Source organism: Carassius gibelio, chromosome B8, assembly GCF_023724105.1.
Source record: "Carassius gibelio isolate Cgi1373 ecotype wild population from Czech Republic chromosome B8, carGib1.2-hapl.c, whole genome shotgun sequence".
Classification (NCBI taxonomy): domain Eukaryota; kingdom Metazoa; phylum Chordata; class Actinopteri; order Cypriniformes; family Cyprinidae; genus Carassius; species Carassius gibelio.
This window is the reverse complement of record NC_068403.1, coordinates 16133538-16256932: the sequence shown is the minus strand read 5'-3', so window position 1 is coordinate 16256932 and position 123395 is coordinate 16133538. Positions and strand designations below refer to the sequence as shown.

Sequence of the window (123395 nt, the reverse complement as noted above, 5' to 3'; positions counted from 1 at the left end):
TTTTGATATATTAGGGTAAATATTTACCCATGGGGGAATAAGGCAGATCCTCTGTTTGATTGCCAGAGTTCAGTCATTTGATCCATTGTTTAGAGAATTGAGAGCTTGATAAACAATCAATCCTCTTACATCTGCCTGCTGTTTATGTGTGTAGGGACTCGAAGCCCTTGAATCTAGACCACACAAGCAAAGCTTATTGAGACTGAGAGCAGTCAGATGCGGAGCGATGACAAAGCTGTCCTCTCACTTTCATGTTCTCATTGCTGATGTAAACATGAAGCATTGTGCTCGTTTATTTCAGCAGAAAATTTCCAACATGAAAACAAATTGTTGGCACATGACTACATGCAGCTGTTAAACGTTTAACAAAATTGTCAAAACCCAAAACATGAGGTATTTTACTCATCTATTTTCTAAACTGTCCAAAAGGTACCAGATTCATGTTTGTTGTGAGCAGTGGTTTATGCTTGTTTTAAATGGAATCTTCACAGACAAGACAATCTAATGCTAATGATAAACAAATGCTTTGACCAAACTTCAAAAGTGATCTATAAAGCTCTATAAAAGTGTGTGTAATTGTATTGAATGTGCACTTGTAGCATACTTAAAATCTTAAAGGGGTCATATGTTGCGATTTCAATATTTCCTTTCTTGTTTGGAGTGTTACGAGCTCTTGGTGCATGAAGAAGATCTGTAATGTTGCAAAGACTAAAGTCTCAAATACTAAGAGATATTCTTTATCAAAGTTAAGATTCTGCACTCCCCCCCACCCAAAACGACTCGTTCAAACACACCCTCACATGTGTATGTCACTATGTGGAATACTTGCGTAATACTGCCCAAACGTTCACGCAAAGAAAGAAGGCCAGTAACCGCAGTTAGTGCTGAAGCAGGGAGATGCTGTGTATCTAGGAAAAAGCAAAAGCACTTTAAGGCCTTCTGAAAGTAGATTAATTTAGGAATCTCTAAGATTACTTACAACAGAACAGCAACGCATTTTATGGATGACAATTTCGTGAACCCAGGAGAGGAGGGAATTCTGACTTTGCTACGACAATCTGGTGCTTCTGATTCAACTACTGTCAATATGTTTTGTTATTAGTTTTATTTAAGTATTTACTATTGACTGTTCAATGCAGAGTTTTGCATGTTGTGTGTGTGTGTGCGCATGGGTGGGTGTGTGTGTGTGTGTGTGTGTGTGTGTGTGTGTGAGAGAGAGAGAGAGAGAGAGAGAGAGAGTCACACACAGTGGAGTCAGCTGTCTTAACATCCATAGCTTGTGCTCCTCAAACACATAATAGCTTCATCACTGTGTCTGTCACGCAATGCTGTTCTCCTTTGGGGCTTGAACCATTGGTAAAACTAAGGACATTATTAAGTGTCTTTAAATTTATTATGAAAGAAGCTTGCGATTATGGAAAGGGGCATTATATTTCCTACGAGTGCTTGCAATGTTCGGCCAATCACAATGCACTGGGTCAGTTGGCCAATCAGAGCAGACTGTGCTTTTTGGAAGGAGGGACTTTGTAGAAAACGATTCGTTTGAGAGAGGTGGGGCACAATAATGTAAAGTATTTGAAAAATACTGAATACACAAAATAATGATCTTTAAAAACGCATCATATGACCACTTTAAAAGTTATTCTTTTAAAAAGTTTTTTTTTCAGATTTTTCCTCAAATAAAAGCCCATTTAAAGTAAGTACACTTTCACGACTGTTTCTTAAAACACTTCGATCACCTAGTTTACCCAAAAATGAAAATTCTGTCATCAATTACTCACTCTCATGTCGTTCCAAACCTGTAATTCATCAACAAATTAAGATATTTTATGATGAAATCTGAGAGCTTTCTGACCCTCCATAGACAGCAGCGCAACTGAAACTTTCAAGGCCCAGAAAGATAGTAAGGACATCGTTGGTTCAACCATAATGTTACGAAGCTATGAGAATAAATTTTGTGAGCAAAGAAAACAAAAATAACGAAAAGTATTCTTTGTGCACAAAAAGTATTCTCGTAGCTTCATAAAATTAAGGTTGAAGCAGTGATGTCAAATGGATTATTTAACAGTATCCTTGCTACCTTTCTGGGCCTTGAACATGGTAGTTGCATTGTGGTATATGAGAGGGTCAGAAAGCTCTCGGGTATCATAAAAAATAACTTTTTATGGGTTTGAAAAGACATGAGGCTGAGTAATTAATGACAGAATTTCCTTTTTGGGTGAACAATCCCCACTTTTAAAACTATATAACTATTAAATAAAGTTTTACATTATTCAGTATTACATTTCAAATATATAATGTACTAAAATGACCTTATAATTATAAGTGTTTTAAATAGAAATTAGAGCAATAAAATATATTTTAGGTTACTATTAATGCTTGTCAGTTCATTCAGTACTTTTGGAGAATTATGAAATGATGTATTAAGAAGTACTACTTGAGAGCACTCAAATTAGCTAATTCTATTTATTATAAATGTAAACTATAATACAGATCAATTTAATTGTAAATAACAATGTTGAATGAACAACACCAGCTTTGACAGATTAATTACCATCATGATGGTTAAATGGCTGATTTGTGATGGTGTGTTTCTGTCATCACAGTTGCTTAAGCAATCAAAACCAACAAAAGAGCAATAATATGCAAGTGTTTTGTATATGCAAGCTGTAAAAATTATATTATCACACAATATTATTAAACACATTGTATCATTTTATTCATTCAATCAAAAATGTATACATTAGATTAGTTAGCTGTATAGCAATCTTTTTAATTTAGTGAAACAGAAACAAAACAGTCATCTAGCAAAACTTTGGGACAGGTAAAGTTTGACTTTTCGAGATACAGGGTATAAAAGTAGTTTGTAGAATGTTTTAAACCATAGGAAATTGTATTGAGGTAATTGGTGGTTTCCTGCAGATTGATTAGATGATCTGAAATCTTGATTTATCCATCACTTGTTTTTAAAAACATTCGATTTTCAGACATCACTGCTGCAATCAGAGAAAGCATAGCTTACCAAGTTAGTGAGGAAAATAAAGTGTGATTATTTTAATTATTTCCTCACTTTTATTCCACATAAATGTCTTTTCTATTACAAGAAGTAGCATTATAAATTATCAGTGGAAATTCCCTGTAGTAAAAACAGAAAGCCCTTTAATACAAGTGAAAACTGATAGTTATCCTGTCAACTGTATTTCAATCAGGACAGCTTGCTCGAGGGAGAACAGCTTTATTAACAACTACATCTGCGGTGGAAATCCCCATCAGACTGCACTGCTTTGTATCCTTTACCTGCTCAGCATCTTCAAGACATTTGAAACTCGACTCGAGAGAGATTCAATCACTACAGCTGATGTGCTTCAGGTTCTGTAATGCTGCGGAGTCACAAATCTGCCCTCTGCTGGCTGGACCTCAGAAACGAAAACTAGCAGTTATTTTTTATTGATTTTTCAAAGGTAAATGAGATATACCTGAATTACAGTAGTGAATCTAGTGTTACTTTTTTTTTTTTAATTGTAAGATGTTTTCATATGAATTTTAATATAAATAATGTGTGAACATTCTTGTAGTGCTGTCCAAATAAGGGTTTTCATAAAGTATTTTTTGCTGTTATTAGACACATAAACGTCGATATAAGTGGATAATGACATTATATATAAAAAAAAAAAAAAATGACAAGCTTTAAAGACCATCACCTTAGAGTGCATTTACCACTATGTGGCGCCAAATATCTGTGTTTTGTGGATATTAATGTTATTTATAAAATGCACTAAGACCAAACATTTTCTAATCTCAAAAATATAGAGAACAATAACAAGGCCACATCTCTTGCTCTGTCATTTGGCCTTTCTGAGATCGACCTTCTGTTAATGTTATCAAGGTTAGTACAGCTCAACTATCTCCTGTCTACTGATATGATTATGATTAATAATGATAATATGTTCTATTATCAACAGATATAGTGTATTTTGAAGGACCGTGGGTAAACAAAGACATGTCAGTTTTTCTTCCTCTCCATTTCTTTCCCAGTCTTATATTTTTAACAAAGTATTGTCATAATTAGTGTAAACAAACCCAACCGTTTTGTTGTCTTATGTATGAAATGTTTAATACTGTACATATACTTAAAGAATGACAGCTCTCAGCTTCCGACCCTCTCCTTTACATATTCCCTAAAATGATGCTGAAATGCTTCGCTCTGCAGGACCCAGGTGGGAATGGACTGCACAATCCCGCCCTGTAGATCAATTACAGGTTGGTGAATCACAATACATGCACATGCCTAATGCTATTACATATTTATTAGTAAAGCAAGTCATTTGTATCATAATTACCAGTATAGTGTGAGTGACACTGCCATATGTTTGTTCACCAGACTTCAGATACTTCAGTGAGCTCCTCACAAACTCTTCAGGTGTGAATGTGACCATATCTGGCTTCTGGTGTCCTGTCATTTGTGTGGAAACCCCAAATGGAGCCACAACCTGAGAACAAAATCACCATTTGTCAATGAGGACAGGAATATCTTATTCCTGGTAAGCATTTAATACACATACAAAACATTATTTGCTTGATGTGTGGCTAGGTTCTGGATGGCAAAGAGAGTGAATTTGCAGGCATTTTTTACTCGACCTGTATAATAATTCCCTTTGATTTATATTCTGCTTGAAGACCCAGTGAAAATCTCTCAACAAAAACCTGTGGATGAGAAGATGTTTTTTTTTTATTTGATATGTTGACATTGCCAGTACAGTGCAGAACAGTATTTAGAATTGCAGAAAAATGTCTTCATCAAGTACTTGTAATTAGATTACATTAGATTTTAAAATACTCATACAGTTACTTAATATTGATTATAAGATGACATATTATTCACACAATAGCAATAAGTATTTAATAATTTCCAGATTTTCCCTTGTTCCACATTTTTTGTCTTTCCAACACATTAAAATGCACAATTTCATGTTATTTCCTATTTACATGTAAAGCAGGGATTCCCAACCTATTTTGTCCTCCGAACCACTTTCCCCAATATACAGTGGGTACGGAAAGTATTCAGACCCCCTGAAATTTTTCCCTCTTTGTTATATTGCAGCCATTTGCTAAAATCATTTAAGTTATTTTTTTCCTCATTAATGTACACACAGCACCCCATATTGACAGAAAAACACAGAATAGTTGCCATTTTTGCAGATTTATTAAAAAAGAAAAACTGAAATATCACTTGGTCCTAAGTATTCAGACCATTTGCTGTGACACTTATATATTTAACTCAGATGCTGTCCATTTCTTCTGATCATCCTTGAGATGGTTCCACACCTTCATTTGAGTCCAGCTGTGTTTGATTCTACTGATTGGACTTATTTAGGAAAGCCACACACCTGACTAAATAAGACCTTACAGCTCACAGTGCATGTCAGAGCAAATGAGAATCATGAGGTCAAAGGAACTGCCTGAAGAGGGGTCTGAATACTTAGGACCATGTGATATTTCAGTTTTTCTTTCCGTACCCACTGTATATTTACTAGAAGTATGATTATTATTTAATTAATTATTACGTTTTCATTTAACTCACAAACACCCTGCAGTTCCTTTATGAGCCCCAGTTTGGGAAACCTTGATATAATGTAACGTTTAATGCACTTCATTTTGTTAATTAAAATGAATGGAATAATTTTCTTACTCTTTGTATTTTTACAACAATATGGTTCAGTATTATCCTGTTTAAATCAATGTGATAAATGAGTTAGTTCAATAGTAATTTAAAAGTAGTCTGATTATATTACCTAAAATATAATCATGTGATGGATCATGTTACTAACTATAATTTCTGTCATGTAATTTGGAATCAGTGACGTACTACAATTGATGTCTTAAGTTTACCTTGGATGCTGCATAAAGGGTGTAAATGGGGCAGGGTATTTTGGCTATGCCTGAGGACACATTCAGAATGACTCCTCTTCCTCTAAGGAAATACATATGGTCAGTGTGCTGGAGATTTGTAACACTGTTTGAAAAATCCCGGGAAAAACTATTGAACAGAGATGGCCAAACCTTTGCTGCATTCCTGGTAGCACAATTCTGCACATCTGAATATGGAAAACAATGGGAGTACACTATTAAATCTTATTAGAAGAACCAGATGGTCACAACCGTTTTTTTTTTTAGGATTTCATGATTGACTGAAACAAAAAATCACCTAAAATGAAACATTTCAAAAAATATATATATAATTTTTAAACATTAAAATATAGTAATATCACAATGAAATATAGGCCTAACAAACATGCAAAATTATAAACATGACAGTAAGATAATTGACATTGATAACAAAAGACTGACAAGTTTTCTCCCCAACTTTTAAAGTTTATCTACCAGTTTATTTTTTTGCTAATCATCATACATGATTATGTTATCAGTTGCAGTTTATTATTTGCGTTTAGAATAATTATTCCCATGCTTTCTGCAACCGTCGGAACACAGCTTAATTTGGGCGTGACTTCTGCAACCCAACCCAGCTTCTACTCACCTTAACCATCGCTTTCACATTGCAGTTGATAACATCATGTATTCTCTAGGAGAGGCCACAACGACATGAAACATACTATATAAATGACAATATCTGATAAACAACTGTTCACTTCTAAAAAAAAATGAAGGTTCTTTATTGGCATCTATGTTTCCATGAAGAATCTTTAACATCTATGGCTTCTCTTCAATGCACAAACATTTCTACAGATTATTACAATGTTCACTAAGAAAGAAATTGTTCTTTTAAAAACTTCTTCATCATTGCATCACTACAAATGAAGTTATTATGGGCAATTTTCAATTACTACACTATATCTCAAATGATTTTGTAAGAGTACTACTTCATTAATGGCAGTAGCATATTCTGTATAGGATTGATAATGTGAAAATAATAATGAAGAACCATTGGTGACCTCACTTCTTCCAGGTCAGGTGTTTCAAGTAGCTTGCAGGGTATTTGGCTGGGCAGAATCCCGACATTGTTCACTGTGTTTAAAGAAAAGTAACATTGATCAGCACTGTTGAACATGTTAGAACGTGGAATAAATACAATGAAGCAATAAGATATCTGATACCTACTGACCTAAAATACCAATTTCCAGACCCTCAATGTTTTCTCGAATGTACCCATATCTATCATCTTTGGTGAAGTCAGCAGTTATTACTTTGACTTCCCGTCCTGTAGTGAGCTCTGTCAGAACAAGAAAAGAATGCTGGTGAAACTGAGCTCTCAGAATACAGACCAGAAGCTGATTTCCCAGCTGAAGTAAACGCTTTACCGATCTTCCTTGCTGCTCTGTCAAGCTTCTCTTGGTTTCTGCTGATGATGACCACGTTCATACCTAGTTTTGATAGCTGGAGAGAAAGACAATGTTACCGAAACAGCCTAGTCTGATATTTGGGATGAGCTGGTTTAACTAAATTTAAGATTAGGCTACTTCCGGTTTCTGGTTGTTTACATATCCTGTTTAAGGCCCACTTCAGTGGTGCAAACATTTTTGTGGAAGAAAGCCTTCAGAGATCATTTAGTTTTTATAAAAATACTGCCGAAATCTTGACGCCATGTTATTGCACAGAAGGTTTCATAATCAATTCTCGGTCACACTTTATTTTATGATCCAATTCTCGCTATTAGCAAACCATTAACTATGATTTTGCCAATTTGCTGCTTATTAATAGTTAGTAAAGTAGTTGTTAAGTTTAGGTTTGGGGTAGGATTAGGAATGCAGAATATCATGCAGAATAAGTGCGTTGTAAGTACTAATAAACAACCTACAGTATATGTTAATAATAAACATGCTAATTAGCAACTAGGCAATAGTGAGAGTTGGCCACTAAAATAAAGTGTTACCCAATTCTCTACTACAGGAACCCTGCAGCAATTTAGTCTACTTTTCAGAGTAAAGATGTTTATGTATTCATATACACTACCATTTAAATGTTGGTAAGATTTTTGGTAAGAAATACTAATAACAATAAAACAAACAAAAACAAACCTTCAATTTGAATATATTTTAAAACAAATATTTTAATATTTTCCTACCATTACTCCAGTCTTCAGAATCGCCTTCCTTCAGAAATCATCCTAATATGCTGATTTGGTGCTCAAGAGACAGTTATTATTTATGCTGAAAACAGTTGTTCTTTTTAATATTTTGTGGCGACCAGGATACAGGTTTCAGATTTATTTAAGGAATTGAAGTTCAGTTTTGATCATTTTAAGGCTTCCTTGCTGAAGCAAAATAATGTTTAAGTGCACTTTACTGATCCCTTTTAACTGTATACTTTAATCTAATCGAACATCAATACTGACAGAACAAATGTTTTTACATATGTGGTAGTGTTATTACCTCTTCAGCATATGCTCTGCCTATTCCATCTGACCCTCCAGTGACCACTGAAACAGGAAATATTAGACTTAAAGTCATAAACTAGAAGGTATGAATAATTTGATATTCTGTGTTACTAGTTCACTTCTGAACAAATGTGATTGACTATTCAGTCTGAGAAAAAAACATTTTTTTTTTTTTTTTACAGTAAATAACTATCCTTCACATGATAATAATAAAATATTTTAAATCAAGCATATCCAGAACATGATAGTCTGTTGAGAATCTCAACAGCACGTTCTTTACAGACTGTGTGTACTCACCAATTCACTAAACAAATAGGGAGCATGGGTGGTGCATATGTGTGAAAAGTCATCTGTGAATGTCTATGTAACATAGCTCGTAGTGTGGGAAGAAAGGAGGCGAGAACTGGCAAACGATGGCAAAGCAATTTAATAAAATAAACCCTTGTGGACGACTGACGCACACACAGCACAAAAATAAAGTCCAGGCCTGGTCCTCTCTCATCTTACACTATAGTCACCCCTCCTTTAGTCCTTCTGGAGTTCCTCTGTGGGACTCGAGACTGATGAGTGGCAAAGGTGTCGCACATTATCATTAACTCCACCGGCATCACTCTGTTCCCACGGCTCTCGGCCCTGCCCCACTCATCACATACCCCCATACCCCTCCAGGGGAGCCGATCACTGCGGCCGCACCGTACCTGGGGTAAGGACAGACAGACGTATGTAAGGACAGACAGCCGTCCCTCCACATCCCAGGTGGCTGACTGCAAGTTTGTCTAACCCCCGGCAATTCACTCTAGCCCACCGCCTCAAGCCTCCAGGGCAGCAGACTGCTTGATGGCACCACAGATTCACCATAGCAGCGAGGGATCTTCGGCAGTGTGTCCCTCCTTCCTTCTGGGTTTCGGCACCAATGTAACATAGTAGGTTGTATGGGAAGAAGGAGGCAGGAACCGGTGAACATTTAAAAAATTGAAAAAAATAAACCAACACAAAATGAAAGTAAAGCCGCAGCCCCTCTTGGATGACTGCCACACACAAAATAAATCCAGGTCTGGTCCTCTCTCATCTTACCCTGTCGTCACTCCTCCTATTATCCCTCCAGAGATCCTCTGTGGGACTCGAGTGGCACAGGTGTCGTGCATTATTATTAACTACACCAGCCTCGCTCTGTTCCCACAGCTCTCAGCCCCGCCCCACTCGTCACAGTCTACAACTGCATCTTCTGTCCACCACTGTTAGTTCATCTGAGAAGTACATGGGAGTGCTGAAGAAAAGGGGTGGTGGAGGGTCAATGGCATGACCAGTGTATAATATAGAGGAAATGATGTAAGATGTAATTACGGCCTTCATGCTTTCATTACTTTTGCAGACTAGAATGGTTTGAACTAATGTCCGTGTTGTCCTCTGTGTGGGAAAATGGCTTTTTTGTTTCTTTCTTTCTTGTTTCCCATGCTTTCGCTCTTTCTTTGCGTCAATGTTCTTGGTGTACAAGAAGAACAAGTAGTACCCTGCTTTAGATCCCAGTGAGATCTCAGGAGAAGCGGAATATTTTGAATGTCTCAAATGTGAACAATTCAGTCTTTAGCTGGCTTGCCTCAACTTTTACAAAGTGTTATATAAGTACAGTTGTAATAAATAAATACTATATTATTCGATATACCCAAGCTATGAACTAACAATGAACACTTGTATTTATATTAAATAATGGTAAGAATGATTAATAAATTATGTTAAATAAAGTGCACCCTATAGGCTAGTGGTCCTTGAGGGGCTCCCTCAGTAGAAATCGTGCTCCGTGGAGCCCCAAGGCTGCATTTATTTGATTAATAATAAAATAATGAACCGTTTTCTTATTTAATATATTTTAAAATATTCTTGTGAAAGCAAAGCTGAGTTTTTAACCAGTCATTTTGCCAATGTTAAATGATCCTTTAGAAATCTAATATATGTTTCTAGTATTAGAATGCAAATCTTGCAGCATTCTATCATGCACTCATACTGGCTAAACCAACTAGACTATCCACAACAACTTATAAACTCTCTGCATGATTATTTATTTATAGTGAAAGGAATAGCAGATGTACTGTCTAAACATGCTGGAAAACACCCCCTGCACAGACATTGTAATGCATGCACACTCACTCTCTCTCTCTCTCTCTCTCTTTCTGTCTCTCTCACACACACACACACACACACACACACAAACACACCTATTCAAAGCCTTAAAGAGAAAGAATAGTTTCAGAAGGAAAAAAAGGTAATGAAAATTTCAAATTAACAGGAACAGCCATTCAAAGTCAAGAAATAAAAAAATAAAAAAAGAGTAATAACGTCTTGGAACATACTGTTCTAATTGCCTTTTGTTCTCTGCCACTCTCAGTGCCGGAATGGAATGGAAAGGAAGCTTGGGAAAAGTGGCTGGAATGGTTGTTTTTTTGTTGCTGAGCTTGCATGCATAGTATGATTTCAAGAAAGCCATAAGGAGGGTCTCTCTTTTGCCAACAACAAAAAAACAGTGTTTAGGAGAGCAAGATGAGAACCTTGTTCCTGGGCCAAACAGTGGAACAAAACCAAAGTAGTGATGGTTTGTAGGAGGGCTACATGATTCACTGCTTTAAATCCACTGTTCTCAACCAGTACAGCAGGGGATCAGTTCGGAAGATGTAATAAACATCGCAGTTTCTTAAATGCTGAAATAATGACATTGATTTTATTTTTCAAACTAATTATCTTTTTAATTAATATTCAATGTAGTAATGTGAAATATTATTCTTAATGACGTTATTATAAATTTGATTTTTTATTTTTAACTTATATGCCACAAGTTTAACATTGATACTTTCTCTCTTATTATTTATTTATTTATTTATTAATCCTTTATTTCATGCATTTATTATTTTATTTATTTGCAAAAAATATTTCAAGTATAAAAAGGCATGCTCAACACAAAAATGAAAATGCTGGTGTATCTCACCTGCCCATTTCCCCAGAGAGGTGAAAAAAGTCTCAGGAAGAGGACAGAAGAGCTTCGGGACAAGCATCATTAGCAGGCATACTAATTTCCCTCCAAAAACCAGGACAGCACAAGTCCCAGTCAAGATGAAAATAATCTCAATGAGCGTCATGAAGGCTTTTCTCAAGGCTTAAAGTGAGTTCTTTCTGCTATCTTGGCCCCTCTTTTTACTGCCACGTTGCTCTTATTCTCTCATTTAATCTGACCACAAGCTTCAAAACCCAGGGCTGACAGCTCCCTCAGCCAATCAGAATCTTCTCTGCCCATTCTCCCCAGCACAGAATTCACATTCCTCGTTTTTTTGTGTCTGTTGTGGCATTTAGTATGGGTAAGCTCACCTATTGTCATCCAAATCCCAGAGTGAAGGGAATTTAAGTGACTTCACTGCATGCTACCTTGATCTCACACAACTGATTTGAAATGTCTTCATGGTGTTGTCCCTGTATACTTTGGCAAAAGTGTTGCTAAATACTTAGCTTGTAAATGTCTCTGTTAATTATATTCTCTCTTATATGAATATGCTTGTATATGCATTTCATTGTATTTTGTACTGTTTTAATGTAGTACAATAAACAAAGAGAAATAGTTACAGGTATTACATAATTGAGATTAGGGGATTTTGGACTATCGTCTTTACTAAGGTTACATGCTCATGTGAAATTGCTGTGCTACGTAGTCATGAAAACCTACCGTTTGCACGCGTTTTTAAACATTACTGTTTAAAAACAAGTCATTTAAGTCATTGGAATCTAATCAGCAGTGAAAAAGAACTCATGAAGACGGTGCACATAGAGCACAGGAGTATTGAACTGTTATTTTTGCCGCTTTGTAGGCCTTGAATAATTAAACACACACACTTGTATGTGTAAAAATGCCTGTCTTTGCAAGTATCCTTGTAAACACAGTAGGTCTTAAGTGAAAGCAAACCGCTGAGAAAGAAAACACATGTGTAACTGTAAATCGGTTCTGGGCAGCTCTTAAAGTGACAGCAGTCTAATATTCCTTCTCTATGTCATTCACGTTAATCAAACAACAAAACAGAGAAAGTCTCTCACTGCTCTTGACTGAATCACTTTTGTAACTTTATTAAAAGAAGTATATATTTTAATGTACACAGTGAAAATATGCAGTTTTATACATTTGATTAAAATGCAGAATTTAATTTTTACTATATCGCAATATAAGGTTTTTTTTCTGTTTTAATTTTTGACAAAAGTTTAGATTTTTTATTAATTCGTGACTATAAAGGTATTATTTATTTATTTTAGTAGTAGTTATTTTAGCACAGTAACAAATTACATAAATGTGTTTTTCCCCAGAGTTTTTTTTTTGTTTGTTATATATTTATATCTCATTTAACGTTTATTTTATTTCAAGTAATAAAAATGTTTTTATGGTCCCAGTTTCAGCTGTACTGCACAAATGTATTAATTTAATTGGTTTAATATATATTTTTAACAGTAATAAGGCATGTTTACTTTTACAGTTTATGTATTCAAATCTGGGTGATGATGTGGTGAAGGATAATATTTGAGAAATAATTCATCAGTAAGAACATCCATACTCGCCTATTTGTATCCACACCAAAACCTTTTCCAAGGGAAGACAGAAAGGTAATAATAATGACTGATCATGTCATTTTTGCATGTTTTACTGTAAATGTGCATTGCATCTTTATGATGACATTTTGCTTTCACAATTATTGATCTTGTGAAGAAAAGTAATTTGCTCTTTATTTCATCATCACACTAATGACAATCCTCGTAGTCTCGTGAGCCCTGGCCCCTGTCTAGCACATTTGTCTGGCACTTCAGTGTTGATCTGTGTTACCTTGGACTCACAATATTTAAGCAGCTCCAGCGCTATCTAGTGGATAAAAGATCATGCTCTAAAGCCCAACGAATAAAACGTGTTACCTTACTCCATAATCTTTATTGCCAGAAAGGTAAGATGAACTATGAAAGAAAGCTGAAATGTAAGCTCACTCATGTATTAACTGAAGAATAGTTTTGCAGATTAAGAAGTTTCATAGAAGGGCTTTGTTTGCCCACTCAGGATCAGCTTGAACTAAATGAATGGGTGTCGAATGTTTTCTGCCTCATTAACTCAATCCCTAGTAACCAGTTTGTTTTAAGTGAGATGGAGTAGTTTAAAATCTTCACTGAGGTGTTGTTGTTTTTTTTTCAGAGATTTTTCAAGACGTCCTAAATCAAAGTTTGCATGTGGGCAAGAAACAGCAGAGGGCGCTGTTCACCAAGTTTGAGATTAAACGCACTTATGCATGTGAATTAAAAATCTCAATACAACGATCAAATATTTAAATGGCCACTAAATCTAGAATATATAGACATATAGTTAATATTACCGTATCAAAAATTATCTCTTATAGCAGCACTGCAGAAATAACGTGTCTGATTATGTATACGTTTTATATCAAAGTAAACATATGGCACGTACTTCAGTAGTACAGAAAACGTTCCCTATTTATTCCTCGAAATAATCATTTCTAAGTGTTAATATTCTGGTGCTATATGTCTATGATGAACTCGGTGAACTTGCAAGGTGTCTCGTGTAGCTGTAAACAAATCCTCTCCAGTCGATTCTACTCAATGGATCTTTTGAATCACAACACTAGTCTGAACGACTGAACGTTTACGAAAATAAATCATTTAAAATATTACATTGGATAGAACGTAATATCAATTATATTAAAACAGTATTCAATACAACAAAATATATCTAACGTTAGGTTCTAAATGACCTTAATTTTTGTTTGTTTTTTTGCGTTGAATTACAGATAAAATGACAGGGGTCCCTGGCATATTACACGCTCTGTTTAAATGTGTTTTATTAAGGCGGTTCGAGGATATTTGGACGTTATAATGTGTAATATGCCAGGGACCACGTGATCACGGGCATTAAATAATCGCCAAATTATTTAAATACCTCGCCCCCGCCCGCAATGAATCATTAAAAGAACCGATACGTAAAAAGGAGTCGGGGTTCCTATCACTAGTCTCGTGTAGTGCGCATGTGCGGTGAGCGCGCGAATGCTGTTTGCTGTTACGTAACGGTGCGTAAGCAGACAACTATCTTCCCTCTTTCTGATATATAAAACGTCAATTTTACGAATAAAGTACCGAAACCTAATTTATTTGTATCATAATCCAGCTTCATTATGGATAAGTGTCACGTGGATAAGTGTCATAATCTCTCGTCACGTGGCCGGTGTCCCCAAAAACATTGCCTCTTTAAGGTTTCCTCAGGAAAAACAATGACCTCGTGCACCCACCAGAATACATTTCTATAACAGCCATATCTAAATATTCCATAATAAACCTAACATGACCATTTGCGCAATTCCGCTGCCATTTGGTTTATACTTGAGCTGAAGGGGACAGAACGTGCATCGACGGGTTTGTCTCCTCTCGTTTTTCCCATCCCATTTTTCCTCCGTACACGGAAAGCTCCCTGCCCCCTGATTCCTCAGGCGCCCGGATGCACACCACCACCACCAGCAGCAGCAGCAGTAGTAGTAGTAGTCAGTCGGTCGGTCAGGCAGTCAGGACAAACATGGTCGCCAGAGCTGGAGGAAGCGTTTAGGAATCTCCGCGCTGAAATTCGTCTCATTGAAGCGAGGGCGCTTACACTGATCCCCGAAGCACGTTAAAGCATCTCCGGAGGACTGATTTCTCTTCTCGGTGAGTAAGAGCTGTGTCATTGACCGCTGTCATGCCGTCGATTATTCGTCAGTGGATTAGATTCACGCGACAGGGAATATTCCCAGAACCACGCGCTCTGGAATAGGAAAAGGCCCGCGCTTTACTTTGTTACTCGCACGTGCAGCTACATGTCTTTGAGACGTGATGATATTTTCTTTTATGTGAATAGGATGTAACGTTACTAATGTTACGTGATTTTTTTCAGGGTAAGATTTGAGCGAGTCTAATGGTATTAATGCATTTAACCGCTTTGTATTAAGCTTGGACCTCGTTTTACTGTGACAGCGCATTTGGTGATTTGCTTTAATTTGAATTGATGTATTTTGGTACATTTCGGGTAAGAGCCTGTCGAGACAGCATTCAACGGGAATGTTGCGGTGATTTGAGACATGCACGTGATTGTCTGTTGTAGCATTTTGTAATGTAGAAACGCTTATATTAACTATCAACTCTTTTTACACGATCCAGAACAGAATGTAGCACATAAATGCAGTTTATAGTTGAGCAATAACACACGAGCAGTAGTGCCTCGTGCCACATCTGTAATCTCAGCTGTGGTAAAAATTCACTACCAGAGACAGGAACTGTGATCTCGCTTTCAGTAATTAATTACAAGTAACAATAAATATTTAAGCTTGTAAACGGTAAGTGAGACTCTAGTAAGTTGCATAAAACAGTATCACATTATATCTATTTTAAGTACCGATATTTTCATCAAAACACTGATTTTTTTGTGAAATAAAGGAAATTCTTTGAATAGAAGTTGCAGTCCCTGTTATAAGTAACGTTGCCATGCAACATACATCATCAACTTTAATTTTAAATGAGCAGTAATATGACGAAGATGTTACTATCTACCTTATTTTGCTAAGGTAAGGTATTTTCATTGAATGTTCGAGACTTCTGATTCATTTTCGCTGGTAGAAAAATAATAAATAAATAATATGATAATAACAGTGTCCATGTCAAGCAGCATAACTGACTTAAAGATTATAATTTTTTCTTAACAGGTAAAATAATTAGAAGAGAATGATATTTAAAGTCTTACACATTCAGATTACAAATCACCTCACTCTTATGTTTAAAAATAAAGTCTGCAACAATACCCATCCACTTTTTTCAGCATCCTTATTAAATTAAAGCTGAAGACCATAATGGACAAATAATATATATGGTGGACCGTGTAAGCATGTGAAATGAATGTCTAGACTCCCTTCCTCATCTCCTACTGTATGTATTGATATATAATCATATCATAGGAGTGTACAATGTACAGTTAGTGTTCAACCTGCTCTTGGTTGGAATATGTAGTATGAGAGATAATAAGCAAAAAGACTTTGAAATGATTCATTTAAATCGTATTCAAATATCCTGGTAGTCTCTCATGCTCTGTCTTCCTCACAGTGCTGATATCATTTAGTGGTATATCAAATTTCAGTCCTTTTATGGACCTATAAAACAGACTTCACCTGCCATTGAGGTCATACACTTCTCCACAGCTTTGAATGTGCAGAATGATGAATAATAATCATTGAATGCATGATTGGTTTGTATATTTTGTATTTAACATGTATGTAAATGTTTATACACACATGCAGAGAGGATTTGAAACCTGTATTTCATGCCAGAACATCATGTGCAGCAGCATGTGCGGTGTGTGTACATATTGTGATAGGATCAGACAGCAACAGTCTCTAAGTGTTTATGTAGCCAGGCCTGCATTAGATAAGTGTTTGCTGAGTTGTTGAACTTACTAAAAAAAGAAATGGTCAGGTTCAGGCCAATTTGACCGTTTTTGGTCTTTAGCGATTTATGAATTTATTATAAAGAACTACAGTAAACATTAACTAATGCAAAGAGAATAAACAGTTAGAATTTTAAAGCCAGTTAAAATCTTATAGATGGATGGTCGCTTATCACCACACCATATTTTATATTTAATGCCAAATTTGCCCTGCAAAGGTGGCACAGACACACATTGAAGTGACTGTTTAATGCTCTTCAGAAGTAGAGGTCGACTGTTACTGTTTTTTTGACAGCCGATGCTGATATTTTGGGCAGCAGGGGGGCCAATATAAAGCCGATACGTGTGTGTGCACGTATATGTATATAATATGATATGATAATATTTTTATTCATATATAAGAAACTTGAAATAATTTGACAATGGATTAAAAATAAATGTGTAAAATAAACATACTTATTCTTTAGATGTCAAAGTATGTTTGTGTGCATTGGGAATCATATTTTTCAAATAAAGCCAAAGTAACATAAATTTTAATTACAGCACACAGTGAAAATGAGATAAATATGACAGTGGGCAAACGCTTTCAATTCACACGGACCGACCGTCACACAGAGAACACGAGATCATGCTGGATACACACTTCACAAGATCTCACAGCTAGATTCTACTAAGTTTGCAAGGTTTGTGAAATTAAATATTCATTAGTCATTCAAAGATTTGTTTAAATGAAATAAATGCCTATTTGCTTAATGCTGATAGCAAACAAAAAGTATTGTAATGTTTGCCTTTCTATTACTAATAATATAAAAGCAATCCTTATATCTATCTGATAATTAGACATGCTTCTATCCGTGTTAGACAGAACTGTTAACAACAACAGTAAACAAGAGAGATTGTGAGCACTGTGTTCGCTCAAGCCGCAAGCGCTGCCGCTCTCCGCGCTGTCAAAATAAAAGTCCCACCTCGAACACATCGGTCAAGCAGAAAAATGTATTGGCCGTTGCCGATATTTGAAAAATGCTAAATATCGGCCTCTGCGAAATATCAGTCAACCACTACTCAGAAGTGGCATTCACACAGCAACTACAACTGTGTACTGTGATACCAGGGGCTGAAGTGAATCGGAGCAGGCATCATTTAATTTGGCTTTTATACAATGTCTTTTTACACTGAATTTTAAGCAGACACAGAGCAGAGCAGGCCTACCTTGGCTCTGAAAAGATGCTCCAGAGAATTTTACCTGGGAACATTTTTTGAATTTCTACATTTTAATTGTATAATATTAATTGTATTTATTTTCATGCTGAAACATTATTTATACATTTGTATAAGGGATAGTATATGTATATATACTACATATGTATATAGTAGTATGATGGCAAGTTAGACCTCTAATTAAGAAATGAGACAGTTTCCACAAAACTGGGAGTAAATTACCCATCTTCCATCCTCCATGTTCCCTGCTGCTCTTCTCACAACACTTTCCATACGCTCCCTCTGAGCTTTGAATGCCAGCACTCACAAGACAGCCAGTGTGTTTCCCCGACAACATTCGGCTTCTCGGTTGCCATTCTCAAAGGAGGGCAAGTTGCCCATTTACCATTCCCATTGCAGCACTAAAGGAACAATAAGTCATTGATATATCTGAGGAACTGCTGGGAGGTGCTCTTTAAACACAATGGCTAATTCTCTGTAAAGGGACATAATGGTGTTGTAAAGATGTCCGAACAGGTTATGGGACCGTTTGTAGCAGAACATTGTGGCTGAACTCCTACCTAAGAGACATTTAAACAAAAGCACATGACATAAGAGGGAGGAGAGGAGGTGACCACATTAGTCTCTCATTGTTTATGAAACAGTGATGTTCTGAAATGTTTTTAAACAAAACGTTTCTCGCGGGTTTTCTTCTCGAAGTGAAGTTATTTACTCCATTAAGCTATCATGAGGATGAATGGGTTTTTAAATGAAGTGCCGTGGCTCAATTTATGACCAGGTTAAGTGATGTTAAGAGTTTGGTTGTTGTTCCCAAGTGAAATACCTAAAATGCACATGGTTGCTCCTTGTTTAGGTTTTGAGTAACTCTAATTACCCCCCTTCAATAAATTTGGTGGAGGAATTCACAAAGCCTCACCCTGAACTGCTGTTTACTTTAGGAAACAGAAACACCCTGTACATGCCCTTCTCACCATCAAACAAGTCTGTGCTTTGCCAGTATGAACTTTAGTCTGTGTTAAGAACTGAAGAGGGTTTGTTTTCTCTTTTAGTCACATGGAAATACTTGACTGCTTGCTGTTGTCTGGCTGTCACCCCTCGGCAACTGGCACCAGTCCCATATCGCACTGTAGAACTGCATGCACACACTGGGGTAATGGGTGAGGATTCGGACCTGTCAGTAAAGGTGCACAGGTCTATCATGTGTCTGACGTCACTGAATCTTTCAGTCTTGACTCGTGAGATTGGGCAATTGTTAAAAAAAAAAAACTGACGCACTGGGATAAAATGTAGATCTATGACCAAAGCACTGTAGTGGCTGTAGTTCTCATTTCTCTTGGCATGTTAGGGTAATGTACAAAGACATGTCAGCGGTAGCCATGGGCTGACTCTAGTGCACTACACTGTCACTGAGCCGTTAGAACATCATTTTGGCAAATGTGTCTAAATATCACCGAAATGACCGGGAGACTTACAGATGTTTTCAAAAGAGAACTCTTCCCTCCTTCAGGGTAAAAGCAAGAATGTTTGAAATAAATCTCACCTCTGAAGGAGTGGAATGAAATACAGATAAACATCATTTAAAATTCCGGGGGTTTTAGTCTGTGTGCCTGTTAGATTTAAGCTAGTATATTCCCCCAAAATTACTGAACTTTAAATGTGTAAAAATAAAAGTGTATATATAAAAGTTCTTTTCTGAAAAAAAAAAAAAATCATTATAATAATATTATTAAAAATTACTGCTGTCAAACGATTGAACGTGATTAATCGCATCCAAAATTAAAGTTTGTTTACATAAAAGATTTATGTGTACTGTTTATTTATTATGTATATATAAATATACACACGCATGTTTATAATTGTTTTATATATTAAATGAATTTATAGGTAATATAAATTATATAAAATATATACATGTAAATCCATACAAATATTTTCAAAAAATATATTGTATGTGTGTTTGCATGTGTGTTTATATGTACATAATAAAAATATACCGTACACGCACATATTTTGTAAATAAAAACTTTTATTTTGGATGCTATTAATTGCGATTAATCATTTGACAGCACTAATAATACATTATATTATATTGGTTACACTTTATTTTAAGGTCCAACTGTTGTTATTAAAGTGTTGGTTACAGTAGCAGGTGTTATAGTTGAACAGTCACAAGTCGTCAACTAATGCACGCACATCAATAATAAAACGTGCCTCACAGGGTTCTGAGGGATGAATAATGGCCTCCTGTAGTGAATCCATGCGTTTTTGTAAGAAAAAATATTCATAGGTGCTGCTGCTTCTGCATATGACAGATAATGGAGGTGAGAAAAAAGTTTGTATTACGTTTAAAAAAAAAAAATATTTTTCTTACAAAAACACATGGATTCGCTACAGGAGGTCCTTATTCACTCTCTGTAGCCATGTGAGGCACATTTTATTATGGATGCAAGTGCTTTATTTGACGTCTTGTGGACTGTTCATCTGCTGACTGCAGTGATAGAGCTTGGAATAGCCAGGACAATTGTTAATATAACTCCGACTGGATTCGTCTGAAAGAAGAAAGTCATATACACCTAGGATGCCTCGAGGGTAAGTAAAACACAAGCTAATTTTTAAACTAACCCTGTAATAAACCATTTACTATATACTTTTGCCTCAGACTCCTAATTTGCCGCTTATTAATATTTAGTAAGGTAGTTGTTAAGTTTAGGTGTTGGGTAGGATTAAGGATATAGAATATGGTCCTACAGAATATGTGCTTTAAGCACTAATAAACAGCCAATATGTTAATGAAAGGCATGCTAATAAGCAATTAGTTAATAGTGAGAATCGATCCCTATACTAAAGTGTTACCCTTATATTATTTATAATTTGCTGACATTGACACCTAATCAAGGTCAAAACTTTTAGATATCGATCTCCATTTGTGATGGACATTGGTTAGGATCATCTTTGGTATCTCCTTTGATGGAACTTGAGTAAAATATCTCCATATATTTTACAGAATTCGGAAGTTTGGTTCACATAAACCTCATCATAACCGCATGTTTTTTAAAAAGTTGTATACATATATTGGCTACTATGCCAGTTTTATATTGATTTTATCCTATTAATATGACTTATTTTCTTTATTACAAATTCTGAACAGTTATCAGACGCCTAGACTTTAAGCCCCACAGAAATTTTCTGAATGAACTACATTTTAAGTTTTGTTGTTGTTGTTGTTTTGAATAAGAATTTAAAAAACTATTACTGCATTTCAGCCATGACTACTAAAAGCATTTTAGCACCGAGCCAAAAATCGTGGTTCATGGCTGTGGGAAAAAAAGGAACCGGCCATTTGTATTCATTTTTGATAGTAAATACGCCGGCGCAGGAAGGAAACTGCACTTATCAAAGCCATTTCGTGGGGTCTTTCATGACAAATTAGTGGCACAAGGCCTTTTCGTTGGCCTTTAGTAACCAACCACAGGTCTTAATTTGGACATTTATCGCACTGCGAGCAGCGTGATTGCATGACATTTAACAGCGTAACACCTCAGCTTTCCAAAACACTCAAGCTGGGAAACATGAATGGGAGCTTCTAAAATAATATTTTCCATAAACCATCCACCAACCAGCATTTATTACTCACGCCAACACCACACAGACAGCAGAGTGCCCATCTAAAAATATCAAATTACTGCTTGGCACTCGAGGAGGAGTGGTGTGCACTCGAGAGGGTGTTTGTATGCATTTTGTTCCTGTTCGTGTTCCTGTGAGGGTGTTTTGTATGTATTACAGTTGATGATAGAATATGTACACTGGCAGCTGGTTGCTCTTTTTTCTGAAGGGTTTCATGTGTCATGACTATTTCCAGCACCCTAGGGTCAGCTTAGGAAGTGAGCACCCTGCTATCAGTGCAAAAGCAGCTATTGGGAGACATCTGAAACCATCAATGTCTGTGCGGGGGTTATAATATAGTGGAGTGTCATTGTTGATTTGGAGCACTTTGTTGATGTCTGATGAGTCTTATGAAGTGTGAAAGCATGAACATCAGGGTTGTGAATCTTTTACTGATTTGATTCATGATATTCTGTTTGATTTAGAATTTTAGATGCCAGTTTATTCTTTATTTTACGTGCCACTGACCGCCGCCTCCTCTGATTGATGCAGTTCAGTTGGCAGGTTTTTTTAATTGCATCAAAATGCATAAAACAATCAAACAAAAAGCTAATGTTTCATTCCACATCTGTGAAAAATTGGGAAGTAATTTATTTTGGTAATTGGTACATATCAGTTGTTAAATGGCTGATATTTAAGATTTATTTGGGTTTGTTGATGGTTGTTCAATCATACGTTAATTTCAATCCCCCCCCTTCACATTTAAATTAGCTAAGCTAAATTAGCCAGCTAAACCTCATTTAAAGTTAATATTTAAATACGCTATATAATCTATAATTTAACACCTTTAAACTTAATCATTAGCAAATCTCAAAATTAATATTTTTATATTTCCTAATGCTACAGTGTACGTTATAATTTTCTCTTCACATTTACAGCGGCTAGTTAATTTTTTTTATTCTATTTATTATAAGTTTTTTCAAAAAAAAAAAAAAAAAAAAAAAAAAAAAAAAAAATATATATATATATATATATATATATATATATATATATATATATATATATATATATATATATATATATATATATATAATGTATAATATCAGTATCAGTCGGTATTTGAAAATAAATGCATCCCCATTGACAAATGACACCAGCAGTATTTTGTAATGTTGTTATCTGACACAGTGGACACTGTAAACACACGAGCTATTGTTCTGTGATTTTCAGTCTCTTTCCTCAGCTCAACAAAGGAAGAGAAAGACAAGTTGTTGTATTGCATTCTGCGCGTGTCATTTGCTTGTTTACGGATTTCTATTTGCAGATCACCCATATATTATCTCCCATGATGCCGGAGACCGCACAGGCTTGTTTTGAGTAGCTTGGTGCCTCAAGTTGATAAAAGTGTTGTGTTCTGAAACACTGCGTAATGTGCTGCCTGTATTGCGGTTGGTCTGTGAGTCAGGGCTGTGTAGATGTTAGAGCGATGAGTCCCACGATTGCTTATGACAATCTCTGACAGGCTGTCATCCCCTTGTGACGGCACATGTTGGAGAAAGTGTTCCTGTAACTGCAGCTATCACCTATAGCTACTGTCTCAGCACTGGATGAACGATTGTTACTGGAGGTTTGGCTATTTTAAGGACAGAGAGATAGACGACCTGTGGGCGAGTCGATCGGCTCGGGGCTGCAGACATCCCTCAAGTCTGTGGCGTGCTGGAGAGGGTTAGTCGCTCTTCATGTTCTCTGGCTTTTGTTTTGGTCTGAGTGTTTAGATGAAGAGAGGTGGGCCGTGAAGGAGGGGGCACATGATAATGATATCATCATCCTGAAAGCACTGATTGTTCCAAACACTGCAAGAAAGAGAGAGGCCGAGAAACAAAAATGAAAGGGAGGCATACTAGAAGTCTTCAGCTTTTATTCCCAGCAAATTTCTCAAATCACAGATTTTAGTATGTTCATCAGCTCATGCATAAACTGAACATGTTGGTGGACAGACATTTGATGAACAGAAAGGTAAACTTGAGTTATTGAACAAAGGGAGGGTCAATATCAAAAGGGCCCAGTGAGTATCTTGTGTGGACAGAAGCAGCGTCCTCGTGGACTCTTTGCCATATCTAGCTGTGAGATGTTAGTGTACTCTTCCACCAAGGCACTTGCGAGTTCCTGGACATTTCTGGGGTGACACATTGATGAATACATGTGGTTTGGCACTCCAAGGTTGATCAGCTGTCATTCCTGTTTTCCTGTAGCACTCTCTAATGCGTTCTACATGACAGACATTGCAGTTTATTGCTTTGGCCACATCTGCAGCAGGACTGTGGCTTGTTGTGCTACAGGTGATCAGGAACCCTGGGCATCTTCTGATGTTTGTTATTATAACTCTGACATTTCAATTCTACCCGTTAACCTTTAGTGACTTAAAGGGATAGTTCACCCAAAAATAACAATTCTGTTATAAATTACTCACCCTCACGTCGTTCCAAACCCACAAGACCTTCATTCATCTTCCAAACACAAATTAAGATATTTTTTGTGAAATCCGACAGCTTTATGACCCTGCATAGACCGCATGCCATAGACGCCTTGGTTACGTACAGAGAAAAGCATGCGCATGTTGTGGTACTCTACACAATGGCCAATTTTTGGGCGAACTATCCCTTTAAGGACTTATCCACAGGTGCATGTACATTAATTGTTTATGGTTCATTGAACAAGCATTAAAACATTATCTAAACTCTTTTCAATAAATTAAAATAAATAAATATGTAAAGCTTATTAGGAGTTTTAACAAATTATCTTTAAAATACAGCATTGTAAAAAAGGGATGAGTTTTTTTGTTGTTGAGTTAATATATAGCTATTTTTGCACATTTTATTTATAAAGATACATTCTTCACACAGTTAAATTATATTTAGAATTATAATATATATATATATATATATAAATAAATATATATAAATATAAATATATAGGTCTAGAATAACTTTCTAAATAAATATTAAATTATGAATGTAAAAGTTATGATATTACAATTATATATGTATATATTTATTTATTAATTATTTTTTTATATATATTATTATTATTAATTTAAAAACTCTTTTGTTGGGCCCAGTGAAAATGTTGACAAACAGGTAGAAATCAGTTAGAAGTAGTAAAAGCAGATACATTTTTACTTTTGATTAAGAATTAAAGAAACTTTACTTTTGAGAAAAAAAAAAAAAACATTATCCACTAAAAAGTCATGCAAAAAAGTGACTAAAAAGTCATGCAAAAATAATGCAAATTCATTGGTTGAATGATGTGGGAGCCCTACATAATAAGATTGAAGCAGATGCCATTTTATTGTTCACTGTGGAGGAGATTACTGTGAGACACATTCATTCTTCAGTCAGTCCAGCCGTTCTAGGGACCTTAAATGCAAATTAACAGCTGCAATAATGTCTATGTAAATCACATATTTTTTCGTCTTTTAGGTTATTCTTGTATTGTCTGATTAATAATAACTGATATTATTATTACTAATAGGACTATTTTTATTTAGTTTGGTTCTGTTTTAATCTTATGTATTGTTAAAATATACAGTGTATATGTAATTATTATTTGTATTTTTTTTTTTTACATTAGCTGTGTTTTCCCCCATACAAATTACATGCAATGGTAGTTTGCATATCCCATAATATTGGTAATACTGGCATATTTTACAATACTGTGTTTGTCTGCTGCTCCACTCTGAGGATAGAGAATTCTGTGGCGTTTAATTTTTTTTTTGTAAATTTACCTCTTCCATTTGGTTATGTGTGTTTGTTTATTTGATGCTACATTCCTTTAGAGAGACGTAATGCAGATATAATAGAGCCAGCAGTCAGTGTATACACCACTGAATGTCCTTGGTATGACTGCATGCCTTTTCCTGACTGTTAGAAATGATTCACTGACCCCTCCTCTTCTCTCCTCACTCGGATTGGCTTGATCTCCCCTGTCACTCCTTTTTCCCCATGCTGCATTAGCCAATCAGATCCGCCGCTCCCGTTGAAAGCGGGTATGATTGGCTGGCTGGCCTATGATGCTGCTGTCTGTCTTTAAGAAGCAGTCTAGACTGCAGTGACAGGTTTTTCAATGAGAATCGAGCTGCCGTTGTCCTGCAGCACGTCTGACTTTCATTTGGCAGTTCCTTAAACTACATTTTACAGAACATTGTGATCTTTTCTTTGTCTGAATCCATTCACCGTTCTCATTGCTCCTCTTTCACTGACATAAGTTGGCAGATCAGCTGGGCATTTTCCCATCATTTCATTCATGATCCCTCACGTTTAATCTGTTCATCTCCCATTTTTCCAATTATTTTCCGACCCCACTTTACAAAAAAAGAGGGAAAGCTCTGAGCACTGCATAGCCTGAAGGTGAGTACTCTTGATTAGAGTTTAGAGTGCTGCAGTCATTACCGATGCATTTTACTGCACTCTCCTTTCTTCTTGTGTCGTGTCTCATGCAACAGGTTCGGTATGTTCCTCATATACTGGACAGGGCATGTCATTGTCAAGGGGTATGCTTTGTAAAAACTTGCCAGTATACATGTTATTGTAATTAGTATGCATAAAAGGACCCACACATCTCCCTACCTGTATTTAGCAATCAAAGTATCTGCTGAATGTTTTTAATATTTAGTATTATGGTAATATTCGTCTCCCAGTGCTTGTTTTGTGCCTTAGGGATTTATAGTCTTGAATATCCTATTGTGTTATAAATTGAATTTTATGGAATTTTTTTACATCCATGTAAATCTATTAAATGCATAATGAACATTTGAGCCTAGAGGGTTTTTGCACACTATGGTTTATGAAATGTATCCTTAGCAATTTAAGTTTGTGTGTATGTTTTATGATTTTGCTGTTGATATGGGTCCTTAAAGAGACAGTTCACCCAAAAATATGCATTCTGTCATCATTTACTCACTCTAATGTTGATTCAAATCTGTATGACTGACTTTCTTCTGTGGAACTCGAATGGGTTTCAGTGGTAACCAACACTAAATAGCAGAATAAAGGTAAGGGAAAGGGTTGGAAAATGATGACCGATTCTTAATTTTTGGATGAACGGTTCTATTAAGTATGTCTTAATGTCGTGATTTATTTATTTTTTTTTGTTCCAAACCGAGTGGATTTCTCACATTAAAACAAGGTCAAACATATAAATGAATCTCGAATAAACTGATATCAGTTTAATCTCTTTGAACAAGTTGATTGTTTTCTCCTGAAGCGAATCAGTTCAACTATAGTATGAAAAGTGGGCTTTGACAAGAGCTGTCAACAAATGAATTGCTAAATCTGTTACACAGACTGCTAAAGCGCTGAAGGGCCAAAACCAGTAGACCTCAAATTTCTGAGAGCAGCAGGAGCTTCTAATTTCATCCAAATTGTCTCAGCTTATCGCCCTTTCCTGGTGTCACATGGCTGTAGCAGTATTTTGGCTTAACATCAGTTTTGCCGAAATGTGTCGTAACCATTATTAGTTCTCAAATGCAGACCTCTTTGAAATCCATTGCTGCTATTTAGTATGCATGAGACATTAATGTCTCAAAAGTGCTTTATTTCCTGAAAAAAACAGCAGGCATTGCTTGAATGTGTTATGACATCTCCTTTAGAAGTTGATCGACGTGTGTGTGCGCATGTGTACGTATATAAAACATACATTACTGATCAAAAGTTGGGAGTCGGTCAATTTATTTATTTATTTTTTAATGGCTTTTGAAAGACATTTCTTATGGCTGCATTAACAGCAAAATAACAGTGTGAGATTAAAAAAAAATTCTAAGTACTGTTTTCTATTTTAAGACTATCCTTTTTGACAAAGCCAGCAACCATGTGATGTTTGATACGTGAGGTGTTGACGTTCACGAGACTCTTGCACACAATCAGTACCTTGAGCATGTATTAGTCTGGCTTTCCCACTGTCTACATCTAATTCCCTTTAAACAACAGGCTTAGTGAAGTAGAAGAATGTGCCGTTGTGCCCCCTCCAAGTTGACTTTTGTATCACGGAGCAGGGATTTTCACCCTCTGCATTGCAGGTTTGGCCTGTGGTGAGTACGCTCTGTAATTTTACAGGTGATGGTTTTGACGTCACTATACGGTCGTATACTGTGTCTTTGTAATGCTTGAAAGTCCATTCTGTCATCAGCTGTTGACTGATGCTCTAAATACCGTACTGTCCCCCCTTGGTGTGGGATCAGTCGTTCCGATAAACAGGACTGATCAGATTTCACCGAGCACATAGTGGCCCATTTACAGACCTGCCGTTTTCCAGTGAATTCGGCCCACTAAGATTTTTAGAGAGGGGAAAGCAGGAAGCAAGGAGGCTGTAAGCGCGTATCAGGGGCTGCGACTGCAGTGTTGAACAGTGCAGCTGCAGCACGACTCGCTGTACTGCTTCAGCTCAGTGGGAGACTCGAACCTGAAACCAAGCCAAGAGCCGAGAGGAGGTGTGAAGCAGGAGTGATTGTTTTGTGGTGCTTAGTGCGCTATTACATTCTGTTATGAACCACGTTGTGTCCTGGTCACTCCTGAACGCTTCACCCTTGGTGTCATAGGGTAAGTTGGCCAGTTAATGTAATTGCTCAAGTGTTTTTTTTTTCTATTTTGTGTTTTGCTATTAATTTTATTTCAAACCTTTATGTATTTATTTTTAAATCATTATATTGTGCACTTGCATTAAATATAGCGCCTCTTCATACTGGTTAAATTGTAACATACAAACAAATGTCTGTATTTCACCTCCTGGTTTTGGCCTGTCTCACTTCAAAGTTCTTGACTTTTCCAACTCTATTCAACAATCGAAGTCATACAGTAACGTCATAATATCGTCATAATCTTCCCATAATCTGCTGAAATATATCAAACAAATTTGTGATTATTAATCCTGTTACCACATGATGTCCCCAAACAATGTAACACTCTTCTACTGCAGTTTTATCTGGACTCTTTTACAGTATAGCAGGAAGAAAAGTTTGTCGAGGGTGTAAAGTTTGTCATGTTCAACCTTCTGCTCTGTTACTTAAGTTATTGTGTGGGGAAAAATATCAAACAAAATGTTTTCTTAGTTTTTTGGAGAATTACTACCGTATTTTCCGGACTATAAGTCACACTTTTTTCATAGTTTGGCTGGTCCTACGACATAGTCAGGTCCGACTTATTTATCAAAATTAATTTAACATGAACCGAGAGAAATGAACCAAGAGAAAATTACCGTCTACAGCCGCGAGAGGGCGCTCTACGCTGCTCAGTGCTCCTGTAGTTTACACTGAAGACATAGAGCGCCCCTTCGCGGCTGGAGACGGTAATGTTTTCTCTTGGTTCTTGGTTCTGAATAAATGCGACTTATAGTCCAGTGTGACTTATATATGTTTTTTTTCCTCGTCATGACGTATTTTTGGACTGATGCGACTTATACTTAGATGCGACTTATAGTCCCAAAAATACTGTACTCACCAATATTTATTTCAAACTCGAAGCTTACTAGTTCTTCCCGAGTGGCTTATCTTCAACCCTGTTGCTCATTCTTTTTATTATTATTTTAATTTTAATCAATAACTTTTCTTTAGTTCTTAAGGTTTATAATAACAATTTTCTGAAGCCTAAGCAACACCTTTTTCACCATTTGATGTTTATTGTTGTTTTTACTTTTACTTTATTTTGTGCTGTTTATGTGAAAAGTTATGCAAATTCTTAAAATGTATAGAAAATGAATACAAACCTGCATATAGTTTTCAACCCTGTTACTTATTCAGCCTTTTTTTTTTCATTCTTTATATGTAGATTTTTGTCATTTTATTACTGATGTTTATTACTAGAAACCCCCCCACAGGATCAGTGTTTTCAACAGTAGGCCTATTAGGATCCCAGTGTTTGATTTCTTGAAGTTGATAATCAACATTGTCAAAGTAAAAGCACCTCCTTTTATTGACCATTTGTTGTTTTCTGCTGAGTTTCTAGCTCCCCAATCCTGCATTTATATTATTTTTTTTCCCAGCTTTAAAGTTCCTTGACGTCACCAACACCTGTCTCTCCAACTTTTCCATATCCCACAGTCTTTCAGGCTACATTATTTGATCTATAAGGAAGGCTCAAAAACGGTCTAATGATGTCCTTGTCTCTTGTTTTGACAGCTGAAGGCATCTTTGTGGACAGGACACTTAGAGGGCCAAACAATGGAATGCTCTCTCCTGCCTACACTGCTCAGCACTCAACAGACTGAGGTTAAACGGCTTAGTTAGCAGTGTGCCTCTCCCACAACAACTCTTTTAGCCTGGGGAAAGTTGGGAGAAAAACCAGCGAAGGAGAATTTCCTTCATAGTACAGCACTTTACTCCTGTTCTTTGTAGTTGCTCGCTTGGGATTCATTTGGAAGCTTTGCGTGAAACAAAAATCAAGATGGATTTGGAACCGTACCTGTGGATGGTCGTGCTTGGCTTCATTATAGCCTTCATCCTGGCATTTTCAGTGGGGGCCAATGACGTGGCAAACTCGTTTGGCACAGCGGTCGGGTCAGGGGTGGTGACACTACGTCAGGCCTGCATCCTGGCTTCCATATTTGAGACACTTGGCTCCATACTGCTCGGTGCCAAGGTCGGGGAAACCATTCGGAAGGGAATTATAGATGTCAGTTTATACAATGAGACCGTGCCGATACTGATGGCGGGAGAGGTCAGCGCCATGGTTGGTAAGTAATGGCTCATTTATAGTTGAAACCTCAGTGTTTAATTTTGAAGATTAATGACGGAGAAGCTTAGCGAGGCATTCGTTTATTCCCGGTAGGCTGCAACATTCTGGGAATCATGATCACTTGTTTTAGTGCGAGTTGTAATATGGTATGTTAGCTGAAGTCAGAGTTAAAAAAACAAACACCTTTGGAATAAAAACTGCAATTTTAAAAAATTAGAATTTTTAACTGCATGGATTATATATATATATATATATATAAACCATTATGCTGTTGTTGTTGTTTTAATATCACTGGGTTATGAATGGCTGCATTGTAATATTTTTAATAGTATCCCATCTAGAGTCTGTTTTGAAGACAGAAGGGAATAGAACATATGGCTGGAAGAATTTTTTTTTTTTTTTTTGCTCCACTTCCCACTCATATTCCTGTCTCTTTCAGGGTCTGCGGTTTGGCAGCTCATTGCCTCTTTTCTGAAGTTGCCCATTTCTGGAACTCATTGCATTGTGGGATCTACTATTGGCTTCTCCATGGTTGCTATTGGCACTAAAGGAGTGCAGTGGATGCAGTTAGTCAAAATCGGTAAGGAAAAAACCCATTATGCAATTCATTATTTATTTCACTGCGGTAGTTTTTTTTTTGCACGCCAGAAAATTGAAAACCTTTTTTTAAACGCTTTGAAGCTAAAGGTCAGCCTTTTACTGAATGTTTCTGCTGTCTAATTAATTTTGGTCCTGTGTCCTAATTAATGTTCCAATACCCTCAAAGTTTGGCATCAGTAAGAAAGAAAGAGAAATTCTTTTATCCAGCAAGGGTGCATTAAATGGATCAAAAGTGATAGTAAGGGGATGTATAATGGTACAAAAGACTTTCAATTAAAAATACTGTTCTTTTGAGCTATTTATTCATTAAAACAATCTTGTATATATTGTCACAAACATATCAACATATTAACAAAAAAATCTTCCCAACCCCAAGCATTTGAATGGTAGTAGTTTGTGTATATGTATTGTTTCTCTGGAGTGACATTATCTCATTTTTGTTGTTGATGTACTTGTAACAGAGATGTGTAATTTGTTTAACATTGTCTGTTGGCCTTTGTGCCTCTAGCAGCATAATGCTTCATTATATTGGAACACTATTGATTTAGTAATTGCTGTTTATTTGATGCAGTTGCTTCATGGTTCATCTCCCCTCTGCTGTCTGGTCTCATGTCTGGTCTGCTTTTCTTCATCATCAGATATTTCATTCTTAGCAAGGTGAGTCATGGGTCGACTATTACACCTGTCTTTCATCACCTTATTTCAGTGATCTCGCTTCAATACATTTTGACATCAAAATGGGAGAGAAAAAAATAAAATGATCAAAGTGCTCAGACAGGCTTTAAGTGTTTCGCGCTTTTGATTCAGACATCCAATATAAACATCCAAGAGACATTTGCCCAGTCCTTCAGTATACCAGTCCATCACCGGTTCTTATAAGACCTCACGTGTTCCCATTATATTTACTGTTTAACATGCATTCAGCTATTCCCAAGGAACTGTGGCTGTGTTTATATTGCATGACAATAGCTCACTGTGATGGCACAGCAAACGCTGTACAGTCGACAGCAATTCATCTTTTAGATGTGTGCCTGGTTTAGATATATAAGATAATATATAAGACTAAAAGAGTTAGGGACAGCTAAATGCATTGGGCCATGTAAGCACTGACTGTGGTTTAAAGGAACAGTTTACTTAGAAACGAAAATTCATCATTTACTCTCCCAAAGCTGTGTGACTTTCCGTCTTCAGTGACAAACAGTAGGAGATGCTTAGCAGAATGTCCAAGCAGCTATTTGTTGTATAATGAAAGTAAAAGGTTAAAAAAGATTAAAAATCATAAAACAATAACAAAACATAAACGTTGTCCATACCTCTTTCAAGTCTTCTGAAACCATATAATTGCTTTGTGCCTTAATATATAGAAATTAGTGGTCAAATTTATTAATTACTTAAAAAATAAAAGTTTGTGTCTAAATAATATGTGTGTGTACGGTATACTGTATATGTATTAAATAAATATTTACTTTTTTATTTTTTTATGTATGTTACACTGAACATTTTCTGCTCTGCAAAGCTCTAAAATAGACAGTTTTTTTATTTATTTTTTTAAATTCATTTTGGAGCCTAACCCAGCTTTCAACATCTCTTTTTGTGTTTCACAATTAAAACAGGTTTGGAATGATATGAGGATGAATAAATGATAATCGAATATTATTTTGGGAGGTAAACTATCCCTTAAAAAGAGTATTTAGCCTAAATCAGTGTTGTTTCTGCTAAAACTTAAGAAAATATTAATAGAAATAGAAATATTGCCTTAGCAACTCGTTGAATTAAATTAAAGCTGAAGTAATAAAATGAATAAAAAGAAAAAAACTGAACCGCAATATATAAAATGTGAATAAAATTGAACACAAAATCACTAAAACTTCCAAATTAAAATGAAGGTAGGAAATCTAAAAATAAAAGCTCATTCAAAATATGAATAAATACTATAATTATATATAAATAAAACTAAAATAATACTGATATGTGCTATGGCTAAATTATAACCAACAATTTATCATTTTTGTACTGCAAAATATGACATTTAAGTTTACCAAAGTATAAATGTGACAGTGAATGTGTTTTGTCCTCGTTCGTGACATCTGTGTGGTAAACACAGTACAGAGTTTAAGCTCTCGCTGTGATCTGTCCTTTACAGGATGACCCTGTTCCCAATGGTCTCCGTGCTTTGCCCCTCTTCTATGCGTCCACCATCGGAATCAACACATTCTCCATCATGTACACTGGAGCTCCCTGTAAGACACTTTTGAACCGATAACAGATGTCCTTGATCAGACATGAGTTTGTTGTCATTGAATAGGCCATGTGTACAATATTGTTTTAAGAGTTTCCATCTAAAATACCTTTTCTTTCGAGATGAATGCACTGGATGGTTTCTAAATCTCACAGTAAAGTGTATTTATGTATTTCTTTATTGTGCAGTACTGGGCTTGGAGATGCTCCCCGTCTGGGCTATTGCCCTCATTACTTTGGCTGGTGCTCTGGTATGTGCCGGTCTGGTCTGGATTTTCGTTTGCCCCTGGATGAGAAGGAAAATTGCAAGTACGTACTGTCCGTTTCCCTCCCTCAGGCTTGAGGTGTTTTTAATGACTGCATTAGATCTCTATGTAACGTTTCTCCTAAATTTTCTATTTCTTTTTCCAATTAAGAATCAATTATCTAAGGACAGTTGCGATTATTAACTACATTCGCAGAAATGAAGTGATCCATGTGTTTTTGCTCTTGACATCTGGCCATTAAGTTAAATGTTATTTCTAATCTAGCTTTGAAAAAAAAAAAAAAAAGTCAAAGATGTGACTCAGCATGAGGCATCTTCACCAGTTCAGGAGGGGAAGGATTTGCCAAACATCTGCTGCTCTGCTCTGCTGGGGCGCGCTGTAATGTAAAGACTATCTTTTGCTGGCTCATGTTGTGTTCGACTGACGCTGAGAGAAATGAAAAGCAAATAAACTGAAGCTGTTTATTTGAGAACATCACTGTTTTTTCAGATGAGTCTCACGGACCTTGTGCAGTCGATGCACCTTTCTCAGTGCAAGACTGGCTGCCCACGTGTTTTGATTGAGAGAAGTGTCTTAATGAAATGAATCACTAATGAAATGTAATGTTAAAGGACTGCTTTCACTCACAGATCAGCGCTTTAAATTGTTGCATGCTTTATTTAATTTGTTTTCAGAACAAGGGTCGATTAAATTGTGCGGTTCCCCATGGGAGACATTACAGTTGTAGGAATCTGATTTATTTATTTGGCTTTTAAGCTTCTGAGAAGGGTCAGTTTTATGAGTAAAGCTGAAATTAGCATTAAATATGTGGGCCACTAATTTAAAGTGCTTGTTGTTGTTTATCACTGCTCGATTTAAAAGCGCCAATTGTAATCGCACCGATATCACAGTTCACGCATGGATTATCCATGTTTATTAGTGATTATGTTTGCTTGATTATATTATTCTCACTGTAATCTTTTTAATGCTGCTTTTAAATTTCAGCTTTTCACCAGTTTCACAAAGCTTGCCTACTTCCCCTCATCTGCTCGGCAAATAACATTTATGTTGATTAGGGATGCACTGATATGAAAATTTTGGCCTATACCAATAAGTGACAATTATGTATTATTTTGTACAGAAGGTTACTACCATTGCATGTTTGGGTAATGTGTTTTTTTTTTTTTTTTTTTTGGAGAAAGAAATTAATACTATTATTCAGTGAGGATGCATTAAAACGAGTAAAGAAATTTGATACCAAAGATTTTTATATCATATGAATACTGTTCTTTTTTAATTTTAGAATATTCAAATGGAAAACTTTAACGTAAATTTTAAATGTAATTTAAAATTAAATCCTAAAAACTAAAACCAGTCATTGCTGATTGAGGTGCATTAGATTATTGTATCAAAATGAATTGAATACAATTTAATGATAACATTATAATGTCCAATATGAGAAATGTATATTTAATGTGCTAAAGATAAGATTTTAAAGTTTTATTACATTTTATTGCTTTTAAAGATTAACTGTGAGACGAATAATTAATGCAAAAATTAAAAAAAAAAATAATGGAAATAAGATGATGTACAATTAAATATCCAATATAGACTGATATAATAACAAAAAAAAATTAAAGTCAAAAATTTACCAATAACCAATGTGATACTGATATATCACGCATCCCTATTATTGATCTCTAATAAATGATTTTCAATTCAATGGTTTCCTTTTTATTTATTTATTGTAATTTTTTTAAACCAGGTCGGCTGAAGAAAGCACATGCTCTTTCCCGCATCTCTGATGAGAGTTTGGATAAAATCCCGGAGGAGGAAGAGGAAGCCCCCGTCTTTAAAGAGCTTCCAGGTGCAAAAAGCATCAACGATGCTGTGCTGCCCCTGACAGAGGAGTCGACAGGAGAGCTGAACAGCCTGGCTAATGGAGGCACCGTCCTGCCCCACGGCAGAGTGTATGGTACGTTAAAGGACTTGTTTTGTTTTAAATGGGTACCATCTGACCAGAGTGTCCTACGCTGACCTCATGTTTCGTTTCATTTTTTTTCTATCAGGTCGCACTAACTCCATGACCAACGGCTGCCTCAAGTCACCCGTGTCCAATGGGGCCTTCAGCTTTGACGGACACATGCGCAGTGATGGCCAGGTCTATCACACCGTACACAAGGATTCTGGTCTCTACAAGGACCTCCTACACAAGATCCACCTGGGCCGCCTGGAAGACGAGCGCAGCGGCTCACGTCCCGACAACAGCTACCGTCACCTCCGCCGCAACAACAGCTATACATGTTACACAGCAGCCATCTGCGGCATGCCGGTGCAGCCCCTGATACGGTCGGAGTCCAGCGCCCCTCCTCCAGAGGACAGCGAGAAGCTAGTGGGCGATACGGTCTTCTATTCGAAGAAGCGATTACGCTATGACAGCTATTCCAGCTACTGTAACGCGGTTGCGGAGGCTGAGATTGAAGCGGAGGAAGGTGACGTGGATGTGAAGTTGGCGGCAGACAAAAGGGAGCCCCGGGCCCCTGTTGAAGCGGTGCTGGAGGACTGCGTTGATGAGGACAAGGAGGAGAAGGACAAGCCGCAAATCTTCCTGCTCTTTCACTTCCTGCAAATCCTCACCGCCTGTTTCGGATCGTTTGCGCATGGTGGGAATGATGTCAGGTATGCCCCTTCATCTGTTAGTCTTTTTTTCTTTCTAAACCAAGCAAAACAAAAACTTTCCTAAACTTTTTCCTGACAGGTTTTATTTTTATTTATTTTTTTTATGTGAGAGTGTTTAGGTATGCTTTTGAGAACCTTCAGTATTTGTCCTTTTTAGCATGCTAAGCGAGTTTAGAATAAGATCTACTGTAGTATTTGCACCATTTTTTTCACATTCCACAGCATTAGTGTGTCCTGAGAACAAGCCCTCAGTTCAGTGCCACGGATCTGGTATACGGCTCTAGAGACGATTTGGCAGATAACCAGACTTCTAAGACTGTTAAAACCATAGTGAGACGTGGCCATGATTTTAGGTTAACCTCAGCTGCCTAATGCTTTAACAGTTAAAATCTGTCTGTTAAAAAATTGGTTTTGTTGGTGACATAATTTGATTATTCTTTGTATTTAGTTTGAAGTGTAAACAAAATTGAAAGTTCTCCCTCAGAAATAAAGTATAAAAGCTGTCACTAGGGCAGTACCTTTTCAAAACGTACAAATATAGACCATTATGTACCAATGTGTTATGCCCTTGATTAATGGTTTTATTGATTCTCAAGCTAATTTCAGAGTAGAATACAGTAACTCTGTTCAGATTCAACATTTTACCCCATTAACAAACCCATCCCAAACTAATAAACTACAGCTTTAAGGCAACAACTTGTAGGGCCCTATGAAATCAGTTTAATTTTTTTCCAAATTCCATTTTTTTTTCTTCAGTTTTAACTCCTTTTTAATGGTTAAATTAAATTCTATTGATCAAAAAGCATGTCTAATGAATTAAAATCATAAAAAACATTTTCACATGAATTTATTAAAAGTTTAACAAAAATTACGTTTAGGGCCCTATGAATTTTTTTATTTTTTTTACCATATGTTTTATTGTTACCTAATTCTGTGTTTAAGCATGTCTAATTATTTAAATGCATAAAAAAAACGTAATTTCTTAAATTATTTCTTAAAATAGCCTCTTGAAATGTTTTTTTTCCCCCCGTCGGTTCTCAAATGAAGAATAAAGCATTCATTTCATTTATCTTTTGATTATTTAAAATTACGCAAACTTAATTTTTTGGTAAACGAAGGGGTTTTACTATTAAAAATAAAACATGGAAGAAATGTTGTGTGATTTATTCCTTAACTCTCAGTGCAGTTCTGGAGATGTTCATGTGTTTACATCCTCATTTAGTGAGACGACAGAAGCTTCACGCGCATTTCCGTGTGTAATAAACAAAACATTTCTGCGCCATTTATTAACACAGACACATATAACATGCAGGATTCATATTTAAATAGACTTTTCCTGCTTAATATTTACAGATATTAGTCCATATCGCGATCTGATTTAAGTAAAACGACCTAATTTGGAAGGAAGGAAGTTATCTTTTCATAATCATGAGACATTTTGGGATGAAGTTAAAGTGATAAGTTTGAAGACCACATGGCTTCATCCCCTTTATGTTATAACCTTGCTGTAGTCACTTCCCCTGTGGACATTGTTTTGATCTTTCCTGCAGTAACGCAATTGGTCCTTTGGTGGCCCTGTGGATGATTTACGAACAGGGTGGAGTGATGCAGGATGCTGCCACACCGGTCTGGCTGCTATTATATGGTGGCATAGGAATCTGCACTGGACTGTGGGTTTGGGGTCGACGTGTCATTCAAACAATGGGCAAAGACCTCACACCCATCACCCCCTCCAGGTGAGATCAGCCTACTGGCGGAGAGCATGTTGTTTTTGCATGATAATGGATGCATGTGCTCCTGTTGCATGCAGATGTGATGATTAATCCACAGTAAGAAGTCTTCTTAAGCCCAGTGCACATGTACACTGTACAATTTTGCCAATAATTGTGAATCTCACTGGAATTATAGCATTGAATCTAACAAGCAGTAATCGAATAAGCCAGAAAAATGACACCGTGTACAGTGGGCTTAGGATAAGTGGCCTCTTACTGTAAACCCATGACAAAAACACACCATTTTTCTCCTCCTTGTTTATTTCTGACAATACAAAAGGTGTCTTTCTTTTCCTTTAGCAAGTGGAAAATTGTAGAAGTGGGAACCGGTTTTTGGTGTAAAAACGAACAGAACTGAAACCTTCAACTTGGTGCTACACCAGTGCTGAGGTGTAATTGTAGACTACAGAAACGCAGCGTGTGCTTTGGCAGCAGGGTTATAACAGTTTGTCTGATATCTTGCTAGATTAGTTCATTTTATCGGCTTTTCTCTTCTCTCGTTTTGGTGCTTGCCCTCAATCCCTGTTTGTATTACCACCACAAATCGGGTTAAATGTCACCGCAGAATGAACTCAATTTAAAATGTTAGCACACTTTCGAATCGAGGGAGTTCAAAGAGACCGGTCACTGTTTTGCACTCTAAGCTCAGAACTGCCCGGGTTTGCTAAATTTAGCAAGACACTTGTGCACACGGCCTCAGCGACCTTGCGTTCTCTTAGTAACGAGACAAACTGTCAAAAACAAATGAGCTTGAGTTGGTAATCAGAACAAAGGCTTACCGCCCTATAAAAAGATGTCGCGTCATTTGTTCTGAGAACGCGAGCTTCAGATCAGTTTTTAAGGGATCCTTTTTAGGAAATCATGATTACACTGAAACGTAACTCAAACACTCAAATCCAAAACCACAGTTATTTCAAATGAGCGTTTTGAAATAAAAGCAAGCAAAAGATTTTAGTTTGATAATGTTTCTGTTGATGTCTAAGCTCCCGTTTGTGCACAGTGCTTGTCTTACTCACGTTTATGATGTCTGTGTGTTTTAAGAGGCCACAGGAGAGAACAATCACCATGTTTCCACCTGCATGCATGTACACGTGTCTATCCTGTGATACACTCACTCACACACACATACTGACACACTTAATAGGCACAGAACTCAAGAAAACCTGTCAACTTTCATCTCCCTGCGGACGTACTGCATGCCTGTTCAAATGTTTCTGCTCCCCAGACCTGCATGCTGTGCGTGCACCAGCCTCTCTCAACGGCATGCATTGTCATTATTGGTTGAACTACAGGTGTAACTGTATAAAGTTGTGTTTTGTTGCCCTCCCCCCACAGTGGATTCACTATTGAGCTGGCCTCAGCGCTCACTGTTGTTTTGGCGTCCAATATCGGACTTCCAATCAGTACGACACACTGCAAGGTAAAGATCGGGTCAGAGCCCAGCTGGTTATTGTGTGCACGCCAGCAGAGAGAGGAGGGAGACATCTGATTTTACAGGGGATGAGAGGTGCACACGTCAGCTTTAAGCAAATGATGCTATTTGTTATTGATATATAATGACATCGATGCACAACAACTTGACACTTTCCATAAATAGGGTGCTGTCCTATACCAATAAAGAGACAAACCTCATGTTCTACTCTGTTGTTTCTCATAGACTCAAATGTCTGACAGGTATTTTGATGTGTCATGTCGTGCTGGTCTTTACCTTCCTAGACCTTGACTTTAATCAACTCATACAATCAAATGATATAAATGTATTATTGTAATTAATTGTAGAAAAATCTTAATTGCTCCAAAAATATAGACAAGAAAACTTGTTAATTTTCTAAATTTGTATTGTTGTCCAGCTCAACCATTCTATCCAGTTACCAAAGTTAATGTATAAGAATTTTAAGTGAACTAATTAAGTCGAATTTTTTTAATTCAGTTTATGTGGGGGGGGGGGGGGGGGGGGGGTTTGTTGTTGTTTTGTTTAGGTTTATTAATAACTATTGTTGTTAATTTAACCAAATTATTATTATTATTATTATTTGTTCATTAAAATGAAGCTGAAATAAAATAAGTTAGATTAAAAATAAAAACTGAGAAATGTTGCCTTGGCAAGTATCTGAAAATATATTTGTTGAAATAGTATACTTATTAAAACTAAACTAAAAACGAAAGGTAAATGTATGTATATAAATGTATGTATATATATATAACTAATAAAAAAAATCCCAGAAGTGCATTTCAAATTGACTTAATATTTTTGCATAATATTAGTTGCATTAAACAAATTATTTATTTTTATTCTTTTAAAAAAAAGGGAAATCGCATAAATCAGGTTTATTATGTTAGATATATGTGACAAAATTAACATTTTAGTAATAGGGTTGAATCCAAACCTCAAATAGAAAAGAATGCATATTATATAAAAAGCTGCTTAAAGTACATGAGCCACATTTCCCTTTTTTCTGAAATTGATAATGACATTTGATGTTGTTTTTAATCAAGATTACTCTGGCAGGCATCTTAGATGATCAGATCTCGGACATCCAGTTACTGATGTCATTGGCTTTGTCACTTTTTCCGATTGTCATAATGAACTTGATCGCACATTGATGTCAATCTTGGGACAATGATGCTCTAATCAAAGCTAAGACAGTACTCTCAAACCCTTTAGAAATGAAGTTGATTGCTCCCTCCTCTTCTCTCAGACGTGGCCTTGGTGCATACAGGATGAAATAACCCTCTTCTCTTCACAGATCTGTGTTTAAGTGATGCTTCACTACATCATCTTCGTCCCCCTCCTCATCTGTCTCCTAGCATGCTGCTGTCTCTGTGTTTGCTCGGGTCACTGGTGTCTTGCTCCATGCTATGTGTGTCTCTTTCATTTTATCTGTTGTCTTTGTCTTGTCATTTGTCGTCTTTTCACAGTGGATTTTGCATTGAAGTAATGAGCGCTCTAACAGTGCTCGTTGCCTCAAATGTGGGCGTCCCTATAAGCTCCACCCACTGCAAGGTATTGGTCCAGTAGCGAAGCCTTGGTAGTGCTAAACTCCACCCCCATAGCTTCGCTAGCGTAATCACCGAACAGCCAATCAGTGCTCACCTCTGCAAACATGTAACTCCATGATTGCAGCTTTGATTCACTTACATGATTCATTATTTTTTCATCTGCAAATGCATTAATTGAAGTCAGTATGCTTTTTAAAGGTACTGTGTAGAGCATTCATTGTAGTCCAGATGCTAAACATGTTAACCAAACCATGCCACTTGCAGTGATTCCATTCATTTGCATAGGTCAACAGCCTGAACTGTTTACATTAACCTAATACTTGAAAGAAATGAGTCCAGCAACCTCATCCAGTCTCAAATCAATTCAAAAGCCTGTTTACTTTTTGTCGCTATACATTCCTGGAGCACAGATGAGCTGACCTCTATTTATTCTCTGTTCTCTTGCGTGTGCTTTGTGATGTTTTAGTAGGGGTTTTGGGATGCTTTGTGATACAAGGGCAGTCGAGGGCTTAAAGCATGTTTGGCTTCAGACTGATACCTCATTCAACTTCATGACCTCTACTCCGATTTATAAATCTTTCTAGTGCTGAAAAACCTGGATTGAGGTGAAAGGTAAAGGGAATGAGGTTCAGTTTGAATTGGGGCTGTCAAGCTAACAAGGTAATTTGGTGTGGTTTAAATAGAATAACACTAAAATAATGTTACACACACACAGACACAGACATGTGAAAACATTTGGACACCCTGTTGAATTCCATGGTTTTCTGCATCAGGACATACTAAAATAAATATCTGGTCCTTGGCAGGTCTTACAGTTTGGAAAATAAAACCTCAGATTGACAATAACACATGACACATCACACCGTTTCATTATTTAATGAAAATAAAGCCAAAATGGAAAAGCACGTGTGACAAAGTTAGGACACCCTTACTGTTAACATGGGAATTAAGAGTGTAAGTAGCAGTCAGGCTCTGCTAGTCAAATACATTTGATTAACTGATCTTCAGCAAGAGTGAGAACCTCTATAAAAGCAGAAGTTTTGGTTGGTCAGGAGCCTTCAGGTGTGTGTTAACACAATGTCAAAGAGGAAAGACATCGGCAATGATCTTAGAGAAGCAATTGTTGCTGCCATCAGTCTGGGAAGAGTTATACAGCCATTTCCAAACAATTTGAAGTCCATCATTCTACAGTGAGGAAGATTGTTCACAAGTGGAAGACGTCTAAAAAAGACACCAATCTTCCTAGCAGTCTCAGCAGATTCACCCCAACATCAGACCATGTAACGCTCCGAGAAATGGCAGACAACCCAAGAACTTCACTGCAGACTCTTCAGACCTCCGTTAACATGTTAAATGATCGAATTCATGAACGTACAATTAGAAAAATACGGGACAAGTATGGCATGTTTGGAAGGCTTGTCAGAGGAAAACCTCTTTTATCAAAAAAATTATTGCAGCACGGTTTAGGTTTGCAAAGCTGCATCTGAACAACACCTATGCTGCTGAAGGGCTGATGATTTTGGGCTCGATTTGAAGCCACAATTGAGTTGATCATGAACTCTTCTGTATACCAAAGTATTCTAGAGTCAAATGTGAGGCCATCTGTCCGAGAGCTAAAGTTGGGTCAGTATTGGATCATGTAACAGGACCATGATATCAAGCACCGCAGCAAATCTACAGAAAAGACAAAGAAAAAAATCAAAGTGCTTTAATAGCCCAGTCATAGTCCAGACCTCATCCTAACTGAAATGCTGTGGCAAGAGCTGTACATAAACTTCAATATTACCTGGGGTAATATTGTAAAGAAGAGTGGGCCAAAATTCCTCCAGAATGATGTGAGGGACTGATAAAGTTATTACTGCTAAAAGCAATTGAATCATAGGGTGTCCTAACTTGGACATACATGGTTTTCCATTTTGTCTTTGTTTTTGTTAAATAAATAAATGACACACGTGATATGTCATGCGTTGCTGTTCATTGTTCATCTGAGGTTTTATGGCAAACAAGGAAAACAAAGGAATTCAATAGGGTGTCCTAACTTTTTCACATGACTATGTGTATATATATATAATTTGGTCCCAAACTGACTTTAAATACTTTTATTAATTTTAGATTTTTAGTTTTCATTTTATTTTTTTTACAATTATTTTTTTATATATAGAATAACTGTAGAAATTTAGTATTTCTTCTTTAAAAAAAAAGAAAAAAAGAAGTGTTTGCTTGGCAAGTAAACTTTGTTTAGATTTTCATCTAATGTTTGAAAATCAGCTTTATTTCAAAAATTTAGTTTTAATTTAACAGCAATAACACTGCTACTGACTGATGGCTTATTTGAGGCTAGTTTTCAACCCTGTTGCCCAATAAAACATGTAAAAAAGTATGTTTCCTATTTTTAATCATGTTTAATTCATGTTTTTCCTATCAAAACATGGAAAACACACAAATAAGCAAATGTTGGGTGCTTTTGTCTGCTATAATAATGTAATTAATTGCATTAAATTGGGGGCTTTTCTGGTTAAATATTGATTTTCTTAATTCACCTGCATATCTGCAAATAATTCATTCATAATTTGTAATCGATTGACAGCCCTAGTTTGGGTGTTAGAGTTATCAGCATTACTATTTGCGAGCATGTCATGTCTTTGTGTCCCAGCATCCAAAATATGAATTGGCAGGCCGTTAATGTTCACATGAGCTTTGTCCAGTGAAGCCACTTATAAAATGGGAGCATTGCAGCAATGGAGGAGTCACATCTTCATCAGGTTTATGTTGATTACAGCCTCAAAAAAATAGATCTTGTTTGCTGAACAAACTCACAGAAAGGTCCCAATGTTTGTCTTGATTTCATGGATTAGTCATGGCTCAAGCATCTTACACGATGTTTGAGTTGATCAGCGGGGTTAAATCATGGGAGAATTAAAGGCCTGAAGTTTTTTATTCTCAGTTGTTGACTTTGGGTTGACTTTTGCTCCAGAATTAGCCCCCCGTGACGGAGGCTTGGGTTACACTGACCGTATAAGAAAAGCCAGATCGCTCTTGTATCTAGAACAGCACCTGTCACCAGAACCCCTGAGTCACACAGCATGTATGGAAATGTTACTCCTCCTGCTGTCCTGTGTTAGGCAGGACGTGACATGACTTAGCCTTTCAAGCAGAAGGAGAACATGACTAATGCGGTGCAGGATAATGGCTTTGTTAAAAGCACTGGACACTACACCTTAATTATAAAGCCTTTTTCAATGCGCAGACAACGATGACCCAGATTTTATAAGGAAAAGAGAAAGGAAAACTTTGTGTTCTCTAACTAACCCCTTCCCAGGAGTTTGCACAATTGATCAAATCCATGTATTTTGTTATTTCAGAAGAGATCCTATGCTCACGACCCCATGAAATCAAAATTTGGATATGCTTATGTCTGTCATCTTCAAGGCCATGTATATTTGAGTTAGTTTAGCACACAATTTTGTTTAGTTAAATGCTCTCTTGGGTGATGTATCAAATATATCCAGTATATTCCCTAAATATAGAAAAATTAAGAAACGACAACATTCAATATAATGAATGCTTTATTTAAAATGAAATAAAACGTCAATGTAACTTCCTGCTTGAACAGAAGATTGAAGCAGGACAGAAACCTGTGCTTGTGATTTCATGGGGTCATGAAAAAACTTTACAGGGATAACAAAATACATTCCATAAAGATTGTATCCCTAGTTCCACCCTGAAAAATGAATTCCGCATCTTATTGTTTTCATATTTTTGTATCGTGCTACTGCTGATTTAGCGTTTGCTGTTGGTGCAGGTGGGCTCAGTGGTGGCGGTGGGCTGGATCCGATCCAAGAAGGCTGTGGACTGGCATCTCTTCCGGAACATCTTCCTGGCCTGGTTTGTGACCGTCCCTGTAGCAGGCCTCTTCAGCGCTGCTGTCATGGCCCTGTTTGTCTACGGCATACTGCCTTACGTTTGAGGTGGAAAATGGGGAAGAGAGGGAGGTATAGGAAGGTAATGACGAAAAAAATAAAATAAAACGGAGACACAGACAGAAAAAAGAAATAATATCAAGATATAAGACATAAGCCAGAGGGTGGGGGGAGTCTTCAAATGCTGCCTGGAAAAGCATCCAGAATCCTTCGACTTAAATATCCTTAATCTTGTCAAGAGTATTTATTTCCGTTTCATTTTTCTATTGTTTTGTTGACGTGTTACCATAAACTCGTGATTTCAAATCGTGTATTTTCAAAGTTCCAAAAAATAGCTCTCGTACATTTGTGGTCCTACATGTTCAAGATAGTAAACGGATGGAGAACAAAAAATACATATATATATATATATATCAGTACATGAAGGATGGGACTAGAAAATTGGTTTTATGGCACAATTCACAGTATATTGGCACAAAATATAGCTACGAACTACTCTTGGGCCTCTAAATGTAATGTTTTCAAATGTATCGTGTGGCTTTATTCACTGAAGCATCAAACTTCTACATAAATGACACTGAAAAGCATTCTGCTGTTTAAAACCTACATTAGCTGCATTGCTAAAATCATACCTCAGTCATCAACCCTCTATGCCACATTTAAAAGACAAGTGACAGAACCGTGCCATCTCATAATACATGAAATATTATAAGATTAATCATTTTTGTAGTGGTTAATGTGTACGGATTCCCTGTTCTTTTATCGTTGTATTTATTTTTAGACATGTTACCATTCATACCTTTTTAAAAACACTAGAGGCGTGAAGACTAAATCATATTTTAAACTATGTATGCTACTATGATTTCTACCATGTGTATATTCAGCTATGGATTTTAGATTTTGAGTTTTTGTCTTATTTCGTGGTCTTAAATTGTAACATTTAAGGAGACTTTAGACCAGGTTTGGTAGTTGCATGAAACGTATGCTTTCCAAGCATATGAAAAATATCAAATATTAAAATCTGATTTTACTTTATGACAAGACACTACATCCGTAATCCTGTCAGAGCACATCAAAAAGAGTTCTCCCATTGCCTACCCTAAAAGATCCTCATATGAGTGAAAATTAAAACATTCACCCTCATTTAAAGATAAACTGTATATTCAGTATTTAATGAGGAGCTAGCTAGGAGTCTTATCTGAGGTATTGCATTTAAAACTTTCTGTAATTCAGCTTTTGTATACATATCAACTCTTTTTGGAAGATTAATAGCCAAAGATTGTGATGATCAAGCTGAATTGCCATACACTGACAGCGTTTGTAATTACAATCTAAACAATATCCAAACAAAAGTAATCAGATTGTCTCTGTATTGTGGATAGTATATAAAGAATGCTAGTAGATCGGTCTAGCAATAATATATAATGTTCTTAGAGCCCTGTGGATAATGCCAACATAAATACCTGTATGTGCCAGAACAGCCAAAATCACTTACGGTGAACCCATAAAACCAGCACAAACATAGAGGCAGTGTCAGACGCCAGGCCTAAATAAAATCAGCATCCAGATACTTGATTCAGCCTCACTGATAAAGCCTTCAGTTCTAATATCAAATTCAGCTTTATCAGAAGAGGAGTTTGTTTAACATCAGGTCAGTAAGTGATTCAGTGGCACAAATGTGTCGTATAACGGAAGGTCGATATGTAACGACCTATTCTATGACACCACAAGAAACCAAAAAGTCTCATGATTTCAGTCCAAAAAAGGCCGGACTCGCATCAAATGACCATGTGATATCAGGTCAACTGGGTTTAGATGTTTGTCAGACACTGTTGTAATCTGCCTCGGGATAGTCGCCAGATTTGGAAACTGTACAAACGTGTGGCTTTGAACCAATGCAAAGTGTTGCTGTTTCTTTTTTTTTTCTTTTTTTTTTTTGTGTGTATTTTGTTTTTATTTTTCATCAAGAACAAATCTATGCTCATACGGCCATTTGCCTTGTTGTGCTTTACTGTTTGTTGGATACAGTAACTTCAGTACTGTGGTGTTTACATTGTAATCATATTGTAGAATAACTCATTAAACTTGCCTAAAAATGCCAATCAACTAACTATTAATTACAAATTAAATATGAAATAACCAGGAGTAGTGCAAAGGTGTTTAATGGCATTTTTGTGTTTAGCAGTGTGAATCATGATGATCCTGTGTTACATCACACTGCTATATGTAGTACACAACTTAACATGGTGGATATGATTAAAAAAATAAAGAAATTAATAGATATAAATTTCATTAAACTATATTTTTCTACATAAATATATATATATATATGTTCTACCTGGGTGGTGACTTCTCACATGGAGAGGAAACTGGGCTCCTGAGCAGTGATTATGTTGAAATTCAGTGCTTAATAACACGGAGCAATTTCATAAATATGGTTATATCGCAAAAGTGTCTAAAAAGTTCAGGCAGGGGATCGTAATGTGGATTGGTTCCATATATCCATTTTTTTTCTTGCCTAGGGATGTCTCTCACTTGTGTGAGAGAGTGGTTGAGATTTGTTAAAATTCAAACAGTTTTTCATGATTCTTTTTTGAAAAGTAAGGCTGAATAACTTTGTAATTTTGTTTCCCTGAAATGCAATATTGAGCTGCCAGAATGAGGTCGATCAAACCTCCACCAGCAGTGGCGATAACACCGTTTAGACTCAGACAGGGACACAGCAAGATTCAGTAAAACTTTACTAACCTGCATCAACCTGGCGATATAATCTGCCTTTCTGCTATTGGTTTGTTTTTTAACGGCACGCCAGCTAAATCTTCCACATACGAAGTAAAAAACATTCTTTACGCAAATACACGAACGCAGACGCTTGACACTCGTGTTTTGGTCTTGCGCTAACAAAGCTCAGTATTTAAAGAGCATTTAAATTTTAAAGGTATCTTACGTTAAACTAAATGTGTTAATAAAACTTGTGTTAATAAATTGTTGCTGCATCATGACAGTAGTTGATCGACAAGTAATTTATGCTATTTTGATGCCCCTTGAGGCAGTGCTGAGAGTTGCGTTAAATTTAGGAATCGCGTCTGCGTTCAGGGATTTGCGTAACCGAACATTAGGCTGCTGTAGTTTGGCCACAGAGTTAGTTTTGAGTTACATATTCAAAGAATGGCATGTGAACCACTATTATATTAAATCACAGTCAGAAACGATAAAAGAGATCGCTATCGCTATGTAAGGCTTACAGAAACGAAATCATCCAGATCCACATGCAGTGTGTTGATAAAAGATTACATAACTGTTCTTGACAGCCAAGTGACATTCTCCCATAGTGGTATAATATAATTTGTAAAGTTTCCATGTTCTTATCTGCACTATAAAATAGAATGTAGCCCAATCCTCTGCTGGCCTGCTGATTGCCTGCTGTGTGTCGTCTCTGTTGCTACAGTATGCTGTTACTGTCTGGTACCATCTTAAGACAGGGCTTTAGTTTGAACCAAAACCCTAATATCTGCATATGTACTGTATTGCTGTTCCCTTTCATTTTGGATATTTTTTTTTTTTTTTTTTTTTTTGTGAAAGTTGTCTGCATTTTAACTAATTAAATTATGGGAATTAAAATTACAAAGAATAACAATCTGCTGATCTCCTGTTATAATTTGGTGTTTGATGCTTTAAAGTTGAAGAATTTATTTTTATTTCTTGCAACAAAGAACCAGTGGTGTGGGAATCTGTTTGTCCAATCAGTGGAAGATGGGGGGAAATCTATATAAAAAAAAAATATATATAATAATATATTAATATATTTAATATATAATATATTAATATATTTGTTTAAATATCCTATGCAAAGATATATTTGACAGCCATTAATCATTTTTCAGACAAAAGTGTACAATGATGGGTGTTATTGAGATTAAGTCGTCAGACTAATCTATACCAAAGTCCCAGTCAACTTGAATGGGACAATACTGAAATTTCTTCCGAAATTCACATTTAAATAACACTTTAAATTGGCAACAAAATGTCCCATATACGTTGTGACCACCTTATGTAGAATGAAACATCTTTTTCTAGGCCACTGAAATAACTTGAGGCTTTATTTCATTGTGATGTTTATCAAAAGTGCAATTTTTATTTTTTTGCCAACTTGGAAGAAAAATACTCCTGTTACACACTTCTATTAATTGTTTAATAAATAACAATAAACAAAAAATTAAGCAGGCTAAATTTATTCAACGACAATTAAAAGATATAGCCTTTTTCTCAATGCTTCTAGTAAGTTTAGTAATGAAATAGTGCTGTCAAATGATTAATCACATCCAAAATCCAGAAAGATTTTGTTTACATAATATATGTGTGTGTGTGTACCATGCAGCCTATATGTATATATTTAAGAAAAATATGTAACGCTTATATATTAAATATATTTATATATGGTTATCATTTATATAAATATATACATGTTAACATATTAAAAATATAAGCTGTATCTCTGTGTGTGTGTGTACAGTGTATATTTATTACATATAATGTAAACAAAAATGTATTTTGGATGCGATTTAATCATGATTAATCATTTGAAAGGAATTTAAATAAAACATTTTAGTTTTACGTGTACAGAGCACCTAAAGAGATCTAGTTATGGGAAAAATTTGTTGGGAGGAAGACATATACTTCACATTTTCATAAAAAACTTGCAAAATTTCTCGAACAAAATTTAGTTTTTAAACCTTTTAAATTTATTCGCCAAAAAGATTAAAAGATTTAAAAAGGAATAGTTCAGAGAAATGTGGGAAATCAAACAGATGTCTCGCAAAAACTGATTTGAGAGAATGCAAACGTTTCTCAGAAGAACTGATTTTTTGGTTTGTTTTTTGAGAGAGAAAGTTTAATAAGGGAAGAAAAAAAGATTTCCCATCACCATGTGCCCTCAAGGCTCCAATCAAATCCTGTTTGAGCTCTCCGATGTTTTTTGCCCGGTTATCCTCATTCTAGAGGTAAACATTTCAGATTTATTCTGGAATACAGAATCATAGCTTCAGGTAATAAATCAACATTCTCCAAAAAAAGGAAAAAAACCTTCTGCAGTATTCACATTGATTTATTCCGCCTCGAGTTCCACTAAAAACGAAATAATGAAAAGGTCAAAGATCTCCTCTACCAGTGCTCTTTCTGACACCCATGAGCCTTGACCATCTCAGGCGTTGGAGTTTTTGTCCTGGAGGGTCTGTGATCTGAGACGTTGTGAACATGACTAATGCTGCCTGATTTGGGAGCGTCCGAGTTCTCCGACAGGACCTCGCTCTGACTACACAGCCTCAGAGCCTGAGAGATAAACACGTCCAGGTCAAAATGTTCATCTCCGGAACGATCCATCTGTGAGGGCTCTTCATCGTTTTCACAGCGTATGCAGGAAGACAGGTAATGTGATGAATCGTGATGAGGTGAGGAAGGAGAAGAGGGCAGCAGAGACAGAGGAGCGCTGAAGAACGGGTTAGGACTCCTCCTGCTGTCGTGAGGGCTGGACAGTTGCAAAGCCACGGGGATTTGCCTGTGAGAATGAGGCAGCATTGTAGGAGACAGCGGCTGAGGAGGAGAACACGGGGAGGTGAGAGCTTCTTGAGGAGAACCGGGTGAGTGGAGCCCAGACTGTGTGCTCTCCACCCAGCGCGAGATCTCCTGGAACAGATCTGGCTCGGCGAGAGGCTTCTCCACGCTTCCACCTCTTGGAGCAGACATGCTGTTATGCCTCCAGTGAGACAGGTCCAGTATTAGCTTGGGTTCAGAGTAGTGCTGTGGCTTCCCTTCCCGCCACGCGATCTTATCCAGGTAGGACGGAGAACCCACTTTGTAATCGCAGGAGCGGCCACAGTCCAGCTCGGTGAACTGACCGCAGATGCGCTCCAGAGACGAGTGCGACTGCTCCAGGAAGCGCTCTGCGGAGCTGCTGTGGGAGTACTTGCGAGGGTCTACCTGAGCCTCCTCGATGTGGGCCGCTGAACTCGCTCGTGGATCTCTTTGAACTTCGTCGTCTTCCGCCTCTCCCAGTTCAGAGACGCTCTGCATACAGCCGCACTCCTCCTGCTGCAGCCAATAAACATCTGATGACAGACTCCCATCATACCTGGAAAAATAGTTCAAAGTTTTAGCACACGTATTAAACTTAAAAGTACATCAAAAAATACAGTACTGTGCAAAGGTTTATGGTCACTGAAAATAAAATGAATACTTTTATTTAGCAATGACACCTACAATTGATCAAAAGTGATTTCTATTTCACATAAAATCGTATTAATCTTATCCATCATATTCATCAAAAGAATCCTGGGGGGGGGGGGAATGACTTCAAATCCGAATGACTTCTAAAAGATTCTAAAGATTGGAGTAATGATGCTAAAAATTCAGTTATGATCAGGAATAAATTATAGGTTGAAAAATATCAAAATAGAAAACCTTTTACTTGGTGAACGTACCAGATTTAAAAAAGAAATAACTTTTTAGCTTGGTGTTGACTAATGTGATCAAAGTAATCAAGCTTCTCTATGCTATCAAATATTTCAACTTCTGTCCCGACCAATGTAAACGCATTACTTTAAGCACAGGTTTTATGTTTGAAAACAAAGAAAAGAGTCAGACTGGTGGCAATGAAGAGCACCTGTGGGATACACATTCATTTATTTTCAACAGTTGCATTTATACACTTATTCAATTTCAGAAGTTAATTTCTGTTGCTGATCTTTGGCCTTGAATCGAGCTTGTTCAGCTCCCGCTGCTGGCTGTGATCAGTAACAGAAGCTTCTGTCAGATGAGCCCATATGGCCACACAGAGGACAACAAAGACATTCTTATTCAGTTGTCAGGGAGTCCGCTGTGAGATAGAATTATGCAGAGGTTTTTATAAGTTTCTGCATTCTACATCCCTGATAGCTCCTCGGGGCAATTCAGTACCCATCTGTGTAAACTGCCTTTTACATGACCCTTGTCTTCACTCTTCTAATGATTATGTATCCACTAACTTTTAACGATCAAACTTTCATCATTAAAGAAGTATCAAAGAACGAATGCTGACTTTAATTTGTTCTCCAAAACTTTTTTTTCTTGGTGTCATTATGCTCTAATTCTGCATTTTATTAGGTCTACTTTTTTTTAAATGTTCTTTTCAAAGTATTGCACATTGTACCCACAGGGTAACAAACCCATTTCTTTGCTTAACACATATGATGGTAAAGTGCTAAATACAAAAAAAAAGAAAAAAACTGATAAAAGCTTAGTTTTGGTCATAATATATCCTGGTATATATATAGACATATTTTTGGGCATCATTTTTTACCTCTTTTTGCTATTGAGAGCCTCAGAAAGAAGTAATATTCACATTTGTTAGTGAATAAGTAGTCATTTAATTTTCAAAATTTATTATGAGAAATATGTTTGTTGCCAAGAAGCAACATTGAGTGACAGTGGAACGGTTGCTGTAGAATATATAATTCCATTATCATACGGAAAATTTTGCTTTGCCACTACAGAAATAAATAACATTAAAATATCATTTTAATTTTTCACAATTTTAAACTGTAATATTTCATAAACCCTAGTGTTTTTACTGTACTTCAGATTAAATATATAGCTCTTTGGAAAATATTTTGAACAGTAGTGTCTACATTAATTCTTATTATTAATTGTTTATTTTTTATTATTATTATTATTATTTTTTAACAAGGTGTTTAAAATTTTTTTTATTAAATATTTATAATACATGCATTAGAGTAATTATTAAATATGGTAGGAATGTGGATTGTACTTCATTTGAATCTTTACATTTAATTTCTGAAATCAAAATGAAATTTGCTTGGCTATATCGATTCCATTCTTTATAAAAGACCAAGAGTGTTTTTAAAAAGGTCATAGATCTGTGTCAGCAACACTGGAACTGGAACAAATGCCCTCGAGCTCTGAGTGTTGGGGAGTCTGAGAGGCTCGTGTGTACCTGTCCCAGTGGGAGCTGAGCGCGTGACCCTGCTCCGTGACCAGACTGTCCTCCAGCTCGTCCTCTATGCGAAAAGGCTGCAAGGAGACAGGCTCATCCTGAGGACACGAGTATCTCTGCAGGTATGGATGAGACAAAGCCGCTTCTGCGGTCAGCCGGTCCATGGGATTAAAGGTGAGGATACACTCCAGGAAATCAATGGCTGAAATGAGGAGTCAGTGAATATTGCTATTGATGTAACACAGTATCACATATTTAAAAAAAAATATGCTCAGCTTACCTATGTCCCCCACCTCTGGCAGTAGTTTTCTGAGTGACCTCTTGACCTTCCACCCTTGACCTACAAAACAGGGCATGACCTTGAGCAGTTCCTGTCTGTCCTCCTCTCTAATAACAGGCACGGTGTCCAAAATCAGCTGCATCTGCTCCAGTTCATGAGCACCTTAGAGAAGAGAAACAAACAGATGGCTGGTACCTAAATGTTATCATTAATTCAGTTTTTTATATTCTTGACACTGCTTTTATTGCATGTATCGATGCTTTTGCAGTATTGCATGCACAACAATCATGCTAAGATACCACTGTTAAAGTGAAATCGATTGATTTGTCATGTCTCGACGTCTATTTTTACTTTACCACCTTTAGCCACTAGAGGACGCTCTAAGACTCGTCTGGATAATGAAGATGGACGTTCTTGTTTTTCAAGCGAAACCACAAGATCTATACAAAACCAATAGAGCAACAGAAACACTAATGAAGACCCTGAGCGCTGTTCTAGTCTTACCTGCAAACAGCATGCGGCCTGTGAGCATCTCTGCCAGAATGCAGCCTGCGGCCCACATGTCAATTGCTTTAGTGTAGTTATTTGGAGACAGCAGCAGTCTTGGTGAACGGTACCATTTAGTGACCATTCCTTCAGACAGATATCCCTGCAGGGAAAACAAAATGCCATCCATATATAACATAAATAACTGTTAAATGTGTACTTAACATGATAATAGCCATTTTTATTTTTGTTTTTGGAGGTAGACAGCCTTAAAACAAAGTTTTGATTGTCCAAGATTTTCATTTGAACATCAAATTAATAAATGTAATATATATATATATATATATATATATATATATATATATATATATATATATATATATATATATATTACACCATTTATTGTACACACATACATGTATATACTGTATTTACAAATAAATGCAATCATATTGTTTCTTTTCAAAATAACTTGTAATGCATTTTAAAAAGTACATTTATTCCTGAGCTGGCAAAGCTGATTTTATTCATGAACCTTCAGAGATTATAATATGCTGGTTTAATACTATTATTATTATTATTTGTGAACTTTTTTTAATATTTATGTGAATCCTGATAGATTTTTCAGGATTCTTTGATAAGTAGAACGATTAAAAGAACAGCATTTATTTAAAAATAAAACCTTTTTCATCTAAATCTAATTTAGTAAATGTAAATGTGTAATGTGTAAAAAAGTAGGGTGTGAAAAAAAGCCATGTGACTCAGTCTGATGAGAAGCAGCTGATGTACAGTAACCCTATGACTCCCAATACCCCCCTCCTACAATCTCCTTCAGCTCATCCTTCCTGCCGTCCTTCATCCTTTCTTCTTCTTTCTCACCTCCCACTCTCCCCCTGGACCCAGGTGATGAATTATTTGTGAGATTTTAGCAGGCCGCCTCAGTAGGGTGGATCTGAAGGGTGATGGTGACACAAAGGAGAATGATATTTACATATCCTGCTTACAAAGAGAGCCTTTGTCTTCTCATTGGAGCTGATTCACTAAGACCTTTGAAACTGTTCACAAGCCAAACGAACAAAGATTGAAAACGAGCAATAATGAGAAAAAGTATTACCAATAATACTTTAAAATAACTGATCACCAAATCAGCAAATCAGTCAATTTAGCTTTGCTATCACAGGAATACGTTTCATTATAAAATAAAATAAAAAAAGTTTAATATTATAATATTATATAATATTTTTTATCAAGTAAATGCAGCCTTGGCGAGATTAAGAGATGTCTTTCTAAAACTTTAAAAACATTGTAATGAATTTTAATTATTCCACACTTTTAAAGGTAGTGTAATAACTAAAAATTTGTTAATTCATTTGTTTTTCTAGTTACCAAAGCAATCTTAAATGGAACAATATGTAAGATTTTTTTTTATTAATATATATATATATATATATTTCAGAAGTATCTAGACAGCACAGCTTTAATCCACAAATGCCCGAGCGGAAAGGGGCGGAAGCGGTTGACTGCGGCATGATAAAAGCTCCACTGCTTTCGAGCCGTGTGTCGCGCTCATCTCTCATTAGCAATTGCTTCAGCGGGCCTCGTTTCGCTTTGATGGCTTTCCACATCACTCTACTTCATTCTACTATGTTAATAAATCATTAGCTCAATCATGAACATGATTTCTGCCCAAGTCCCATCGGACTGCATCGGCTATGGGATGAAGACCACAACTCCCATGATTCCACACTCAGTCACAGTCATCAAACTATGCCTTTGTTTCTTTGTTTGTTTTGAAAATGCACACTCTAGCGGCGAAAACGTACATGTTGTGCCTGTAAGTTAAATCTGTTACAAAGGCAATCATAAGTCATTAAGAAATATAATTAAGCAATATAATAAAGCTTACAGTCTGGTCTCTTATAATCAATGGAGTATCTGTTTAAAATTGCTGCTTACGCTGGTCATTGGTCAAGCCATCTTAAAAGTGCTCCCGAACAGGACAATGTGCCCACTGCATCCTTATTTAAATGATAGATGACATTCAGTGTCCACATCATCTTTATTCTCTGTGTGGTACTGAAGGAGTAAAACCATCTGGGGCCCTCTCAGTCGCCTGCCTGCACTGCTAGCATATGTGAATCCAGATGCTTCTGTGAATCCTAAGTCCACTTATCTGTGATCCTCTAGATCTTAGGAACTGAATGTTCCCTCCATGCTGAAGAGGGGAACAGACGCTCTCAGCACTGAGTTGCAGGAAGTCGCTCTGTGAATGGGTGAAAGGAACTACTGCCCTTAATTCACTGAAGCTCACTGCACACTCAGAGGTACAAAGAAATACTGATGATTCTTTAGACTAATACAACCAGGAGTATCATTTCAGTGGGGCACAGGTGGCAGTACAGCCTCGTTTGGTATGCCTGGTATATGAGACATGACCAAAATTTAAGGGTATTTTTCTCATAAGAGTAACTGTATATATTAGGGGTGGAAGATATACATGTGTATATTGTTATTTTGCTGGTTTATAGGCACTGAATGGTTCAATACACACTTATATGTGTCAGAATACCGATCCATGTAATTATCCTCGTAAACACAGTAGGTCTGTAGTGAAAGCAAACAGCTGAGAAAGAAAACACGTGTAACTCTATATCAGTTCTGGGCAGCTCTTAAAGTGACAGCAGTCTAATATTCCTGCTGTCAAACATGTTAATCAAACAACAAAAGAGAGAAAAACTCGCACTGCTCTAGACTAAATCACTTTTGTAACTTAAATAAGAAGAAATATACATTTAGTTTACACAGTGACGAATATGTGGTGTTTTTATACCATTTATTTGACTACGTCATACAATGTATGTAGCATTTCTTATTTATTTGTTCTACTGTAGTTATTTTGTTTAATTGTTTGTAGTTATTGTTTTGTAGTTTCTTATTTATCTTATTGCAGTTTGTTTCTTTTATATTGACACTGGTGACCAGAATTATGATACTTCTATTGTATCAAAAGTTTTGATACCATAAAGACCTTATGTAAACCAAAAATAACTATATCGTGATTTGTGATATATATCTTTACGTGAAATAAAATTACTCATATGGTGACAAGATTTATGTCAAATTCATCCACACCTAGTATAGAGGGATCGATCCTTAAAAGTTAAACCACACATTTAAAATATATGAATCCCATTGCATTAGATATATATATGCTAAAGCTTTTGTCAAACCTAACATAATTTTTGAGCCAAATTAGCAAAATGTACAATCTCAGCCATGTCCAAGTTTTATTTTATTAGGATGGTACTAGGTTTAGCCAGATCTGGCAACACTACAGGTTTACACACACATATTCCACTAATCTTCCCTGTTCAGAAGATACGTCTTAATCATTTTGCACAATATGTCTATTGATTCTAGTTAAACAAACAGAAAACCTTACTTGCTTTAAATGTCTTGCCTAAATGTGCAATTAGTGTGGCTAAAGTGTCCAAACACTTGGACAGCTTGGACATTTTGATAATATATGCATATTTTGAGTGACATGAGAGCACGGGGTGCTGCTCTTATAGAGTCTGCAATCTCAGCTATCTTTCTATCAGTGCATGGCATGTTAAACAGAGCTCCTCAAAGAATAGACTTACTATAATTTCCTGGGCTGTTGTTATTCTAGCTGTTCCTTCAATCCCAAACTGTGACCATCCCCCTTTCCTGATCATTCACCCCACCTTGTTCTGTCTGACACAAAGCTCTCCATTCATGCTGTTCTCCCGGTCTGCTAGTATTACACAGTGAGCTCTTCTAAATAATACAGAAGCACAATGAGATAGTAAAGTGCCACATTGATCTTTCAGCTCTCATTACATCAAGATAATTGTTCATAATTATTGTGTAATGCAACAATATAATGTTAAAGTTTGAACACATCTATGAGCAATGCACAGAGATATGAAGTAACTATAGATTGTAGATGTTCTTGTATTAATGTAAGGCCACCAGGATCAAGCAGGCAATAATATCTGAATAAAACAAACCATTATGCCCCCAAAAATGCTTTAATAAACTCCAAAAACTCTTTATCAATCAACAGGTTTGAATGCAATATTTGGTGTACAAAATTGCAAGCATGGGAGGTTTTGTGCAAGACCGAAAAACAGCAAGTCAACAAATAATTTTCTATAGATTGCTTTAAAATAACTTACATGTGCATAATTATATAGGAAATTGTCCATGTAGAATAGCAAATACTACTGCTTAAAGGGATAGCTCACCCAAAAAATGTTTAATATTGTATAAAAAATTACTTACACCCATGTCGTTTCACACCTATTTGCAAGAACACATTTTAAAAAAACTTGATAACTAAATGGTTTCAGTTCCAGTTTTGACAATAACATAAGGTTGAGTAAATGATAACATAATTTTTTGGGTGAACTATCCCTTTAAGATTTATTTGTAGCTGCCTAGACTTATGACAATGAAAACCATCAAAAGATCGAATGAAAGCAGATAATCAAAAGTACTTCTGTTCCTAAGGAGGTTAGGGTGAAGATGAAGCTGTAAATGGATTATGTCATTATTTTAACAGCCTGCAGCTCATGATAATTGATAGGAAATGGGATTCTGCAAATCAAGGCCAGACTGTAACTGCAGGGTGAACCACAGTGAAAGCTCACGTGACAGTACTATACTTACTAACATCTAAAAGTACCTCAAAATAAACTAAAATAACCAGTTCTTCATAGTATTATTCCATGTGAACCACATTCTTACAAAAAGTAAGTGGTGGTACCATTACCTTATACTTTTTGTATATACTTAATAATTATCCTGGTACTTACAATGTATTTCAAAGATGAACTTGCACCATTTCCAAAAATGTGGTATTGCCATGGTACATATACAAAAAACAAATTCCACCAAAACTGCATAGTGTAATCCAAGACTACTTAATAAATTTCTCGATCGGCTTTGATAGGATCAATACTGACTTATTTTGACCAATAACAGTACAAATTATTTTCATGTTTAAGTGACCAACAGCTAATGCAAAACTGATATTTAATTATTGTTATATTTCTATTCAAGACAATTATCTTCAAACCACAACAATAAAAATATATGTATTAATTAGTATAACATTTTTGTTTATATATATATATATATATATATATATATATATATATATATATATATATATGTACATATATACACACTTTTTTTTCTTAATCCAAGGATGCAAAGGTCTAAATTTATAATCTTTTTTAGGTAATATCTAAGTTTGTGTAATCATTATCATGTGATTTTCATGTGATGTAACAACTAAATGATCATTAATCTACGAAACTTAAAAAAACATAATATTTATTATTATTATCATTGGTTACATTTTCTAGCAAAGTTGCTATTTCTATCAATGCAAATTTATATTAATTTTGTGGCAATGTCAAATAGCTAATTATTATTTGTCATTCTTATCTCTGCTTTTGTAATCAACATTAATATTCAATAAAACAATAATATGCATTTGTTATTTTTGTCTTGTTTTTTTTTAAAGGGGGGGGGGGGGGGTGAAATGCTCGTTTTCACTCAATATCCTGTTAATCTTGAGTACCTATAGAGTAGTACTGCATTCTTCATAACTCCAAAAAGTCTTTAGTTTTATTATATTCCTAAGAGAAAGATAGTCTGTACCGATTTTTCCCGGAAAAACACGACCGGCTGGAGGCGTGACGTGTGGGCGGAGCTAAAGAATCACGAGCGCGAATAGGCTTTTGCGTTGAGAGCATGTGGAAGCTGTGACATTATCGTGAGGGAAAAAACCATCATCCAAAACAAACCATGGCTTACAGTCAGATTCAGCCGTTTATTTATGATCCAGAATCAGATCCCGAGGCTGAAACTGAACGAGAGCAGCAGCAGCAACGACTCGCTCCGAGCGGGGCTCGAACCCGGGTTTCCGATGGGAGGGGACGCACTAACAAGGAGGTAGAGATATTTGAAGCAGTTTTACTCACCGCCTGCGGTTCCAACACACGATCGTGACCCTTTTTCGTTGGGATTGCATCATCCTTTAGCAAAAACCAATACGCAAATCCGTCGTCAAACTGGGCCTTGTTTGTAAAACAAGCATCTTCAAAATGCAGGGAACAAACACAAACACTTGCACAACTCCGTCGATGCTCTGTAAAAATAAACTCCATCCACTGGTCCCTTAATGCTGTTTTTTTTTTTGGTAATCTGTGCAGGGTTGTCTTGCCCTGGCAACCAAAAACACACTTCTTTTGTGACTTTTCGCGATGCTCTTGCTCTGATCAATGAATCGCTCAGATCAGTGAGTCTGTGCTCAGCCTCGCTATACGGGAGCGCGCGCTCTTCCGGCAGACGTGCCCTAGGACCCATATAAGGAAATTCCGCTCCATCTAACGTCACACAGAGCCATACTCGAAAAAAACTTTCCGAAACTTGTGACAAACCGGAAGGAGTATTTTGGGAACAAAACTTATTTTTTGAAACTTTGTCCATGTTTAGCATGGGAATCCAACTCTTTAACAGTGTAAAAAAAACTCAGTATGCATGAAATAGCATTTCACCCCCCCCCCCCCTTTAAAGTTGCTGTTTTGCTTAAAACAAATATATATTATTTTTTGGAAGTGGAAATTGTAAAGTTACACATTTCTAACTTAAGTACGAATGAATGTTAAAAAGTAACATTACCTGTGAATACAGGTGAACATTTATCAGTAGACCTATTACTACAGCACTGATAACCAATAAAGTTGTAATGTATACTTCTATTAGGAACAACTGTATTATTTCTGCACCTATTTATATGTGTGTTATTCTTCCTAGTTAGTGAAGCTGTATGTGACGCAGTGACACCTGCCCTGCTGCTGTGACTCGTACCTTGTGTGAGTAATGTGGGTCGACAATGCGAGCCAGACCGAAGTCTCCAATCTTCAGCAGCATTTGCTCAGTGTTGATAAAGATGTTCGCTGGCTTGAGGTCACGGTGCAGCACGTTGGCCGAGTGGATGAACTTGAGCCCGCGAAGCAGCTGATAAAAGAGCAGGGTGGCGTGTTCAGCTGGCAACGGCCCTTGCTCCAGTAACCGTGCCAGGTCAATTTCCATACACTCTTGCACAATATATATCGCTGACACATGGGTCAGGTCACGTGGCAAAGGGTGACCGGACGGCCCCAACACGTCATACACCTGGACGATGTTCTCATGCTGCAGGCGGCGGGTGATCTTCACCTCTCTCAGAGCGTGTTTTACGCTGACGGCATCTCGCATGACCAGCTTCTTGACCGCCACACGCAGACCACTGCGCCTGTCCACTGCAGAGAGAACGAGGCCAGACGCTCCCGTTCCAAGAGGACGCAGATCCTGGTAGTGTCCCCCCAGATCAAAGCCATATCGGAATGGGGATGTATTCTGCCAAGCCATGGCTTAGAGAGGAGCAATCGGGCATTGCCTGCTAAAGGCTGCAGAGAGTGAGGAGAATGATAAATTACCAAATAATGCAATATTCTATTACAAAGCTATAAAAAAACCAGTAGATTATTTTTATTACAATCTACAATTCAAACCACAGCTGCATGATGCAAAAATGAACCCTTCTTCTCGAAGAGAGATCTTGAATCACAGTTGCACACTATCAAAGCAATGGGGGCTCAGTCCTGGGTGAATACAACTCAACACCCTGGTACAGGGCAAGTGTTTCCATAGCAACATCCCACAGTCAGTGCCTGCTGCACACAGCAAACACTCTGAAACAGTCTCCCAGGAGTCATCTCTACCCCAAAAACACTCCACGTTATAGTCAAAATCAGTTACACTCCTGCACTGGAGGTTCTCTGATGTATGACTTTAACGTTAGCGGCAGGTGAGTTTCATTTATAATCTAAGAGCTTTCACTTGCCGTCTCCGGCTCCAGGCTGTCCTGTTCCCTCCATGCTCCTCACGCAGCCATCAATCGTGCTTCTTATGTATTCCCTTCAATGGAGAAAAGGAAAGAGAGAGACAGAGAGCAGATGTATCATTAGATATGGATCACAATTACAATAAAAAAAAACAGGAACGAGTACGGTTGCCAAATATGCATCTCATTTAAAAACTGTTTCTTGTTTTTCAGCTCAGTTGGTTAAAACGAACTCCTTTGCCTTTAGCTGTCTCTTAGAATGCAACAGTGCCCACATACTTTTTCAGCACCCCTTGATCCGGAAGCTTTTCCTCCCATTCATTTTTTTCCATAGGGACTTTATAAATATATATCATCCATGAAACAAAACAGTCAGCTACATATGAGCAATTCAAATGTTACATACTTTGATTTGAAGCAAAAAAATATTAGAAAATTGGACAAAGGCACGAAGCCACAAGACAATCTACTACAATCCCCTAAAACAATGCAAATGACAATCAGATTAAAAAGATGGTGAAATAAATGGGGAATCAAATATAACAAATATTGCTTTAAAGATGTTAACGATATATAAAAAACAACATTTTATTTTATACATATGCATATATACACAAAGAAACTTGTATCAGTTTCTGACTGGTGGAGATTACTTTGCAGAATCATGGATACAGTCAAGGCCAAAAGTTTTGGCAGTGACATAAATTTTGTGTTTTGCAAAGTTTGCAGCTAAAGCTGTTGTGGTGTTCATTCATATTGTTTCAAGATTATTGTGTAGAGTGATCAGATGCATTTTAAATAATTGCTAAAAGCTTCAATGGCCAAAAAATGAACATTTCATAAAAAACTAACTTCATTGTTTTTTTGATCCTGACACAAAATGACCAGCTAACATTAATTGACTAATCATATCAGCAGCACATGTGAAGAAAAAATCACTATCATACTAATTATGATAGTGATAATATCTTACTAATTGTAAGAGCAGACAGATTGTTTTAAAAGGAGGGAAGAAGTGCTTCCAATCATTGTGTACTTGCAATGGTTACCACCAAATAAACGTGAAGCCATCATCGCTTTGCATCAAAATGTCCTCACATGCAATCGCTACAAAGAATATTGCACCTGAAAGAACAATTAACCGGATCATCAAGAACTTCAAGGAGAGAGGTTCGACTTTAGTGAAGAAGTCTTCAGGACTTCAGAAGCAGTCCAGAGCTTGCTCAGGAAGAGCAGCAGGTTGGTGTGAGAGCATCTGCACACACAGTGAGGCCAAGACTTTTGGACAATGGCCTGGTGTCAAGAAGGGCAGCAAAGAAGCCACTTCATTCCAAGAAACATGTCAAGGACATACTGAAATTCTTCAGGAAGTACAAGGACAGCAGAAGACTGATGCAAAGTTATTTTCTCTGATAAATCTCCCTTTCTGACCGATTGGGACATCTGGAAAATCGATTGTTCAGAGAAATATACGTGAATACCATGTCCTGTGACAGGCCAACAGTGAAGCATCTAGAGACCATCTATTTGTGGCGTTGCTTTTCAACCAAGGGAGTGGGCTCTCTCATAATTCTGCACCAAAGAACTACCAGGAATAAAGAATTGCATCAAAGCGTCCTGCAAGAGAGACTTCTTCAGCAATTTGGTGATGATCTGTGTTTGATATGGCACCATGTAACAAAGCAGGAGTGATAATGAAGTGGCTCGAAGATCATTACATTGAACTTTTGGATCCGTATAATTATCATTGTTTTTCAGAATACCATAGGAACATGTAGAAAAACAATCTATAAATACTAAAGCAGCAAACTTTGCAAAACACAAAATGTATGTCACTGCAAAAACTTTTGGACATGTACTAATATAGTTTTCCATTCCACTGTTTAACACAATTATTTAAAACAAATCGGCAAAATATATGGAAAAAAATTACGGCTTCAACAAAAGCACATAGTAGTCTTGAATGTTTTTAAACAATAGGACTGTGTTTTAAAGTTAAATAAGTTATCATTCAAATAGAAATATTTTTTTTCCTATGAAGGAAATGAATGGAATATTTACTTCCGCAACCTACTGTTGCACTTTTTTCACTCTATACTGACACCTATTGGCCTGAATGCATGCAAGTTTTTTATTAAGGGGGGGGGGGGGGGGGGCTGAAATGCTCGTTTTCACTCAATATCCTGTTAATCTTGAGTACCTATAGAGTAGTACTGCATCCTTCATAACTCCAAAAAGTCTTTAGTTTTATTATATTCATAAGAGAAAGATAGTCTGTACCGATTTTTCCCGGAAAAACACGACCGGCTGGAGGCTTTTGCGTTGAGAGCGTTTGGAAGCTGTGACATTACCGTGAGGGAAAAAACATCCAAAACGAACCATGGCTAACAGTCAGATTCAGCCGTTTATTTATGATCCAGAATCAGATCTCGCTCTGATCAGTGAATGTTGTGCTCTCAGTGCTCTGTTCTACGGGAGCGCGCGCTCTTCCGGGAGAAGTGCCCTCAGGAACCATATAAGGAAATTCCGCTCCATCTAACGTCACACAGAGCCATACTCGAAAAAAACTTTCCGAAACTTGTTACAAACCGGAAGAGGTATTTTTGGAACCAAAATACTCCTTCAAACGTACAACTTAATTTTTGAAACTTTGTCCATGTTTAGCATGGGAATCCAACTCTTTAACAGTGTAAAAAACTCAGTATGCATGAAATAGCATTTCACCCCCCCCCCCCCCTTTAACAACTGCAGCTTCTCCACAACCAAGCTGTTTATATATATATATATATATATATATATATATATATATATATATATATATATATATATATATATATATATATATATATATATTGTTTATATATTTTTCTCATACTACACACCTCTATGTAATAGACATTGGCCATACTTGTTTAGGTGTACTTGTATTGTTTATGCTTTGTAAAGATAATTGAGAACTGATAAAAGGGTTATATAAAGTAAACTTGATAAATATTAATAGTATTAAAGTATTTCGTCAATTTGCATACACCACAGGTCATTTGATGTCAACATGCTAGCACCCATAAGGGGATGGATCCATTTCTGTAAAATAAAAATAACCTTTTCCTGAACACATACGTTTAGAGTACCTATCTCTTATGATAATTTATTGATTACAATTTCTGAGTGCAGAGAAGAATCTAGTAGAAACCAATGGACCAGACTGGGTGAGCCAAACTTTATAAATAATGCATATGACTATGGCGCTGACCGTGCAAGCGGATGCAATTTATTGTTGAACGTTAGAACAAAATGTTTACATTTAATCTGCTTAGTGATGTTATGGTTCAAATTTATGATAGCGTAAAAAAAAAAAAAAAAAAAAAAAAAAAACGGAGAACTTGTTAATCCAGAGAATGAAGGCTAGAAAGCACAACTGAAGCTGTGGGTCCAGCTGAACACACAATAGCAGCGCTGCATTCATTCGCCTTTGTGTGACAATAGTAACGCCTGTATGGCTCTGAAACTGAACGGATACTACATACACAAACCGCTGCCCGCTATAGTACAGAATAACAGCAGTTTCACACGCAAGTGTATTCAGAAGTAACGAAAGCGCATATACACCCATGAAACAGTATAAAATCAGATTTTGACAACACAATCTTGTTATCTTCCGGCCCATCCGCGGAGAAAACTACAAAGGCAGCGATGCTCCTGGATCTCTTACCGTCGCTGCCTTTGTCAGCTGCTCCACGGGTTTGCTCTGTTTTTGTCGGGGAAAAAAGAAAAATTAGCAGTTCTCCATCGGGAAAGTGGTGTTTTCGTAGTTCAGAGTTTGTTATTAAATCTTGGCACTGATGCAGTCCGGTAGGTGGAGGTTTTAGTTTGTCAGTTTGTTGTTGCTTGAATTTTCCGTGTGTAATTAGAGAATAATATCAGATCTTACCCTTGATAATGTCACCGGGAGAAACCGCCGAGAGAGCTTTCCTCTGAGACACGCTGCTACTGTTCGGCTGCCAGTGTCCCTCTTCCAGTGTGGCTCTACAAGCTTTTCTTTGGCAAAACTCGCTGGTGCCCCCTCGATGACGTTTCGCCCTCCCCGTCCATCAAACGGTGATCCTGACACCTGCGCGCTCGTGCAGGACAAACACGTCCACTGCTCTGGCTTCAGGTCTGCGGGTGGTCCTTTGACATCTAAGTGCTTCACTCCACGTACTCACTATTTCCTTCTCGTCTATGTATATTGTAAAACATTTTTTTTTTGTTTGTAAGCTATTTCATAGCCAAGTTTGTACACTGTAAAATGTTGCAAAACAAAAAATACAGTAAAACGAACTTTATTACATTATTAGGCTGACAAGACAGTAAGTGCAATTTTACTTATATTTATAATATTCGTATAGTCTCTCTCTCTCTCTCTCTCTCTCTCTCTCTCTCTCTCTCTATATATATATATATATATATATATATATATATATATATATATATATATGAGCTGTCAATCAATTAATCGCTTAATTCGATTAATCACATCCAAAATAAAAGTTTATGTTTACATGTGTGTATATTTATATATGTATAGGCTATTATAAATTCACACACATGCACATAAAATGTTACGTTTGTATATTAAATATTTAAATATTAAATATAATATAATGTATATGAATATAAATATTTTCTAAATATATGCTGTATGTGTGTGTTTTATATATATATATATATATATATATATATATATATATATATATATATATATATACACAGTACACACACACACAAATATTATGTAAACAAAAACTTTTCCTACAGTAAAATTTAACTGGTTAACTTCGTTACAATACTTTATATGATTAATTGAAATGTCTCTATCTCTCTGTGTGGTCCTGATAAACCCTACATTATGGGGACAAAATGTCTCCATAAAAATGTATGTAAAATGTATGTAAAAATGCAATATCTGAAATCCTTGTACTTGTGGGGGCATGAGGAAATGAGGAAACAAGCTTATAAATCATACAGAATTAAGTTTTGAAAATCTAAAAATGCACAAAGTTTCCTGTAAGGGGTAGGGTGATACAGTTTGTACAGTATAAACCATAAAGCCTATGAAATGTTCCCATAAAACAATGGAAACCCACTGTGTGTGTGAAAAAAGAATGATGTCATTTCCTCAAATAATGTTTGAGGAACTCAACTGTTTATTTAAATATTATTTACTTTCAGATTAATAACTATCAACAAATAGTGTAGTAACTCACGCCATAATTTTCATAAAACGATGCTTCAATTTATTTTCTAGCTCTCAGCTATAATAGCATGCTATAGCATCTATGAAATATATATATATATCAGAATAGTTTTCAATTCATTCTGATCACCATTTATCTTGTGTCTCAAAGTAAACCGAGGTGTCTGTGATTAGGTCTTGAGCTCTGCTACTTTGTTTTGTACACTCTCACTTCTCTCACCCTCATTCTGTTTAAGTGCCTTCAGATCCTTGATAAATGCTTAAAGGCCTTCCACTACTGACCAAAAGTAGCCTACAGCAGTTCCTGGAATCAGAACGAGCAGCTCGGTTCCGGCAGTGCCGAGATGCAGAGATGCAGTATCTTTGGATTCCTCAGCAGGAGAGACAGTGTGTTTGGCTGCCCTCCAAACGCTTCATCCTGACTGAGGTCAGGTTACTGCACTGAGAGTCAGTGGTGAGAGAAGGAAATTAGATAAATGAAGAGCTCGTCTACATTTCCTCTGTCCAAACACCTGAGTCAGCTCTGTGAGAATGTGAGGGCAAAAAATGTGTGTACAGATACACATGCAGCAGTGCCTACATTTCTAAAAAAAAAACAACAACTAATAAACACAAGGCAGTTTGTTTTAATTACTTCCACTTCAGTTACAGTATGCATATGCACTGATACACTGATCATAAATATTTTTATATTATACTAATGCTTTTATTCAAAGTAAAATAATTCAATCGCCATGCCATATCCACTTGGGTCCTCTGAAAAATAATATATTATATTATAACCAGGGTTTTTTTTTTTCCTTTAGCTTGCAGCGACCTCTAATGGTTACAATTTTAAATGATTTAGAATCAGACACTCATATAAGTATGTTAAACTTTGATTTATTTTACAATATAGAGTTTTATTCATCTGTATAGTATTGTATACTAGATTTATAAACCACTAAATTCAGCAGGTCACGATTCATTCATTTAGGGTTTTCTCTGATTAAAAACTGACAAAGCTGAATAGAAGTACATTCAAATTAGTGCTGTAATTATATGGTGCTAACAATTTTTTTCTCTCTCTACACATGAAGAACGTTTTATAGTATTGTAAACAATTATTTTTTTAATTCAATTACACTGAACTTAAAGTAAAGGTGAATATTAGCAAAAACTGCTTAATACTGCCAAAGGACAGTTTGTTAATTTTAAGCATGTCAAGCCGGTTTCCACATTTCAGGGATTCAATAAATTTTTTGTTGTTTGAAAAAAAAAAAAAAAAAAAGAGCATTTTTCATAATTACAGTTGAGGGTTTACTTTCATGAGCGATATCGTCACAAATGTGTCAGCGTGAGACAGATAACAACTAAAGCGCACGCCCACAATTTATCTAAATTCACATGTGTATTTCCTCAGAAACGGTGTTGATGAACAACAGTCATTTGAGGATAATTATGACCATGCATTTTGGTAATCTAGAAAAAAGCAGACATATACTCAGACCAGTTTATTTTCATAATTTAATATCCTTCCGTTGTGTTAAGTCATTTTAACGAATATAATAAACATTAGACAACTATAAGACAGATATAATTTGAACAGCAGAAAAAAAAACAGTGCATGTAAACAGACAACTGATATCATTTGGACAGTAGCAGCGGCACAAAAAATAAAAACAAACACTGAATGTAATGTAGAAACTACAGCCCACAGAAACATAAAATCCTTAAAAATGAAGTGCATCCATCAACTCTAAAGTTTGATCTACACTTTAAACGCATTTGGTGAAGCACTACTATAGAACACATCCTAGTACTTTTGTGGGAGACGTAGACATCCAGTATTTGTCAAGAGCTAGCATAAACCTGTTTGGCAGGAAAATGTTAATAGTCAACTAACTAAAGAATGTCACGTGGTTTTCAGACGCCTCTCTGATAATGTTTTTCTGAACACAAACCAATGTTGCTCCTGTCAGCATTGCTCAAGTTGCACTTTCAAATTCAAACCAAAAGGCATTAAGATTATTATTGTTTTTGTTTTTTTTAACTAAATGTTTGGAATACTGCCACAACTTCAAACCAGTGATGTTTATTGTGCCAATGAGGCTGTGTTTAGCTGCACAGTATCAAGAATGTAGAGACTGTCCCAAGAGAGGGATTCGGGAGATTTTACTATCACGCGTACAGAGGCTGATAGTCATTCTGTTTGCTTCTGCAGGTAATGACACAGATGCTGAGCATCCCAAACAGCTGAAAAAGACACAAAAAACAAGTTGCTGAAATGCATTGTATGATCAACAAGGATGAAGATGAGGCTAAAATAAGCTGATGTACCTTAATGATGGCGAATCCCAGGATGACCAACATTGCATAACTAAGCACATCCTGAAGCATCTGCTCCAGTTTAGCTTCACATCCCTGTAGGAACAACAGAAAACAGAGGTTTATTCCCCCAAGAAAACAAATTACATAAATTTTATATAATACGTGGATCTGAATACAAGTGTTGGAACTAAAAAATGTAAAAGAAAAAAAAAAAGATTTTTTTTGTCATTTATTTGAAATAAAGCGGAAATAAAAGAAAACATACATATTAGATGAAAAACAAATGAAAATAAGCTTAAGTACTAAATTTCAAAAAGTGAGATAAAAAAAAATATATATATTTATAATAAGAGCTAATTCAAAATATAAAATACTATAATAGTACATAAATAATACTGAAATAACTGAATAAAACAATGCACAATATCCAATGACAAACCTGTGTGTTCAGAAGATCTAGTCGGGTGAGTTGGCCTGTGCATTGTGTTTCATTCGCCTTGCAGCAGGAAAGTGGCACAGAGTTGTTATGTTGGACATACCACGGTAATGCAGTCCAGTCCGTGATATTATTCACCCCACAGCACTCCAACTGGAAATGTAAAAGTAAAGAAGGACGAGGGGAGAAGAAAGAGAATGAGAATCCTTCATGCATCTATTGCGTCAACAAAAAAAATATATAAATGAACCTTTCTGCCTTACTTGAGACTGCAAGTAATCAACTGCATGGGTTTCAGTGTTCACACCGTCATACATTTGAAAGACACTGCTCATTGACTTTTCTAGGTCGCCCTTAATCTGTAAACATCATAAGAAACAGTTTCCAATGATTCATATTTCTACATATTCTACATATTATCCATTATTTATCTGAGAAATACTTACTCTTCCCCTGTAGATGAAGCCAAACACAAAAGCGGTCACCTCAGCTGCGAAGATGATCATGATGATGATGAGAAACTAAATGCAAATTCAGAGAAAAGAATGCAATGTTAAAAATGATGAAACGAGTCCTACCCCAGAAGCTTTCAAGAAGGAATAGAAACCACCACATGGTCCATTTCCGATTAAATAAACTGAAACAAAGCCTTTGGGCACAACAGACAGATGGCTCATACTTACAAAGCCTAAACCAACTTTGGACTCCCTCAGAGTTGCACAGCAGCCAACGATCCCGATGACAAACATGACCACAGCCACACAGATTATAATGGCTGCTGGGATGACGGAGTACTTATCAGACACAAACTCTTCAAAGCTGTTGTAGCTCTTTATCACATAAGAGCCAACATACGCGAGGGCCGCTCCAGCAGCCTGAAAAAACAAAAACAAAAAAAAAACAGGTGGGTCAAAGACATCATCCTCAGGTTAATTTAAAAACATCATTTCAGTTTTTATTATTTCATGACATTTGTAAGGGGAAAAAAAGGAAAAATGATTAAGACATATACACTCACATGTTTTTAAATGTATAAGAATAACATATGTTATGAGCTTTTACTTCTACTACACATGACATTTTAAAACAGTGATGCACAACCAGCAAACCAACTAAACATAGACTTGTGTATAAAAAAAATAAAATAAAAAAAAATAATTCAATTTTCAATAAATGTTTTAAAAAAAATTTCTCAAACTATTTGGCAAAAACATTTGTCAGTTGTTTTTTTTTTTCAAGATTGTTCAAATGAGAAAGCATCACAAAGTGACATGCTTCTCTGAATGTCCAGTTCTGTTCCATTATAACAATACATTCATCATCTCTCACATGTCATGAGGTGTCATTTCATAACAAGTGTGCTTTGGAATTCTGGGTGATGAATGACTAGCACATGATCGGTTTCTTCAGTAGTCAGTCACAATGCACAGTCACAAGACTATGAGTAACCTTCTCCTGCCCTCTAATCTTTCCTGGAACACTAGTCTTGTGCCTCAGCTTGAGCAGAAGCAGCACAGTGAAACAGAAACCTTTGAGGTATGAAGGTACACATGACAACAGCAATACATAAGCTTTCCACAAGACAAAGACACTACAATAAGAATAATCAGTTTCAGATTTTGTTACTTACTGCACTATTGTTACAAAAATAAATAAAGACTGTCTAACAAAACCACAAGTGCATGAGGTCCAAAAGGGCACCTGATGCATTAACCTTTCTGTGAATCTAAGCAATGGCTGGCTATATGTAAAGAAAAATATTAAAATGGCTATGCAGAAGAGTTTTTATTTTATTTTTTTAACAGAACTCCCTTTCCATTGAAGCCTAAAATGAGTAGCGGCACTAAGTCAAATCAGATGACTAGGCCTACATAATGATAGAAAATATTGGCAATTTTCAACTCTGATATAAGCAAGTGTGAACACCTTTAAAGGCAGCAAACAACACAAGCTCTTTCATATGGTTTCCTTGAGTGTATAAACAAAGAGCAAACGAATGACTCACCCTAAATTAAATTACACTTAACAGAAGAACTCACTGTCAGAAGCAAGTTACTCTGACTAAACATTCATTTAGTGTCTGGAGGAGGGGAAACAACCTCTGGATGAATACAAACTATTGTGATGCTTCTAAAGGACCCTTCTTCCTACACATAGTAATCAGCTAACAGCAAAAACAGCAGTATGGGTCTGTAAACCTCTTAAGGTACATTTATATCTTTTTAAAACAACATACAACAGAAATTATGTTAAACAGAACAACACAAACTTACCCAGAATATTAAACTGAGAAATAAAAGAACAGTTTTAGATGTTAGAATTCCGCAATCCATGTCTGCTGCTGAGTGATGGGCGCCCAAACTGTGAATGTTTCAAATTTGTGACGTTTTATTGCCTCGTGTTCTTTATAGTTGAGTGTTCCAGTCAGTCACATGCTCCTCTCAAGCGGTAGGATCGGAAACCCCCGGGTCCTAAATTCCGTAGGGATCTGTGGTTTATAGGCAAGGGTATGGAGGACTAAACCTGGAGAAATTAAAAATCTATAAATTAATATATAGATCAATTAATAAATGTAATAAAGGAAAAAATAATAAAATAAATAAATAAATATCAAAATGAACGAAAGTATATGTAAATAAAACTTACAAATAAATGTACCATAAATACAGAAAAGAATACATAAAGTAATATAAAATATAAATTTAGGATTACATTTTATTACAAATGAACTATTTTTGCTCTTATCACATCATTTTTCCCCCATTAATTCCATTTATTTATTTATCTATATATTTATTTATTTTTAATTTATGCAGGTTTGGTCCTCCATAGTATACACATATCAAAATAAGGCACAATCCACTATGTTAATATGAAATTATTTTCTGTAATTGTTTTATTATCTGTATTTAAATGATTTATTGTGTTTTCTGGTTTCGTTTGGCAATGGATGATGGATCATGGATAATGTCCTGGAATATTTTCCATTTTTCTTACAGTGTACTATCTGATCACCAATTGCTACAAGCTACTAACAAAGTGTATCATAAATGAACAATTGTTCAATTATTAAATTGAACAGCTCAAAATAGCAGCTAACTCAATTCACATGATGTGTTACTGCTAGGCATCTGTGGTTTCCTCTTTTTGTGTTATTTGTATGGAAAATGTGTGTGTTTGTTTTGTCTGAGTCACTTATCAAAAGTTGCTAAAAGTTGGCAAGTACGTTTTTAAAATTGCTACATTTGTTGCTAGGTGCTTTTGGAAGAAATATTTGTTAAGGTAGTCTAAAAATTTGCTAAGTTGGCAACACTGGTTAATAGATAACAAATTGTGATTAGATGGTAATTTTGTTCTACGACAAGCTTAGTTACATTTGATTAGTCACATGACAGAACACTTCAACTCGCTCTGATCACAGTCATAAAGAAATTTTTAAAAACGGGACAAAACATGATGTTGTCAAAAGTCGGGACAATAAAAATGAAATACAGGACTGTTCTGGGAAAAATAGGATGTCTGTTGATAGAGCACCGATAATAATAAAAGCTCTTTTTATAATGCTACAAACCATTGAATGTAAATGTAACAAGATAACATTTAAAGTAGTATTACTTAATATTTAAAGCAGTGTAACTTATGACACTGCATTTCACTGATGTTTTTAGTTGAACTGGGACAGATCATTAGCAAAAGTGGGACATGTCAACTTAAGGTGGTCAAGCTTGTTTTTATAGCGTGGTAACTTGATTTGTTAATGGTACAAGGTGACCTGCTTTTAATTTGTTTACACAGCAGCTTTGAAATATCAGTTTAGAGGACAGAATTCATAATTAACACCAGCTGGGCTAGAAAAATTAAATACCTTAATGCACAGTACACTTGCGAAGCCTCATGTTGTCACGTTGGATTTTGGATTTCCAAACACAAAATGTTGTCAATTGCACTTGCTTAATGAATATGTTCAGTGCATATGAAGCCTTTTTAGAAGCACAAGTAACATAGCACAGGGTTTTAATTTTAGCTGATCACAAAACCTCTCACAAACTGAGCATGTTTGATTTAAAAGTAGTAAAATAATTTATGCTTATATAACCCCCAGACATCTCTGAACATGAAAAACAACCAAAAGGGTCCATTTAGGTCATTTATCATCCAACTGACATGGCATCGGAGATAAGGTTTCAGCTGTCTGAGTACACCCTTCTGGTGTAACAACTCCAGAAGATCAAACGGTAACAAGTAAAATGCTTTAATGAATTACTAATATGATTTTACCATTAAATTGTTAAATATCAGCCATATAAACACAATGGATATAATGAGTGACATAGAACAGCCTCAGATCTCAGACATCCACACCTGATACATCTGAAAGTGTTAGCATCTAAATAAAATAAAAAAGAATACATTAAAAATATAATGTATCGTTGTAATTGGAGTTCTAATTACATTTATTCAATGTGTCCGTGTTTTTGTAAGGCCATAATTTGCTAAAAGTAAGGAAAAAGCAAAATGTGTTTTAGTCAGCTAAAACTGCATTATTTGTTGAAAAACTCTGCAAAATATTCTATTTTTAAATTTGTGATAATATTAAACATGGTCCAATCTAACCGTACAATTGCATATAATGAGCAAATAATCATTTTAAAAGCATGCAATTATAAAAAGTCTAGAAACTGTCCGGTCTTAAAACAGCATGACACACTGATTCTTCACGTTTGCAAATAGAAAACAAGATTTAACTGCATTAATACAATGCTACGTTCAAGTGAAATGTTATTGTGGCACTTTTTTATATTTTCTCGCTGACAATCCGGGTCGTTATATTATTTAAAAAAACATAAAAACATACTCTTTCTATTAGTCGGAAAACACAAATAATTGCGGCTCATATAAAGGCGCTGAAATCAAGATTACTAGAGTCTACACGGTTCTCATGGTGACTATTTTAATTGCACGCGCCCGCCCTCCAACTCAGTCTCATCACAGACATCTCCTTCTAGCGGACGTCCCAGCTCAGACAAGCTGTCAGTCATGTCCACAGCCGCTCCACCAGCCCCATCTTCTGCTACTAAAAGGCCAAGACGGAGGTCCAAGGGCAAGAAGTCAGGAGCCAGCAGCGTGTCTGATCTGATCCTCAAGGCCTTGTCTTCTTCTAAGGAGCGCGGTGGCGTCTCTCTGGTCGCTCTGAAGAAAGCTCTGGCTGCCAGTGGTTATGATGTTGTGAGAAACAACTCGCGCGTCAAACTGGCAGTAAAGCGACTGGTGGCCATCGGTCGTCTGATTCAAACCAAAGGCACTGGAGCATCTGGATCATTTAAGATCGGCTCGAAAGCTGCTACAAAGCCTAAGAAGCCAAAGGCGAAGAAGGCGAAGAGGGCAAAGAGAAAGACGACTAAGAAACCTGCTGGGGCAAAGAAATCACCCAAGAAGAGGAGAAGTTTGAGAAGTCCTGAAAAAACAAGCGAGACAGCTGCGGTCAAGAAGACCACAAAACCCAAGAGAGCCAAACGAAGAGCTTCCAAAAAAAGCAAACCGAAAACTGCCAAAAAGTAATTGACAGGATAGCTAATAACTGTTGTTCATAATTTTTAAAGGAATCTTGCATCCTTTTAATGCTTGTAAAAATAAAATAATTCTTAATCTACAATACAATTTGTGTCTCTTGATGCATTCTACGTAATAGTAGACTATTTTATTTTAGTCATTTTTTTTTTTTTACAAAATAATTGACATTTATTACGTTTAAACACATTTTGTTTACAACCGACCAAAGTTCATATATATATATATATATATATATATATATATATAATATTTTAACATAAGCAATACATTTAAAAGGGCAAATTTTATATTATATTATATTTTTTTAACATAAGCAATACATTTTAAAGGGCAAATTTTATATTATATTATATTTATATTATATTATTTTAACAAAAGCAATACATTTTAAAGGGCAAATTTTATAATATTTTATATTATTTTAACAAAAGCAATACATTTAAAAGGGCACATTTTATATTATATTATATTATATTATATTATATTATATTATATTATTTTAACACAAGCAATACATTTAAAAGGGCAAATTTTATATTAGCTATATTATATTACTTTAACATAAGCAATACATTTAAAAGGGCAAATTTTATATTATATTATATTATTTTAACACAAGCAATACATTTAAAAGGGCAAATAATAGCCTACAAGAATCGGTATTAAGCTTAGTTTGTTTAATACCTAACGGATAACTGTATAAAAAAATAGCTCCGTTTTGTAGTGTAAAGTGACGTGTGTAATTACGCACGAGTTTTATGGAGGTTATTCCACTAGATGGTGTTATCTGAAAAGCAGTAGACTGCTAAGTGCTTTTAGACAACCTTGTTTAGACATAAATGTTAGGACACTGGGGCTAGTGTTCAAATATCACCATCTAGTGGAATAACCTGTATACAGCTCGTGCGTAATTACGTCACTTATTCCTTAAAAACAAAAAACAAAAGTAATAATAGGAAAAAAAGGTTATCAAATAAAGCAATTATTTAACACTATGTATTTTAAGTTCAAGCAAATGTTAGGAGAAAAATTTAAATTTACATACAACAGGGTAAACTAATCTGTGTTGTACCAGAACACCTTTGAGGCCACTGAAGAAAAAGCACAATTTCATAAAGGGGAATAACATATTGGATTAGAGCAACTGTGAAAAGCTCTCACTTTACTGCCTAATGACTTGCAAGATAACATAATGGAAGGACGAAAAACATTTCAGTGCAGAGTTTAAGAAAACTATAGACAAGAATGGCCTTCATGTTAGGACATCTTGTGGAATGCCATTCAAGAATAACATATTAAGCCAACTGATATTGCTAAAATGAATCTGGATATATGTGAACCTGGTAATAAGGGTCAATTATATGAAAATACTAAGAAAGTCGCATTTTAAGTGAAATGAAGTTCCAAATGAAGTTCTTAGCAATGCATATTACTTAATAAAAAATAAAGTTTTGATATATTTACAGTAGGAAATTTACAAAATATATTCATGGAACTTATCAAGTAAAGTCAAGTCACATATAGCGCTTTAAGCAAAATACATTGCGTCAAAGCAAATGAACAACATTCATTTGGAAAACAGTGTCTCAATAATGCAGAATGACAGTTAAAGGCAGTTCATCATTGAATTCAGTGATGTCATCTCCGTTCAGTTAAATAGTGTCTGTGCATTTATTTGCAATCAAGTCAACGATTTCGCTGTAGATGAAGTGACACCAACTAAGCAAGCCAGAGGCGACAGCGGCAAGGAACCGAAACTCCATCGGTGACAGAATGGAGAAAAAAACCTTGGGAGAAACCAGGCTCAGTTGGGGGGCCAGTTTTCCTCTGACCGGACGAAACCAGTAGTTCAATTCCAGGCTGCAGCAAAGTCAGATTGTGCAGAAGAATCATCTGTTTCCTGTGGTCTTGTCCTGGTGGTCCTCTGAGACAAGGTCTTTACAGGGGATCTGTATCTGGGGCTCTGTCCTGGTCTCTGCTGTCTTTCAGGGATGTAGAGGTCCTTTTTAGGTGCTGATCCACCATCTGGTCTGGATACGTACTGGATCCGGGTGACTGCAGTGACCCTCTGATCTGGACACAGACTGGATCTGGTGGCTACGGTGACCTCGGAATAAGAGAGAAACAGACAAATATTAACGTAGATGCCATTCTTCTAATGATGTAGCAAGTACATACGGTGTTATGGGAAGTGTTTCCGGTTCCGGTTTACCTAATTAATGCAGCCTAAAAATCCTTTAACGGATTTGGATATTAAAAGCATATTAGTATGTTATGTGTAAGCCAGGTTGATCTTTACTTAATGTCCTATTGATATTTGGAATTTTTGACTTAACATTTTTGGCATTACTACAAATATACCCCCAGCGACTTAAGACTGGTTTTGTGCTCCAGGTTCACATATCTGTGGAGTCCAGGAAGAATGTTTTATGGAGTGATGTGACCAAATTGAAAATTTTTGGACTCATGGATTAGTGTCTGGTGCAAAAAAAAAAAAAGGCAAAACTTATGAGCAGAAGGACATCATCTCCATGATCAAACACAGTCTTGTTATGGGGTGTGTTCTGCTGTCGCAGGAAGTGGAAGTCTTCACTGTATGAAGGACATCATGGATTCTTTGAAGTATCAAGTTATTTTGGTAAAGATTGTGATGTTCTTGGTGCAGAGACTGAAGCTTGATGATCAATGGTGTTACGTCCTTGAGTTGTGTTAATGTCTCTTTTATACTTTTCCCAAGTCTTTATTTTTACTTTCACTTTCCCATTGGCCCATGCGGCACACCTTGTCCCCATTTTCCTGTGCTGTCATTGACCAGCACTTCAATCCGATTGGTGCCCAGAGTAGACACCATTCATGACGATTCAAAACTTTATTCAACTTTTCATCCTATAGTTGTGTTGTATCGTATCTGTGTATCCCATGTGATTCTGCACAAAATGTGACTTTTGATAATTAAATAATTTTGTAAATGAATGTTTAGAGTATGTATGTATTTATTTATATAATTTCACTCTACTTTACATTCAATCACTCAAATGTGCATTAATAATCATTCTAGGTTGCTGATGCCTTGCTGAATTGTTTTCATAAAATGTTGTTCTTGGCATCAAGCAGGTCAAGGGTGTTTAATAATTCTAATTGCCACTGTATTGTGTATTATAGTGTCACTAGATTGTAACATTTATAACAATAATAATACATTTAGCTAACATTTTGTTTTGCTCACTTTCTCATAAAGTGAAAAACATAATATAATAAATAGGGTTTCCCTTTATAACCTCCTAATTGGTTCATTATTGATAAGAAGTAAGATAACTGGAGTAGTAATGTTTAGGTATTGGGCATGGTTAGAATATAATAATTGACAGTAAATGTATGCTAATTATCAAGTAGTTAATAGTGAATAGTGATCCCTGATCTAAAATGTTACCAAAAGTGTTTGCCATAAATGTAAATTCCCAACCTAGTATAAAATGACTTAAATTGTACTTTTGACCTGGAATAAGATTCACTATCTCTCATCTGCTGATCTACAGTAAACAATACTAATAACTGACAGTAAAAATCTGAATGCAAACATAACAGTATAAAAATAGCAGCAAGCAGTAAAACATCACCAAAATAGGTTTAACATTAACCAGCTAAATCTATTCAAACTTTGGTGAAACCCGGAAAGGAATTTATTTTTGAGTCTACAGGGAACTTCCAGTTAATTTTCCCATGTTTCTTTTTTTTTTTTTTTTATAAGTAAAATAAGACTAAAATAAATTTTCATACAAAAGTCTGGCATAGTCAAGAACAGAGTGTTACTATGGCAGTTTTTCCATTTCTTGAAATTGATCAGAACTGCAAGCTAGCCAAACAAACCTCTTAGAGGTACTCACATGAATAATACTAATAATAGTAATAATAAACATGGGTATAATACCGTATAATAAAACAGAACATTTTATAACCATAATTATTACAACATAATATAAAACATAAAAAAATTATATAAATAAAAATATAATTAAAATGTATATAAAAGGAAGTCAGGGTGTGGAAATTAGTGAGGAGTTGTTACCGTAAGTACAAAGCTTTTTGAACTCTGTTATAAACATATGATACTCATAATAATATAAACATATGACATAATGGTCTTGAGACTCTGTTTGTTATAATTAATAGATTACATATGATAACACATAAAAAATATACTAAAATATAATACCTGTTTCACTTTCCCACAACATTGCAAACCATGCAGCCTTGAACTTATATTCATTTGGAGTCAAGAGGTTTCATCCTTTATTTGTTATGCTGTACAGATTGTACATAATGAAACATTAACTTTGGTGCTTGCACGTGTTTGTGTTTCCGCTTTCTTCCATATATAAGTGTGTGTGTGAGAAGTTAAAAAGTGTATTGCGACTGCACCTTAATCCAAGAAGACCAAGACAATCTTCAGAAGATCTATCTGTAAGACTATTGTTTTTATTACTTAACAGCATTTAACAAGTATAATTATTGTGCATACAATTTTTTTAAGCACATACTGAGATTACATGGAATGTTGTACTTTTAAAGGGTGTTTAAAAGTACTAGAAAACAAAGGTGATTTAAAGTTTAGGAACACTGGAAAGAAAAAGGTTACAGAATTTAAAAAATGTTTCTATAAAATGTGTTATCTTTATGGTGAAAAAGGTTCATGCCCCCTGCCAGCTCACTGTACATTTACAGCAGGCAAATAGCAAGGCTCTTTATAATGCTATCTACATCATCTTTAATATCTTACAGCCTAAATTAAGCTTTTACATCAAAGAAAAAACAAAAAAAAAAACAAGGCAAAAATTACAGTACATATGTTAAACATACTTGTGTGTAAGACTTGCTGAAACAGAAATAGTATAGCTGTTATAATAAGATCAGTTTTTTGTCATTTTGAAAAAAAATATCAGCACCATCTATCACTATGTGTGTATTTATGTGTAACTGAGTTTTTTTTTTTTTCCACAGGTGACAAGGTTCTTAAGAGAGACAAGATCTCCCTGGGAACTGTATGTTAAAACACAGGCTGAAGGTTCTTTTGTCTGTTTGTGTCTCTGCGGTAGCCAATCCACATTACTGCAAAGTAGTGTGAAACACTCATCTGTTGATCATGAAGTCGAGAGCTTTCTGTCTGCTGATGCTCTGCTGTTTTATCAATGTCTGCAACCTTCATCCTCTCAACATTCGTCCTAGTAATGGACTCCGTTTGTGCCGCAAAAATTCAAGTTTATCAGCGCTGGAGGTTCTACCAGGAGGAGGCTGGGATAACCTGCGCAACATAGACATGGGTCGGGTGATGAATCTGAGTTATTCCCAGTGTCAGACCACAGAAGACGGAGTCTATCTCATTCCAGATGAAGTCTTTGTCATTCCACAGAAAGTGAGCGGAGTGGAAACAAACTCTGAGATCATCATGTCATGGCTGGAACAAAATAGCTTTTCTTCTAAATCAATCAATGCAGAGGTTTCTTTCTTTTCGATGCTCAATGCCAAATTTTCCACCGAAAGCCAGCGTATGAAAACCCACCAAGTGAAAGACAGCTCTGTGACAGCACGAGTGCAAGTAAGTACAAAAGTAAAAAAAGAAGCTTGTTCAGAGCTCTGTGGACAAGCAGAGTGAGTGCAGAATTTAAGTACTTCTAAGGAAAAATGTCTGTAAATGTTTGGTTCTTTTTTTTCATATTATCTAACAATTGTTTCTCAGGTCCGTAACCATCTGTACACAGTAAAGGCGTATCCTGACTTCACTCTAGACTCCCGCTTTGCTCGACAGGCTGAGGAAATCGCAGATGCTATTGAAAACAATCAAACTCGTCAAGCAACATATCTGTCAGAGAAACTCATTCTTGATTATGGCACCCATGTCATCACAAGTGTTGATGCTGGTGCCACTTTGGTGCAAGAGGACTATTTAAAAATGTCTTATGTCTCTAACAGTCAGTCAGACACGTCTTCTGTTTCTGCATCCGCAGGAGTTAACTTTTTTAACAAAATTCGGTTTGATATTGGTTCCAGTACATCCCATGGAACCTCTGAAACCAGCGGTTATGAGGGTAATATCACATATTCGTTAACTGAGAGCCATGGAGGCACTTTATTCTACCCAGGCATCACTCTGCAGAAGTGGCAAGAGAGTACACTTAATAATCTGGTGGCTATTGACCGCTCCGGGCTGCCGATTCACTATTTTCTGAATCCAACAACATTCCCAGACCTCCCAGTACCAACAGTAAATAAAATAGCTTCATCAGTTCGTGATGCTGCAGAGCAATACTATAAAGTAAATACCATTCCAGGTTGTGTAAATCCAGATTCTCCAAATTTCAACTTTCAAGCAAATGTAGATGATGCATCCTGCGAGGGTCCAGTCACCAATCTTAGCTTTGGTGGCGTTTACCAACGATGCACTCCTCTGACATCAGACGGAAATGCTATTTGTGATGAAACAGCACAGAAAAACCCAGCTACTGGTGATTATTCTTGTCCTCAGCAGTACACCACCACCCTGTTACGCTCTGAGACAGTAGAACGAGGTTATAATCATTATGAATGCAACAGCCGCTGTCGCAAATGTGGTTTCCTATGGTTGTCTACTTGTTGTGACCAAACATGTTGGAATGTTAACCATGTCAGTCAAGCAAAAGTTGAAACTTACTGGTGTTCCTCAACTCAGAAAACCCCCGAGTACTCTGGATATCTGTTTGGAGGTCTATTTAGACCAGGAATGCAAAACCCATTGACCAAATCTAATAGCTGTCCTCCAAACTACTTTCCCCAACACTTTTTGTCTAATGGCATGATGGTTTGTATAAGCAATGATTATGAGGCCGGAACAAGATTCTCTGTGCCTTTTGCTGGTTTCTTCAGCTGCCAATCTGGCAACCCTCTTGCAAAGGGTCAATCTCGCTGTCCACCTCAGTTCAGCCAACATCTCGCTGCAGTTAGTGATGGCTGTCAGATATTGTACTGTGTCCAGTCCGGTGTGTTCACTGGTGGCCAGTTAATGCCTATCCGCCTCCCACCATTCACAAGACCACCCATGGTCAGCATGATTGCAACAAACACTGTAGCTGTAATGACAGAAGGTGATCGTTCTTGGGTGAGGGTTGGAGAAACTAAGATGTGGAGACTGGCAAAGCCTGGTGAAATTAATCAAATGGCACCAATGTTTGACACATCATCTTCTCAAATGTCTGGAGGAGAAAAGGCTGGTGTAGCCATTGGGGTAATGGTCCTGGTTGCTCTTGTGATTGCAGGAGCAGTGTTCATGAAAAGGAGAAAGAGGTTTTCTGCCATTAGGTTAAGGAGAGGGTATGAAGAGATTCATACCGAGGAACTATCATAATTATTTTTTGAAAGAGGACCTTTTATAGATTTATAATGTTATAATGAATATGATTAGGCATAGAAAAAGTTGGCAGCAGCAGTAACAGTTACAGTAGTTATTCTAGTAGTGATCTCAGTCAGTAAGCATTAACTAAAAGTACATTTTTACATTTGTCTTACAGCTAACAAGCATTGGAATAAATCTGAAATATTTTGTTTTTGTTAACATTGTCGCAAAAATATTAAACAAATAATTGTTAACTAAATACATTTTTTAAAAATGATTCAGCTTGAGCCTGATTGGGAGAATTGTGTAGTGTAAAGTGACTGTGATTATGCACAAGCTTTATACAGGTTATTCCACTAGATGGTGTTATCTGTAAAGCTGTAAGTGATTTAGCATTCCTTCAGTTTAGATTTGACTTCATTTGTTTCTTAAATATCACAAGTTTGTGCATAATTAGACACTTGTTCATTAAAAGGAAATGCTCATGCAAGAAAGCAATTATTTCATACATTAATATGTCTGAACTTTAAGCAACTGTTAAATACATTAGACAGTTTTACTTGGAACAGTCTAAAATAATTAACAGTTACAAATATGTTTATTTGAGTAGAAATAAAAATTATTGTATGAAATTGTTACTTTTATTTTTTTTTATTCCCTTAAGCTATTGAAATTAAAGCACATTCTTGTGATTAATATTTCCCAAGGAATGCATGCATTGAAAAGATGTATAACTTGAGTAATACAACAAGACACATTGGATAAAATGTCTGAAAATGGGCAAATGTATTTACATTAATCAGTTTGGCAGATTTGGTTTTTCCTAACCAAATTATAACTTATCATAAGTAATACGTTTGAGTACTTTATTCTCTTTGACCTCAAATAGATACATTTACTATAACATCCTCCATCTGGTTATTTACAGACTACAATAGCATTAACTGTAATTGCAAATGGCACAGTAATAACAGTTTAAGTATATCAAAAAGTAGTATTAAACTGAAAAATAATAAACATTAATCTGCAAAATGTATTCATGCTGTGGTGCAACCTGGAGCAGATTTATTATATTTGAACCTCGGGAATTTCATTTATTTATTTATTTTTTTTTTTAATTTATGTGTTTCTTTATTTTTTTTATGAATACATATATCTATGGTATATAGCTATTAATTAAATAATAGCTATGGCAAAAATGCAAGCTAGCTGAACAAACTTCTCTTAAAAGCACAATGTTAATGTAGGAAGGATACTTTAAACTTGTCACATTTTAGAGTCAAACTTTGGCCAAGGAATTAAAGAAATTACGGTAATGTATAATAAAGTATAACAATTTCATAACCATCGTAATAAAGTTTGCTGAGTCTACAGACTTTAAGTTAAAGCTCAAGTCTACAGACTTTAACTTTGGTACACCATCAAAGACAAAACATCACGTGTGCTTGTATTGTGCTTGTGTTTGCATTCATATAAAAGGAGGTCAAGGGTGTGCAAATTATTGAGGAAGTAGTCTACACAATAGAATTTAAACACTTTGGATTCATAAACTTATGCTATCATGTTCGAGGCATTCTGTTTGTTATAAATAATGCATTATAATAACATATTCAAAATATGAAAAACATATTACAACATTTCATATTCCCACAACATTGCAAAAACCATGCAGCCTTGAAGTTTCGATGTTTTTTGAGTCGAGTGGTGATATTTGTTCCTCCATCGGTTAACGTTTTGCTGTACAGACTTCTAGCTCATTAAACATTAACTTTGGCTGGCACAAAGAGGAAGATGAAATTGCTTCTTGCACGTGCTTGTGTTTGCGCTTTTTTTTTTTTTTCTTTTTTTACATTTATATGTATGTATATGTATATGTTAAGTTAAAAAGTGTAGTATGAGTGGACCTTGAGCCAACAAGACCAGGACAATCATCAGAAGAATTATCTGTACAACTGTTTTTTTATTTTTTTTTATTACTTAATCAGAATAATAATAAAAAAAAGAGTCATGATTTTTGTGCATGCTATCTTCATGCACATACTGAGCTTACATGGAATATTTGTACTTTTACTAAAAAACCATCAAATATTAGTCAAGCCTTGATCAATATTTGGATGGCATTTTTTTCAGTGGTAATTGGGTGAAAATAGTAAGTTATATAAATAATAAGTTAATTCCACACTTAAATTGGTTTAAAGGATTACTCCACCCCAAAATGAAAATTTTGTCATTCATCACTTACCCTCATGTCGTTCCAAACCTGTAAAAGTTTGTTCGTCTTCGGAACACAATTTAAGATTTTTTCTTTTTCTTGTACAAAAATTATTCTTGTCACTTCATAACATTAGGATTGAACCACTGATGGCAGATGAACTATTCTGACAATGCTTTTCAAACTTTTCTGGACTTGGCATTCAATGGGACAGTCACAAGCCTCCTGGTTTTCATCCAAAATATCTTAAATCGTGTTCTGAAGAAGAACTAAGCTTTTATGAGTTTGGAACGACATGGGGGTAAGTGATTAATGACAAAATTTTCATTTTGGGGTGGAGTATCCCTTTAATATATATGTAGGTCAATATTTTTTATATTCAGTTTACATCAAATCAACATCATGTAGTTTTTGAAGTCAGTTTGATTTGAATATTTGATCTGTTTTTGATGTCAGTTGATGTCATTTTAATGTCTTTTCAACATCATTTTGCCACAAGTGATAAAACAAGGCATGCATAAATAAATAAATAAATAATTAAATGACTTGCGTGTATGACTTGCTGAGTCAGAAACAGCCACATAACGGTTACACTAAGAGCAGTGTTTGGTCATTGTGAATCTGTCCATCACAATGTGTGTATTTTGGTTTGTTTTAATCATTCTCTACAGGTGATGAGGTTTTTGGGTGCTACAGCATCTGCCTGAAGAAATACATATTTGTTAACTGCCTATATACAGCATGGTCATGGATCTTTTTGTGCATTCTCTTATGAGAAAGGAGCCACTCGTCATGTCTAAACAGCAGTAGGGCTCATTTTCATGGTTTCATCCAACGTATCCCCTGTCAATATTCATTTGACAACTGTTAGACTGAGCTTGAACTGAGAACAGTATGTCACTGAATGGGCAGATCAGAGCGGTTTCAAAGTATATTTATTTAAAGTTGCTATATAGTTCTTCATCAGTTTAACCCAGTTTTTTAAGTGGTTCTTTTAAAGTGGCTTTGAGCATTCAAAAGTACTTTTTGGACCCTTCAACTAATAACTTCTACTGCATTATTTAATTAATTATGGCCTTGAAAAATGTACATTCAGAGAATGTAAACATCACATATCGTACTCTTAGCTAAATATGCTGTAAGGGAAACAGGTCAATTTAGCTCAAAGGGAATCGTTTAAGATTTTAAAGGGAATTTGAACAGAATCACTGTTTCACGGCTGATCACTGAGACGCCCTGCAATTCACTGAACGAGCCGTTTAACATCAAATCTGCTCTGAATATTAATATCCAAACTACAGTGAAAACACTATCAATTAGCACAGTAACAAGATCGGCAGTTTAAGACATTAACTTGTAAGCACAAAACACAAGATACTTCTCTTTTCAATATGAATAAGGCTTTATTAGATATATCTAAGACATATAAACTAATCTAAAACATAAACGCACGTACGCACACATTCAAATGTCCGATGTTGCTGATTGGCTGGAAGTTCAGTAGTCGTTGAAGTGACGTCTTATGAAGCCCGTGGTTGGGCGTTGGCTGAAGGTGCAGAGTTGTGTGCGCTGGTTGAAGTTGAACGGGCAGTCGAGGTCAGACGGGGTTACAAAACTTAACTCAGAACACGAAACTCTCAAACAGAAAAGAAAAGAAATAAAGTTTGATGAGACTAGGTGGTGTTTCTTCCCATCGTGGCTAAGTAGCAGCAGGCAGGCCGAAGCACGCTGGAACCACGCTCAAAGTGATGACTAACAGCATGGCTAGAAGCTAAAGCTAGGAAGCAAAGCTAAAAGCAAAACTAAAAGCAAACATGACTAATAGCAAAAGCTAAGAAGCATAGCTACATCATAAAGCAAGATTTTAGGGTGTCCTAAGTATTTAAACTGGCCTTTTGGCCACACCTCAAATGTTGTATTGATGAATCAGATATTGTCTTGGCTCGGGTTGATAAGATAACATAAATCATATGTTATCTTATCAAGCACATGGTCCAAATTTTCCCGCTCTTGCAGGGTCTAATTTTGGACATGATTCCTATAACCAGAATATGATACATTTGATAAATAACTGGTGGTCAGGACTGTTTCAAGCTAACAGATTCGAATACATAGATACTAGACATGAATATGTATCTTTAAGCTATCCAATAGTTATCAAAAGAGATACACAATAAGTGATTATAACATGATAGTCAAATTTGTGGGTTTCATATAAATGAATATGGAGTGAATCGATGGACTGATATTCATTTATAAGTCTTTTTGAGTTCATTTTGGTCCATATATATGTAGAAAAGACAGTTTCTGTGTCATTATCTTTTGACAAAGATTTCTGTGGAGACCAGAGGTTCAAAGGCCCCCCCCCTTACGAATTTCAGTCTGGTTCTGCTAGGTGGGGGAAGTCAAATGATCTTGTGTAGTACTCTCATGGGTTTACACGTGATGTCCGGCGTTGCCTATCAATTATAAACAACAAATTTGACAATCTCTTCTCCAAATTAAAATTGTCAATAATTGTTCTAGTGGTGTTAATGTTGAAAGCTGTTCTGTGAAAGCGTTGGTTGGTTGGTTATCTTGCTTGGGACTTGTGGCACAGAATGTTTTATGACTTCCTTACTGAGGAATTTGGCTCATGTTTCAACCACAGCCCTGATCAACTCTTTAATTTGTCTGGTTCGAGTCAGATCGGCTACAACACAGAATACAAAGCTCAAAGCTAAATGGTTTGCAATGTTATGGAAATACAGTAGATTGTATATTAAAGAGCCACACAGATGGGAAATCAAAAATTACCTGTATTACAGTGTATGATATAGCTGTCCATCAGTGTAAACAATGTGCAAAGTAATTAAAACAAAAAGTACACGATTTATAAAGTTATTGGCTTCTAAAGTAAGGAGTCGACTCTGAATCGCTGAAACAAGTCGTTATAGATTTCAAATCTTTCACCCATCTCTATGTACGTCACTAGAACACTTTGCATAATAATCTCCGCCTACCATCTTGGGAGAAACGGAACTCTGACCTGCCCCACCCCCCCACACAGACGCTCTGGTTGGTGTGATAGCATCATGTCGAGGAGACAGTGTGTTTTTAATTGTAAAGGCAAGTTTGTTTTATTTTCACTGCCAAAGAATGAAGATCAGAAAAAACAATGGCTAAAATTCATTTTTACCACAATACCAGAGCAGTACAACAAATCCCTTTTGTGTTCACAACATTTCACTGATGACTGCTTTTCTAATCTCGGTGAGTACAAGGCGGGATTTTCAAAGCGTTTGACCATAAAAGAGGGTTCATTACCAACTTTATTTAGACCAACAAGCATCTCAGAATCACAACGCGAAGTATGATTATGAAGTTATGTGTTTGTTTTCTCCCGAGCGTCTTATCAGTATGTGTGCTGTCTGCAGCCTGTCTGCGCTGATCTTCATTTACAAACACGTCATTAAAATGAACTGTAACTCTGTGAATACTCAACGAAGAGACATGAGAGAGATATCTATAGAAAGCTTGACATATCTTCTTTAAAACTAAATAAGTGCTGCTAACAGATATTCTGTGATAAAGTAATCCATATGAAAACAACGCGATGTCTGTTTTTCACGTCTCCCTTCACTATATCTAATGTGACCACGCCCCCGCGCGTTAAACGCGCTATTCAGATTCAAACTGAAGCGCGGCTTGAATACACCCACACAGTAGAAAAAGCAGCGAGTCTGTTCAAGTTTTTTATTTTACAGTTTGCTTCGCGGTGAGAGGAATAAGACATAATTCACCCCAAAAAGATGCTAACGCATTGTTTACCATGAAGTTGTGTGCGGAACAACCAATCAAAACTGACTATGTTAGTTGACCGATCAGAACACAGTATGTTACTGAAAGGTGGGGTTTAAGGAAACTGAATCTTTTGAACAGCTTTGTGCGAACCGTTTGGGGATATCTGAGAATTGAGGTAATTTTAAAATGATATTTTGACAAAATGACAATGTTTCTTAACCTTGGATGGATTTAAACCTATTGTACAGGACCTATAAACAGTGATAGGAAGCTTAGAATTTTCATCTTACTGGCTCTTTAATGCTGTAAATGTAACAACATCATATCCTGCTCACTATATATGCATTACTGTATCTAAGTAGATAAGCATAAAACTGTGCTACCACGTGATAAAAAAGTGATGATGAAAACGAAACCTGCTGGAGGCATTTCATTTATACCCACAGCAATTTCTGAATGTTTCTCATTCTGAAGAGGATTTGAAAAGGTCTGTGAATACCATGCTCTAAATCAAGAAGCAGCAAACCATCTCATTTCCTCTTGTTTAAAAGTGAATGTTTGAAAAAAAAAAAAAAAAACACAGGACATTATGAAGACCCAGAAAATTAGGGGGAATTGTGTAGATTAATTGACCAAAAAAATAGTCCGTAATGCACAACAAAAATATTTGTTTCATTAGGTTTATTAAACTGTCCATCAGCTGAAGGTTAAAACATACGTTGAAGGTTCTTTCATCTGTCTCTGACTCCAAGGTAGCCAGTCTATGAAGAGGAAGTTCATTGTCTCATGACTTTATTTTCTGAAGGATGTGAAACAGAAGTGGCTTTATTGAGGAACTTACCAAATTCTTAAATCTTCAGGATATGATTACTGTAGGTCACATCGCTGCAAAGTAGTGTGAAACAAGTATCTGTTGATCATGAAGTTGAGAGCCTTCTGTCTGCTGATGCTCTGCTGTTTTATCAATGTCTGCAACCTTCATCCTCTCAACATTCGTCCCAGTAATGGACTCCGTTTGTGCCGCAAAAATTCAAGTTTATCAGCGCTGGAGGTTCTACCAGGAGGAGGCTGGGATAACCTGCGCAACATAGACATGGGCCGGGTGATGAATCTGAGTTATTCCCAGTGTCAGACCACAGAAGACGGAGTCTATCTCATTCCAGATGAAGTCTTTGTCATTCCACAGAAAGTGAGCGGAGTGGAAACAAACTCTGAGATCATTATGTCATGGCTGGAACAAAAAAGTTCAACTTCAAGCTCCATCAATGCAGATGCTTCCTTTTATTCAGTGCTCAATGCAAAATTCTCCATAGAAAACCAACGTATGAAAACCCACCAAGTGAAAGACAGCTCTGTAACGGCCCGAGTTCAAGTAGGTACTAAAGTAAAAAATTTAATATTAAGAGTTCTATGCACTATATAGACAAGCAGGATGAATACAGATTTTTTTTTAAATATTCCTAAATTAGTAAAAATGTAATTCATCCCCTTGGTCTTATAAGGTTCTATTTGCATTCCGAGTAGTTTTGAGATATTGAGCTTCAAAGTTTTTGTGTTCCATTCGACTGTGTAGATAGAACCTTATTTTTGTTTTTTTTTTATATAAAAAGTCCCATAATGTACACAAAATTAAAAAATCTGTCACATAATGGAAATACGTTGACACAGAATAAGAACATGTGAATAACTCAATAACTCAAAAATGTCAGATAGCACCAAAGAGGACGAATTTTGAATTACCACTATGGCTTCATAAAAAATCTAAATACAAATTTTTATACCAAAATAAATAATGCTCATTTTATGAGCATCTAAAATAATAATAATAATAATAAAAAATAAAAAAAAACTATATTAAATTATAATTTAAAACAAAAGATGGAATATTTTCAATTGCAATGCTGATAGTGCTTGGTTAATTTTCTCATATTAACAAAAAATTGTTTCTCAGGTCCGTAACCATCTGTACACAGTAAAGGCGTATCCTGACTTCACTCTGGACTCCCGCTTTGCTCGACAGGCTGAGGAAATCGCAGATGCTATTGAAAACAATCAAACTCGTCAAGCAACATATCTGTCAGAGAAACTCATTCTTGATTATGGCACCCATGTCATCACAAGTGTTGATGCTGGTGCCACTTTGGTGCAAGAGGACTATTTAAAAATGTCTTATGTCTCTAACAGTCAGTCAGACACGTCTTCTGTTTCTGCATCCGCAGGAGTTAACTTTTTTGACAAGGTTAAATTTGATATCGGTGGCAATACATCCCAAGGAACCTCTCAAACCAGTGGTTATCAGGGTAATATCACATATTCGTTAATTCAGAGCCATGGAGGTGCTTTATTCTACCCAGGCATCACTCTGCAGAAGTGGCAAGAGAGTACACTTAATAATCTGGTGGCTATTGACCGCTCCGGTCTGCCGATTCACTATTTTCTGAATCCAACAACATTCCCAGACCTCCCAGTACCAACAGTAAATAAAATAGCTTCATCAGTTCGTAATGCTGCAGAGCAATACTATAAAGTAAATACCATTCCAGGTTGTGTAAATCCAGATTCAAAAAATTTCAACTTTCAAGCAAATGTAGATGATGCATCCTGCGAGGGTCCAGTCACCAATCTTAGCTTTGGTGGCATTTATCAACGATGCACTCCTCTGACATCAGATGGAAATGCTATTTGTGATGAAACAGCACAGAAAAACCCAGCTACTGGTGATTATTCTTGTCCTCAGCAGTACACCACCACCCTGTTACGCTCTGAGACAGTAGAACGAGGTTATAATCATTATGAATGCCACAGCCGCTGTCGTGAATGTGGTTTCTTATGGTTGTCTACTTGTTGTGACCAAACATGTGGTGATGCTTACCGTGTCCGTCGTGCAAAAGTTGAAACTTACTGGTGTTCCTCAACTCAGAAAGCCCCCGAGTACTCTGGATATCTGTTTGGAGGTCTATTTAGACCAGGAATGCAAAACCCATTGACCAAATCTAATAGCTGTCCTCCAAACTACTTTGCCCAACACTTTTTGTCTAATGGCATGATGGTTTGTATGAGCAATGATTATGAGGCCGGAACAAGATTCTCTGTGCCTTTTGGTGGTTTCTTCAGCTGCCAATCTGGCAACCCTCTTGCAAAGGGTCAATCTCGCTGTCCACCTCAGTTCAGCCAACATCTCGCTGCAGTTAGTGATGGCTGTCAGATATTGTACTGTGTCCAGTCCGGTGTGTTCACTGGTGGCCAGTTAATGCCTATCCGCCTCCCACCATTCACAAGACCACCCATGGTCAGCATGATTGCAACAAACACTGTAGCTGTAATGACAGAAGGTGATCGTTCTTGGGTGAGGGTTGGAGAAACTAAGATGTGGAGACTGGCAAAGCCTGGTGAAATTAATCAAATGGCACCAATGTTTGACACATCATCTTCTCAGATGTCTGGGGGAGAAAAGGCTGGTGTAGCCATTGGGGTAATGGTCCTGGTTGCTCTTGTGATTGCAGGAGCAGTGTTCATGAAAAGGAGAAAGAGGTTTTCCGCCACCAGTTTGGTACAAGGGTACGAAGAGATTCATAGCGAGGGTGAAAACGAGAGCATTGTAGAGATTCAGAGAGAACCACCGAATGAGAATTCAAATGAAAACCCCACTCAACCCTTACTATCATAAAAATCTTTTTAAGATAACTGTTCAGAGATTTACAGTTATGATTTATAATGTTATAATGAATATAATTAGACAGAAATAGTTGGCAGCAGCAGTAACATTTACAGCAGTTATACTAGTTGTGATATCAATCATTAACCATTCTTTAAAGGCAACTTTTTAAATTAAAATGTTTAACTATTAAAACTAACAATCCAAGCAATGGAAGAAATGTATATATAAAACCTGATTGTGGCGAGTGGGGCGGGGCCGAGAGGCGTGGGAACGAGGAGTGAGGCCAGGTGTAGTGATTGGAGATGAGCTACACCTGAGCCCCACCGCTAGTATCGAGTCCCACGTAGGAGATGGAAGGATATAAAACTGGAGTGACGACCGTGAAGGACGAGAGAGGACCAGGCCTGGGACATTATTTTATGTGTTTGCTTTTATTTGTGCGCGTCAGTCGCCGTGAGGGGCTGACGCGCTGTTGTGTTTATTTTGGATATTAAAATGAGTTTTGATTGTGCGCCGGTTCCCGCCTCCTTCTTCCCGATGAATATGGAGATTTGTTTATCATTACACTGATTTGTTTAATTAAAAGGACATAAATGTATAAACGTTCTGGGCTCTCATGTATAAACGTTGCGAATGCACAAAATAGGCATAGAAATGTGCGTACGCTGCTTTCCACACATGTATCCGGATTTATAAAAAATAAACTTGGTGTAAATATGTGTGCTCCCTACGGATGCCCTTGACTGTGTGTTCAAACTTTGTTTCCTGGAGTGAGAAAAGTAATGAAGTAAACAAGGATTTTAAACTGTTTTCATTTCGATATAGACATTTCATTAAATATTCTACTCTCATTAATGGAAATAAGCACTAAAATTAGCCTACATAAAATTATTACACAGAAGTTAAGCCCAAATTATATGAATTTAGACATATTTGTAGTGTATGAGCTTTATCACTTTTCCTGTGGCATGCTATGTTTTATTGACAGCAAGGAGTGCTATGATAATATTAAAACTAAACTGCACATTTCATGTTTTTATATTTTTATTTTTTGCAAGAACAATGATCATTGATGTGCACTTACTTCAATATTATGGCGGACAATGCTGGAGACGGTGGTCAAACCGTCCAATGTCTGGTTTGAATAGGTCCAATGATAATAGCTAACTGTACAACTGCAGCTGCAAGGAGGAGTTGATGGCATCAAGGCATCTTCACAACATTATAAAAAATAGAACTGTATTCGAAGGATTCAGCTAGAAAAATAGAAACAGAAAGATTTGTATATTTCCTTTTTAAAAATACTCAGTCAGTGAGGCACTGAATCAGACAATTGTATCTACACTTCAACAGACTCTGTTTCCACTAAAAAAATATATAAGATGTTCACCTTTTCAGAAAAACTGCAAACATTTAATTTGATTTGAAGTATTTAAAACAATTGAAATATTGTTTGGCCAGTGGGATAGAATGATGTCAGCTATAGTATTTTCTAAAACAGGCTATTTATCTGAGAATTACACCTTTTTGTTTTTATGAATTATATATATATATATATTTATTCTAAAACATAGTGGATGATTTTGGCAATAAAAAAATAATGTATTTATAATGTCTTGTACCTCTGACGGTCTTGGATGGGAATATGCATGGAAATTATATGCAGAGGAGATTATGCATCATAAAATTAGGCGTTGTAAGCTTCAAATATGGTTATTTTGGGTAGAAGAAGGTGTGGAGATGCATGTACGCACAATCTTCCCCTCACTAGATTTATAAAGGGATTACTTGGCAGTCTATGGGACAGTCACAAGCCTCCCAGTTTTAAAACAAAATATCTTAAACTGTGTTCCGAAGATGAACTAAGCTTTTACGGGTTTGGTATTTCATGACAATGACAAAATTAAAATTTTAAGGTGGAGTAATCCTTTAAGTTCTTTCAGAACAAGTTTTCAAACACAGAGGGCAACCAAAACAAGAGAGTAGAAATGAACAGTGGATGTAATAGGCTACATTGTATGACCCCACAAAAAATAGGCTACAATTTATAAAACAGATATTGTTAAACACCAAAATATTATTGTTATAATAATAATAATAATTATTATTGCTTATTAAAATGTATTGCACACACTAGCTAACCTAATTTTTATACTACAGGACCGGAGTTGCCTATCCCTGATTTAAACCATCAACTTTGTACACAGCAAGTTGGACTACAAAGTAGCAAAGCTTCATTTGAATGCCCGCTTTGTAAATCATTCACAGTTTTCTAGTTCTTCAAAAAAACACACCACATCTCAGAATTTTATAATCAGACACGCCATCCTTGAGTAAAAGTAACTTACATTTTACAGAAAACTGTAACTGAAATAGGCGAACGTCAAGATTTTCATCTTTTCATCATCGTTATTCATCTAAGAGCCATTTTTTTCAGTCATGTCTGGAAAGTGATGATAATGCTTTGGGATCAAACATAGTTCTTAGGGGGACAGACATAGGGGGACAGACGCTGCGAAGATATCGAGTGTAGTGGTTAAGGGCAGATAGCTATGGGGTTAGAATTGTTGCATTATTCCAAATAAATAGATTATTATCCATAAATAAATGTAACGAGATTCACAAAAATATATCAAATTCACAAATAAATGTAAAGAGTTTCACAAAAAAATATAAAACTCACAAATAAATAAAATGAGATTTGCAAATAAAAAAATATATATTTACAAATGTGTTTAATGTCACAAACACAACTCTACCTGGCATTTATTTGTGAACCGCTGTCTGTGCATTTGTAAATTACTGCACGCATTTGTGGATCGCTTCCTGTGCATTTGTGGATTTGAAACACTTCTAGCGTCGACGTGCAGATAAATCCACAAATAAGTGGACTCCACCCACCGTCTACTTAACCCAATCAGACAACGCCCATGTTGCACTGACCAATCGCAGCACGCTCTCTCTCCAACCAATCACGTTTTGCCTAACAACCAGGGCGGGATCAGACACATGAACGCGAGTCACTCGCTACAGTCTCTTCAACATGGCCGATCAAGAGGAGTAAAGACAGGTGAGTGATGCTAACACAGTAATTAACTGAAGTTTTACCAGGTTCTTGATATGTCATCATTTGTCATAACTAGTGAGGTAGTTTGACAATTTACACCATGATTTAATAAGTTATTATTTGCTCTCAAGCACCATTTCGAAGACTGTCGCATTTGTCTGCCACATACATCAAGGGTGTCTTAATTCTAAAATGGACCATTATTCATTGTGAGGTGTAAATTGTTGTAATTTCTTTACTTTTGAATTTCTTTACTTGTGGCCTACAAAATGCGACCTCCTTGAGGAAGCAGCCATCGAAACAGTCAGCGGATTTATTTTACATTTAGAATTACTGAATTAGTTTATTAGATTAAATAAACTATTACTTAATATTGAGTGCAAGATGAAGAATATGTGAAGCTGCGGGTAGATTCGATGTGCGCCTGTAGTAAGGTTGCCAACTGCCCTAATTATACAGATATACGTTTGGGGTAAGATCTTCCAGTGCATATTACATGAGACTCGGTTTTATTCTCCCTTGTCACCCCCCGCAGTGGCATCGTCTCAGATACTACGAGTATGTGTGAACTGAGGGTCATAAGCTGTTGTTACGTTACCTGTAATGCATGACATGTTAATTGAAATTAACTGTCGAAAAGAACCAGTTTTCGAAAAAAGAACCTGACTTCCCATCACTAGTGAAAAGTTGGCTTTCCTCATTATTATGTTCCCTTGTACAGTATTGTTCAAAATAATAGCAGTACAATGTGACTAACCAGAATAATCAAGGTTTTTCGTATATTATTTTATTGCTACGTGGCAAACAAGTTACCAGTAGGTTCAGTAGATTCTCAGAAAACAAATGAGACCCAGCATTCATGATATGCACGCTCTTAAGGCTGTGCAATTGGGCAATTAGTTGAATTAGTTGAAAGGGGTGTGTTCAAAAAAATAGCAGTGTGGCATTCAATCACTGAGGTCATCAATTTTGTGAAGAAACAGGTGTGAATCAGGTGGCCCCTATTTAAGGATGAAGCCAACACTTGTTGAACATGCATTTGAAAGCTGAGGAAAATGGGTCGTTCAAGACATTGTTCAGAAGAACAGCGTACTTTGATTAAAAAGTTGATTAGAGAGGGGAAAACCTATAAAGAGGTGCAAAAAATGATAGGCTGTTCAGCTAAAATGATCTCCAATGCCTTAAAATGGAGAGCAAAACCAGAGAGACGTGGAAGAAAACGGAAGACAACCATCAAAATGGATAGAAGAATAACCAGAATGGCAAAGGCTCAGCCAATGATCACCTCCAGAATGATCAAAGACAGTCTGGAGTTACCTGTAAGTACTGTGACAGTTAGAAGACGTCTGTGTGAAGCTAATCTATTTTCAAGAATCCCCCGCAAAGTCCCTCTGTTAAAAAAAAGGCATGTGCAGAAGAGGTTACAATATGCCAAAGAACACATCAACTGGCCTAAAGAGAAATGGAGGAACATTTTGTGGACTGATGAGAGTAAAATTGTTCTTTTTGGGTCCAAGGGCCATAGGCAGTTTGTGAGACGACCCCCAAACTCTGAATTCAAGCCACAGTACACAGTGAAGACAGTGAAGCATGGAGGTGCAAGCATCATGATATGGGCATGTTTCTCCTACTATGGTGTTGGGCCTATTTATCGCATACCAGGGATCATGGATCAGTTTGCATATGTTAAAATACTTGAAGAGGTCATGTTGCCCTATGCTGAAGAGGACATGCCCTTGAAATGGTTGTTTCAACAAGACAATGACCCAAAACACACTAGTAAACAGGCAAAGTCTTGGTTCCAAACCAACAAAATTAATGTTATGGAGTGGCCAGCCCAATCTCCAGACCTTAATCCAATTGAGAACTTGTGGGGTGATATCAAAAATGCTGTTTCTGAAGCAAAACCAAGAAATGTGAATGAATTGTGGAATGTTGTTAAAGAATCGTGGAGTGGAATAACAGCTGAGAGGTGCCACAAGTTGGTTGACTCCATGCCACACAGATGTCAAGCAGTTTTAAAAAACTGTGGTCATACAACTAAATATTAGTTTAGTGATTCACAGGATTGCTAAATCCCAGAAAAAAAAAATGTTTGTACAAAATAGTTTTGAGTTTGTACAGTCAAAGGTAGACACTGCTATTTTTTTGAACACACCCCTTTCAACTAATTGCCCAATTGCACAGCCTTAAGAGTGTGCATATCATGAATGCTGGGTCTTGTTTGTTTTCTGACAATCTACTGAACCTACTGGTAACTTGTTTGCCACGTAGCAATACAAAATATACTAAAAACCTTGATTATTCTGGTTAGTCACATTGTACTGCTATTATTTTGAACAATACTGTATATAACTGGAACGGTTACTCCATGCACCTTTAAACTACAGTCTGTTCAGTTAAATATTTGGCTGCAGTTTGTGTTTACTTACTGTTTGTTCAGGGCCTTTCTGCACAAGGTGAAAGTGCTGCTCGGGCATTAGTGCAGATCATCGCCAGGGATCTGACACCAGGGCCAAGCCGCTCCACTAATTACTATTATATATAATGCTCATTACTGTAGTAACATCCAAAATAAAACTATAACGTTATTTGTAATTTAACTAGCGTTTCCCAGTTTTCTACCTCTCTTCTGTTTTCTGAACCCATTCGTCCGTCTGTTTTATTAATTTTTTTTTTTTTAAGGTAATTAAATGACCATTTGGTCATGTAGCATGTTACATTTTAAAATATTGTTGGAATATTGGCTATCTGCTAAAAATAAAAAAATCTAAAGTACTGTGCTGTATTTATCAATTAGACTAATATTTCATTATGAACAAGGTTTATTGCATTGATCAAAATGTTCTGTGTTTGTTATTATGCATTTTAGGACAGTGAGACAGCAAATGACAGACTAATCCACTTTCTGAAGCTTGGATTACCCCAGGAAAACATCAGTAACATTTTAGGTGTCACTCATACAACTATCGTTCGTTGGATGAGAGAATGTGTTTGGCCAGAGAGAGAATCCAATAATTAACCCTGAGATAATTATTTCTTCTTACAATGCTTTATTGGTTTTGCTCTGTTAGATTAACCCCCCATATTTAAAATGATTTATTTGTTTACCTTTAGATGGAATATTCAGACTCAATGGCAGTTGAACAAGATGGTGGAGATGCTGACCATGTTCACTTTGCAGTCAACGTGCCTGTAATTCACAGGCCACAACTCACAAATGAGCAAATTGACCCACTGCAAGTGTCTGATTCTTTTGGAGTAGATGTATACCTCAAGACTCTCACATATGTACAGACTTTGATTGAATAAAGGGATATTTGAAGGTTTATTTCTGCTGCTCTAATTTTGACAGCAAGGTTGTAAATGTGTATATATAGTTGTATCTTAAGTAAAACTTGTGGAAACAACCTTTTAAGACATGTAAAATAATTAAATTTATTTTAAAATGTTATTGAAGTACTTTTTTTATTATTATTATTTGTACATAGAAAAAAAAATTACATAGAACCAGTGTCCAGAATTAAATGAGTCCAAATCCAGTGGAGGATGTGTTAGCACAAGCTTGCAATGTAGATGCAAAGTTATCCATTATGGTTATTTCAGCTGGTATCATCAGGGTCCTGCTGCAGGTAGAAGCCTTGAAGTATCTTCCATTCCAAACATTTACCTGGAGATTCTTGGATGGGACTTCCCATCCAGTCCAAAATGATGTAAGCTTTTGTAGCTGGTCTGTAGTAATAATCAGAAGATGCATACAAACAACTCTTAACATTTTATGGAAGGTTGTATGCATTAAAACTGTCAAACTGCAATGAGTCTTAGAATGAGAAGTTTGAAAAATACTTTTTACAGGATTTATATTGTAATTAAGCCATTTATAATACATATTAAAACAATAAATATCGCTAATTTGATTTGCAAAGTATTAATAAAAAATATAATCTTAAGAACATCTAAGTGTACTCAACTGTGCTCTTTTGAGACACCATAAACTAAAATGTGCTTTTAATATACTACCTCTATTTAAAACAATATGTATTTAGTTACCACTTGTAGTACAAGAAGTTCAGTTGGACTATAAGTGGTAACTAAATACATGTTATTAATACTTCCAATCATAGTAACCTGAACGACATACCAATTTTTCCTCAAATGTGCTTTATAATAAATTACAATAAATCTATGAACAGGCTGTGGTCATGTCATGCATTACAGGTAACGTAACAACAGCTTATGACCCTCGGTTCACACATACTCGTAGTATCTGAGACGATGCCACTGCGGGGGGTGACAAGGGAGAATAAAACCGAGTCTCATGTAATATGCACTGGAAGATCTTACCCCAAACGTATATCTGTATAATTAGGGCAGTTGGCAACCTTACTACAGGCGCACATCGAATCTACCCGCAGCTTCACATATTCTTCATCTTGCACTCAATATTAAGTAATAGTTTATTTAATCTAATAAACTAATTCAGTAATTCTAAATGTAAAATAAATCCGCTGACTGTTTCGATGGCTGCTTTCTCAAGGAGGTCGCATTTTGTAGGCCACAAGTAAAGAAATTCAAAAGTAAAGAAATTACAACAATTTACACCTCACAATGAATAATGGTCCATTTTAGAATTAGGACACCCTTGATGTATGTGGCAGACAAATGCGACAGTCTTCGAAATGGTGCTTGAGAGCAAATAATAACTTATTAAATCATGGTGTAAATTGTCAAACTACCTCACTAGTTATGACAAATGATGACATATCAAGAACCTGGTAAAACTTCAGTTAATTACTGTGTTAGCATCACTCACCTGTCTTTACTCCTCTTGATCGGCCATGTTGAAGAGACTGTAGCGAGTGACTCGCGTTCATGTGTCTGATCCCGCCCTGGTTGTTAGGCAAAACGTGATTGGTTGGAGAGAGAGCGTGCTGCGATTGGTCAGTGCAACATGGGCGTTGTCTGATTGGGTTAAGTAGACGGTGGGTGGAGTCCACTTATTTGTGGATTTATCTGCACGTCGACGCTAGAAGTGTTTCAAATCCACAAATGCACAGGAAGCGATCCACAAATGCGTGCAGTAATTTACAAATGCACAGACAGCGGTTCACAAATAAATGCCAGGTAGAGTTGTGTTTGTGACATTAAACACATTTGTAAATATATATTTTTTTATTTGCAAATCTCATTTTATTTATTTGTGAGTTTTATATTTTTTTGTGAAACTCTTTACATTTATTTGTGAATTTGATATATTTTTGTGAATCTCGTTACATTTATTTATGGATAATAATCTATTTATTTGGAATAATGCAACAATTCTAACCCCATAGATAGCCTACACAGAGCAACAGACAGGGAGCCGGATTTAAATGCAAGCATGTTAGTTAAGGTAGGAAGAAACTGCATTGTTGCAACATCGGTCCTCTCAGAGAAAGTCTTCTCAAAAACAAAAAAATAATCAAAGAACAAAGGAGAAATTGCATCAGCACATCCGAGTCTTTATTTATTACACATTGTCTTTATTTATTTCTTTGCTGTGGTTCGGTTTAATTGTTCAATTACAGTTTTATTAAAATTTTAAATAATAGTTTCTATATAAAAAAATTCAAATTAAAATAAAAAAAATAAGGCTTTTATGAAAACCCTGAATAAAGAATTGCTTACAAACACACAAATAATTCACAATCGCTAAGTTGGGCTAACATAGATGGCTCAGAGTGATACTAATTAAAGAGTCATTTGGGAGCCATAAGAGCCGGCTCTTCTAAGGGAGCCAAGCCAAAAGAGCCGAATCTCTGAAAAGATCTGAACTTCCCATCACTAGGCAACACTGTAATCAGTTCCTTAATAATTATTTTGAACAAATTGATTCGTTGATTTATTCATAATAAACAAAAACAATCCATTGATGACACTTACTGGCGTAATAACGTAACCGCATTGACTAGAAAATCCCAACTAACACCTTTCTGTTTGACATTAAAATCAATTTAATTAATCGTTTAATTAAAAAAAATGTAATTCAGGCATTTACATGGACTGTTTTTATGGTCAATTTTGTATTTTCCTCCATAAAATGTATATAATAAAATAAATACATGACAGTGTTTCCATATATTCAAAATCTTCTGACTTTCCCATGCAATGTGCTAATGAGTCGGCCTATGATTTTCATTTCACAATATCCATAGTCTTGCATACAAATGCAAGTAAAAAGGAATATCCTATATTTTTTATTCCCCATGTCCTAATGTTTTAATTTCTGCTCTGGAACAACAGAAAAAAGGCCCATGTAACAGGCCATGAGCCATCGGCTCATTGAATAATATATTTAAGGTATTTAATAAAATGTAGGTAATCAGTGTCATCAAATCTTAATCCGAAAACGTCAGTTATTTCAATGCTTCTTAACAACCAAAGATAAAGTCAGGACTAGTCTGTAGGGGCTGTATAAAGCAAACCAGTGTCTTACTTGCACAGTTTTGATGAATAATGACTGTTATCAAGGTAATGATAATTACAGTGACACAGACATTGTACATTAGGCATGTATGAGTTTATAATTGTTGATGCACAAACAAAACACATGAAAGGATTATGTTTTTAAATGAGCACATTTAAGTTTAATAGCTGCTCTCTCAATAATATTCAACAAAAAAAAAAAAGTGGACTGGCTCAGATAACAGGATGAAAGTGTATTTGGCGAGCTGTCCGAGGAAAGACTCCGAGCTCGGGAATGGCCCGAACCTAGAGTACCCCCAAAAAGCAACTGAGCAAAGGACAGCCGCCAGACTTAGAACGCCCCCCAAAATAAGCACTGGGGACTGGCGGGGGCTAATTTTTGAGAAGTCAGCTGGTTGGCAGGCCGGAACTTATACATTGGAAGGGTATAGTCGCTACCGGCTGCTGGTACTGGACTACGTGGTTTGGGGCACCCGGTCGGAAGGGCTCCAGCGAATGCTCAATGGGAGCTGACAGCGTTGGAACGGCGAGTCCTACTAGCCGATGGGAAGGAGCACCGTGATTGTATAGCCTGACCAGGAGGGCCAAGTTGCCTTGACTGGAATAGGTCACGATGTTGGCGTACAGGCCCTACTAGCTGACAAGTCCCTGTTAATCAGAGTGCAAAGGGCAAATGGCTGACCGAGAGGGCCCATGAAGTCTCCGACTGGAGATCAAGACAGATAAAAAGGCTTTGGGCTGACCAACAAGGAGGATTCTTGTGACATCTGATGGGTGATCAATAAGCACAGTATTGGATGGATGAGACTCGCTTGCGGGCGGCAAGTATAGAACCCAAATGGGAGAACTCTCGCCGACGTCTGATGGGAGCACATGCATCAGAGAGGTAAGCCTCGACGGGCAGGGAGAGAGAAAAGGAAAACCCGACTGGGAGGGCTCTTGTGGCATCCGATGGGGTATCATACTCAGAACATCAAACGGGTAAGCCATGCCAGGCTGGGGGAAAAGATGTGATGAGAGCTGAGAGGGCTTAGAAAGCATTCGGCCTGATGTCTAGACTCATGGCAACAGACGGCTAAGCCTTGCCTAACGTCTAATGAAAAGGTAAAGTTGTGTGACCGGGAGACTCTGGCCGACGTCCGGAAGGGAGCACACGCATCGAATGGGTAAACTTCCCCAAACATAGAATGGAAAGGTAAAGATTGTCTGGCCAGGAGGCTCTCGCCAACGTTTGACAGGAGCACACACATTGAACGGGTAAGCCTCACTGACCGTAGAAATGGAAAAGGCAAGGTTGCAAAGTTAGCCTAAAAATATATGTCTCATATGTATGTGTATACCCAATAGTTGCAAGAGGAAAGAAACTATTTTGTTTAATTTTGTATGGATAAGGAAAATGTGGAGGATCTTTGATCTTTGCCAAGATTATGAGAAAAAAAAATAATGGTTGAATGTGGCTCAGCTCAACCTACAAAATTTACCACCAGAGGTCACTGCAGCACACACAGAGGGGTTTGACCTCAATCTCTCCAAAGGATTTTATACTATATTGTATCTTTAGATATGTATATATAGGGAGAGAGAGAGAGAGAGAGAGAGAGAGAGAGAGAGAATCCCACAGTTGGGATCACAACCATTTGACTGCTTAAATATGGATTAAACTCCCTAAACAATATATACCATGTAAAAGAATAGATTCATAAGAATATATTCACAATAAAAATATTTATGCATTTCCTTGCCGCAAGTGTAGTAGGGAATGCATTATAGGCCTATCCATAGATCAATAACCAGACAGTTGTATGTGAATGCAAATGAATATATTCAAAAAGTAATTTAATAATAAATAAATAGAAAATAGAACAACACTGTAATAGTTTTACTGAATTGAATGAGCCTAAATGAATATATGTATATATATATTATATATATATTTTTAGCTATTTATGTGTATGCATAGAATTGCATTATCTGTACAAGCTTAATGCAAATCGAAGACAATTTGTACAGGAAATGCTCAATATTGTATCAAAGTTATTTAAGTGTTTACATAATATATATTTGTAGAAACAAATCCTATTTCATCCACCCCCAATTGTCTTATGTGTTTAAATACTTTCACTGCTGTTGTAGGATAGTGTTGTAACTTATTTCATATATAAATATCTAATCTAATGTTGCATACTAAATTCTACAGTATCTCAATAATTAGATTTTTTGTAAAAAAAAATTTGGTTCATAAACCAACTTGCACAATGATAACAACATTAAAACTGTTTCAAGATTACATTTCTGACACTTAATATGAAAACTTAATGCTTCCTGAAGTGCACGCCCCTTGTGACTGTAAGGCATTCATTCTAAAGAGAACTGCATTCTCACAGACACATCAGATGATCATGGAATCTACAACATTTTGCCTGATGCTGTGCTGTTTTATCAATGTCTGCAACTTTCATCCGATTATTCGTCCCAGTAATGGACTCAGTGAGTGTCGTAAAAAAACATCTCTCCCAGCACTGGAGGTTCTACCAGGAGGAGGCTGGGATAACCTGCGCAACATAGACATGGGTCGGGTGATGAATCTGAGTTATTCTCAGTGTCAGACCACAGAAGACGGAGTCTATCTCATTCCAGATGAAGTCTTTGTCATTCCACAGAAAGTGAGCGGAGTGGAAACAAACTCTGAGATCATTATGTCATGGCTGGAACCAAAAAGCTCAACTTCAAGCTCCATCAATGCAGATGCTTCCTTTCTTTCAGTGCTCAATGGAAAATTCTCAGAAGAAAACCGACGTATGAAAACCCACCAAGTGAGAGAGGATTCTGTAACAACACAGGTTCAGGTTTGTAGAAACTACTGTAACTATATTCATATTGCTGCTGTATTCTCCTTTATTCAAATAGGAATATTAATATGAAAATATTTAATCTTCATCACATATATATGTATTTTAGGTAGCCTACAATATAGATGTTTAATGTCACATTGTTCTCCTGTAGTACTTTGAATTTTTAATTTTTTTTTATTTTTAGGTATATTTATCAATGTAACTTTGCTGTATGTTCCCATGTATTTTATTTTATTTTTTTCACAAAACTATGTCTTGTACTTCTTTCAGGTCCGTAACCATCTGTACACAGTAAAGGCGTATCCTGACTTCACTCTGGACTCCCGCTTTGCTCAACGGGCGAAGAAAATTGCAGATGCTATTGAAAACAATCAAACTCGTCAAGCAACATATCTGTCAGAGAAACTCATTCTTGATTATGGCACCCATGTCATCACAAGTGTTGATGCTGGTGCCATCTTGGTGCAAGAGGACTATTTAAAAAAGACTTTTTTTTCAAAAGATCAGTCAGATAAGTCTTCTGTTTCTGTAGCAGCAGGCTTAAACTTTTTTGACAAACTTAAATTTGATATTAGAAGCGAAGTATCCCAAGAAAATTCTGAACTGCAAAGTTATCAGGGTAACATTACATATTCTTTAACTGAGAGCCATGGAGGTGCTTTATTCTACCCAGGCATCACTCTGCAGAAGTGGCAAGAGAGTACACTTAATAATCTGGTGGCTATTGACCGCTCTGGTCTGCCAATTCACTATTTTCTGAATCCAACAACATTCCCAGACCTCCCTGCACCAACAGTAAATAAAATAGCTTTATCAGTTCGTAAGGCTGCAGAGCAATACTACAAAGTAAATACCATTCCAGGTTGTGTAAATCCAGGTTCCAAAAACTTTGACTTTCAGGCAAATATAGATGATGCATCTTGTGAGGGTCCAGTCACCAATCTTAGCTTTGGTGGCATTTACCAACAATGCACTCCATTAACTTCAGATGGAAATACCATCTGTGATAAGACAACACAGAAAAACCCAGCTACTGGTGATTATTCTTGCCCTCCACTTTACTATCCCACCTTATTACACACTGAAACAATAGAAAGAGGTTATAATAATTATGAGTGTTCCAGCGACTGTGACAATTGTGGTTTCTTATGGTTGTCTACTTGTTGTGACCAAACATGTGGTGATGCTTACCATGTCCGTCGTGCAAAAGTTGAAACTTACTGGTGTTCCTCATCTCAGAAAATCCCTGAGTTCTCTGGATATCTTTTTGGAGGTCTATTTGGACCAGGAATGCAAAATCCATTGACCAAATCTAATAGCTGTCCTCCAAACTACTTAACCCAACGTTTTTTGTCTAATGGCATGATGGTTTGTATGAGCACTGATTATAAGGCTGGAACAAGATTCTCTGTGCCTTTTGCTGGTTTCTTCAGCTGCCAATCTGGCAACCCTCTTGCAAAGAATCTATCTTGTTGTCCACCTCAGTTCAGCCAACATCTTGCTGCAGTTAGTGATGGCTGTCAGATATTGTACTGTGTCCAGTCCGTAGTGTTCACTAGTGGTGAGTTAATGCCTATCCGCCTCCCACCATTCACAAGACCACCACTGTTTGACATGATTGTGACAAACACTGTAGCTGTAATGACAGAAGGTCATCGTTCTTGGGTGAGAGTTGGAGAAACTGAGATGTGGAGACTGGCAAAGCCTGGTGAAATTAATCAAATAGCACCAAAGTTTGATGCATCATCTTCTTCTCAGATGTCTGGAGGAGAAAAAGCTGGTGTAGCCATTGGTGTAATGATTCTGGTTGTTCTTGTGATCGCAGTGTTTATAATGAAAAGGAGAAGGATGTCTTCTGCAGCGCTCTGAACTTGTTCAAGGAACAAAAACAGTAAACAATTTTTTTTTCTTTTTTTGCCAGGAATAGAAACTAAATCAAATTTAATAGTTCAGAACAGAAATGCTCATTTGAAATGGGCTTTAACATAACGCTTTTTTATTTTTCTGTTTAGTATTGTAATTTTTTTATCAACCAATCATGAATACAAATAGTATGACCTATGCAAATGTGATGTTGGCTAATTGGCTTTTTTTTAAATATTTTTTTATATGAAATCATACTTTAAGCTTTGATATTTTACAATTGACTATGCATTAAATTATGCTAAAGCATATTATAATATAAAATAGAATAAAATAATAATAAAATCAACTGTGTAACAGTAAAGGTTACACAACTTTAGCAAAACAGTTTTAATCTTATTTTGTGTTTACTGCAATGTATATTTGTATAAATATGTCTAGATACTTTGAAAAATAAAGTTGCTTTGAAATTAAGCTGGTAAAATGTTTTCAGTAATTAAGATGCAACAACATCATCCTAAAGGGGTCATATGACATTGCTAAAAAAAATTATGTGTATTTTGTTTAATACAATGTGTTTATGAAGTTTAAGTAAAAAAATAAATCCACATTATTTTCCACATAATGTACATCATTGTTGCTTCTCTATGCCCCACCTTTCTGAAATGGTTGATTTTTACAAAGCTCATTGTTCTGAAAAGCGAGGTGTATGCTGATTGGCCAGCTATCCAGTGCATTTTGATTGGCCGAATACCTCAAGTGTGTGACGGAAATGTTACGCCCCTTACCATACTGTGATGTTGTGTCCTGATGAGACAAAAACAATAAAACCCATTATAAACAAGGCATTTTTTTTGCAAGTGGGGACATAATTATGGATTATAATGACTAATACTGTCTTTTTACGCACTTTTTCACTTTTATCGTGCTGCATAAACATAAAACCATGTCTGCGTTTGTGATCAGAGAAACAGCAAACAACAAGCACTACTCTACACTGCTCAAAACTTGCGATTGAACCTTACACTGTGTGGCAAGTTCTTTAAATATGAAAACGTACTTACCGACTGTGAGTCAGAAGCGCCAGACTGTCCTTGCAAAGTTGTAACTGCCCTACTTCATAGAAACAGACAGCGGCATTGTTACGGCATTGTTATAGGCTACTCTCCCAGGAAATAGTCCTCGTCCTCTGTAAAATGCACTGCACACATTTGAATATTTGGGTTGAACTGTTCTGGAACTGAGTTGTAAATACAACTTAACCTATGATTTCTAGTTGTGTCCTCTTTTGGGAGGCCACACAAAGTAGTTTCACTTTCACAGTGAAACACACAGCATCTCCACAACATGGTGGGAATGCCAACAAGAATAAAAGTTGTGCCTTTTTTTCTTTGGATGAACATTTGTGTGACGTTATGCAAATCTTCCCACATCATGACATAGACTTGTGCGGGCGTGTTAGAATGAGCCGTTTTAGGAAGGCATGCTTGACTCTTAACTTTTATAAAGAATATCTCTTTGGATTTGAGACTTTAGTCTTAGGAACTTTACAGATCTTATTCATGCATCACGACCTTGTAACACTCCAAAAAGAAAGCCATCACATCATATGACCCCTTTAAACAGTTTAAAGTTTTTTTTTTCAGTGTTATAAGCATCATTGAAAAAGAAAATCCTTCATTTTCTATAACAGACTGAAGGAAATAAAGGTTTTGGTTTCTCAGATGAATCTCCAAGAATTTTGTCCAAACATATCTACCCCCATATATACCTTCCAAGTGCAAGGCATTTTATGCACACTTCACAACTTCCAAGTCCAGTGTATCAAGCAGTTGATCTTTTGTTGTTCATGTACTCATATTTTTCACCCATCACACAGGAAGTGGTGATGCTTGAGGAAGAAAAACATCTGCATAAATACACAGACTGTATTGTGGTAGAACACACACATCAATCTGTAACATGTTATTATACTGTTGATTATTTAATCTCTTAAAAGCTTTGTGACGAGTACCAAAAATAAAACTGGTGGTGAATAAAACAACAGAATGAGAATGTAAATTATTTAGTAATAAACATACTTAATCAGATGCTCATTTCCATAAGTTGGCATGATTCTTAGGGTAGGGTTCCTTAATTAGTTCTCACAGAGGGCTAAATTCTGTCAAGCCAAGGGTCATCAATCACAATGTAACATTTTTTTCCAAAATTTTGCAGCTATTGTTGTTTATTTTTTTTTAAGTCACAAGATAAATATTCACCCCCCCCCCCCACTCCCCAGTAGTCTGTTTTATTCAAACAATTATGATTTTTTTTGTATTTAGTTACAGAAAACTAAAACTTTACCTGTTGTACGTTAAAAACAACTTAACAAACAAAATCAGGATTTCTGTGTCTGCCATGCAAGTCAACTGTTTCTGCTAATTTCCAGACTGGATCTCTTCTCTTAATTTTTTTAATAACTGTAGATTCAATTATTAAATCTGTCAGCATAATTTTTTTAAATCTTTAGATTTTTTAAGGGGGTATATATAAAACTGTATATATATAAACTGATCTACCATGCCTCTCAACACGTCATTCACGAGTTGGAGAGCCCGAACGGCATCACCAAGTATTCAAAGTGCCCTCTATGGGTGTTAAAAGCGGTTTTCCACTCATCCCCCTTCCTGATGTGGACCAAATGATTGTTTGAGTTACATAAATCCAGTTTTGTGAAGACGGAAGCTCCCTGTAACCTCTCGAATGCCGCAGACATCAATGGCAAAGGATAGGTATTCTTTACCGTGATGTTGTTCAACTCTCTGTAATCAATACAAGGTCACAGGGAACCATCCTTCTTACCAACAAAAAAGAATCCCGCCCCCGCTGGAGAAGAGGAAGGGCGGTGAACCTCAATGCCAAAGAATCTGAAATGTATTTTGTATTGACGTAAATGTATTGACAGGGGAAGGACAGGAAGGTTCAGGTGATGTGCAAGGTCAGTGTCAATGAAATTACCTTCTGCTCCAGAATCCAGAAGTGCGTGACAGGTGTGAGTGTTGTTGCCACACCGCAGTTTCACCGGAAGGAGAGTTGACGATGTTGTTGAGGGCTTGCCGGCGGAGATCCCACCCGATAGTAACCTAAAACTTACTTCCGGGCTGACTTCTTTCACTGGATATGTCCGTAGAAAATGTCCTGAGCCACCGCAGTAGAGACACATTCCATGGGACCACCGCCTCTCTCTCTCCTCCCGGTATAGTTGAGCTCTACCCACCTGCATGGGTTCGGGATCGATGACGGGATCGACCATGTTTTCTCCACTCGAGTTACCACTCTTCGGGATGCTGAGAAAGCATGTGTGACTGGTCTGCACCCCCAGGCTGTAAATCCGAGCGTCCAAGTTGATGAGCCCGTTGAGACTGGTTGGCAACTCGAGGAGGTAGATCTCCTCAGAGAACTGCATGTACTTTACATTAAATATTTTTATTTGTTGATGCGTTATAACAACAAAATATTAAACACTTAAAATAGTAACATCAATCAAGTGGAGAGGGTTAAAAACCAGAACAGTTTTCACTTTGTTACGGGAACTGCTGTCGGATGCGTTTAACTGCACAGGAGGGTATTACCACTCTGATATGTAGGTAGCCCAGCACCTTTGCACACAATTTTTGTATGCCAGGTGTCTGTAACAACTGTTAATGACATACAGGTTATTTTATACGTACAATACTGAACAGTGTAGCAATATAGTGTTCATGTTAAAGTCAGTATGTCAAAGAATCTTGTTTGCAATAATTAAAAAAAAACAGACCTGTTGAGGGTCCTAAAAACCTGGATGATCCATTATACAGGGAATACCATTCACCTGTTCGCATCTCTGCATAACCTATTTGCAAGAAAATTGACTTAAGTACTTGTTGGTATAGGCTAGAACATACATAATTTAGGTGATATTGCTTCAGAAACCATTCAGTGCATTTAGTAGTATTACTTGAGTTATGTCTTTGCAACGTACATTCTCCCAGGACAGAGTCTAGAGCAATTACCACACGAACACCTATTTTATAAGATTTCAACATAATGCACATGTATTACATTACTTTAAAATGAGACATATAGTTACACGTCCGCAAAACAAAAAGTGTGTAGTTTACTTTTGCAGCATTCATATACGAGATTAACTTCGAATGGTTAATTTACTATTATAAAAACGCTACCAGTATGAAATTGGCGCTTCTTCTAGTTCGTCTTCGAGTTCTAGTGTTTGCACGTGAGGGTCCAAAGGTTCAAGTTGATAAGGCAGTGGACCTGCACTGTCATTTTTCTGATCAAAGTGTGGGGACATCGCTGTCCATCTTGCCAACGTGTGTGTGTTTGCACTGTTGGTATGCAAATTAGCAGTATTTATTCACTCATTCTAACTCCCCTTTTATGGAATCGCTGCCTTTTCTCCACACTCTACCCCCAGTAAACAACACCCCTTTTCAGAAAGCTTTTCAAACCAGAGGTGTGAAAAAGCACCTCTGAAACAGGAGGGGTTCATGATCCTTTAAGTTGTACTTATTACATTTTTATTATACTATAGTAAGTGCATAATAAATGTGTAATTTTGGAAGAACTTCAAGTATGTTAAGTGCTTAAGATCATGTGCTTAAACTTTTGGCTAACTGCAGTATAGTTTAATATATTTAGTTGTGTTAAAATGGAGCCACTTAAAGTATCTTTAGTTTAACAGAATGGTACTTCTTTACATTATTTATACAATTTTATACAGACCTCTGGCTCTAATGTCTGTAGTCATGAAGTCATTTAAAAAACTGGTTCTGACTTATCTGAAGGACATCACTGGACCCTTACTGGACCCCCTGCAGTTTGCTTACTGAGCAAACAGGTCCATGGATTATGTCAACATGGGACTGCACTTCATCCTGCAACATCTGAACAAAATAGGGACTTATGTGAGGATCCTGTTTTATTTTGGGTTTCAACACGATCATCCCAACAGCCCTCCAGACCAAACTGACCCAGCTCTCTGTTCCTAGCTCTATCTGTCAGTAGATCACCAGCTTTTTGACAGATAGGCAACAGATAGGCAACAGCTAGTGAGACTGGGGAAATTCATGTCAAACAGCCGCTACACCAACACTGGTGCCACTCAGGGATGTGTTCTCTCCCCTCTGCACTTCTCCCTGTACACCAACACCTTTAAAGACGTTTCTGTCAAGCTCCTGAAGTTTGCAGTGACACTAAAGTCATCTGTCTTATCCAGTACATTGACGAGTCTGCTTACAGACAAGAGATTGAGCATCTGGCTGCCTGGTGCAGTCTTAAAACAACCTGGAACTGAACATGCTCAAAACAGTGCAGATGATAGTGGACTACAGGAGAAAACCCCTGCACTCCCCTGACTCACCATCATAGACAGCAATGTGACTGCAGAGGAGTCATTCAGATTCCAGGGAACCACCATCTCTCAGGACCTGAAGTGGGATAATCACATTCTATTGTTAAAAAGGCCCAACAAAGGTTGTACTTCATTTGCCAGCTGAAGAAGTTTAACCTGCCACAGGAGCTGCTAAAACAGTTCTACTTTGCCGTCATTGAGTCTGTTCTGCACACTTCAGTAACTGTCTGGTTTGGTTCAGCTACAAAATTAGACACCAGAAAACTACAGAGAACGGTTCGTACAGCTGAAAGGATTATTGGCGCTCCCCTGCCCACCCTTCAAGACCTGTATACATCCAGAGTGAGGAAAAGGGTTCAGAAAATCACTCTGGATCCCTCACATCTAAGTTATCCCCTTTTGAACTTTTGCCATCTGGGTGGTGCTTCAGAGCCAAAAATACCAGGACAGTGTCACGGTTGGTAAACCTTTTTTGTTTTCGGATTTTGCACTATGTGGGTGGAGTGAATGTGTGAAAAACTCTCTGCAAACACTCTGCAGGGTGCCCAAACTTTTGCAGACACCATTTTTTTGTTTTCTGTTATTTTGAAAGTGTAAATGATGGAAATAAAATCTAACTTTTTTTGACTTATTATAAGGATGTCTAATCTGTCATTTGATGCCTTTTGGAGATTTTTCCATCTTTTCTTGGCGTCTTTATGCACATTAGGAGTGTCCTAATGTCTTGCTTCTGTTGTTCAGTAAAGTCATCTCGGCCTTTTATATCTCCCAGTACCTCAACAGATGGTTCCACTTGTTCTCCCTTTCCGACCTCCACTATGTCCACCGTGACTGTTCCATCATCTTGCATGGTCAGGCTAAGATCTGTCTGGCCATGAACATCAGCACTGTCAACACAGAACACTTTCGCCTACTTCTGATAGCGGCCTGTAAAGACAGGACAAGAGGTCACATTCTGGATACGAATAGGAAGTCTGCCATGTTTGACGCATGCAACGGTCTTTGCTACAGAAAAAGATCATAGCTCAGGCAGTGCTTCGATCAGACCACAGTAATCCTGCCCCTTCTGACCCATCCGTGCACGCCCCCAAACCACCACCTCGTTCTAGCTGGAACGGTTAAGCCCCTGCGGTTTGCTGGACGCAAAAACCCCATGTATCCACCCCCCCCCCCCCCCCCACGACTACAGCTGTCTGTTGGCACACAGCAAATGCACTCGTCCAGGCTTTCCTTGTCCCTAGATCCTGAAATTAAGATCCTGATTAAGAAGATCCTGCCAGCAGGTTGTGATAATGATCATACCGATCAGTAATGGGGCAGTTAAACAGTGGTCAGCTACAATAACAACCCCCCTCCCAGAAATATTAACACCTCCTACTTCGAAATCCATAGCCTTGATAAGGAATGGATAACCCATTAGCCGCTCTAAAGGGGGTCGCACACCGGACGAAAAGCGCAGCGCCGCGTCGCGTCGCGCCACGTCTTTAAAATTCGAACACATTATTCTCTATGGGTGTACACACACCGGCGGCGCCATTCGGCGTCTGTCCGCGGCGCCCAGCTATGAATCAGAACGCTGTTCAAATTTCTGCCGCGCCACAGAGCGCCATCTGCATAGTTTTATATTAAAAAACCCAAATGTTATAAACTGAAACTGAAATTAAAATACAGTACACTTGTTTCATTCAAATAAAACATTACAAAGTGTTTGGTTACGTTTTCAGCAGCACAGTTGCCTAGACAACAGATACAACAAAACAATAACAGACTTATTATAATAACACAGATTCTTTTCATTAATTAACATTCAAAACTCAGCTTTTATCAATTAAAATCATATATTTAAAATAATAATAATAGATGAAGTTAAAACTCTCCCATCTTGCTGCGAAATTGAGCTCACGCAGAATGTGCGCGTTCGGTGTGCGATACTTTGAGTTGTCCTACATGTGGCGCGACGCGGCGCTTCTCGTCCGGTGTGCGACCGCCTTAAGAGTCAATTTGTTGGGGGCCACGCCATATGATAGGGAATCTGTTGGATAGTGTTGGTCAAATACACTCTGTCGCATTAACGTCACTTGCGAACCAGTGTCAATTAGTCCAATTAAAGGCACACCATTTACTTTAACCTCAACCTTAGGACAGTCACCTACAAATATGGTCCTTGATCCTGAATTCCCTGCTACTTGGACCACAGTAGCAGGACAAACTAGTTTAAATCAGTAACTGACTCGGATGGGGGTCTACAGAACCTATTAATATGTCCAGTGCGACCACAGTGGCGGCATATAGGCTTACCGTCTGCAGCCCAGGTGTTAGGTGTATAGGACTGGACCCTCCTCCTAAGTGGCAGCTGATTAGGATGTTGTGGGCATTGCATAGGCTCGCCTGCAGCATGATGTAACTGCCGGCTCATTTCTTCTCTTAATGCATTCATTTGCCCCCTCACTTCCTGGAGGAGCTCCCGCCGAAAAGTCTCAACCCAGTCATCCCTTCCTGTTACGGATTTAGAAACAGAGGACCCACCCACTACTTGTGCTACGATTTCATGTCCAGCCCTAGGCTGCTGTTCATGTTCCAGCAAAAAGATTTCTTCCAATACAGTATTACAAGTTGCATCAGGATTACGGCGTGCATAGGTCCTGATTGTGCTTCTCAGTTCTACATTACGGAGCCCCATCAAAAGCTGGTCCAACAAGTGGCTCTCTTCAAGGGGGCCATCTGGGTTTCAGTTGTTTAGTCTACAAAACAGTTCCCGGAGCCTGAGAACATAAGCTCTTAAGCTCTCACTGGCAATTTGGACACAGCTATAAAATTGTGATCGCAAATTAGCCACAGGGACCTGGTCTCCATACAAGGTGTCTAGATGTTTCAGAATTTTTTCTACAGTATCACGGTCTACATCCCCTAAGACACAAACCTCCCGCTTAGCTTCATCAGTTAATGCCCCCAACACTATACCAACTTTCTGCGGTTCATTAAACTCCCGTACCTGCAATAAACTCTGAATTTTTTTGTTCTTTCTACTCACTAAATTTTAAATCACCACCCACCCCTTTAAATTTAGGTATCCAAGGTGCACCCGCAAAAACCGGCATCATCATCATGTTAAAAAAATAATAATAATAATAATATTATATATATATATATATATATATATATATATATATATATATATATATATATATATATATATATATATATATATATATACTTCCCCATATATACTATAATTTTATACAGTCTACAGTCTAGGTGACCTATATGTGAAGCTCCAAACCAAACCCTGCTGACTACGCCAAATGTGGCTTAGTCATAAGCATAATTTAACACAAGGCTTCACTCACCAATAAACTGGGAGCAGACGAATCTGACTCCCAGTCGTGCTGGACAGCACTCCACCCACCACCGGGACAGGACGGACAAGGCAGACTCCGGACAGCGCAGCAAGGATCGGCAGCATTCTTAGCGTAGCAGAGGATAAGGCGAAGACACAGCGGCCACTGATTTGATAACTGGACCAGCACGTCAACAACTTCGGGCTTCGACACGAACAAACAATCCCATACAATGATCGTGTCGACAAAATAAGTCAATCGCAACTACCATCCAGCAGTAGAGAACAAAGGGAACAGAGCAGCACCAAGCAAAGTCCATAGGGTAGCAGACACACTTTCAGTTCATTCGCTTCCCTTTTTAAATGATCTGTGATTTGTTATAGCGATTACCAACAGCTGTCCACCCGCTAATCAGTTCTGATCCAGGCACTAGGAAATTACAGGGGCGGCATCCCACATTCTAAAGATCATAAATCACCAGAAGTGCACATCAATAAAAACACCACATCAAGAGGAAAAACAATCAGTGCCAAATACACACACGGAAAACACAGCACCCAACACAAATACAATACAATCTCTCCATATATGACACAAGAAGCCAAAAACCTCACCCAGTCACTGCTTTTGAGTTGTCTGATTCAGTCTGCAGAACACTGGAACACCAGTCAAGGAGGTACAGGCAGTTCATTATGTACACGAATCAAGAGCAAGGATAATCATTTTGTGTGTATATAAAATAACATATGTATATTAGTAAATGATTATATAGACTGGTTTGGTTTGTGTTTTCATTTTTGAATTTAGACTGGGACACATTATATGTATTCCCTGTTATTGCTGGTGTATCTCCTGCCTCCATCTTCTAGTGGAAATAAGAAGTCTGTCAAGATCAGTGTGCATGATGCTTTGGATCGCGTAGTAAGATTTCACAAGGTATACTTACTGTTAATGTTATGTAGAACTTAACGTAATTCCTAGAATGTAAATGTGATTTTTTTTTTTTTTCAGTCCTGTTGCCGTTTTGAAGAAGTCCTTGGATCAACACAGACAACACAGCCCTAGATCTTGGCATTTGGCATATCCATGACTACTACATTGCTGTGGCCACTCATCTCCTTCATGGCTAAGTCCTCTCTCTCAGCTTTTGATGAACTTTTCAAAGTTCATTATGTGTTATGCATTTCATATGGTGTCGCTTTGCATAATATGTTTACTTTTCTTCAGACCACGATTTACAACATTTATTTAGGCATTACCCATGAAAGCCCACGAGCCAGAGATCTTCGAGCCAAGATTCTTAATTACGTGTTGTTACACAGTCATCTTTAAAACATGTTCAGGTCCTTTGTTTGCAAGTTGAATTTTGATACAGTTACAGAGTTAATTCGCCATCTCAAGCTTACTCATGCTATTTTTCCTAGTAGAAAGTTACAGTTGGTATGCGATCAGAATGGGTGTTGTCAAAGATTTGTTACATTCTCTGGCTTTAGAAAACATATCCAATGTAGACACCACAGTAAAAGCTCTGAAATGTATTCATTAAAACCTCCCTCTAGTCCCTCTGTCATGCAGTCCTCCAGCACAGTTTCAGAAAAACCGAGCACAAGTGGTCATGAGAGAACATTGCGAACCCAAGAAATGTGTACATCTCTAATTGCAAAACTGCAGAGTAGTGGAGTACCCACCAATGTAGTTACATCAGTGGCTAAAAAAGGAACTGGTGTATGAATTCCACTCAAACATTAAAGAGGATGTTGTTAAAGGGTTAGTTCACCCAAATAGCAAAATTATGTAATTAATAACTTACCCTCAGGTTGTTCCAAACCTGTAAGACCTCCGTTTATCTTTGGAACACAGTTTAAGATATTTTAGATTTAGTCCGAGAGCTCTCAGTCCCTCCATTGAAGCTGTGTGAACGGTATACTGTCCATGTCCAGGAAGGCAAGAAAAACATCATCAAAGTAGTGCATGTGACATCAGAGGGTCAGTTAGAATATTTTGAATCATCGGAAATACATTTTGGTCCGAAAATAGCAAAAACGACAACTTTATTCAGCATTGTCTTCTATTTCTTATCTGTTGTGAGAGAGAGTTCAAAACAAAGAAGTCTGGATATCCGGTTCGCGAAGGAATCATACAATGTAACCGGATCTTTTTTTACCAGTTCACCAAATCGAACTGAATCATTTTAAATGGTTCACATCTCTGATTATGCATTAATCCACAAATGACTTAAGCTATTAACTTAATTAATGTGGCAGACACTCCCTCTGAGTTAAAACAAACAATATCCCGGAGTAAGTCATGTACCGTATTTTTCGGACTATAAGTCGCTCCTACTGTAAGTATAAGCCGCATCAGTCCAAAAATGCGTCATGACGAGGAAAAAAACATATATAAGTTGCACTAGACTATAAGTCGCATTTATTTAGAGCCAAAAATCAAGAGAAAACAATTCCGTCTACAGCTGCGAGAGGGCGCTCTTTGTTTTCAGTGTAGGCTACAGGAGCACTGAGCGGCATAGAGCACCCTCTCGCGGCTGTACGGTAATGTTTTCTCTTGGTTCATGTCAAATTAATGTTTTTTTTTTTTTGCAACAATATTTATGATTTTCAACAAAACATTGACATTAGTTCAACATTTCTTACAAAGGTTGTGTGAATCATTAATTTTGATAAATAAGTCGCACCTGACTATAAGTCGCAGGACCAGCCAAACTTTGAAAAAAAAGTGTGACTTATAGTCTGAAAAATACGGTACTCAAACTGAAAGAACTGAAGATGAACACCGAGCCGAGCCAGATAACGAACAATAGACTGAATCATTCACGAGTCAAGAACCGGTTGCATCGGTTTTTGGATCACCAATACTTCTTTCGGAGTTTCGGAGTTGTTTTCTTGTTTTTTCGTTTCCATATGTGAAAGCAAAAACAAATGAACGAACGATACCTGGACCATGAATGTTCTGCACATGATTTGCAACAGATTTCCACTTGGCCACAATTTCACAGCCTCTAGATGAAATGGCTCCACACCAGTACAGATGGTTGACAATGCTCTTATTTCAGGCACCAACTTCTCTGCAAGTCTTCAGCTTAGCTATCTGGTCAATTTCTTTGGCCACACCTAAAGAATACAAACGGTTTAAAAAACATCAGACGATTGACAGGTATGCGACATGTAAATACTGAAAAATTTATATACAATTTCTATTGTTTATCTTGGTTACAATTTACATTCTGAAACACACCTTTTTCCAAGTGCCACGCATCAAACTTGTGCACAACACCTGGTCTGCTGTCCTTGAGAAACTTTATGACAGATGGATGCCTGTTTGTGACAAGTATTTGAATGCGGACCCCTCTCTCCTGTTACTGTTTCAGACATCATTGCTCTAAAACAAGATAACAATTTTGTTTAATTTTAAACTGTTAATGAAATAATAAAGTTTGTCTGAATCATGACATACAATCATGATTATCAATGTTAGCAATAACATTACATTCATATAAACACATACCTCCAGAGTCGGGTTAGGTTCCCGTTGACCCTTCAGAGTCGGGTCAGGTTCCCGTTGACCCTCCAGAGTCGTGTTAGGTCACCGATTACACTCCAGAGTTGGGTCAAATCACCGTTGACACTCCAGAGTCGGGTAAAGTCACCGTTGACACTCCAGAGTTGGGTCAAGTCACTGTTGACACTCCAGAGTCGGACCAAGTCACCGTTGACACTCCAGAGTCACCAGTCAAGTCACCGTTGACACTCCAGAGTCAGGTCAAGTCACCGTTGACACTCCAGAGTCAGGTCAAGTCACCATTGACACTCATGAGTTAAGCACTACCACAGTTAGACCTCAGGAGTCAAGTCAAGTCACCAGTGATCTTCAAGGGCAAAGTCAAGTCACCATCGATCTTCATGGGCAAAGTCAAGTCACCAGTGTTCTTCATGGGCAAAGTCAAGTCACTAGTGTTATTCATGGGCAAAGTCGAGTCACCAGTGTTCTTCATGGACAAAGTCAAGTCACCAGTGTTCTTCATGGGCAAAGTCAAGTCACCAACTATCTTCATGGGCAAAGGCAAGTCGCCACTGATCTTCATGAGCAAATGCAAGTCACCATTGATCTTCATGAGCAAAGTCAGGTCACCAATGATCTTCATCAGCAAAGTCAGGTCACCAATGATCTTCATGAGCAGAGTCAAGTCACCAATGATCTTCATGAGCAGAGTCAAGTCACCATTGATCTTCCTGAATCCAGTCTAAACACCACGGATCTACCAGACTCTCTGCACGTCTCTGCTGAACTACCAGAGTCTCCTCACATCTCTGCGGAACTACCAGAGTCTCTCCACATCTCTGCTGAAATACAAGAGCCTCTCCACGTCTCTGCTGAACTACCAGAGCCTCTCCACGTCTCTGCTGAACTACCAGAGCCTCTCCTCATCTCTGCGGAACTTACAGAGCCTCGTCCCATCTCAGCCAAACTCTCTAAGCGCTCGACTTCTTCGGCGCCGCCCTGGTGGGCTCCTGTCCTGACCGCACCACTGTGGTGGTCTTCTGCGTTGCCCTGGTGGGCTTCTTTCTCGACCGCACGGCTGTGGTGGTCTTCTGCTCCGCCCCGGTGGGCTTCTGACTCGACCGCATGTATGTGGTGGTCTTCTACGCCGCCCTGGGGGGTTTCTGTCTCGACCGCATGGCTCCAGTTCCACATTGCTCCACCCTGGATTCCTGCCCTGTTGGTTCGGCCCTGGGCCCCTGAACTTTCTGTTCTCTCCTGGCCTTGTGTTTTGTTGTTGTTTCATTTTTGTTTTTTATTTCCTCTGTGTTACCCTCTATTACCTGACCCTCCATCCCTCCCCCTGATCCTCTGCCCGTCCACCTCCCTCCTGGTCTCCTTGTTTTTGTTTTTTGCACTTCATGTCTCTGTTTCCCTCTATTACCTGGCCCTCCGTCCCTCCCCCTGGTCCTCTGCCGGTCCACCTCCCACATGGTCTCTGTGTTCCTTGGGTTGTTCTTATGTTCGGGTGGAGCATCTGGAGCTGCTCCGTAGAGGAGGGGGTAATGTCACGGTGTCTGGTCTGTGTTTCCCTGGGTCTCCACTAGTGGTCTCACTTCCCCATAGGCACCACATCGCAGGCACTACAATTCCAACAAGGCCTTGTCCCTTCATCACAGTAATTGCACTCCTGTTAATTGAACTCAGGTGTCTTCACTTCATAGTTACTACCCTGCCTATTTCAACCGGTCTGTTTCTGTTTGTTTCATGGAGTCCTTACTTTCCGTCACATGGTTTCCTCGAATTCCTAGTATTTCTAGTTCCTGTTTGTTTTGTTTTTGGACGGATGTTTCTGGTTATGACCTTTTGCCTGTTTTTGGATTTTGATTTTGGATTACCCAATTAAACTCACACTACTCTTGGATCTCTCATCTCCTGTGTTCCCGATCGCTACACATACTTGAATAAACTTGATGTCCAATAACCTGTTTGCTTTTAGGTCTATTACTATGTATGTACCAAATTTAGCACTGTGCCCTAAAAATGTAATCATAGGAAAACTACTATATTAGGCTGTAATTATACAGAACACACCATAACAGTACTTTGCTGCAACAAGTATATATCGGTTAACATTTCAAAAAATGGGTTTTTGGGTTTCATGACCCTTTAAGTGTGTTTCTTTTTTTTCTGGGGCTATAACTGGGTAAGGTCTAGTAATTGCACAATCTGTGCATTTATGCAGCAGCTTATTCTTCCTGAGGCATGGCCACATCCTGTGTGATGGGTGACAAACAAGTGTACGAACAACATAAGATCAAATAAAAAAATGTACAACTAGATGATGTGATAGCTTGTTTGAGCAAGGAGTGCAAGGCAAGAAAAAAATGTAAGCCTTTTGAGGTTTCTTTAGCTGCTGGTCTTGCAACCATTTTGCAAAACGCAAATTTTGTTTTGCCCTGTACTTCAAACAGCACCTTGATGGACTGATGTAGTTCATGAGCCACAATGTCAATCTACAAATTTTCTCTTTTTATTTTTATTTTTAAATTATTTTTCATCTAACATTTAAATATTTTTAAACATGCTTTTATTAACACCAGATTTAATTAATTAAGCTTTTATTTGACAACTTGTGCTTTTGCATGCTTTGTAACAAATATATTTTTATCTCTATTTTATTTGACTGATATTTTTAAAAGATGTTTTCTCTGCTTTGAGGCCATATTTATTGCATGTTATTACTTTACCGTAGGTTAGGGGTTAGGTTATTCATGCAACAATACTTATTATTGTAAAAGTTTCCATTAAGAATTCTAGTAAGACTTTATGCTAAGGTCTCTTAAACTAGAGACCAAGGTCATAACTAGTTGCTAATTAGCATGCATATTACTAGACTATTAGCCATTTATAAGTAGTAATTAAGCACATATTAATGCCTTATTGTACATAAACTTATTCTACATCCCTAATTCTACCCAATACCTAAAATTAAAAACTACATTAATTACTATTAATAAGCAGCAAATTAGGATTTTTTTTTATAGGTAAAAGTCCTAGTTAAGAGTGAATAAGTGTTTCCTATTCTAAAGTGTTACCAGAATTTCCTGCTAAGAACTTTAAGAACCTAATTGATATTTTAATGTGACTTTGTAAAAGATTAACTACCATAATAAATGTAATATGATTTCTTCCTTTATGACCAGTTTTTGCATATTTCCAGGGTTGTAGCCATAATTTCAGAAGTGAGGGTGACAGAAATGTCAAACGTAATACCATTTTTTTCCCCCAGACTTTTGTCTAACTGACAGGACTTATTGTTTTCTTATCTATTAGTTTTAATTGTTGGACAATAAACATTTAATTTCATTCTGTAATCTGTAGACCAGATCTTAAAAGTTGTTTTTTTCAGTAGAGGAGAGGCTTCACTACACTGACTAAACAGCTTTTTTTGAGTAAACGGCTAATTTTATGAATTGACTGCTGAATCGATCAGCTAATCTTTAACATATTTTACACCAAACAATAGTTTTGTATTGAACTATTGTAACGGGAAATGGGAATTTTAATATTGACCCTGGAGGTACAACAACAAAAGACATAGGTGTAAAGGCTCAATTTATTTCAATCTTTCAATACATAAAACACATACTATATAGATGTATACACTAGAAAGGGAGATTAATAACGTCTACATACATGTTCCATGACCACGCTAGAGATCACAGATGAAGTACAAATAAACATTAAACAAGTAGCACTACTGCTATAAAACCACATAATGTGAAAAAAACACAACATCTCACAACAAACTACTACCACCTAAAAAACGCTGTTTACCCGAGAAATACCCTTTCACCATATTCACTGTTCAGGAAAGTATAGCGAGCAGCCAGACCTTACAACCTAACCATTGTCTGCCTAATAAACCCCCCCGTTTCTATACAAGAATGGATTAACAGCCCCGCAACCACTCACAGCCGGTCCACAGTTCAAAATCACAGTACAAGAGAATCGCCGCCGTCTCAGTTTCGTCGTTCCTTATGACGATGCAGGGCATCTCATGCCTCCCGTCGACAGCGTTCCTCCACGGATGGTAACCGTGGAAACTCCACCCGGAACTGCAAGGAGGGGAAAGTGGATCAGTCAACTCTTCACAACAATATCGCGGGGTAAAGCCCATTCGTTCATAAGACAGTCGCAAAACCACTTCCTTTTCATACGAGGAATAGAGTGCGTTGGGATGATTATTTCGCCGTCTTCACTGCGTCCAAACAAATAGTGGTCAGCTCGCGGCTATCTGGGGAATCAGAGGCGAAGTAATGCCAGCCTTTCTGCTCTCGTGAGTTGCGGTGTGTGAAGTCGTGTTCAGGCTCCAGCTACCAGCACAGGTTATCAGAATCCATCAGCTTTTATCCTCTCCAGCCACTAATCATGAAGGCTGCTGATCGTTCCCCATTATCAGCCGCACCTGTGCATAATCGTCTCACATATACACATATACAGACATGTGCACAACCCCACCCCCCAGACAGTTTAGTCGACATCTCAATTACGTGTAACCCCGCTACATTTTTAACCCCCCCCCCCCCCCCCCCCCCATTTAATAGGGCTCATCCCGAGCACTAAAAGGTCAGTCATAGGGCATAAATGTCCCATAGTTCAGTTTATGGTCCAGTCTGTTGCGACCTTCAAGGTCGGTAGTGCACAGGAAGGTTCCCCCGGTTATCACGGACCGGGTAACGACTAGGAGCACATGGCTCCGAATTTTGGTAATGTTCTGGGGCTGTGCAGGGGTCTATCAT

General features: G+C 37.0%; 7 protein-coding genes across 18 annotated transcripts; 4 read left to right on the top strand and 3 right to left on the bottom strand.

Moving 5' to 3' along the window:
- Window positions 1-2743: 2743 nt before the first annotated feature.
- hsd17b3 (hydroxysteroid (17-beta) dehydrogenase 3) lies at window positions 2744-12552 on the bottom strand. 5 transcript variants are annotated; one of them, XM_052562625.1, is made up of 11 exons: window positions 11370-12552; window positions 8388-8434; window positions 7317-7392; window positions 7121-7228; window positions 6956-7023; window positions 6536-6580; window positions 6061-6095; window positions 5890-5971; window positions 4639-4704; window positions 4341-4490; window positions 2744-4243 (listed from the first exon to the last, which is right to left on the bottom strand). In XM_052562625.1, the coding sequence occupies exons 1-11, from the start codon at window positions 11518-11520 to the stop codon at window positions 4148-4150; spliced, it is 924 nt and encodes a 307-aa protein (XP_052418585.1). In that variant the 5' UTR covers window positions 11521-12552; the 3' UTR covers window positions 2744-4147. The 5 variants fall into 5 exon arrangements, with proteins under 5 accessions (XP_052418585.1, XP_052418586.1, XP_052418587.1 ...); XM_052562626.1 differs by having other exon boundaries at window positions 8081-8434; window positions 11370-11469; XM_052562627.1 differs by lacking the exon at window positions 11370-12552 and adding an exon at window positions 8690-10565 and having other exon boundaries at window positions 8081-8434.
- Window positions 12553-14729: 2177 nt separating this feature from the next.
- Window positions 14730-48509, top strand: slc20a2 (solute carrier family 20 member 2). Of its 4 annotated transcripts, none has more exons than XM_052563362.1 (11): window positions 14735-15109; window positions 29863-30416; window positions 30858-30998; window positions 31590-31675; window positions 33162-33258; window positions 33446-33565; window positions 35267-35476; window positions 35571-36180; window positions 37731-37916; window positions 39288-39372; window positions 44755-48509. In XM_052563362.1, the coding sequence occupies exons 2-11, from the start codon at window positions 30128-30130 to the stop codon at window positions 44917-44919; spliced, it is 1989 nt and encodes a 662-aa protein (XP_052419322.1). In that variant the 5' UTR covers window positions 14735-15109; window positions 29863-30127; the 3' UTR covers window positions 44920-48509. The 4 variants fall into 4 exon arrangements, with proteins under 4 accessions (XP_052419325.1, XP_052419322.1, XP_052419324.1 ...); XM_052563364.1 differs by lacking the exon at window positions 14735-15109 and adding an exon at window positions 25882-26101; XM_052563363.1 differs by lacking the exon at window positions 14735-15109 and adding an exon at window positions 28041-28288.
- On the bottom strand, window positions 46784-65868 carry mapk4 (mitogen-activated protein kinase 4). 2 transcript variants are annotated; one of them, XM_052563361.1, is made up of 8 exons: window positions 65481-65868; window positions 65262-65297; window positions 61550-61623; window positions 60532-61112; window positions 53644-53788; window positions 53140-53301; window positions 52860-53061; window positions 46784-50999 (listed from the first exon to the last, which is right to left on the bottom strand). In XM_052563361.1, the coding sequence occupies exons 4-8, from the start codon at window positions 61072-61074 to the stop codon at window positions 50033-50035; spliced, it is 2019 nt and encodes a 672-aa protein (XP_052419321.1). In that variant the 5' UTR covers window positions 61075-61112; window positions 61550-61623; window positions 65262-65297; window positions 65481-65868; the 3' UTR covers window positions 46784-50032. The 2 variants fall into 2 exon arrangements, with proteins under 2 accessions (XP_052419321.1, XP_052419320.1); XM_052563360.1 differs by lacking the exon at window positions 65262-65297.
- A 2409-nt stretch (window positions 65869-68277) lies between these two features.
- tspan36 (tetraspanin 36) lies at window positions 68278-71996 on the bottom strand. Its single transcript, XM_052564203.1, has 7 exons — window positions 71805-71996; window positions 70215-70406; window positions 69978-70052; window positions 69795-69890; window positions 69535-69684; window positions 69105-69188; window positions 68278-69020 (listed from the first exon to the last, which is right to left on the bottom strand). Exons 1-7 carry the CDS (start codon window positions 71862-71864, stop codon window positions 68946-68948), a joined length of 732 nt encoding a protein of 243 aa, XP_052420163.1. The 5' UTR covers window positions 71865-71996; the 3' UTR covers window positions 68278-68945.
- A 2505-nt stretch (window positions 71997-74501) lies between these two features.
- LOC127962957 (histone H1.4-like) lies at window positions 74502-75189 on the top strand. The gene has a single exon (XM_052562576.1). The coding sequence runs from the start codon at window positions 74569-74571 to the stop codon at window positions 75088-75090; it is 522 nt and encodes a 173-aa protein (XP_052418536.1). The 5' UTR covers window positions 74502-74568; the 3' UTR covers window positions 75091-75189.
- Window positions 75190-79434: 4245 nt separating this feature from the next.
- On the top strand, window positions 79435-92835 carry LOC127963604 (macrophage-expressed gene 1 protein). 4 transcript variants are annotated; one of them, XM_052563606.1, is made up of 4 exons: window positions 79435-79563; window positions 80101-80695; window positions 80837-81428; window positions 91004-92835. In XM_052563606.1, exons 2-4 carry the CDS (start codon window positions 80243-80245, stop codon window positions 92125-92127), a joined length of 2169 nt encoding a protein of 722 aa, XP_052419566.1. In that variant the 5' UTR covers window positions 79435-79563; window positions 80101-80242; the 3' UTR covers window positions 92128-92835. The 4 variants fall into 4 exon arrangements, with proteins under 4 accessions (XP_052419566.1, XP_052419568.1, XP_052419567.1 ...); XM_052563608.1 differs by having other exon boundaries at window positions 80837-81665; window positions 91241-92835; XM_052563607.1 differs by lacking the exon at window positions 80837-81428 and having other exon boundaries at window positions 90412-92835.
- Window positions 92836-103985: 11150 nt separating this feature from the next.
- Window positions 103986-107565, top strand: LOC127963606 (macrophage-expressed gene 1 protein). Its single transcript, XM_052563609.1, has 2 exons — window positions 103986-104496; window positions 104773-107565. The coding sequence occupies exons 1-2, from the start codon at window positions 104044-104046 to the stop codon at window positions 106369-106371; spliced, it is 2052 nt and encodes a 683-aa protein (XP_052419569.1). The 5' UTR covers window positions 103986-104043; the 3' UTR covers window positions 106372-107565.
- The last annotated feature ends 15830 nt before the right edge of the window (window positions 107566-123395 follow it).

Bases quoted from the DNA above. Each gene is read 5' to 3' on its own strand.
- hsd17b3 (XM_052562625.1), bottom strand. From the start codon at position 11,520: ATGACGCTCATTGAGATTATTTTCATCTTGACTGGGACTTGTGCTGTC. The intron at 7,229-7,316 runs GTAAAGCGTTTA...TTGTTCTGACAG, and splicing joins CAGAGCAGCAAGGAAGATCG to AGCTCACTACAGGACGGGAA. The intron at 4,705-5,889 runs GTAAACTTAAGA...TCTCATCCACAG, and splicing joins CCCTTTATGCAGCATCCAAG to GTTTTTGTTGAGAGATTTTC.
- slc20a2 (XM_052563362.1), top strand. From the start codon at position 30,128: ATGGATTTGGAACCGTACCTGTGGATGGTCGTGCTTGGCTTCATTATA. The intron at 36,181-37,730 runs GTATGCCCCTTC...TCTTTCCTGCAG, and splicing joins CATGGTGGGAATGATGTCAG to TAACGCAATTGGTCCTTTGG. The intron at 39,373-44,754 runs GTAAAGATCGGG...CTGTTGGTGCAG, and splicing joins TCAGTACGACACACTGCAAG to GTGGGCTCAGTGGTGGCGGT.
- mapk4 (XM_052563361.1), bottom strand. From the start codon at position 61,074: ATGGCTTGGCAGAATACATCCCCATTCCGATATGGCTTTGATCTGGGG. The intron at 53,789-60,531 runs GTACGAGTCACA...TTTTCCCTGCAG, and splicing joins ACCCACATTACTCACACAAG to GGATATCTGTCTGAAGGAAT. The intron at 51,000-52,859 runs GTACACACGAGC...CTATTTTTCCAG, and splicing joins CTCAGCTCCCACTGGGACAG to GTATGATGGGAGTCTGTCAT.
- tspan36 (XM_052564203.1), bottom strand. From the start codon at position 71,864: ATGGATTGCGGAATTCTAACATCTAAAACTGTTCTTTTATTTCTCAGT. The intron at 70,053-70,214 runs GTAAGTATGAGC...ATTTGCATTTAG, and splicing joins CCAAAGTTGGTTTAGGCTTT to TTTCTCATCATCATCATGAT. The intron at 69,021-69,104 runs GTACATCAGCTT...TGTCTTTTTCAG, and splicing joins TGGGATTCGCCATCATTAAG to CTGTTTGGGATGCTCAGCAT.
- LOC127962957 (XM_052562576.1), top strand. From the start codon at position 74,569: ATGTCCACAGCCGCTCCACCAGCCCCATCTTCTGCTACTAAAAGGCCA.
- LOC127963604 (XM_052563607.1), top strand. From the start codon at position 80,243: ATGAAGTCGAGAGCTTTCTGTCTGCTGATGCTCTGCTGTTTTATCAAT. The intron at 80,696-90,411 runs GTAAGTACAAAA...ATTGTTTCTCAG, and splicing joins CTGTGACAGCACGAGTGCAA to GTCCGTAACCATCTGTACAC.
- LOC127963606 (XM_052563609.1), top strand. From the start codon at position 104,044: ATGATCATGGAATCTACAACATTTTGCCTGATGCTGTGCTGTTTTATC. The intron at 104,497-104,772 runs GTTTGTAGAAAC...TACTTCTTTCAG, and splicing joins CTGTAACAACACAGGTTCAG to GTCCGTAACCATCTGTACAC.